The sequence below is a fragment of the Buteo buteo genome, chromosome 17 (genome assembly GCF_964188355.1).
Source record: "Buteo buteo chromosome 17, bButBut1.hap1.1, whole genome shotgun sequence".
In the NCBI taxonomy this organism is placed as follows: domain Eukaryota; kingdom Metazoa; phylum Chordata; class Aves; order Accipitriformes; family Accipitridae; genus Buteo; species Buteo buteo.
Genome location: NC_134187.1, coordinates 11,542,211 through 11,686,389, shown reverse-complemented (window position 1 = coordinate 11,686,389; position 144,179 = coordinate 11,542,211).

Sequence of the window (144,179 nt, the reverse complement as noted above, 5' to 3'; positions counted from 1 at the left end):
ATCCTAATCAAACAGCATATGTAGTTTATGGCCTTGCTAATAAAGGGTTTGAAATATCTGCTTGTGAACTTGATTTTATCAATGCCAACCCGTATGACCAGTTTTTATTTACTCCTCTGCCCAGTGGAAAGGTGTGTGGTGAAACAGGGGAAGCACAGGAAAAGGGGAATGAAAACTGTTCATTAACATAGACAAAAAGTAACCCTGTTCTTTTATTAATCTTCTTTGCCGGTTAATGGACTGGTTCACTGCTCTGCTTGCCAGTCAGTCTGTTCCTGACTCCAGCCACCGTGTGCAAATACTTTCCAAGTGGTTCATATGGGCAGTTTCCTAATAGCGTCTACTGTAACACACAGAGCATGATTCACAATTTGAGTTTCAAGGTGGTCATGTCCAACTGACTGGTTGGATGACCGGAGTTTAAAATATCGGGCAAATAATGTTGGAGGATGCTTTTTATCGAGGGTATAACAACAAGGATGCTAACATGGTAGTGGCTTGAAGGCTTGATGTTGAATAACATAATGACTTTTCACAGGACTATCCACTGATAGTGATCAAGAGTGGCTATAACTAAAATAATGACATTTAATGTTGAAATGAGCATTTGTGAGACAGATTTTGCTGTTCAGATTGGAAAAGGTCTTGTCCAGGATGACTGTTCTGACTGATCTTCCTTCTGAACAATGGTCTTTCCTCTACATAAGCCAGTGTTGTTTTAATGTGTCAGCATGGTTTGTCACCTAACATACTCTTCCTCCTTGATGTTTTGGTGAGGTATATAGCACAAATATATTGCACAGGCAGAACAGCTCTCTGTGGAGTTGCTGACCCCACTGCATTAATTTCTGGAGTGCAGTAGTCCTCAGTAGCTGTACAAAAACTAGTGGTTTCTTTTCCTTTCCGGTCCCAAAGATCTCTAGCAAGTGTCCAGCACAGTTTGTCCTTTGCCCTGGTTACTTATGCTATCCTACATCTCAGCAAGGTATTTCACCGTAAGATAATATCTTTCACACTGACCTGGCAAAATATCACCCTTAACATAGCTCCATGCCTTTTTAGGTTTTCTAAAGATGTATAGTACCATCCTGTAGCCAACTCTTGCATATCTGTATCGTTAACTACAGGCACACATTATTTTTAGCCTTACTCTTTACCTCTTGAGCTACTATTCCATTGCTTCGTATGGGAAAAATGCTGCAATTATGTATTCAAATTAAAGATCCTCTTCAGTGTCTTCCTAATCTTTCTCTCTCAAAAACCTCCTAAAAAGTGATGTGAGTCTTGGAGTCAGGAGCTGGATGCAAGTGCAACCTCTGCATCACTTTTCACAGCACTTTGCTGCCTCAGGAGCCCCTGCCCACAGCTCCTTTTCACTATAGCCCACTCACACCTGATGTCTAATTTCTGTGTTACCTTTTCTTTGGTACCATTGAGTTGTACAACAAGACAATGTCAAGCCTCGCTTACTTTCTTTTATTAGGTATCTAACACTGTCCTAGCCCGCACATCTCCCTTCACTTGTGTGGAGTTGGTATCCATGTGAACTACAATAAGTGGAAATTCCTCAGTATTCTTCAGGATATCCTTTGCTCTTTTAGTCACACAAATCTTTTGAAAATTGTTATATATGAAAGACAATCACACAGATGATTCAATTATGACTGTAATTTTTTTGTGTCATCTTCATTCAATGTCTTTTTTTTTTCCCCCTTCTTTTTTTGTTTCTTTCACATTATGCTACATTGTCATCAGCAGGAAGTTTCACTCACCTTGTCTCATTGTTTTTGTGTCTCTGGACTACAGATAAACCATAGGACTGTTATCTTCTCTGTATCTAGCTCCAAAGAGCCTAAAGAGGAAGGAAAGAAAAACAAAGTTAAGACACTGGCAATGTCACATCACTTCCTCTCTGAATTAGAAAACACTATTTTCCTGCCTTTGGAAAAAACTTTGTGTGAAGAAAAAAATCTTGAAATTTGAAGTTCATAAATGTTATTGCTACTTCAAAGGAAAAGACGCCACCCTACCCCCACCACCCCCTGGTAAAACATCTTGACTGTGCATATTTTAAATACAATTTCCACATGCAGGATTTAGAAATATTTTAAAAATAAATGTATTTAATACCTTCAATATCTTGTCATTCCTTCAAAATGTGGAGTGCTTTACATGTCTGGATGATTAACAACCCCCTTTACCATTACATTAGGACTGACAGAGGATGTCAGTGAAGAGTTACTTAGTGTTTTCTGCAGTCTCAGCAAACTTCCCCAGAGAATCAACCTTTATCAACAAGAATAATTCAGTTCCTCATACTTGTGTTTTGTAGATCCTAAGAAATATTTTTACTTTATCCATGATGTTTATAACACTGACAATTTTTATTTTCACCTTTCTTTGAGCAAAGAAAACATAGTTTCCTGAGGTGATTGGCAGTACTGTGGGAGGACACATGGCCGAGGCACCTGATAGAAGAGAGCTGCCACGAAGAGAAAGAGAATGGATTTTAGTGCAGAAGCAGCTGACTTAGCCAGAGACACCTAGAAATACCCTTGAAGAACTGTAACTGCCCCATAGCTATCTCTTTTCCCCATCACCTTTCTCCTGATACTGTTTATTAAGCTCAGACAGATGTTTAACATATGATTTCCCTGCCATGTTTGGAAAACCGAAGCTGCAGAAAAAGTGTCCAGCTGACAGGTTAGAATTTAAGAGTAAGTCTAGGATGTGAGAGGTGTCCCGCATCCTGGCTCTAAGAAAGAGAATTGTATCACAGTTTCTCAGATGAGTGTCCTGTTCAGGCAAGCGTCTATCCCATAGCCACCTCTCACATTCAAAGCAAGCTGTCCTTTCACCTTTTGGTAGCCAATATCAGATATACTTTGTACATATGTAGAGGATTAAGCTTGACTAGTGAGGTAGAGTTTCCTAGCAAAGCTTGAAAATAAACTGTGAAGCCTTTGGCTGTAGCCTGAACACGACCCCTGACCACAACCTCTAAGCAGTTTGTGACTTGCAGAGCAAGCTCATGGCTGAGGAGAGCTTGAGCATATTGACTGGCAAAGACCTAGGTATTTATAGAGAAGGTGACACCTGGGAAACAATTCTGGGAATGATTCTACCTACATGCTACAGGAGGTGTCTAAAGAGACAGATAGATTCTTAACCAGTCTTGAATGTGTGGCTTCTCTGAAAGCCAGAAATGAAGCCTGCGAAATCAGGTATTGTAACGTTGGCGATTTCCAATCAGCAGCCTAGGGATTTCCACATAGGTTATAAACAGTCAACAAAGAATTGAGGAAAATATTGAGTAGGGATTTTTTGGACAGAAGGATAAGGAACAAGATTCAGCAATAATCTCTCTGAATGGGGAAAGGTTCTACTGGATAACTATAGTTTATTTTTTTTATAGATCCTCGTAGAATCATAAAACAGATCCCAGATGCCTAGCTGATACAGGATAAATTCTCATTTTAGTGCTACATTTTGGTGCAGAGACCATTTCTGGGCAGCAAAACATTATAAAAAAAGTACTCAATGGATATGGGATTGAAGCAGACCTTTTTAATTATTTAGGCTGTCACGTAAAACGGCCAGTGGCCACTATTTAGAATGTTTTCAAATTTCATGACCAGGGGCTGTACAATGCATTAATCTCAAAACTGGGAATATAATCCCTCCTGGGCCTGTATTTGGCTGTAATACTTTAAGCAGATATCTGTAATTTTGTAATCAAAGCCAAACCAAGATGAACTCTGACCAGAGGTATTCTGAGGTGGTTTCTATTTGCAACTTCTGAAAAGAGGCTTTCTGCCATAACACTCATTTTACTTTTCAGCTTGTGAAAGAGTCAACAGATAAAAGGCAAAGACTGCCAAAGAAATGGGGTAAATATATTTACTGAGTAAATATTGTATTATTAAACGAAATGTGTCATACTTAGTTTCAGCACATGAAGCAAAACTGGCAGAACTGGACAGAGATCCTTCGATTTAACTGTGGGGTTTTTGACTTTTACAAGCACAGAATGTGGTTTTGTGTCTGTCAGAATTTTTAGACGGATATAACAAGCTATTTTTCGCAGTAGTGGAAAACATGGAAAAAGAATCCATTTCTATCTTTAGCAATCTGGGATGAAATATGATAATATTCTAGCAGGTGAGTCTGGGAAGAACAGAAGAAGTGATCTTATCTCTCCATTTGACCCAAGAAAAGATCAAGTAGACCAAAACCATTCCTGGCATGTTTGTCTAACCTGTTCTTAGAACCTGTCAGCGAGAAAAACTCCACCAGTTGCCAGGCGAGCTATTCCAGGGCTTAACTCTCCTCAGTGTCAGAAAGTTCTTTCCACTGTCTAACCTAATTCTCCCTTCCTGCAATTTAAACATACTGTTTTTCTTCCTGTTGTCAGGGGACCTGGAAAACAGACTATTCTGTTCCTCTTTACAGCAACCTTTTAGTTGCTTCACGCCACGGTCCTGCTTCCCAGGCTGTCCACACTGTGTATTGGGTCACCTCCAGGATCTGTTCTAGAGATGAGCAATTAGGTGTCTCCTCAAACAACCTGTGGTTCTTTTTTTAGGTAGTCCAAGGACTGATCCAGTGCATCAGTCAAGCACCCAACACCTCTTCCTATCCACTAAACCTGGTTCTTCAACTTATACTCACCCCATTAGACCTCACGCCCTTCTTTGTCCTCACACCATGTCCTTCTACCCGTAATCTGTACCCATGTTGTCACCGTGTAGAAAAGTATAAATGCGACAGATGGTAAAGCAGCCACTTTTCATATCTAAGGCAAGCTGAAAAAGTATTTCCTCTTAAAAAAATACCGAAAGTTTCAGGCCTAAAGATAGGCCACATGGGGGCAGGAGGAGATCTAGGCCTTGTGGTAGGGTACTTCTGGCTATCCTAGGCTGAGGTCAGAAAGGGCATGTGAGGAAAGAAAAGGACTATGAGAACATCCCTGGCTGCTGACAGAGATGTGGCAGGGCAGCCATGGCTGTGAGCCTCGTGTGGGAAGAGCGCGACAGACAAACTTCGTGCAGATCATGGGAGGCCAGTGAATTAGTTTGTGCAGCAGTCCATGGGGTAAGTACCAAGCCAGGCTTTACTCCAAGTGCTGCAGTGTGTGGCACAATCAGTTCACATTACAGGGAGAAAACAAAAACATAAGCCAATTGTTAGAAATTAGGAATGGAATAGAGAATTTAAAAAAAGAGAGCATGATGTGCTACTGTGTAAATTCACAAAAGCTAGAAAATCTGCCCACAGTGCTGCAATCACACAAATGCAACAGCAGGACCGAAAAAGATTCAGGCAAAGGGAGGGGTATAGAAGGGCTTCTTTGCAAAGAATGGCTAAAGAAATTGGGACTTTCAGGTCTGGGAAAGCAATGACTGGGGGGGATATGGAAAAGGACTCTACAGCCTAGAGTGATGCTGAGGGGGCCATAAGGATTGATTGTTTAGCTGGAGCTAGAAGAAGGGAAGCACAAAACCTAAGAAGCTCATTCACTTGGGGTGCAGTTAAGCAGTTGAGTTCCTTGGCATAGGATGCTGTATGTGCCAAAATTCAAAAGGAGAAAGACAAATTCAAGAAAGAGAAATCCACTGAATTCCGGAACTAGTTGGAGGTAGGTGCAGTTTTACTAGCTGCTTCCCCTGTTCTTATGCTCTTACCTTGGCATCTGCTTTTTGGACCTGCCTTTGGGGCTAGGTGGGCTTTTTGCTGGATGCCATACAACCACTTCAGTGTAGGAACACTATGGATGTGAGCCATTCTGAGCCAGCTGACTTTTCCAAGAAAGAGATCAGAAAGGCCTTAGGGACACTGCCACGAGGTTCTTGCTCCAAACTTTGGCTCTTCCTACCGCCCACCCAACCCTTCCATCCTGCTGCCCTCAACCTCACCAGCTGAGCCATCAGCAGCACACGCTGCTGCCAGCAGGTGACATGTCATGCTGCTATTTCTTCTTGCTCAGCAAAAGCATTATTCATCTGTAGGTTCCCCCATTCTTTTGACTGGCAAGTTTTTGTGGTCCCTCATAATTTTCAGAGATAATCTTAGGATTTCCTAAGAAAAGAGATGCTTTCCCACATCCTCCAAAGGACAGAGGACAGGATTTCCATATCACTATATTATTTCTTGTACAGAAAGACTAAACCTATGCTGTTAGTAGAATGGTGCAGGGCCTGCTTTCTGGACCTGAGAGTGGATGGCACAGCATGGCACGCATCTGTACCTCTAACCTCTTTCCCTGCAAAGCAGGTTACCCAAATCTAAACTGTCTATTGGGAATTATTCCTGACCTATATAGTCACCTTGAACTGCACTCAGCTACCGCCTAGGGCAATGTTAGTTGACGTAGACCATAGGTGTGTTAACAATTTAACCATATGGACAATTGCATACCAGAGCTTGGGCCTTCTCTGTAGCACTACCACAACAGTATTTTAAAGTTGGAACTGGGTTTGAGAAAAGAAAAGTATTCTTAAGTCTGACAATGATTCACTAGGGAGTGCCAGATACTTATGAGAAATGTGCAGAGGTGTCCCATTATTGACAATTTGGTAGAAATAGTCACTCCAGATGAGAATTTTCTCCTTGACCATCGGTAGTCAACAGTTCACATCTGCTCTGTATAGGATCTTAGGTCATGTTCAATCTTGTACTGTAAGGCCATCTTCTAGTAATGTAATGATTTAGCTAATGCTTGGTCCATTCTCCACCTCATCCTTCTTTCAGAGGAAAAAATATGGGAAAAATTGTGTCTGCTCAGTAAGGTTTCAATTATGGATTTTGATGTAGGTTTTTTATATCTTTGCTGCTCTCTATAAATAATAGAAATGGCAGCACAGAGAACTGTATTTTGAACTTCAAGAATATGGTAAATTGTGTGCTAACTCATTAATTACCTAGTTAACCAATGAATTTCCAAGTCTCCCTGTGCATTATTTTACAATTGTACACTGAGCAATCTTAAAAATATGATCTAAAAAAAGACATGCCGAGATTTTTTTCCAATTGTCTTGTAGCAAGGAGTTCCACAAGTGAAGTGATTTTTAAGGAGAAAAGATTTCTGTTATTATTTTAAGCATATTAATATTTTTGCTATTTTCAGTAAGGATAAATAGATGTTCCAAGTTACATGTATCTATAACATTAATTATGGCACACAGTTAATGCATGATGTCTGAGCTAAATCCTACCCTTTTTAGATGCTCCACAAGTGCATCTTTTAAGTCCTTAATAATTTTCATTGCTTGTATAACGTTTTTATTTATGTACTTAGTCTATCTAGGAGAAGCATTATACACTTTAAAATATATATAGGTGAAATGTGCTTTGGTATTAAAACGTTTCTTAACAACAACAACAAAAAATTCAGTAATAACTATTTAATGAGAAAGTTTAGTCCAAGCTTCGTACATGTTAGCTGTTCTTAAATCACTACAGAAATGGGTTTGGACTGCAGCTTTTCCTTTCAATTTAAGTTGGTGAGCAACCAAATTATAATCAACATCAATAAAGCATACAGGCTAGAACAGTAAAAAATAATGTTGAAACAAAATAGTTCATGTCAGTTGAAACAGGGAGATAGATTCCCAGGTGGCTCGTAAAGAAAAGGAAAATAGCCATAATGAACAGTACATTGAATCCAACCCTCTAGTCCTTCCTGAGGAAAATCTTCCCTTGACTTCAAGCCATGTTGTTTGTGTAAAAAGTTGACCAGGACTCTGGTGTGGGACATCTTGCTTATTTCCAAACACAAAACCCCTCAATCTTCACAAGCCCTTTAACTCTGTGTGTGTTCGTGTGCCTGCTCTCAGTGACTGAGGCTTGTTGTCCATTAAGAGCTGTGACTTATTTCATTCTCAAGTGTTCTTCTGTTGTTAGGAATATTTATTCTGCCTTGTTTTAATATGGAGTTCAAAGCAAACAGGAAAACATCCCAAAATTCAGAATCACAGCGAGATCTTATTTTGCACTGGATATCATTTTGTTCTGTGCCCTCCCACTGGGCTGGATTACTGGGTGGTGATGAAAAGTTGGGCCCTTAGCAAATAAAGACATTCAACTCCTCATCTTTAATTCCCTTTTGAAAATCTCTTTTTAAAACATAGGGAAAGCATAAATTTTTATTATTAGGTTTTAAAATATGTTTGAGCCTGAAACAGATGGAAGACAAAATCTAAATAAGTGTGTGTAAACAGCTACACATTAGGCACAGAAGAAATATCGCAAACCTCTACCTCACATAATCCTAGCAGAAATCCAGGTACTGCCTTTCCTACTGAACTAGATTTACTGCTCAGGAATATTTGTCAAAATGCCTTCCTGACACTCAGACACAAAACCTAGGTAGGATTCACCTGACTGAATGCATGCATTTTCAGTGGAAATCTCGACATCAGAGCTAGTTATTCAAATTCCCTTTATAGCCTCTTTTTGTTCCCTTTATAACATCTCCCTTATAGTAAAGAGAAGCAGGCATTTTTCAGGATTAGTCTCATCCTAATGCAGGTTTCTGAAATGGGTGAGATGAATCCAGCACCCAAAGTGTCTGTTGACTCTAAAGCAATCTTAGGCAGGCTACCTGAGGTTCAGAGGTCTACACTGTAGACAACTAAAGTTAAATGAGTTGCATCCTACATAAAGTGTTTAAGTTCAGAAGGAATAATTGGGCAACTTAATATATTAAATTGAGCAAAAATCTCTGACTAAAGAATAGCTTTTGTTTGGCTAAAGCACATCTTTCTGAAATGCAGCCAATATTAGTATGAAGAGAAGGAGAATTCACTACTTTCCTTTGTAGCTGCTTTTTCTGACTAATCTCCCTCACTGCTGAAAAATGTGCCTTATTTCCAAACTAAACTTGTCTGGTTTTAGCTTGTACCCATTGATTTTCTTTAGACCTTTTTTCTTTGGTTTAAAGGTCCTTCCAGTGTTCAGTGTTTTTCCTAATGAATGTACATGCATATATAATCAAGCTACCCTTAAATCTACTATAATCTAAACAGATTGAGTATTTCCAGTGCCCCACTGCAAGGCATTTTCTCCATCCTGAAATGATTTTTAAGGTCCTTTCTGCATCCTTTCCAATTTTTCAACTTTTTTTTTCCCCTGAATATGGACACCAGATGTGTATGCAATATTCTAGTATCAATCTCATCAATATTACATGCAGAGGTAAAATCATCACCCTGCTTGTATTTGTTACTCAGTTTATACAATAAAAGGTTCATATATGAGGGTTTTTTTCAAAATTACATTAGGAACTTCTGCTCTGTTGCTTGTCTCTTAAGATCTATTTTAGAACAGCTGCAGAAGTTTGGCTGTATTAAACTGGCTAGTTGAAATTGTCTCACCTGGATAAATAAGTCAGCTAATTTTGTGTATCATTATATGCCCTTCCACCAGTTTTTGTGTCTTTCACAACCTTCTTCTGCCAATATTTTAGGAATATTTTACATTGGATGTGGTCACCCTTGAGGCAATTCTTGAGAGGTGACACTAGAGGCAGAAGTGTGCCCTGTGGCTAGTTACCTTTGGAAATTGTCAGACAGTTCTTAATCATATCAGTTTGTTCTTTATCAGTTTTTCGATTATTTTGACTGGGATTGATGTCCAGTAACCTGCCTAATTTAACCTTTTTGGATATTGGCACAGCATTTGTAGTCTTCTAGTCTTTTGGAATTTCTACAGTATTTCAAGATTTATTCAAAAGTAACATTAGTGATTCAGCTGCCTTGTTGGGAAGCTGCTGCGGACTTTTGGATTCAAGCTATTTGGCCTACTGATATAAAAATATTTAACAGCTTTTGTCTCAAATCCTTCTTGGTATATGAAGGACTGGAAAGATCTTAATCATCCTCATGTGAAGCAATTAAATGATCCTGTTTTTCCTCCCAGTATTAGAAGGCAATATTTACTGAACCTTTATTCTTTTTCTCTATCATTATTAACAGATTTAACTTCCTTAACTAATGACAAGATTATATCACTTCTTGCATATTTTTCTCTTTTTAATAAAAATTTTAAAAGATATTTCTCTTTTTCTTAAAGACAGCAATTATTTCCCCATGCTGTTAGCTTCTCATATTAATTCTTTTGTTCAGAATTTCTCTTTCATACTGCTGACTAAATCTGCCATTTATGTCTATTTTCATGTGTTATACATTGCTTTTATATTCCCAATTTCTACAAAATGAGGTTGGGCTTTTAGCCAAAGTTTGTTCTTTCTTGATTGTGAAATCATGGGGGTCTAGCCATCTAATAAACCATCTAAATAAACCTTCTAATAAAGTCATCTAAAAGAATGCCTAAGTTTCATTCAAAGCTCTCTGCTTACATTTCACTTTCCAGGAATTTTGCTCATAACATTCCTCACCTTTTGGAAATTATGTCTTTTTAAAGTATGAACTTTGTGACTAATCAGGAATTTTCTTTGTTTATCTTCTTAAAAGAGGGCAGATCACGGTTGCTTGTCTCCAGGCTGCCACCATCCTTCGGTCTAGAGAAACCATCTTTGGTCTAGAGAGTAATTCACTTGTATCTAACATTTAAAGGCTGCATTTAACATAACAAAGAACACAATTGTCATAGGCAACATCTTTACATGAGTGACTATGCTTTTAATTTTTAAGATTCTGGTGTTTTATTGCTGTTTGAATTGAACATCCAACCTTCTTCTTCCAAGCTGAAGCTTCCACATACCAACATAAAGAATTTATTTTGTTGGAATGTGTAAGATATCTTAGAAACAACAACTAAAATGATTGGGTTTTTTGTCACCTGAATTTTAACAGACCCTGTCCTGAATAGATATTGTACAAACCAAACTGTTTTGTTCACTTAACCTCAAATATTTAGGCATACAGAATTATAACAATCCTTTATGCCTGATAAAGTGATAAGCTCTCTTAACAACAACTAGAGCTGCAGTGAACTTTGGAAAACAAGCCCCCTAAAGCTTGTAAGTTTTATTGCCATTTTCCAGGTGGGCTTATAAGGAAAAGGGAGGCCTTAAAATGATGGAAATAGCCAAAGCACACTCAAGGGTAATTCAGAAATTTGAAAGCACAGCAGCCAATACAAATGTCATGCTATGGTGAAGATACAAGCCAGAACAACAGCCTTGCATCTCTTTGAAATACGTACTGTTACCTTTCACTAGGTGCATCTTGGAGGAGACACGTCAAGCAGTACAAGTGTCTAAGAGACAAAGCTAGAGAGAATGCTAAAGAAGGAAAGTGTATTATTATTCCAAATTCAGGCCATCAGTTCTGCTATCAGTTGTGTAAGACAAGATGTGTTAATAAAAGGCGCTTTCTTGATTTATATAATGAAACAATGATTTTCCCTTCATCCCCTCCATCTGAGAAGGAAAATGGGTAGGAGAAATTGCAAAGAGGTTATTACAGCAAGACATTCAGACATCCTCTTGCAGCTGCTAGACGACTTGCTGGGTCCTGACTCATGTTTCCACCTCTTCCTGAGCATGAATTGCTGTGGATCACGAGAATCGAGCCAGTGCTTAAATCCCAAACCCCAAGTGTAGGTGTCCCACATAGAAACTGAAGTGCTGGTGTGCCTTATCATTCTACATACACTATATCCACTGGTAGTCCAGAAAACACACTGGAGAGTGTGCCATCTTCTTTCTGCTGAACTGCTTGTGCAATCATCATTTTCATAACATCTGACTGCTACCCTGTCATTAATGTCAGGTACTTATTTCCCTTTAGAGATCCCAAAGTTATGGGCAAAGACCCAAGGTGTGGAGGGGTGGGGCAATTTATTCCGGGCTACACGGGAAATCTGTGGCTGAAGAGAAATTGAGTCTCCTGAGTCCTGATTTCTTATGTACAAGCGGTAGTTCACAGGGCAAGTTTTAGCAAACACAGCAAGTTGTCCTGCCGTGATCCAATTTTGTGGCTAAACATACAGTTAGATCTAATGCTTCCTGGCTGTGACAGGTCCCATACGCAGATCATCCTAGGACATTTCTGAAGGACGGCACCTACTGTAGGGGCTTGGTAGTTCTGCAAACAGCCTTGCTCCCTGCTCAGGAGAGGAGCAAACTGGAAAGATGGTGGTTTAGATATTAGTTATTGCTTCCAAAGCGTGAGGCCTACAAAGCACAGGGTCTGATACTATCACCATGTTCATATATGTGTACATCTCCTAAGGGAGTCCCTTACAGAGCAAGAAGAGAGAGGGCTGAAAGATTCATAAAAATATGTAAAAAACTCATCAGAGAAGAATCAGTTTCTAAAAGATTATATTTAACAACATTTTTCCTGAAAAGTTTCAGTTTTCACGTACTCTGTTTTATTACAAGATCTGGAAGAGACTGACCAGGAAGAGAAGATAAACTGCAAAACCTGTTGTAGAGCTTGGGAGTGAGGGGCACAAGAAAGTCACTGCACTTTGATGTGTTTTTATGGTTCCCTCTAAGAGATTTTTGTGTGTAAATAATGTAGCTGAGATCACCCAGAGTAAAGTAAACCTTTTCCTTCAGATGCTCTGATTTCCTTCAAGAGCTGTTTGTGTATGCATGTGTGTGTGTGTTCCTGTATAGCTGAGAACAGTCAGTGAATTCAAACACTTTCAAACACATTGAAACAATACTTGAGAATTATTTCTGAGCCCCCCCGAGTGTTTGGTGCTTTACAAAACAGAGGAAATCCTAACTACTACTTCTAGAGCATTTTGTCATATTGTCTAAATTACAAAAATGGAGAAATCCAGCTGCTTCAGGGCCTAGAGTAAAGAGATACAACTTTGTTATAATCATAGGGATATTCCCCATCTATGTCAGATGAGGATCACATACAAAGATGCCACTTTTTAAATTGATGAGTTTTACATTTGCTCCAGTGTCTTACCCTGACTCAGTCAACTATAATGAAAGAGGAAAACCACAAATATGATATTCGGAAGAGACGCTATTGCTGTTCCACTGATCTCATTGGGCAGGGCTGTTTCAGCACACAGCCTCAGTTACATCAACGACTGCAAAATTCAGAAGGTATTTCACATCTCTCAATGAGTGGCAAAGAGACATTGCTTCTTTGTGATTGCTTCAGTCCACAAGCTGCACTCTAATGAGCCAGCACAAACTTTTAGGAGCACTGACAGTTCTACATAGCTCTTCCCTGACCTCTACGGAGTATTTGACACCACTAAGGGTTTGGCAATAAATAATCAAGGGGTGATTCTTATGAAATTGTTATATTCCCCAACCCAACCTATTTTTAATTTGAGAGTAAACTGCCATTTCCATTAATGTCAGTCACAAACTTTGAGGGTAGACCTGCATTTTGTATTTCCACAACTGACTTTCCTGAGTCAGCTTCCAAACTAATGCAGTGTACACTAGTTTGCAATGGGGCTAAGCTCTTGCTTGGGTTAGTGTTGATTAGGTCTGTTGATCTGAGGATAGACCACAATTCTTTCACAAATGGAAATATTCTTGGTCATCTTTCCCCACCCACAGAGGGCACTTGTTTAAAGAAGGATTTGCTGGGTGGGTAGAGAACCTGCCATTCACTACTCTCAGACAGAACTGTCTCTGTTTGCCATCATCCCTTCTTCAAGTCAGTGCTGTCAGTTGCATTAGTTATTTCCTGAGCACTACTTTTATCCAATAAAGAAAAACAAATAAACAAATGAGAAGCATGTTAAGCAATCTCTCTCTGTTCCCTTCAGCAAGCATAATGGAACAACTGTGTAAATAAAACTGTCATTTTTATAGACCTCAAGCCAACATAGCTCTCAAGTGCACCAGATTCTGTGGGATGTGGTTCCACATTGTAGTGGCTGCAGCCTGTCCTATTGCATGACCAACACAATGTGTGATTTCTTGACCACAGAGAGACTTACCCAAGGGCATTAGTACCTGCTCTGGGAACCAAACATCATGAGTTTCTAGTCTCTGTCAGTTGTGGTGACTGCTGCTTGTATTTCCATGCACTTCAAAGCCCTATTCTTGAGCAAGGTTTTATATCATACCTTAGAACAGCATTTTTCCATTTCCCCAAAAATTATAGGTTTCATAAGCTCATTTGCAGTGAGCAGGGAACTTCCTCACCCAGCAGTAAGGTAAATTGTAGCCACTGAGTACCTTTGATATCAAGGAAAAAGATGGCATGGTTTTGGCTTTGGCTCATCATCTTTCTAAACTGGTTACTAAAGGGCAGTTTCTGTCATGTACCACACATAAGACTGAAAAGTTTGAACCTGATGCATAAGCAAACATTCATATGGAACAAGTAATGGATAAATTGTCATCTCCTCTAATGACTGACTAGTCTAACACAAGTGTCTTTGAAATATAATGAAAGATACATGTATGGAATATTTTTGGTTGCACATGACAGAGCCTTTTGAAAATGTTTTTCCTCTCAGACTCAGACAGTATCCTTTGAATAAGTTTTATAAGTAAAAGCTATACTGACTTCATTATGGAAGCACTGATAGTCTGCAGCTGAATGCTTTTAGTGAAAAAACCACTAACTTCTTTGGCATCTATTAGCTGGATTGGGAGCTGTGAGATATGTTATCCAATCAGCCACTTGCACCTGGTCAACTGACATCTTATCCAACAGTGCTATAGGTGAGCTAAGAAACAAGGTATTATCTTTATACTTGTCATTCACTGCTATTAACAGTAATGAATTAATTAACTGATCCCTGATTAGCCAATTTGTGATCACTTCGTGGTAGGCAACAAAGGTAAAAGTCAGAACTTAAATGGTTACCATGTCATTTCATGCTTATTTTTGTATTATCATTTGGCAGAATGTTATGTACCAATTTAAAACAGCTGGTCCAAGTGAGTTAAACCAGTTTAATATCCGGGATATATCACCAAGGGGATTACTTATTAAATTATAGGAAGTGATCTTCGATTTCAATAGTGGTTTATTATACAAAATTGTTTTGCCTTACAACAAATTGTAGTTTTTGACCTCAGAGTTTGTATCTTTCATTTTAATATTGTGGTAGTTTATTAGAATCATAAATATTAAGATATAAAAGTTTATTATCCCAAAATTTCAACAGAGACTCATTGGAAACTATTATTCCCAAATGTTTTTTTGATGACAGTAAAATGTACTGTAAGTTAAGTGAAAACTTTTATTCAACAGTTCAGCTACAATGCTATTTCTCTCTGTTACAGAAAAAAGACCACACCATTTCATTAGACCCAAATTTCATGCTTCTATCATTCATGTAATATAAGCTTTGCTGCTATTTTTAAAACAGTACATCCAGATTCTCACTTCCTAGTAGGTTAGGTCCATGGGTTTTGATGTAATTACTCCTGATTTACACTGGTTTGAATGAGATCACTAACAAATTCCAATCTCATTCAGTCACAAGATGATAATATGGTTTCGGGTTTCCTCACAAACCATGCATGACTTTTTTCTGAATATGTCTTTGGATGGATGGAAAGGTAAGGCATAATGCAGACCTGAATGAGTAGACTATGACAAGGCAAGCTAGATGGAAAGGCTTTGTCTAAACCTGGGATATGAGTAACCTCTTGTGGACCTCGTCATTCCTGTAGCCAGTCCCATATTTTAGTGTTCAGTCCTGGAGAGCAGTTGTACCGTATTCATTTGCTTTGTGCTGAGTGGACTGCAGAACAATTTCTCAGTGGATCAGGGCAAAAAATATTGAATAGATTTGGCATAAGACTTGCCTGCCTGCTCTGTGACTTGTTAGTCTCCCTGCACAGGATTCATCTGACTGGCTGGAGATATTTGTAACATAGGGAGGTTTTTTTCTTTCTCAAGTAGTCACCCTTAGCTGATGATGAAAAGTCACCCTTTTCATCCATGAGAAAAACAGGCGTTTCTGGGATATGAGTCAGCTTACAGACTTTTAAAATAGGCCAGATTAATTGTGTTCCAAAATTCTTAACTTATTTTCATGGGTGATGAAGGCAATCTATGGTGACTAACTCACTTATAGTTATCTACAATGTTGACATTAAAACTATGTAAGCTCTACCCCACTGCAAGACCATAGTCTATCCAGTTGGGTGAGAAAATTGCAAACTAACTCTTTTCTCAACTGTCAGGATATGATCTCAAGACTGAAAGCGATTTAGCACTTTAGCACAGAACTTAATCAAGTGTGATAGGTTCAGCCAAGCTGTTCTCTTCCCAGAATGCAGGACAGTCTCTCTGTATGGTGCTGCTCTACACTGTGTAGATGCATGGGCTGCTCAGCAGTAACATATGACTCCTGACACTGTGGGCCACTGCTCAGTGGGCTCACACTGGTAATATTTATCCAGCAGCAGTCCTATTGTAAATGTCAATCTATAGCATTTGGTGGTTGGAGATGCCATATTCCAGAAAGAAAATAACACGACTAAGCTGAGATTGTATAGACAGTAAGGTTGAATTGTCACTTCCTCTGCAATGAATAAACAGGCAATATTAAGATGTCCAGATCCTGGAGACAATTCCAGTCCCTAACTGTAAAAAAACCTACAGTGATTCATAGTGCATGTTTTGGCACAAAGTGTGATGAGTGATGCAGCTGGACACAAAGTTTTCATTTCTTCTCTAGCCTCCCTCTACCTCCTTGCTGAGGAGATGCAACGAACTAGACATGTCTCCATACTTACTCTTTTGCAAGTGGAATTTCTCTTCCTTTGAGTAGGCATAGCAAAACAACACATTTCCACTGAGCACTGTTTTATATATGTTGAAACTATGATTTTGATGCCTTTCTGGTAAGGGCAGACTGAAGGTTTGTCTTGCCTTTTTAGCCAAGTATCACAGCAATAACTGTGATATTAATAAGGGCAAGAAGTTGGGAGTGACTGTGCTTTTTATCTGTGAAGCTGCACAGAGCAGAGCAAGTGGAACAACTCCTTTGCTTATATTTTTAAAAGGTCAGATTCCAGGCCTCTTATTCATGGTTTATACTACTGAATAGAATCATCTTCTGTATGAAATCTGAGTGATATTTGCACATAACATTGCATGCTAGCTGTGGCCCAAGCCCCCTTCTGTCCATAGCCTTTTGCATTTGAAATGGTTTGTGCTTTAGACTTGGGCTAACTGGCTGGAACTATGGGGCTAATATTGGGATTTCTTTTCCGTGTGGAAAAGAGCTAAGTGCTGACTCTCAAAGAAGGTTAAGGACAAGCATTAAAAGGCTGGACGTCTTCTAGTACTCATGTGTAAGTCCCCTAACTGGCTTGGTACAGACAAATTCTCTAGTCATTCACCAGGAAAGCATCAGAGAGTAGCCCAGTCCACTGCAGAAAGGAGAACTATGGGAAGTATGACCTTAGGTGTCTGTAATAACACTTAAGTAACTACATCACTTGGGAGGACACTGTCATTTTCCTTACAGCTTTATGGCTAAAGAATGATGACCAGTATACACCAATACTGGTGTCAATCTTCTATAATTCTGTCATGAAAACATATCTTCTGTGTGAATTTAGCTAAGAATTCTTTTTCTAACAAATAAGAAACTTCTGACTTTTTTTACTTGCTTTGGTGAATTGTTTTAAGCATGATTTCCTTTCTTTTATCCTCATGGTAACCCTCATAAAATATTTCTATTTCTGCCTGTCCATATCTTCCGATTCCTCAACCTGTGATTCATTGTCTGGGAGATCTGCTGGGAATACTGAGTCAGGTTTTCTTCTCCTTTAAGCCAGGATGACTTGCACTGCTACTGGATGTACTACTAGCACATATGGTAATAACACCTGCTCCAAATTCTGAAGTTCCCTGAAACAGCTCTGGCTTGCACTTTGAACTGCTTCTCAACTAATCCCTTCTTTTAAAGAGGTAGGGAAGAAGACAACAGTGGCTCTTTGATGTTTTTAAACAGTACCACTGCTAGTTTTTTTCTGGCGATTACAGAAGCAGGGGTTTTTGTAGTGGATCCTTAGCTTTAAAATATTTTGAGCATGGCTCTGTAGTGAATTTGAGCTCTGAATGTGTATTTCCATCATCAAACTATTAAAAGTAATTGATCTTTATTGTTACATTTTTCTTATTTTTCCCTGATTTTCATAACGTTTTAATTAAAAACCTGATGTATATTATTACCAAAATATGAGTAAAGATGAGGATATTAGAAGAAACAGCAGAACAGAACATACAATGAATGTGAGGCAATGTGGAAAATTATCAGAATACGTTTTCCATTAGTTAAATGACAATTATACTTTTATGCATGAATGTGTATAGATGGCAGTAAAGACTTCAAAAGATGATATTTCTGACAGCCAGCACTGCAAACTCAAGCTGAAACAAGAGAGACAAGCTTTGTTCTTTCTTCACACCCTTTCATCATAAGAATTAATAGATAAGTTGAGTAATCAGAATATAGCTGGCATCTTTGATGACATATGAAGCAGAATGGAATCCATCTTGCTCCACCATAGATTCACTGTCTTTCTGCTGCTGACAACAAAAAACAGTTTATCTTGGTGAAACAAGCAGATGTGATCTGAAGATACAGCTGAGGCAGGATATGCTGCATATCAGATTCGCATTGCTATTTTTCTGATGGCAAAGGTACTTTGAAAAGTAAGGTTTTCCCCCTAAAACCAAGAAATTAAATCTCCAGAATTTTGGTCTAGCCATTCATTTCAAAATAGTCCAAGTGTTCAGGTCTGTATGTAAAACAAGTTAAAGAAGATTTCAGTATAATTTGTCAAACCTCTCTCACTTTTAAGAGCTGTTAAATTTGCAAAAAAGCACCCATCTTTTCTTATGCATTGTATTTGGAAATTTACAACATGAGAGTCTCATGCTATACATACTGCAAATGACTGAAAAAAAAATAATGCTACAGAATCTAATAAGCAGAAGAAAACCATGCATCTAGGTGTTCCCAGAACAGTCTCATTGGCTGTGGATGGCTTTCACAGGGAATAGTATGGCAGAAACCTCATTAAAAAAGGAATGATGTAGAATCTGGCAGTTTTCCCCAAGTAAGAAATTGTCAAAGCATCAGGCAGAGGGTTTGACCAAATTGTTATGGAAACAGATGATGTATGATATCTTCATGTAAAAAGTGAGAGTGACATCTGCTTCTCTGCTATATACCTTCTGCAAAGAGGAATGCAATTGGATGGGCACATTAGCTGCAAACTGTGTGAAAAATGCCATTTTGTCCATCACCAGATTGTGAAGAAGGGCAAAAAATAGGAGCCCTTGCTTCTACTAGTCCCTTGCTCCTCAGAACTGGCTGAGATCTGAAACAGATTCATAGCCATCGAAGAGCAGCCACAGATGGAATCACATCTCACATGCTTACCAGTGAGAGAAGCCTGATAATTTTATGCAGGCTTTCCCATCCTCCCCACTACTTGGCTTGCAAGATGCGATGAACTCTCTTCTTGTCAAGTATGAAATTGCCTCCTTTGCAAAGGACATGAAATAAAGCATTGCTATGTAGTTTGAACTTCTTAAAGTAGTAAAAAGATAGCAAACTTCACAATAACTGAGGTTGGGCATTCTGGCCTTGATTCAACAGTGCACTTAAATATGTGCTCAAAATCATCCCCATTAAGCAAAGCACTTAAGCACATTCTTAATTTTTAACATATGTATAAGTGCTTTTCCGAGTAACGATAGATTTAAGCACATGCTTGTGTGTCATACTGGATTGGGGCTAAAATCAGCACATATTAGTTCTTTCCAACAAATCAAAGCATCTGTTTCAAAAATAACAATGGGTTCTTCATAACAAACAGCTGTCCTCATCTACAGGGTGTTTCAACCCAAGGCATAACTTGATGACTTGATGTGCATAATAAGAGAGATACTGTTTAGGACGGACTCAAGTTTGCAGGAAAGATATTGGTCCTTTCTGAAGATGAAAGCTGAAAAAAAGGGCCATTACATCTTTTGTGTCTGTAAATCTTTCTTTGTAATAAGAATAGAAATATATGGATCTAAGCGCATGCTTCAGGAGAAAAAGAGGAAAATGTCACAGTTTGGATTTCATGTCTTTTCAGTGCTGTATTTAGAACAGCTAGAATTTCAGTTTGCTAAAACATTTCCAAAGCTATGGCTATTTTCATTTTTCCATGGGCAAAGGTTTACATATTTTTAGTGTTAATTCACTTTAATAAATAGCCACCCTTTAAGAAGCTGTACAATAGAGAGAATAATAGTTGTAAGGCAAATCGTCTAGGGATTAAGGACTAATAATATAACACTACTCATCCCAAAGGATCCCTAAACACTGGAATGACTTTATAAAAAGATATCAGTCCTCAATCACTCACTCTTTCCCTTTTGGGGTAAACCACAGTAATGATTTGTCAAGGCATAGCATTACATTTAAGAACAGAAGGAGAAGGATATTATCTTTGACTACAACAAAAGAGAGAATTTTACGTACTGTAGACAGAATAATTACCCAAATTGGAATTGGCCAAGGCAGAGGAAAAAAATGGAGGAGGTGAACAGAAGGTCAAAATGAAGAGATGGGTGACTTCTAGAGAGCCATTTGTCACCTAAAGGGGAGGGGAGGAGGGGAGAGAGCAGCAGAGAAGAATTATGATTCTCTGTGGAAATCAAAGCAAAAGTATGCATTCCTGCCTTCAACATTGTTGTTTGGTAATATAAGGTTGTGGGGAGCTTGACAGAGAGCCAGAAATAAGTTTCTTTTACCCAGAGAGACAAGACAGATATATCTGGGAAAGAGGCTTGGGAGCCCTGTAACATGCTGAACTTGAGCCAAATATTATTGGAAAGGACCTGGGAGAAAAGAGAAACTCCAGGCACTGCACTGGCTTTCTTTGTTGGAAAGATCAGATCTTTTCGTATGCAATTTGAGATGTTATATATATTTGAGTGTGCATGTGTCTCTGTGTGTGTGTGTGTGTGTGAGTTATTTTGCTTTTACAGGAGCAGCACTTTACCAGAAGCGAAGTTCATCTAGGTCTTTGGCTATCTATCTCCAGACTTTGGGGTCAGCATAAATTTCTCCGTAAGCGGTTCAGACCATGTATTTGGCATCTCAGAGCACGATGGCATGGTGATATTGATTGAAGACTATTGGTACTACTGAATGGTTATTTACTATCCATAATCATATATGGTTTTTAAATCTCTTGCATCCTACCTAACAGGATTTTTCAGAGCAAAGACAATTCTGTTGAAATATAAAGGTCACAGCTATACTTTTAGAAGATTAAGCAGAAGGATTTCTCTGGACAGAAGGATGTGAGTTAAGGTCCCTAGGTATGATTCAGAAAGTAAAAGACCTATAACAATTATTCTGTGGCTTCATTGTTACTGCACAAATTAAAAAGGGAGAGATGGAAAATCTGAATGTTATGCAAATTGTGTATTTTGCAATTATGGCTATGTAGACTATCTATGAGTCCCTATTTACTGAAGATAGATCATTTATCACTTTTAGTAGAGTAGGAATTTGGAAATCTAAGTTTTGCAAAATCTTCCATTCCAAAATATGCTTTCATTTCAATCCGTTTGAAAGCAGCCATAACAAAAATGGTTTGAGTCAGTTGAAATGTTGTTTTGGTAACACAGAGATATTTTCCTTTAACTTTTTTATTACATCAGATAATACTCATTTTGAAATGGAAAATCATTTAAAATGAAACATTCCTTTCTCTTTGTTTTCCAAATTCTTCTGAACCATTTTTTTCTGCAAACATAAAGGAACCAACCAGATATAGGCAAATATAAAGTCAGATTTTAATGAAACTTCACATTCTGACACAAAAATGGGGCTTTGGTACAAGAAAAAGAACATCCCTTTTACTTAGCATAAGGAAACCTTGTTTTCTTTGTGTCCTTGGAAGGACAGAAGGCAAGTAAAGCCTACTATGACTCTGGGGCATCTGTACAAGTTTGTGGACATGAGTACTGAAGAAGCTTGAAATTAAATTCTCTACCCTTAGAAGAATTATTTTACTTACTTAGCTGACAATGTCATTTAAAAAACCCCACACATTTTTCTTGACAGTTTTAGCCTTAAGCATATGTACATGCAAACATATAATAGATGCTCTGGTTATTGTCACCTACTTCTAATTTTCATCGCAGGACTGTGTATCTATGGCTTCTTTGGCTTCTTTGGTCCTTTGCTTCTTGTTTTTTGTACCATCTCTGTTCATGCACAGCAGCAATCAGTTCTTCTAATCGCTGTCCTTATACATGCTAGTAATACAAAGGGAATGCCTTTTACTTCCAGTATGCCATTGCATGTACTTATAATTTTGGTGATTATTGTTTCAGCTGTTTGGCTCCATTGATATGTCTCTGAATAAAAGGCTGTTCTTACACCTACCAGCTTTGATGAGGTTTCTCCTGACCTCCAGCATAGCTTTATAAATAGCTATACCTATCTATCTTTCACTTAAAATGCAGGAAAAGAGTGTTGCATTAAAGAAACAAAGAGGCCACTGTGTTGGACAGGTTGGTTGTAAAAATATTTTTAAATTATTTCAGTGAAGATACCTCCTTAATCTGATTTTCTTCAAGCTAAATAAATATTTTTTAAGGTTACATCTACTCTGACTAAACCATTTTGCAGGTCTCCTATAGACACATGTATTAAGAAGCCTGACATGCTTATTCTGCATGATTGTGCAGTGTGGCACGATGTATCCTGGGCACTTATGTGAGTTTCATTCCCTACCTGTCTCTGGCATTCTTTTCTACCTGGGAAAAAGAATGTAAACAAGCTAGCCTCTGTGGACTCAGTTTTTTCAGAGACTGAAAGGTATTTCTCTTGCCAAGTGGTTTCTCCGCCACCCCTATTGTTGTCTGCAGGAATCCCTATAAAGGAATACTTTGCTTATGGTAATCAAATGCACAGTGCCAAACTTTCCTTAGCAAAATGACAACTAAGAGTATGCATCCCATACGGTAATTCATACTTGGTTACTATCCTGACTCTTGGCAGGTTTATCCGCTATGCATTGTAGAAAAAAATTACATCAGCTAGAACTTAGTTTTTCTTGTGATAACGTTAATCTGGAGGTTTAGAACCATGCCTGCACTGCACGTACAGCAATGATGTGGTGACACGGAGAAAGCCAGATATGTTGAATTTTTACCAAGACTAGTACAACCCAGCTTTGAAGTTCCCTGGCACTACGTTAACTCTAACACAAATTCACTGGACTGTAGTTACATTTTGCTAGTTATGTCTGTACTAGTAATTTAACAGTGCTAGGATTTGTTCTCTGGTGTGGAGGCCAACTTGCACAGTCTAGCTAACCCATGATCTTATCATTCAAAACGAAATGGTTATACTAAAACTGACTGTTGTGAATGGTTTGATTCCCAAACTGGGCAATATTTTTTGGATAGTGCTAGGCAGACTGACAAAATGTGTGTTGAAACTTGCCCTAGCAATCAAGAAAATCCATTTCTGGCACCTGGGTCTGGGTCCTAGCAGTGTTTAATTTGTCACTATAGACATAATCTCAGAGTCTACCGGAGCTCTTTGCTCTTCAATCTATACTGACACATTAGAACAATTGCAGCCTGGCAATTAGCATTCCCAAGTCAGCCAGGTGTCTTTCTGCATCACAAATTTAGTGATACAACTGTTTCAGCAGAGTTCTGCCTGTAGTGTGTTAGTTGTTGTATATGTGTGACAATTAATAGTCTCTGTATTAACACAAAATTGAAATGGAATTCAAAACAAGAAGTAGGGAAAAGAGAAATGGAAGGACTAAGGCGGCAAGAGAGGGAACCAGTACTGTAAGCTGAGATTTCTTGTAGAATAATTTTCAGACAATCAGTATTAACAAGATGCTACCTGCCTAGCTGCTATTAGATGGCAATTTTTGTCATGGCAATAATAAACAGCTTCAGATCAGTGGACTGGTTTTTTTTTTTTTTCTATGAGGTTCTACAGAAGCATTTTCTCATGCATAAGATGCAGAAATTAGGTTTGGGCATAAATATAAGGCAACGTTGGAGGGAGCAGCTGTTGACAGAGGAAAGCAAAAACTCACCTTCTAAGCCAATGGCAGGTAGGTTGCATAAGATTACAGTGAGAAAGACTTCAACATAGTTCTGGTAGAATATTAGGGAAAAAAAGAAAGAGGAAATTCTACTTTACTGATAGATGCTGACCTCTTTACAGGTGTCTTTATACATAATGATAACTTTCTCATAAATCAGCAAAGACTGGATGCACAGTTAATGTAAACTGGTACTCCGTTGAACTGATCCAAAGCTGGTGCACAGAGTTAACCCTTCCCCTGTTAGCTAGACTTATATATTTTAGGAACCTTGCCAACCTTGTCACAGGCTCAGTACAGGAGTAGCTCTTGCATGTGTCCCTGTGACGCTTTAGCCCATGAATTTTTGAGCACACTTTCTGAAACTAAGAAGAAAGACTCACATATAAGATGTCCCACAAATTTTATATGGGGAAAATGAGACTTGCCAAGCTTCTTTCTTCTTTCCTCTCAACAGCAATGAACACCAACGTTCAGCAAGTTCCTAATGCACCTTCCTCAGTGACATGTCCTTGCTTTCTTGGGTTTCTTTGTGCCTCTGGATCTTGCCTTTTTTGCTCCATATGGCAGGTCAAACTTCCTTGGCTAACCCATGGGCTTCCAGTCAGTCTTATCCAAGGCACTAGGCTTATTAGGAGACACATTTCAAGCAAGAACTAGATCAACTGTAAATAATTAGAGAAACTACTGAACCTCTCCTTAGCAAGTCAAACAATTGAAAGGAAGATTCACTGGTATTTTAGTGAGATGCACAACAGACTTTCATAAGAGGCTGCAAACTCCTGACTTATTAAGACAAAGCCTGAAGAGGCTGGGAAGTGGAATTCCCAGGTATTTTCCCAGTAAATTCTTCAGCAGATGTACAGATTATATTTTGACACAATCTGAACCATAAGACTTGGAAGTAAACTTAACATTTCTGCGTAAAAAATGAAATCCTTTTATGTTCACCTAATATTTCATTGTGATATATGGATAATGAGTGTTATGAATAAAAAATAGTTTTACAAATTATAATTACAGCTCTGGAGATTTTTGTGTCTACACTTCTTTGGCATTGACATTGATGGCAAAGCAGAGGGAAGAAAACCAATAAGAAATTACATGAATGATATGCAATAAAGAGATATAAAGAAATATTCAGAGAGACATAAAAGATCTGATTCTGGTCTAAAAGCTTGGTTTTAATCATTGAGTTAATGATGCAGGTAACAATTTTAGTTATTTACTCCATAAACTGTCATTCATTGCAGACAGGATTTATCCTCTAGACATTTAAAATGAGTCTTCTATGCCTAAATCAGACATACAGTTCATCTGACAAGTCTTGGATACCCTTATTAGGAAAGATGAATTCCACCATCAAGTTTCTTTTCTACACTAACACCACAATTTTTTATGTTTACTATTAATATAATTAATATCATGATTATATTTCAAAAGTTTCAGATTTTTTGAACTCTCATTGATTGAAGCTTCTCAACATGTTCACAAACATAAGATCAAGAAATTTTAGAGCATTAGTTCTATTTTAATAAGTAATTTAGGTACTTGAGAGTGCCAAGTGGCAATTGGACTTCTTCACCTGTGTGCATAAGTTGTGAAGTCTGGACTGTTATCATGACTTTTTAAAAATCTTATTATTTTAGCAAATCCAAAGAATTTAAAAAAGGAAAAAGAAAAGCATAAGAAAGTTGTAGAAAAAGTCTTCCTACTTTAAAAAAATCAGGTCTTTAAACAAAACAAAATGAAATAAATTATAGAAAGAACTCGTCATTTTTGCTGATGGATAACAACAGCAACATTTTTTAGCAGTCAGTATCTCAAAGTTCTATGCACCAGTTCCTACAAATGCAGACTCTGAGGTATCTAAGATAGCTAAGTAATGTAAGTAGCTGAGTGAGAGTAGAAGAAAAAAAAAACAACAACAAGCAAATCTATTTGGCTTTGTTTCAGAAGGAATGAATTTTTCCTGGATGGCTCATTCCAGAAGCTGAAATATTTGAACTAAACCATGTTAGCAATGATCGTAGTTCTAGTGTCTTTTCTGCATTTTATTATAAATTCTTTTTGGGAAAGGAAAAGTTTTGTGTATTTTTAAAAGTCAAAACATGGCTTTAAATATTCATATTTTCTGAAAGAAAGCATATTGCTTTTCTATTGAGTCATGCTATGGGAATAGAACCCAGACCATGCTGCTGGGATTCCTACAAGAACTTTCAGTTGCTTGTGCATATTGTATAATCTGAGAATCAAGGGACTCAGCTGCAGTTAATTTTCATTTGCTGTTTGTATATAAATGCTTTTAGTACTTAAACTAAATTCAGATCAATTAAACTAATGTTGTTTGACATAATATTCCTTGTTCCAAAATCAATATCCCTTCATTTGACAGACTTATTCTTGAATTCAGGATGTTTATTATTCTTAAAGCTTACCTATAGACCTGGTTTTTGTCTTTGATGATGTAAAACAGTTCTTCCTTATGTACCATGAGCCAGAGTATAATGGGGTTCAAATTTCTCTGGTAAATATCTTTAATTGTAAGATGATGTCTGTTAACCTCTTACCATAGTGCTAACTTCCTATCTTTTCCCTTTGTCTTTGCTATTTTCTCTTTGAGACCATATTCTCCCAAAGAAGGTATGTTTTTTAATAGTAGTCTGCTACTGAAGACATCTTTTTCTGAGATTAAGGTATTTGATGATGAAAGGTCCTCCACCAGATTTTGGAGGGTGAAGACTTCCAATTTCATTTCAATCAACAGATTGCATAAAGGTCTGTGGCCCAAAAATCTTTCTCCAAACTGGGTTTGATAACGTTTATGCAACTGTCTAGAGAGGAAGAAGGAAGGGCAACTATAGGTAAGCAGTAACTCTTTCAGTGTTTGTTGACTATACTTCAGGGGGATGCACAATGCTGGCCCCCTGCATTTCATGGTGATCCAGAGTTGAAGTGAGTCACGGAGTCATGGCGATACTTGCTTCCTACTCCTTGTTTCACAAGCCCATTCATACCTAAGGAAAGCTGTTGTGGGGAAATACTGTACCGCCAATGCTGGGACTTTCTTGTCCTCCCACAACAAAAAGCATGACTCACAATTTGACCCTCAACTGTATATTTCTTCAGCTATACCCATACTAATGGCCGCAAGAACTTGCCTGAACGATGGCTGGTTAAGGATTGAATGGAGTCCTTAGGATTTGGTCCACTAGGAGTATTTTTCTTGAGCTTTTGTTCTGGGAAGACAGAGCAGGGCTCATGCCCTTCAGATCCTCTTTACCCTCCCACTGCGGTACTTATAAATCTTGTGATTTTGTTTTGTCTGGCCCTTGTCCAAAACCAGACCTGTCGAATGAAAGGCAGCTTTGGGATCATTTATCAATGTAACAGTGGGAATAGTGGGTTGAACAGTAGTTTTGTGCTGTTACCAAGTGAAACCACCATGAACAGTTACCTAATTGGAATAATACGGCACATGTTCCCATAATTGCTCTCCTTTGATAACTTTACTTAGGTCATGTTTTCTCAGTTAATTATCATTAGAAAAATACCTAATGAAGGTAACAAGGACTAAGGGTTGCAAAAAAATGGGTATAGGCTGCAGCGTGGCTTATTTTCAGACACAAATATTTTCTTTACATTAATGGTAATAGAAATGATATAACTTGGCATCAACTGCAAATATAATCAACAGCTATGGTTCCCAGGTATTTATTATGACTGAAGGTCAGAGTGGAAGAGGGGTTATTAATGAAACTTAAGCCAAACTGTCTCAGTTATGCTGCTGGAGGGCAGAGTCCTGACCTCGTCCTCCTCTGCAGCTGCCCAGACCTCCAGACACAGACGAGAAATGAAATCCTACAGCTTCAGGTAGATCCTCCCAGCCACTCAAGCCTTGCTCCCATTTGAGAACAAAATGAATGAAATGGGTATTACTCCATGCTTAGAACAAGAATGAAGGCAGCACGGCTGCTGATAAATTACATCATACTTCTGGGGGAAATGTGACAGAATATTACAGTTCTAGACAACTGCTCCAGAATAAAAACTTCTCCCCCTTCCACACTCTGTTCTGTTCTGCAGAGAACAGTTTAGGTCTTCTGACAGGGAAACTTCTCAGTAAGTATTTCCACTGTTTTTCTTGAGTAAAACCCTATAATTTAATCTACATGTTCTTTAAAAATGTATCTTAACCTGAGAGATACGCTGATAAACTTATTAGGGTGTATTAGCCTGGTATCTATCTCACCTTATCTCAGGTGCCTAATAGTTAGAGGTCTAAGTCTGACCTGGTGACCTCAGACTCACTTTATAGTTAGAAGAAAAAATGGGCATTCCCAGATTGCAATCCATCTTATTTGAGCTAAGTACACAAGACAGGGCAGATGAATTGTGGCCTGGATTTGCTTCCACAGAGTATAACAGGAAGCCAGGGTAACTAGCAGAGGTTTAAATGCTGAACTTTCAGATGTCTACATTAAGGTAGATGAATTGCACCCTGAAGTTATGCACACTAATAAATTAAACAGTAGAAGGGAACATGCCCTGCCACTTTGTTGCCTACAATGCAAACAAGTTCGGATGGTACCCGGCTGCTTTTGACCCAGGCGAGCTAAACGAGTTCTGGAGTGAGCTGCGGCAGACACTGTTGTTAACAGGCAGTTCGGATGTGGCTGCTCAGTGTCTGAGGGCACAAGCACTCAATAAAATGGATCCAGGCCGTAGCTGGTTAGCTGCAGTGCCAGAGAGCGGCTGTGAGCGCATTTAATTTTCTAGTACGGACATAGTCTTAGCAGCTATGGGAAACAATTCCTATCAAACCCATTTTAAAGCTACAGAAGTCAAGTCACGCTTTCCTACAGATTTCAGTGGAAGCAGTCTCTAGACAGGTATACAGATAGAAATCCCTTCCTCCAACCTCCAAGGGCCTCCAGAAACCAACAACAATCTCTTTCCAAAAAGTATGAAACACTAATCTTACTGATAGAAACTAACAAAGATGTGAGCAACTGTGTGACAACATGTAGCCAAAACATTGTGTTTTAAGACTATGATTCTGTTCCCACTGACTTCAAAGCTACAGGATCAGGCCTGAAAAGTTTCTGAGACTTTTTGCTGGAATGATAATGGCCAGAAGTAGAGTTATTTTTATTCTTTATGAGAAACACTGAATAAAAGACCATGCTTACTTTTCACTGGAAATTCTGAAACAACCAGTTCACTTCAGGGGAAAAAAAAAGAAGCCCTCTGCACTGAATTATTTTTTTTCCACTATGGTCATGAACACTTTCAAAGAAGCCTGAGTCAGGACAGCCAATGTAGGGTAAAGCCAAGCTACTAAAACATCTTTCCTTTCCTTAGACATTTGGGGCCTGTATTCTCTTTGTATATTTTGTCACTGGGAAATAAACCAGCTGTGTTCTTGAAATCCCTTTTTCTCTTTCTTGTTAGGTCAATTCGCTTTTATGTATTGTGTTTGGCTCTGCTAATATCTGTGAGGGAACCTGTGCTTTGATTAATAGCATTTTGCCTTTTTTTGTTGTTGTTTTAAAATTGCTTATTGTCAGGTTGGTTTTCATTAACCAAGCTAGTAACTAGAATCAATTACACTAACTAAATAAAGCAGAGTGTAAAACTGTGGAAAGGTGAAGATAACAATAAGAACTAAAGCCTATCACACACAAAGTTCTCCAGCAGAAATAGCTAAAACCAACCTATGCCACCATCAGGTTTTGCTTGTAAATTATATGAAAAGCCAATATACAATTCTGTGTTGCAACACTCCTCATAGAATCCTGGAATAATTTGTGTGGGAAGGGACTTCTAGAGGCTTCTAGTACAACCTCCTGATAAAAGCAGGGTCAGCTATGGGGTCAGACCACGTCTTTATCCAGTCAGGTCTTGACAGCTTCCAAGGACAGAGATTGCACTACCTCTATTAGCAGCCTGGTCCACTGCTTCACTGTCTTCATGGGGAAAAGGTATTTCATTATATCCAGTCTGAGCTGCTCCTGCTCCAATTTATCTTTGTTGCTCATCCTCCTACCATGTGCTACTGTGAAGAGCTTGGCTCTGTCATCTCTCAATGCCCTTGATTCAGAGTATCAGCCAGTCCCCCTATTTTGGTGTTATCTGCACACTTAATGAGACTGCACTGCAACACATCCTCCAGGGCACCAGTAAAAGTATTAAACAAGACAGGCACTGTGACAGATCCCTGCACTATTCTACTAGTTACCGGCCTCCAGATGGAGTATGACCCATTAACCACTATCCTCTGAGCCCAACCATCAAATCAGGTTTTACCTATCTAGTTGTTCTCTGGTCCAGAGCATAGCGTCCTAGCTTGGATGCTAGGCAGACAGTGCTAAAAACCCAGCTAAAATCCAGGTAAATTATATCCACTGCTCTCATCTCATCCACAAATCTAATTACTTTTCACAGAAGACAGTCAGGTTGTCAGGCATGAGTTATTCTTAGTAAATCTGTGCTGATTTTTCCTAATCACCTTCTTCTCTTTTATATGCCCAGAAATGTCTCCCAAGAGGACTTGCTTGATGATTTTCCTAGGGACCAAAATAAGGCTCACCAGTTTGTAGTTCCTTGGATCATCTTTTTGGACTTTTCTTTAAAAATATGCACAGAATTTACTTTCTCTAGTCCTTGGGGTCCTCCCCTTATCTCCATTTCCTTTCGGAGATGGTAGAGAGTAGTCTTGCTATGACATTGGCTGGTACAGACATTGGTGGTATAGACAGATCCTATATGGTCCCAAGGACTCACATGGGTTGAGTTCTAACACGCAGTCCCTGACTTGATCCTCATCCACTGCTCATACCTCTCTGAGAACTTTCTGTAATCACAGTAGGCTGGGAGACCCTCTTGGTGAAGACTGATGTAAAGAAGGTATTGAGTACCTCAGACTTATCCATGTCTGCTGTCACTAAGCCACCTGCCCCATTCAGCAACAGTTCCTTATTTTCTTCATTCAGCCTTTTACTACTAAAATAACATTAGAAGTTCTGCTGATTTTGATGTCCCTTGCAAGGTTCAACTCTAAGTAAGCTTTGGCTTACCTGACACCATCACTGCATATCTGGGCAACACTTTGAAATTTTTCCTTGTAGCAGATCCCTGCTTCCATGTTGCCTATCCAGAAGACGTCAGGCAGATTAATGTTTCCCATTAGAACTGGGGTTTGTGATTTAGAGACTTGATTTACTTAGAAATTATGGAATTTCAAAAAACAAGCTCTGATAGCAAGGTTTTGCCAAGAAATTTCATTTCTGAAGCCACAACTAACATGGATATTTAACTATGGTGCTAATAGCTATGAAAATTACTTATTCATGCTGACATTTTTTGATTGAGCTGAAACCACATCAGGTACAGGAATTTTTCAAGATAATTATGAGTCATTTTTATTACAGAGGACTCAGGAATGTTTTATATTTTATTGATGGTCCATAAAACAGTTCTTAAATGTCGACAGTTTTTGTTGGAACAAATGGTAGGATTTTGTTCAGAACCACTGCTGAGGACCAGACTGCAGTACTCACTATCACAGTGAATAGTACCTTCTCAAATGGTCTTGTTTCATCTAAGTCAACATGACTCTCCAAAAAGTAACATATAACTCAATATGAGTAAAGTTGTCAAAATAGTTAAAAACAAGGCATATATTTCCCCTTCTTTCATCAGAAGGAAGAAAATGATAACAGACATAAGTGGGACATATTTTGCAGAGAAATCTGGCTCAGCAGCATGATGGTCCTTTTCTCCACACACCAACACAAATGCTCTGCATTTAATCAACATTTGAATCCTGACATACTTTTCAAGAATGTGAAAACACTGTATCCCATCTGAGTCCAAACTTGGGTTATTGAAGGTCTATCTAAAAATTAGAACTTATTTGAAACAAACTGTTCAGGTTTCTAAGATAACATCCTTTCCCTGCTTGCCAGAAACAGAGAATAATATGACATTTAAAATTTAATCAAATGTACTTATGTTACATTTTTTTTTTTTCTTTTGGAAATGAAAGGGGAAATCTCACAACAGAAATATGGATACAGCCTCTCTGCAAATTCAGGCTACTATCATTGTACCTGTTATAACTGGGACATATTTAGATGCTTCTACTATAATCAAAGTAGCAAGAGATTTATAACAAAATTCACGAAAGCTCTAAAGTGCCATTTAAATGTTGCCTATCCCCCAGTGTTATCCATGTTCTAAGCTTCCAGCATTAAATTCCCTGGTTATCTTATTACTTTTAGGTATGCTTGTAAGCATGCCCAGATGGGTTTAAGTCCTAATAAACACTTAATTGTTGCTTATGCTATTTGGAGATTTATAGTTCAAGTATTGTCTTGCACAAAAGAAGAATTTTTTGCCTGCTTTTTACCAGTTAGTCCTATGATTCCCTGCAGGATTAAATCTGATTTTGATCTGGGTGCTTTCTAGCACTTTCTCTGATGGAGCCACAGTACTGTACAAGAATATTACCCAGTAGGCAGTATGGATCCAACCATTCTGCTCCTGAAGTAAGAGAGTTTAGTTCTGTGGCCACAAGTCATGCCTTGTCGTGCCTCAAGGCCAAAGCAGAGTTTGTGGCAGAACTTATTCACTAGTATGCACATAGTTTCTTTCTTTGGCCAAGCAAATATTCATTTATTCCTTGAGAGATGGAACTGCCTTAACTGCCACACCTCATAGTTATCTGTAGGTAATAACAGGGCAATATTTTAGGAGACAAGAGACCTGAATCCAGAGTTTTTAAACAAAATGAAAGTGTCAAAACAAGAAAAGAAAAATTCCCTCCCCACATAGCCTCTAATCTGGTTCATACAGTGCTGGAAGGAGGCAAATATACATTAAGTCTGCCCAGGCAAAAATAAATGTGGACATCATTCTTTGACAGCTAGGTGAAATCTAGGCACCACTACTCCCAGAATTGTTTTGTGAGACAGAGCTTGCTAAACTGTCAGACCCCAAGACATATTTTGTGTCTCTGAGTTCCAGATGACAGTCATGTCCTTCTCTCCCACTTCCTGAGCTAGATGACCTCCTGCCCAGTAGGCTGAATTTTATGACTGCTGTTCTTATGTGTTTAACACTCCCATTTTGTCATGTAGTGGAGTCCTTGTGCCCAGTGCAGGGTTGTGCTGTCTACAACTGATCATGGGTAGTATGACACATAGGTAGCAGCAGGGAAACATTCCCAAAGAATTATTTTAGCACCCAGGGAGACAGTAGAAAAAAGGGGAATAATCAGACCAGCAAAATTAGTAATTGGTCTAGTGAGACGCTAAGCCTTTCTTTTTAATTCAGCCTTTGTGAATCCCTCCTGCTTCTTTTGTGAATCTAGTCATTCAAACAGGAAAAACTAAACTTGGAACAAACACATCAAAATTTCTAGAGATTGAGAGATTGTCTCTTTTCTTACATAACCTTTCATCTCACAACCTTTTGGCCAAGCCAGACTTGTGCACATTTTGGAAAACTCCCTCTCCAGTCCTTTTCTACTGTCCATAAAGGGAGAGTTTATGGCAATAGTATTTTCTGGCTCATCCACTCTGTTATTGAGACACTGGACAGGCCAAATTCCTGATCCAAAGGGAGACAAAATGACACATTCTGAAACAGTCATTCCCCACCTGTGTGTCAACAAAAAATGACTCCGGCTTGTAGTGTATAGAAAATACACTTAAGTATACTATGTCAGTCCATCTTTGTCCAGGAAACCAGTTAACAATATGCTTAAATGACTTGGGATTCCTTTCTAAAAAGAGACTTTTAGGTATTTTGTCTTTAATGGGTTTTTAAAAATAATTTCAGTCTTATCATAAAGTACAGCTGTTATATCAATAGAACACACTTTTTACAAGGAACAACATCCAAGCTGAACCCATCTATATCTATTTTGAGAAAATATATAGCTTTTTTTTAAGTCAGCATGTTTTCATCCTTTCTAAATTTGCTTGTAGGTATATTAACATTAAACTTCTCATGTATACTAGAAAAATATCTGCCTTGTTTGCAGTACTTAGCATTAACACCAAGGTGAAGGACATACAAAAGATTGACACCATAGTTCTAAATATGATGTCAAAATTGGTTACCGTACATAATTTCCAGGCACTAAAGGGACTCCATCAGGTCAAATTGGGTCCCATATTTTGTTTTGATAAAGAAAAGCCTTTAAAACTCTTAAAAATGAACCATTTTCATGATTATTTGTTCAATGTTCCAATGGGAACTTTTTCCTTTTTCTTTCTTTTTTTTTTTTTTAAACAAGCATTGACCTACAGTATTCATAATGCAAACATTACACTGTTGGGCTAATTACTTCTGGCCCGTGAGAACCAAAAAGCTCTGAACTGAGTTTAAAGAGATTGTAAAGCTTTACACAACAAGACTGGTTTTGCTGTCAGAGTTAAAAAAAAAAAAGGTAAATAAAAAACATAAAAGATAAGGCAAGGATATTCTTACATATAAAAGAAAAATGAAAAGAAATTTGTTAAAGCCTGTTTAGAGAAAGATGGATATGTTCTTTTGTTTTTGTAATGGTAAGTGATCTGTATTGAAGAATAGTCAATCCAATAAAGAAAATGCAAACACTATGTTTATGTTACAATAATAATCTGCTTAAACATAGTATTTTTTTTTCCTAGAGAACAAAGCTAAAGGAAATGATCTCACGGTTATAATAGATTCCAAACTAAATATAAGTCAACATATTACAGTTGCAAAGTGTAAAATATCACACATGCAAACAGGTTGTGAAATCTTCACACATGGAGCTTTTTAGTAAGCATTTAATAACATTTGCTCTGCTTCATTCTTGAGGATTTTATGGAAATACGTTCTTTTTAAAGTGATTAGAAAAAAAAAAAGATTTGAAGCTGCTATACCTCTGCCTGAAAGCCTGAATGCTCTCAGAAAAAGATTAACATTTACGTCCATTTTTTTTGCATGGAAACTTAAAGAACAAAGAAAACTATGTAGTTAAAACATGAAACTTATGAACTTAGATAAGAGTGGGTTATTTTTACTTGAGACAGTGACATATAGGGCATTGGAAATGGTGGTAAGTATCCATGGTGATCAGATAATTAGTATCCCTGTTCTTGAACTGACTACCACTATTTGTTTCTGGTCTCATCTCTGTTTTAGATCTGCTGGGTGACCTTAGATTTGGTCATCTTTACCTTTCTAATCTTAATTGTAAAATGGGAATGATATTAAATTTGTTCATACAATTCTTTATGTCAACTGATGGAAATAAGGAGGTATTATTACATAACATTTCTTAGTATTTATTAGTATTCATTAGTATTTTACAGGGGCCCAAGACTCAGACATCCTAGGATCATTTACTAAATGTAGCAGATTATTTCCTTTGTGACTGGAAAAACCATAAAAAACCTTGGTGCTTCTTGTTTTTTCTAAAATATTGAGACAATCTTCCTTTACCCTCTTCATTTTATTGATTTAGATTGTAAGCTCTTTTATGAAAGTATTTTTCCTAACTACATGTTTATACATTACTTAAGAGCCACTGTAAATATATACATACAGAAATTTTTTATGTGGACTAGATGAGGTCAGATTCCTCACAGATGTTCTTTCCAAACTTTTGTGCTTTTTCCTCATGTGGCTCTCACCCTTGGGCTAGCATTAATCTTCCCCTCAACTCCTTCAGTTGAACAACATTTCAGTTCCCAAACTAACTTCTCTAAAACTGCCTGTGCATTTTTGGCCCTCTTGCTGTCCTCAAATAACCTGTAAATATAACTGCTTTACCTCTAGCATTTGTCCATCTTAACTGTCTTCTACTTTGCCTTTTTTATGACTTGTGATTGCTTTGCTCTAGCAAGACTGAGAGATTTCCAGGCATGCTCTGAGATAGAAAAGTCTCTTCAAGGTAAGAAGTACAAGCTGATTGCAGTATCAGTCTGTAGTTCATAGAAGCAGGCTCTTTTTTGTTTGCTGTCTTCTAACCAGATCATTTTTAGACTTGTGTCACCAAGACACTTCAATGAGAAGACTAAAGGGCATTCCTCTCTTTCTGTCTATCCCATTCATATCGTCTATAGTTTGATGATCAGGGTAGGAGTATCCTTAAAGAGATGCTATATTTTTTTGCCCTTTAAAAAGAAAGGCAGCAAGATCACAGTTATCATCCTTTGTTTTGCTTTAGAAAACTAGAATAATGGAAAATTATTAAATAAAAATTTATTTTATAAAACCAAATACATTTTCATTTCAATAAGTGGAGGCATCTACCACTTTGAACTACACTGGTAGCAAAGCAACTAATACGGTTAGTCTGGCAGTAAACCAGAAAGAAAAGGTCAGATTGTACCTCAGAGGTCTGAAGAAAAATGCACTGATACCTTCATTGCTTTTAATAAGAGACAAGGAGGAGCAAATTGTCTTTTATTAATCTTTTAACAATGCTGTCTTTGAATTCTCAGATATTTGGGCTTCATGGGCTTACATCAGCCTGACCAAGTCCCCAGTTTAAAAATGAAAAACAAAATCCCCTTAAACAGACCTAGAATTTATCCAGGGATCCAGGGGCTGTTTACTTCTTTTAGATGACATAAACCCACATTTTTTACTTATAGCATATTTACTGGTTCCAATCAGTCCAAAAATGGAGGGAAATGATTGCCAAGAAGACAATGAATTCCCCAAATTATTTAGTGAAAGGGTCATTTATATTTTTGCCCCTACCTCCATGTATAGGACAGTGCATAGCATCTCTTCAGGAGCAGACTAGAAAACAGTAAATCTTTGCCTTTGGGTTCCCACCTCTCCAGAGAATCAGTGATTTACCCTATACTAACCTCTCAATTCTCCTGTGTCCCACTGCATGAGTTACTCCCTAGCAGCCAGTTGTATGGCTGTGCCACGCACATTTTTCAGGTTGTACAACCCAGCCAAGTGTTGCACTCAGGAAAGGATTATCCCCAGACAAGTGTGGTGGAGTTGAGAACCAGGAATTTGTATGCCTAAATTTAACTTGGAAAGAGTTTCATCTTGAATTAGACACCTATACTTGATCAGGGCTGTACCATGGAATGTGATGATGAACTAGACTGTTTTGATGAGAGATTCTCACTAGGTGGTATGAAAAGCTGCAGCTTCTGTTCTCCAGAGCCCTGTGCTTCATTTGCTACCAAATCTACTGATGAAAGACTGGCCAATTAGCTCAGTCTGGTACACAGCATCCCCTGAGGGGCTGGCCAACTGTCTTTTGTGCTTGGAAGTGCCCAAGCTATGGATATCATGTGAGGACTACACTGAACAAGTCCAGCTTGAAACTTGTGGCTACATAAATACCAATAAATTAAACAAAGCGAAGACATGGCTTTGAATACTGGTACTTCATTACATGCTCCTCCACATGGCCTTTGCCTACTAACATGCTCATTTAGTACAAGAAAGACATGGACCTCTTGGAGCGGATCCAGAGGACGGCCACAGGCCATGGAGTTGATCAGGGGGCTGGAGGACCTCTCCTATGAGGACAGGCTGAGAGAGTTGGGGTCATTCAGCCTGGAGAAGAAAAGGCTCCAGGGAGACCTTATTGCGGCCTTTTAATATATAAAGGGTGCTTATAAGAAAGAAGGGGACAGACATTTAGCAGGACCTATTGTGATAGGACAAGGGGTGATGGTTTTAAACTAAAGGAGGGTAGATTCAAACTAGATATAAGGAAGAAATTTTTTATGTTGAGGGTGGTGAAACACTGAAATGGGTTGCCCAGAGACGTGGTAGATGCCCCATCCCTGGAAACATTCAAGGTCAGGTTGGACGGGCCTTTGAGCAACCTGATCTAGTTGAAGATGTCCCTGCTCATTGCAGGGGGGTTGGACTAAATGACCTTTAAAGGTCCCTTCCAACCCAAACCATTCTATGATTCTATGATTGCAGGAACTCGTTCCCAATACAGTGTCTAGGCTCAGTCACCTGTGTTAGGTAAAAAGAGAATTTAGGTAGATGGACACAACCTACAGACACTTTCAGTGTCATGTCCAGAGGATGGACCATATACATTACCAGCATATATGTAACTTGTGAGACCTACCAGCAGCTGTGATGTACAAAGTTTAGGTTTGTTTGAGCCCTGTTCCTAAGCAGCTTCATTAAACCTGAATTCCTCTTTCTCATGCTGTCCATGGTATCAGTAGCCAATATGAAGCAATAAAAATATACTCTAACCCTCCCTAGTCCCGTGTGTATACAGGTCAGGCTACAATCTGCTTTTGGTTAAGTTAAATGCAATCTAAACCTTAAGTAGAAGGGAAAGAAACACCTTGACCTTTTTTTTTTTTTTTTTTGGTATAAAGCAGACACCAATATTGGTTTAAAACCAGTGGGGACACAGGATTTTTATAGACTAGCAATACTTCAAGAACCTGGCCTAAAACCCACAAAATCTGTTGTCCTGACCGTGCTGGAACCCTTGAGTTCCCATGTGTATACTATTTATTTTACTCACTGTTAAACTGCAAGGGACATCACGTTACTCAGGTAACAGTTCAGACTTAAGCCAGCATTATTTGCTATCCTTAAGTCATTAAACACTCTCACTCTCTTTGTTCCTTCTCTATCTATTTTTCCAGAGCTTTGGGGTAAATTTCTGGAAGAGCTCAATGGGATTTCTAGAAGACCAGTTCTGAGCTTTGAATCAAGGTTTTAATGGGACTGATTTTGCCGTTTTAGACTCTCAATATAAATGAATGCTGATACAGACTCAATCCAAAGTATTACAGGTGCATGTTCAAAGCGTTATGGGATCACTTACAATAGCAGCAGCATTTTAGCCTTGGTGGTGTATTTAAAGCAAGATTTATGTGTAGGGGTAAAACTTTTAAAACTTGCCGTTAATAAAAGTCACTACCTCTAACAGAAACCCTGATGTTTAATAGACAATAGTTACTCTCACAAGTGACAGGACCCCTCTCCAGATAGGAAGCTCCTCCTGCAGCCCCACATTGACTTGATTTTAAGGAGCATTTGCATGTGTAGTAAAATCAGAACTTTAAAAGGAGAAATCCTCTGTAAACATAATCTTTTCTATATTTAATTTAGATCAATATATGTATTAACATTGCAGCAATGTCTGTTTAAAGAAAGACAAACAGAAACTTTAGTTTCACATAGGTCACAGCAGTCATACTTCAGGGAAAAATAAAAAGGTTCCTGACATTTGCAAAGTGTTTTTCTTTATATTTATTTGTTTGTTTAGGCTGGTTAGTTAGTGGGAATATGACAATTTTGCTGCAGCTCCCTGCCTTGGTAGGTGTCTGTTATCATCTGAAGTGCTTATATTCACACAAAGCATTCTGTAAATGGCAATTTGTCATCAATTGAGGAGGATTAAAGAGGGATCAGTTGCAAGACAGTCTGCTGCTTATATTTACTCTATCTACATCAACACTTCTTCCTACCTTAGTGAAATCACAGCCTAGCGCATGAGTAATTTGTGTATCTGTAACAAGTTTACCTGATAGTAAAAGCTGATTGAATACAAACCACAGGCTGGAACCTTTTGTCTTGATATTTGCCCTTTTCTTGTTGTCACGAATCACCCATTGATTTCAAGAGCACAAACATTTCTCAATGGTGAGAGCTAATCTCTCTTTCATGCCTGTTTACACACTCTGTTCAGTCCAAGAAGCCAGTTGCACTTTTCACCTGGGTCTACAAGTAGTCATGCAAACAAATGTCCCAAACCTGAGCAACGGCCTTTTGTGTCCACCCTTGTTTGTTTAACTCATGCTTCTGTTCACTGTTCCTAACTTTGTCATGTATTCATTTTAGAGCTAAGACCCTGAGATCAAAGGAGCTGAAGGTACACAGTGAAAACACTAGTGAGCAAAGGGCTGGACTGACCTTTGTGCATGTCCTTTAGTTTCAAACCTGTGTCTGCTGATACTCAAATCTTGTGTGTGCATATATGTATGTGTGTATATATATGTGTGTATACCTGTGTACTCATATGTACACATACAGTAAACAGTGAGTATAGTATAGTAGAGTATATACAGAGACATTACACATCGCTATAAAGAAAAAGATGCAGAAACTTTACTTACCATGAAGAAGAATTAAGCACGTTCTTACTTTAAATCCAAGATTTCTTCAATGGGACAGGGGTTGTATGTTTTCTTCAAATACTTAAGATAGCAAGGATAGCTGGAAAAAATAACCTTGTTTTGATGTATCTGTTAATTGAGCTGCTCAAATACATATTATTTTCTTCTTGTGCTGGTTCAAAGTTCATAAATTCTTTGATCCATGATGTGCACATAAGTAATGTTCTTGGAAGGGCCAAGATAATGTGAAAATAGTGATGGACAGTACTAAGACCCAAATGACCATGGGTGACTTTTAAGGAGTGATAAGCACTCTGGCCCGGGTTGAGCAAAGCATTTAAGTGAGGCACATATCTATTGAAGTCATTATCTGCAGAGCAATTGGTAACAACACAATTTCACACAGCAAAACAGTTTTTGTTCAACTGAGTCACTGTTCTGGTTTCTTGTGCTTTATCCTTTGATGAACAGTATGGAAGGAAAATTAGCTACAATGTATAACCCTAATACTGTTTAACTCCAATTTACATCTGCAGTTAAATTTCCAAATAATCCACTTATTCCAAGAAATAGTAATGTTTCTAGCATTTTTAAAGGCTATTTCTTAAAGACTGCTAAATATAATACACTTAGAAGCCACAATGTTGATTCAGGCCAGAGGTCTTCTGTTCATAGCTACACTGCTCTTTTACTTCAGAAGAATGAACCCATAATGGGGCCCCAATGCAGAGTCCATGTGAACACCAGTTTGCACCAAACTCCCCAGTTATGCTGACATCAGCTTTCTGATAGACTTTGGAGTTACACATCTTTATAACCCATCCAGGGCCCAACACAACTGTTTGTCTGCTCCATCTGGTACCACAGAATTCCCCAGTGTATCTAAATATGAGACTACCTAGTTCACAGTATTATCTACCTGTACTTCATAGCAAAAGAAAGAGGGAGAGGGACAAGAAAAGTCCTACCAGGGCCTGAATCAACTAAAGACTATTTTCTATGTGTACCTGGCACATCACATAGGACAACGTGATCTTAACTACTGTCCCAGGAACTCAGACTCCTTAGTTCCTACAAGGAAAGATGGCCCTTTTGGCTTGACTTCTAAGCCAGCATGCATCATTGCCCTGACAATTGCCTTCATCTCACTTGCATGTGGCTGAAGGCTCTGATATTTTTTTTTTTTTTGGAAGGAGCTCATAGGCCTGGTCCAACATTAAAAGAGTTCACAGGTTCTAGGAGCACAGAACGAACTATTGGTAATAGTTGTTAATATGTTGTTAATACATGCATGTGTATGTTTGTATGACAGTTTTTGGAAATTTTGCATATAAAGCCTTTTTCCCCAGGCACAAAGTCAGCAGACGACATGTAGTTCACGTACACATTTTATCCCCAGAGAGAACAAAACTATGTTAATGCTGCTACAACACTTTTTCTCTCCTCTGGTGAGAGGTAAACCTTCATAGCACGATCCCAAGGAAGGGCATTATCAAGGCTCAGTAACTATCAGCTCTCCAGAAGGCATGTAAGACACATGAGTCTCTGTCTCCTTAGAGAAAGAGCATTTATCAAGAGGTCAGCTTCAACTCTGAGTTTAAGACTCCATAAAGCCAGGCAATATGAGGAGACTTGAAAAGGTCTCTTAAGCAACCATAGCTGGAGGGAAATGGGACTTAGCAGTTACATACTATGCAATGAGCTAAAAAGCACTTATGCTTGCATAGCCTGTTCTGTGTGAAGTGGTTTTCCATCACCACAGCAGATGTTTGGAAGATCACCCCAAGGCGTCCACAGCTTTTCAGTCTTTCTCACAATTTCAAATGTAAAGATACCAGTAAAAATGCAGGTAGCTACTGATGGGCTGAATCTTTGACAGTGGTGTGATGTGTGGTTTCTTCCTGAGTCAAACCCATTTCCACTAGGCTAATTTCTACATCTGTGCTTTTGTTTTCTTGCATAATGAATCCCTTGTGTGTTCAGAAATAACATGTCTGCCTGGGCTGGGCTCAACGGCCTCGTATGTCTGAGCACACACTGGACATAGCTACTTACAGGAGCTGGTAAGAGAGTCAATGGCTTAGGTTACTTGCACGTATTTGGGGTTGGCATCAAACTGTATTGCTGTTACCCTGAACTTTGGTATGCCTTGCTGCTAGGCAGATTTGGCTTGTCTGGCAAGTTGGTCTTGGCACTCATCCTCCAATACCAGAAAAGAGACCCCCAGTCAGAGCAGCTCAAGGTTTGAGAAAGCCTGAGAAGTGATGGGAAGAAAGGGAAAGATGTGCGTGGCTTCATGGGCCTTTTCCCATTTGTCGGTGAGGGACTGACATCTTCTAAGGAGCCAAATTTGATACTTAGTCCTTACTAGTAAGTGATTAATATGGGATTTCTGTGCAGTATGGAGACACTAACAAAGGGGAGAGCATTGTGTGCTGCCTCTGCCACACAGCTTTTGAAGAGATGTCCGGCACTGGAACATGCTCACAGCTGTGTTGCATTTCAGGTTTCTCCATGTTGTAAGGCACCGGGGTTTAAGTTTTCCTGGTGGCTTCAAAGGGTGCACTGAAAGTCTTCGTGACACCTGGGGCTTGTTAGGGTTTTCCTTCAGGCATTCCAGATGGAGCACTTCAGTGGTACTTTGGTGTATGCTCTGAGGCCAAGACTAGCGTGTCTACAACAGCAATTTACTTCAGGTCAGGAACACGCTTCTGAAGCTAATCATCCAGTTAACCCCTCCAGCTGCTTCTTGGATTACATCATGGAGTGGTCTTGTATCACAGGAAATCAATACTTTTTGGGTCAACATAAACCAAAGGGTGCTCTTTGGCATTGCACCTAACATGCAGCAAGTGATAATGAGCTAAAATTTACAGGACAAAAACAGAGCTCATTCAAAACCAAGTTCCTGAGATGTGTATAATGGCCTTATTGCATCCTCAACACTAATGGCTTAATAGATGTGTTCCCATCAAACCTTCCTAGTGTAAATGTAGCTTGTGTAGACAGTTGGGAAATTGAACTTGAGGGTGCTGCTGGAGGCGTTTTGTAATGGCCAATATTTCAGAAGACAGTGTAAGAAATCATCATTTGAGCCTCCCCACATATAGGGAAATGTTTCTTTATACCCTCATTAAAAATAACTATTGTTGCAATAATCAAACTTTTTTTGGTGGTGCTTGTTACTACAGCACCATAGTACTTCAGTAGAAACTTCGTGATCCCATTGTGCTAGGCAATGCACATGCAGTGAATAACAAGATTTAATCCTTTTAACTTCTAGTCTGAGTGTAAAGCTTTTGTTGATCTATGCCCTGAAGCATAAGAGTTTATTTTGTTTCCATACTTTATTTATACCAGTGACATTTGTGCTGTGTTATTGTGATGTATTGTTCAGAGTCCTTTCAGAGCATGTACTTTATGTTATGGCTTATTCATAATGCTCCTGCTTGAGTGATAACTTGTTTGAGTGTTAACATGACAAAGCATGCTCTGTGAATCTTGAGATCTCTACACCAGCTTTTGATGGCATGTCTAATTAAAAAAACTAAAATACAAGTGAATGTGATACATGAGTTCACACCCTCTCTGTTGTTGTACCAAAGGCTGAAGGCCAAGAACCATCAATGCAAATAGGTGTAAATTTATACAACACAATCTTCATGCTGCAATGTCTTTTTGAGATGATAAATAATTATGAAATGCTAGTTTAAATGAAGAAAATCTCTGTGTCACTCCAAGTTCCAAACCCACTGAGTTTTGCATGATTACTATCACAGATCTTGGAATCCAGGCTAACTTTCACGATCTTTCAATTATACGTAAGTGGGGAGTCTCATAAATTCTGAGCCTTTCTGAAATCTTGCTATGTTCCAGCAACTGCTATCCGAATCCCACCTACTAAGTGATGATAGAACCAGGCTTCAAGTTCCTAGCAGCTACTTAGGTGTCTTGATTTCTATTACACATTTGTGTAGTTGACTCCTCCTTTTTACTCATTAATCTGGCTATAAATTAGGTGATGTCTCTGCATGGTATCAACTAAAAAATTAGTGAAGGAGGAAGACCTGAGAAATACTGAGGTCTTTTACATGGAACAATCATGTGGGACCCAGGAGAATACTTCTATAATGTACTGACTGACTTTAGACAAGCCCCATGACCACATGAACTCCTTTACTTATCTTACCCTCTTTTCTCTCATTCATCCTCTTCCTTTTTTCTTTCTATCCATTATCACTTTCCTCACTGTCAGCAGTGCATAGAATTTCACTGTTCACTGATTGATAATCTTTGCACCAAAGAAAGGTAATGCAAACTACAAATGGTAGCTCTTCCCATGTTTTAACCCTCACTGATTTTTTTCTCAATGAAAATCTCAGGTGTCTCAAGCACCAGATTTCTACCTCCCCCATGACAGATCCAAACAATTCCCCAAACTTTTATGCAGGCCTGGCTTTGTGCTTCAGTCTTTTGGACTAATCGGGATTACTTCAGAGTATTTGATTAGGTTTATAATGTAATCCACTTCCTACTGGTAGCTATGACGCATGGGTAATAATCTGATGTCTATGAAGATTCAAAGCATTTCAGAGGGAAAAAAGTGAGCCATAACAAGGCTATCTGCATGCCAAGTATCTATTACTCCTCCTACCAGGTTTTCTGGTACATCTGGTATTCTAGTACCTCTAAAAACTTCTGTCATTATCTGCTAAACAAATGCTGGGATCCTCTATCATAGGAATTGTGTTTTCTTAATGTTATAATGAGAAAGCAAGCCAGCTGAAGACACTGATGACAGAAATGGATGCTTCTAGTTCTCTTGACCAGGAATGTTCTTCAGGAATGATGGCAACCTGGAAATTATTATTATTTTTATGCTCATGTCATTAACTTCATAAAAACATATGTACTTTTTCCTTCTTGAACTTGTGACCAGCATTTGCTGCTATGCTGTAGCCCTGGATTCTTGCAGTTAGGGGACCCCTGTTTTTATAACCTGGCTGAAGATCCTTCCCTTAGAGTTTGGGAAATAACGTGAATACACCAATAAATGTTTTGGTTTTTAAAAGAAAGAACAAAACTTGAAATGCAAAGTATGGTAATGAAATGGTGTAATGGGAGTGCTCTTGTTGAATAATAACTTAGCCCAAAGAAAGTAACACTGAACTGAATGAGTCCTTATTATGGGTAACATTTTAGTCAGCGTGAGTTAAATCATTAGAACTAAGCCCAGAAAAAGCAAGAGAAGATTTTGATATATGCCCCAAACTACCTCATCTATTATTAAAAGTATAATGAGGAGACAGAAGAGAGAGACAATAGAAATGTCTTTTATTATTATTATGTTTTGCTTATGTTATTCCATGTTAAATATTTTTCAGTGACATTGTTGGAGATTGCTTTGGGAACTTTTAGACATGCTTGACCTATAATGTGCACACTATAAAATTAATTTAATGTTTTACTACATTTGCCTTTGAACATGGGTCCTCTTCATTTTTTGCGGTTAAGTGAAATGTGGAATGTTAAATTCCAGAGTTGGCAGCCATGTGCTCTAGTAGTTATTCATTTCTACACCACAGATTTTGTTTCAAAGGCATCATTCCTGAGCTGGATTATATCCATTTTTCTGGGTGTTGTTCTACAAACTACCCCCCAAACATGAACAGACAGTCTTATTCTTACTAATTTCTTAAGAGTACCAGAATCTGTAACTTAATACATGGAAAACTGATTTTGAGAATTTTATAAATAATCTATCTATAGATATGTATAAAGTCTTCCATTGTTCTTCTGAATATATGGATTTCCAATATTTTTCCCACAAAAAAAAAATCTGAAACTTTTGTTTATGTTAATCCTGTAAAATTGTCCTGGAATTTTACCTGTCACTGAAGATAGAAAGAAGAAGGTTTTATTGACAGCAGAAAAAAAAAAAAATCTAAACTAATTCTAAACTATAAGAATATTCAAAATCCTGTGTAGCAGTACAGACTGTAGTAGAGATGGAAGTTGTAGTAACCTGTGAGTAAAATCTACCCTCAAAATCTAAAAGAAACATTTTTGTAAGAAAACTAGTCAATAAGCATCACATTGAGTCATGTATCACTGATTCCTATACAGTTAATAGGTGAAATGGGGGTTCCTGTTAAACAGTTTTCCCATAGTGGAAACCCCAACTAAGTTTCATGAGTGAAACAAAACCAGTCAATAAAGAACATCTAAAACCATAATTATTTTCTGTGGTACAATGGAAAATTACATGGGTTTCCAGTGACTGACTGTAGAATCTTTATTAGTGCAGATTTTCATTCCAGTGAACTAATTCCAACCTTTTTCCAGTGATTTCACTTAGCCATAATTAACTCACCTATTTCACACATGGAGGAGAAATTGAATAAGACAGAAGTCTTCAACATGCTAAGTAATGGATGCTGATGTCAAAGATTACATAATGCAATATAATAATTGTAAAAATTGTTTCATATAATGCAAGTAAATCATGGAGTGCAAGATGCTAAACATGTTGAAATTAATTTTGAGTAAGATCACCACACAAAACTTCAATCATTTAGGTCTGAACACCACCCCCCCACCCCATAATGTCTCTTTGTAGACAACCAATTATGTAAAATGTTTAAGATATAAAATCATCTCAATTATCTCTGCTTGCTACTAAACTGGCCTCTGGTGAGTGGTTTTGCTTCCCTCAAGTTTACTCTGCATGGAAACCGGAGTAGGGAAGGAGATACGTGAACACCCAGGTCTTTCAGAATGGAGTTGGGGCACAGCTGAGACACGCACAGGCTTTTTTCTCGGATAACCTAGTTTGGGCAGAAATTTAGATGTCTATCAAAGGTTGAAATGATTGTGCTCCAAGAAGTTATCTATTTCTTTCTTTTGGCTATTATGAGCAAAGGATGACTAGCTTAGATTTAGACAGAAAACTCTTAGATGTCTAAGGTAAAATGAGGTCACCCTTATGGATTTGTCTCTAGGAAAAAAAGAAATCAGACTATGGCACAACTAAATTTCCCTCCCAAGGTGAGGAGAAGCTTAAAGCAAGAAAGACACACTGGCCTTTCAGTCCTGCATTCTAGAATGCCACAGGATGGAGTGCAGTTTTGTTTTGACCTTGAAAAATGAGTCTATTTTAAAGAGTTCTTTTACACCCACTAGGTTTTAAAGGAAGCCTGTTAATGCAACATTCTGCAGAGGGAAGTTAGTGCTAGTCTCTCACATGTTGCAAAGGCAAAAAGCTGCTGTCCTGCAGTAAATATTTTGGGTTTTGAGAGGTGTTTATATGTTTCTGATGTTACTGTTGGTTTAGCTGGTCAATATTTCAATTGCTGGGTTTGGGGTTTTTTTTTTCTTGTTTCTAATTCCTGGAGAAATGGCTTATTCTTCTGTATTCTCAACCCTTCAGCCCTCACTGAAGGAATAACTCCTCTTCAGCTGGGGTCTATTTAAACAAGAACTATTTTTAAAAATAAATTTAGCAGAGTAGTGTCTGACATTCTGCACAGAGAGATATTTTATAGATGGTCTCATTTACGTTAAACTTTTGAAATAGCAGCTCTTTTCCTTTAGCAAATAAAATTGAAGTTCTCAGTTGTTCCAAGACAAAGAAATGGCATCTTCTCTATCTCCTTCTGCTTGTGAACTTCTGTTTCTAGTAACAATTTTTTCAGAATAAAGAAGAATGATTGCCATTTCAGAACCTATCCTTCTATCTTTTCTCTGGAAAGCAACACTGTTTATCTTAGCTGTATTGTGTTTTCAGAGAACAACATCTAGACATTTCAGAGATTAGTATCATGCTGATAAATTGCTACAAACTGAGAAAAAGCTGCAGTAGAGCCATCATTTCTGTTTCACTGTGCAAGAAGTCTACATAGAAACCGCTCTGGCACTAGAACAGAATTCATGGCAAACACTAAGAAAACTTAACATTTCCACCTCGTTCAAGAGCATTCTTTTGGCCTCTGTTCTGCTGTCATTTGCTTACAGCATAACACCAATTTTCATGCACTTTAAATAAAAGCTGAGTGTAACAGCTGTCTGTTTCAAAAGTATCAGTGTTGGTATTCTGCCATCACACTACCTGTGTGCGTATCAGGTTTTATTAGATTGGAGCAAGAAGTAGATAGCTAATACGTGTCATGTTGACAGATCTTTAGTAGAAATGGTTAACCTTTTGAAATAGACAAGTTTTGCTCCTAATAGTCTGGTCCTGACACACTGAATCCATTTTGACTGCTTAGTATGCTTCTATTATTGCAAACCTCAGGATGTATGCTAGTGTAAATTGCATTTTTTCCCATTTACTTCACCTTGCTACATCAATATAACAGATCAGAATCTACTTCACTTTGTATACATTATTCTTCTAGATTCAAAATTATTTCTACTTTTTTAGTAGACAGTGTGATTTAATCAGAGACTGAAACATAAAATGGCTAGTCTCTGCTACCAGCTTGATAGATTGCCTATGAAAACAACTTATTGCATCTTTCATTTTTTTCAGCTTTTTGACTTTCTTGTCTCTTTGGTTTGTAAATTTTTCTGAGCTGAACTGTCTCCTAGTGTATCAATGCACAGAATTTAGCATAGCAGGATCCTAAACTCAGTTATCATGTCTATGACTTAGAAAAAAAAAAACTAACGTAACTCCACCGCTCAGAAGATCTGAAGAGCAGCTCCTTAATTAAAGTAGCTTTACCTGTAAAAAGAGGTTTGTTGCACATTGTAGGAAGCACTCATAAAATTTTAAGCATAATCACAAGATCTTTTATAAAAAGTTATCTATCTGCTTATCATGTTAATAGATCATATTCTTTCTCTCAGAGTTTTACCAATTCCTCTCTGTAACATCAAATCCCTCAGTTTATTCACAATAATCTAAATCTACTTCACAATGAAAGCCCACCCCCAAAGCCCCTGCACAGTCCAGGAACAGTTGCGCTGATTAAAAGAAAATGAGGCAATGCCCTGGGAGAAATATCCTTTGGTGACCTCGTAACAAGTGTGTATATGAAATGACATTGGAATTACGGGTTTGACATAAATTGTATAAGCTATATATGCCTTTATCCCAAAAGACATCCATAAGGCTAGGAGCGTACATGTGCTAGTGCACATAAAAGACTGGCTTTTGCTGTAATTACACAGCAATATAAGCATCACAATCTGTCTCGATGGGAATGAGCTGAGTAGGAAGGATGAAGCCCCTACAGGAGGGAGTCAGGAGACTTGGACTTCCTTCTCAGCACTCTTTCTGTCTGACTGTCCCACCTCATATCACCTTTCTGATGCCCTTATTTCTCCATTAGCTGCTGCCTGCTTTGCCCTTGGTGATAGCAAACTCTGTGAGGATGGCATCCTCCCATTGATTTAAGATCATTATGGGAATCTAGGAATTTAATGTAAAATAGAAAGAAAAAAAAGTACAAATAGTCACGGCGACACCTTGGGCAACAGAAATGCCTTTTCTGCAGTTGGTTTTCTTCTTATATCCACTGGAGTGAAAAGCCAAGGCTCCAGGGCACAAGTGTATAAATATTGTGCAGGAAACTGTGTCATCATTCCCTCCTCCATAATAACAATGTGTAAGTCCAGGGTCAGTTCTTTGCCAGACATTTGTCTGGGGTTTTCCAGTAGCAGCAGCTAGGCCTAAGGCTTTTTCTTTGGCAGACTGTTCTGATGATCTTTGGCACTACCCTGTTGCTGGTTTGGTTGGCTTCTGTGCAATAGAAATAAGCTTAGAGTTAAGCAACTGCTCAGGATCTGGTTTGTTTTTATTTCTTTCTGACATTTTTTCTGGTTTGAACATAAAATGCAACACTAAATTGAGGTTGGATTTAGAACATGGGCCTTGCATTGCAAGAAAAAAAGTTGTACAGTAAAAAAAGCAGTTACTGTCCTTAATAAAACTGTTTTTTATGATTTATTTAAGAAGGTTGGAGTCTTTACTGCAAATAAACACACAACACACTGATTACCAGAGATTGAGTTTGAACTTGTAGATCACAGGATCACAGAATATTTTGGGATTGAAGGCACCTTGGGAGGCTCAGAGCAGGGTCTACTACAAGGTCAGACCAGGTTCCTCAGGGCTTTTTCCTGTTGGGTATTGGAAACCTCCAAGGATGGAGCCTGCACCACCTCTTCTCTAAGTACATCCCGGCAGAACCCCTTTTGTTTCAACCTGTGCCTCTTGTCTCCCATCCTCTCGCCCAGCGCCGCAGTAAGCAATCCTCCTTCTCGCTGCTCTCCTGAGGCACAGGCTGGCTGCCGTTGGGTCCCCCAAAGCTGCCCCTTACCCAGGCTGAACAGGACCAGCTCCCTCCTCCCCTCCTCAGGGGGCAAGTGCTCCAGAGACGATGCCGACCCTGGAGCTCCTGGCCCGCAGCCTGCCGGTGGCCCTGGCTGCTGCCCTGGCACGCTGCTGGCTCCTGCGGTTTCCCCTGCCCAGACCCCCAAGGCATTTCTGCAGAGCTGCTCAGTAACCACAGGCTTTGTACCTTTACTTACACCTTCTATCCAAACCCGGAGACACTCATACGGAGCTTCAAACTTCAGCTGCCTCATAGGATTAGGTCAGGACAACCCTTTTGGTTCTGTAGAGCTTCAAGCACCTCAGATTTTCATATGCTTGTATTTTTGTAATGTCACTCGTGACTCATTTACGCTTTTTTTTCTAACTCCCATTTCCTTTTCTGTGGTCTGAGGCAAGGCTCTGTAAACTGGCTTAGCCTTGTTCACAATGGTGAATGATCTTTAAGCTTCATATCTGATTTAGTCCAAGTTTCTTGTTCCTACTCTTTATTTTAACAGCTCTCAGGTAGCGTTACATGTTGTATTCATACAGTTGCTCAGTGATAAATATTCTTATGACGTTTCCCAGGAGGAAACTGAGGCAAAAATCAGAAGCAGCATCACCAAGTGTAACCAGTGTGAGAAGAAGGGACGGCCAGGGGCCTAAGCCCTGTTGAATGCGGTAGAAAACAAACTGCGGGAGGAAAGTCAGCCCCCTGTCCTGCATGGTCCTTGGCTCCGGGCTGGCTGGAGCTGCGAGCACTCGCTCTGACTGCCCTGGGCACAGCCTGGGAGCTGGCATGGGGCACGGTCCACTGCCCACGGGTGGCTTGAATGCACTGCTCTGCTTCAGAGGAGAGAAAGTTTGAGTTGGAGGGACGAGGTCAACGTGTGACATTGTTTCAGGGCTAGAGAAAGGGACAGGAGTTACTCAAGTTGCTAAAACAATCTGATCCAAGCCCATACTCAGGCTGAGACTTTCAGTTCAGTTTGTTAAAGACATGTCAAGTTACAAACAGTGATGTTATTCTTTACCTGTCGGGGCGCTCAGTGGATGCATCCATCTAATCCTGGCTGTGGAGTCAGGGTTCCTGTTATCCTCCTTCCTTTTCATAGTCTTCCTCTACGCGATGAGAAGGCAAACCCAAGGCATATTGTGGGCAAGTGTGAGGCTCAGAATGACTCCCGGGGGTTTACAGAATTCCTGCTCCCACTTAGCCTGCGGCTTGGGGTCTTTCAACATGGAGAGGGAAAAGCTTTAGTTGCTCAGTGCCTCGGTTCAATCTCTAAGACTCATGGAAGTGGCATTCCACTAATACTTCTATCTATTTTAATCCCCCTTCTTACAGAAGAAGAAATTAAGCCACAGAAGAACGGCTTTGCCTATGGTAAAGTGGGAAGTCTATAAAGCCGCATGGAATTCCCAGCTGAATGCAGCTCCACTGAAGAGAGACAGGAGATTTGTTTTGTTTTGGGTTTTTTTTCCTTCTCTTTCTTTTTAATTTTTACCCATAACAGCAAGGGAATCTTCTGAAACATGGTTTAAAGCTGACAGACAAAAACAATACTTGCTGCATAACAGCAGCAAGATTGCTTTTGTAAAATATGTCCAATAAAACTGAGATCTACTACTGTTTAAAAATGAGCAGGTCAAAGAATTTGACCTAACCCTGACGAATTCTGCTTAAAGTGTCTGTAGTTCAAAAGACTTCAAGCCAGACTGTTTAACTATTGCTTTTCTGCATGTGTGGATACCTGTATTTTCCGTGCATACACAGAAAATATGTAAGTGTCTGGGCACATAGAAATAGATATATGCATACACACTCATGCATGCACAAGCACATTAGAATTAGAAACAAAACATGGCATAGGCCTTTCTTTTGAGGAAAAGAACTAAAGGTTTTTATAAAAACATTCTCTTTCAAAGCAAAGAATTTTATTCCTCTGCATATGTGAGGGACAAGTGCAAGAGGAATTATTTTGAAAAATGCATATTAATTTTTTTGTTTTAGCATGGAAAATTTACCAGAGAGATCTCATTTAAAATCACATAATTCATCTGCCCACGATTGCAGGAGACTGGTGTCAGGACAATTTTCTTCAGTTGATAACCCTTTCACCTTTAAATTCTTTTTTTACTTCAGGCTGTCATGTCTTCTAGAACTGAGTGCGTTTAACCTACTAATACAAGATCAGTTTAAAACCCCTTGAGAAAAAAAAGAAACAATCCACACTTTGGTGTATGCTGTATGTAATTTTCCAGTTAGAAAGGTTCTTATAGGCCACATAATGAAAACTGAAGACTCCTTAAGAAATGATAATAATTTATATTAATCTTGAAAAGAAGTATACATTTTTCTTGCTGTTCAAAATGAAATCCCTCTCAAGTGTTGTAGCCAATAGTTACAAATCTTATTGTTATAACAGCCAAAGGAAAGTCAGGTCTTCCAATCAAAATCCCCACAGCTCTTTGATATGAATTTATCAACACTACATACCAGGTTCAGGCAAATCAGTTCTCAAATCAGTTCTCTTTGTGTGTCAGTTTTTGATATGGATGTTCCAAAGATTTTGCATTTGGGATGATTCTTTGAAAGCCAGTAGCAAAACTGGTTTTCGCTTTACACCTAAAATGTGTTTACAGATGTAGTTTGTGGAATATGTCTGCTGATACTGAACTTGTGTGTAAGGTGGTGATCTGGGACCAGACTGCTCACTATTCACTTGCTTTGTGATGCTTTCAGCTTTAAGAAGCCTGTCTTCCACTGCTTATAGCATACTTACATTGCTGTGGAATTTGCAAGTATATACTCTAGATAACAATTGTGTTTTCTTCCCTTCACTTTTGCCAAAGAAACTAGTGCACACTACAGTCAGTGTGCATTCTTGCAGCACAGCTTTTATATTTATGCACCTGTAAAATGAGCTCATCTGGTATTTAATCTAGTTCCATGTTATAAATCAGGAAATAATATATATGGGAAAACCATAAGGTCTGACTGTGCAATTGCTGGCCAGTTAGCAGGCATCCAGCATCCACCTGGATGGGAGCATCACTAAAATATAGGAGCATCGCTTAAATCTCTGACCCTAGGAATGTACACAAATGAGTTCAACGTCTATTGGACTTTAAAAAAACAACCATATATGTAAATGTGTCCAGTAATACGAGATGCTTCTCCTAGTGCTTTACAGTAGAGGTTCTGAACCTCAATATTTCCATTCCAGCAACCACTTCTCATTTACCAATATAAAAAGGCTGAAATATCCCCCCCTTTGGAGGCAGAGGCCTGTGCTTTTCAGAGCCAAATGCAGAAATACAGTGGAGAGCATTTTCTTTCTTCCAGTAAAGAAAAGTGAAACAAACCCAAAACAACAAAAAATCTCAGTAGAAACATTTAGTGAGAGTTAAGCTCCTGCAATCAACAGACAAATCCTATCTGATTTTATCTGAAAGGCCAACGTCAGATGCACACCCTTCTTTTGAAGAAACTAAATTCTTTCAAACTTCATCAAACAATTTTAAAGAAAAATGGCCTTTAGAAAGTAATGAACTCTTTTCAGAAAAAAATGGACTGGAAAAAGGGAAAAAATAAGAGTACAGTGCCAGCAAAGGCAAATCATACTTAACAGAAAAAATCAAGCTATTAAATTTGCTTTTACACTAGTTTGTAATTTAATAAGAAATTTGATATTAGATGCCCACTTCTACAGATGCATGAACCCATCATCTATGAACTCCACTGAACACCTTTTCTTCCAGAAAGCTGTGAAATGCATGTGTCGTGGAAACAGTGAGCCCTGGAGACTAAGTTAAATCCAGTCTGAAGAAGCGTCCTCAGCCTCATATAAGAGACCTGTGCATCAGCAGCTTTAATATTCTTATCTGCTCCCATTAAACTTAATTAGTCACTAATATGAATATACACAGTTAGATTCAGACAAAACCAGTATTCTTCCTCCAAGTTTTTTGAAGAATAATTTCTGTCCAAACTGAAACTCTCTCTTAAGTCAAGACAACTGGGGTAAATAATTTTGGCTGGTGACATCTGCACTGTAGTTTGTGGCCCCTTGGTAACCCATGGAGAACTGCTAACGATCCACACAGAGCATGGCTGTGTTCTTATAGTTCTTCTTCCTTGTATCCAGGTGTCTCTACAAGGGTCAATAGCACTTTTGTATTTTCCTACACTCTATTATTTTTCTCATGGAGAAGTTAGAAATAAGCCTGCTACAAAATGTGGATTTGTATGCAAATTTTCTTCTAAGAGGTTGTCAGAAAAAACAGGCCGTTGAAAAGAAAGTAAATGAAAAAATGTTGTCAGATGAGGAGCTCTGCTAGGAAAAAAGTCCTAATCTGAAGTGACAGTGTGGACAACACAGTTGGAAATGAAAGTGGAAGCAGTACAGACTGGTACTGTAGAATGAGAATATACGGAAATGAAGTGATATGAGATTTTTGGCAGGGGCAAAGTTGTGAAGGGCTGTGAAGCTGAGTTCCTAGAGCCAACATTTTCATGAATGGCTTTTATTTTCAGGTATCTGAGCTGAAAAAAACCCCAAACAACCAAAAGCCCAACTTGGAAGGAGGCCCAGTTATTCAGAAAGTGTTGAGAATCAACCCCTCCTCGAGTTTGGAGATGGTTGCGTAATAACTGAGAAATCTCAAATTATCTTGTCCTCTAAGTGTAACTGGATGAATACTGCCTCTTGAAGCAATTTCACTGTTTCTGAATTGTCAATGAAAGATCTGGAAATTTTAGACCACTGAAAACTATTATCATTTAGGTCCTGGAATTTATTATCTTCAAAACATACTATTTCACTAGAGAAATAAGAAGACTTTATAAGCCTAAAAGAGTGTAATATTTGCTTTCTGGTGCACATGTTTGACAGTGAGAGTCTTATCCTTAGATAAGAGTTAGAGTAGCTACCATCCCACATTTTCCAAACATAGCCAGATGGTTTGAGGACTAAGTGGTGAAAAAGCTGTCCTCGATCAAAGCAGTTTGCATCCTTATTGTACCATTTGTTTAGTAGGCTGACATGGGATGCCTAACATCCTTAAATATCAGTATTTAGGCAGCTGCTTAATTAAATTCTCAAGGCTGCATTTTGATGAGGGTAATTAATTTTAAACGAACAACAAAACATAAGCCCTTTCTTGCCCTCCTTTTCTCTTAGCAGATAATACTCCGTTATCAGTTGCTCCTGGCTGACCACAAATAACAGTGACAGCTTGAAATGAGTCACTGATCTCTGCCACACCCCCCGTTCCCTACAAATCTGTCTCCAAATCTGACGGAAAATAATGTAGGTGTTTTATAATAGCTTCAAAAGAAAAAGTACATTTCTGGGTCCTTTGTGTGACCCTTAGGTGTCCGAATCTGCTCAGGAGAATACCCTTGTTTAGCAGTGGGAACAGTTTTGCTGAACAGATTTTATCTGTTTAATTTTTACATATTAAACCAATTATTATTACTTTGCAAAATGTTATTTAGTCTAAAAATTTAGAATAATTGAAAACTAACAGTTTGGGTTTCTTTCACCTTCTTAAAATTCCTCTTAATTCCTTTGTATATCTAAATGGTCACTCATTTTTCAGGGGTGTCTCAGTTAAAATTGTCAGTCAGAAAAAAGCCATGTGTTGTGTGCATTGTTTGCTGGACACAGGTAATACAGCAGCAAGGAGATGCTCTGGCCCAAACCTGAACTGTGGTTCAGATCAGAAAAGACTTTCTCAGGCAGAGATGTTCTAGTGCTTCTCATTCAGATATCCCCTGTTTCTCTAAATGCTCATTTCCATAAGTGACCTAAAATAAGCACCAGTACGTCTGGTTTTGCCTCCCAGCCTGACAGTTCTGGAGATCCATTCTATCCCATTTCCACTGAGGCAAAGAAATGAAAAAGGAGAGGAAATTGATATAAATTATCAGGTTATTTATTATTCATTACATATGGATGTAAATCTGTGTAATATCCATGTTTACCAAATGGAAGAAGTACGCTGAAGTCAAATATGGCTCTAGCGTAAATAAGGCAGTTTAACAAACTTCAGAGGAGTTGTCATAAGAAATAAATATGTTCTCTTTTTTTATCATCTGAGCTACTTAGAGATGGGACTGCCTTTCCTTTAAATTTCAAACAGCTTAAAGCTCATTTTCAAATAATGGTAATAATGATGATGATATTGATGAGATAGGATTGTTAATCATGAGAATGATTACAAATCTTTAATGTTGATTTACATTTTCTAATAGAAGGTGCTCTACTGTGTAAAATATTCACCAAGATTATTCTTCATTTCCGATTGTGATATCTCCTGTGGTCATATCCCAGACAAAATTAGCTCCTACTGACTGCAGTGGCTTATCCAAGGAGCAACTAATCTTATCTGAATTTCACAAATACCTCAAATGGTAGCTTGTGACTTTGATTACTAGGAGAGTAGACCTAATCAGATTCCTTTCCTTAAAACAGTGGTTCATTCAGATCCTTCACTCTGAGAGATCAAAGCTGTTTCTTCTCTCTATCTGCAGGGAAGCTCATTAGGAGGAGGTTGTCAGGGTTATAATCACGCAACAGTTTTACTTCTGGGTTATAACGTTTTTCTTTGCTTATCAGTCTGTGAGGTCCCAAGTGAGAGGAGCAAAGTAGGTATCACTGACATACGATACTTTTAATACTTTCAGAAATTACTATGGTTTACTATCTATTTTATTCATTTCTTTATTCTGAAATCTCAAGTATACAACCAGTTTGGAAGAGTTTTTTTTCTGGCTTCTAACATTTGAAAATCAGGAACTATGCAAACAAGTTGCTTTCAAATTAAAACTTTATTAGTTTGACTGCATCATATATTTCATGTACTAGCTGCTTGAACAAATTGATCTTAAGGACTCTGCACCATTTACTAATGTCCTCATCATCACTTCTGTGTATATTTTAAATTAGAAAAGCATATTAAAATCTATTCCTATTTAGACCACAAAGGAGCCTGTACAGTGGTTAGACTGTATGTCTTGCAGCTAGGAACTATTCTACTTTTATTCTGATTTTGTCACTGAAATATTCAGTAATTTCAAAAACATTGAATTTACTAGCAAATGCCATATCCTGATTCCAGTGTCATTTTCTGTCCCCAGCAGCATTAAATCCTCAGGGTGTTTGACTATGGAGTTTTGACTAGGGGACCACATTTAATGGTAATACCTTAGTGATGATACCTGGTGACTACTAGGTAATTAGTAATTGAACAGGATACTTGACAGGTAAAACAATATGTATGACTTCAAACCCGCAAATACATCCTTCACCCTACTGTATTCAGCGCCCCAGTAAATGCAGATGAAGTACTCATCCAGGTGGTCAAAATGTAAGATCAAGACTTAAATTACAAATAATACAAACCATGGTGGCATGAAATACAAACACATTTTTTTAGGCTCTTCTAATGAACAATTATTAAAAAGTAACCACTTTCCTATAACTAGGAATGATCTTTGGCCAAATTTTCCTGCTGAATCCAAAACATCAAAACTTACTAATGTGTCTTATATCTGTAAGAAGTGCATTTAAAATATATATATAAAATTATTAGGATCTGCCTCCATTGAGTAACTGATTGTGAAATGATGGGACTGGAACAGTCATTGAATGAACTACTCATAGAACCGAAAGCCTAATTATCACATCTGTACATGCAAGCCAAATAGATGGAGAGCAATGTCATCCCAACACAGTTACACAACTTCCAAGAACTGAGCCTGTGAGCCAGTGCCTACACCCCCCTGTGCTGTGCATCTATAGCCTTCCTGTGTACGGGTCTAAGTCTTCAGTTCACTTAGAGCTAGCTCAGTCGTGATGTAGTTTAATGTAGTGTCTTGTACAGCAGCACCATTACAGGTTCCTCCACGTTCAGGCATTACATATTGCACTGGGTTTTCAACTTGCCATCGGGTAAGCTCCACTGTTTCCTCCTCCAATTCTTTCATGAGCTGTTCCATACAAAATACTGTTACTGCCTCTCATCCCTGCCGCTGGGGTCCTCCTACCATTTCATCCTCCGCTGCTGCCCCTTCAGATCCCCTCTCCCAGGGCTCTGTTATTGCCTACCAGCAGCAGCTCTTTCTCACCACCATTTCAGCTGCCTGAGAGAGAGCAAGTTAGTGGGCTGCAGAGCTCCGTTCTGCATCACAGTTAACTTTTAAGGGTGACATGTCTCACAGGCAACATGTGTTTTCATCTCATGATCTGTTTTCTCCACAGTCAACTCTCTGGAATCTAGTCCCAAAGATATCCTCTGGACTAATGCAATTGAAATCATGCTTCAGCTTTAAAAAAAAACAAAAACAAAACAACAACAAAAAAAAAACCCCAAACCAAAAAAACCCTCCCCATAGAACTAAACGGAAAAAAAAAAAGACAAAGTAAAGGGAAATTTAGGGACATTATATACTTGAAAGGCACATTGAAAGGTGCCTTACAGATAAGAAAATTTTGGTTTTAAAGAACAAGCCTTAGACCATTCTCCAGTCTGAGATCTTTACTCTCCTCTATGATTTCAGAGATTGAAGTTAGTAGGTAGCTAATAGTGATCTGAATATCAGGGAAGCTGAACACTGCATAAAACCAGCTGGAATCAATCAAAGCTGTGGGTGCTCAGAATCGCTCAGGCATATATGTTGTCCATTCTAATACCTTATTTTAGAATTGAATATGAAGATACTAAGCTATATTTACTGAGTCATCCAGTTCCCAACACCACATTACACAACCCAAAAGTATTTTGTATCTAATTTAAATAAAATAATTAAGAATTACTTTTAAAATATTCTAGGTATTGAGGGTTTTCTGAATTGAGCAAAGAATAGTGGAGAGGGCTCTTCTTCACCTAGCTGTGCTGAAGGGCAACTGAACAGGTTGAGTTTTCTCTATTCATCTTCTACATGTAATTTACCTGGTCTGCTCAGAGGATCAGAATGATGGAAGAAAATGATCCTGATGCCCTTTCTGAAAACACACTTTCCCAGAGCATAGAGAGGGCAATGATTTTATGCATTTGAAAAATCCAAGAAAAAATAGCTTTGAACATTTACATACAAATAAATTGAAAAGGGAGTATTTCCTGAAAATTCACCTTGGTTTAAATGTGTGGATGCTAGGATCAAAAACCACCTTGATGTACAAATGACATAAGAAGCGAATAGTGCTGTTTTAGCAAATTCCAGATGGTGTTTTGTTGTACTGGTCAGTGATATTTTCTAAGCTGAATTTCTCAAAAGTGCCCAGCACTGAACACGTGTCCATACTCCTGTACAAAGCAATAGAGAGTATTTGGCCAACTAGACTGTGTGATTGGCAGAACATTCAGACATTTCATTTTGGAAAAGAAATGTCACTTCATGGAATGGAACTTCCAGCAGACTATTCCACTGCCACTGCTGAAGGGGAAAGATTCTCTGATTTTTCCTTTATTTAAAAGTAGAATACGATATTATTAAAACATGGGCATGTGAATATAGGCTTCTGATTTCTCAAATATTATCTTGTTGTCAGATTATAGGAAAAAACCTAATTGAATACTTTCTATGTGTCTGTAGACTTCTCCAGCTTGTTCCAATGACATCATTATGGTATTTAGAATAATTAATTTTATATCAACAGTTGCTGGTTAATACACTAAATATTCTTATTGTTTTACCACCTGTAGATTGAAAAATACTTTTACAAAACTGCTAAGGAAAATTGCCTTCATTTTATCCAAGGCAACTTTGAAGCACTTTAATTCATTTAGATGGCCACCAATATAAATCTGAACAAAGCTATGATATAAAACAAAAGTAGGCTTTTCTACTTGTGTCAATAATATGAAGCATAATAATGTTTCAAAGCAAAAACTATTATTAGGTTGAGATGTGAAAAGGAAACAGCAATAGGTACCTCTTCCCTTCATTTTGTACTGGATGTTGCAAAAATTAATAGGAACAGAGGAATAAAGGGCATGCAGGCACTAACTTTCTTTTTCAAAAGAGAGGAACCAGGAATGAGTAGGCTGTCCAGAGTTGGGGACAGTTGTCCAGAGCAGTGGTCCTTTCTCATTGGTGTGAGACTCCCCTCAGGTTGCTTAGAGAATTTGTTTTGCTTGGTGAATACCCTTAATAAGATGTTTGACTAAAGGAAACAGGTATTGGGACAGACAGCAAAATGGAGGAGGGTTACTTCAAGCAGACCAGCAGGCCTGGAATTTTTTGTATAACCATAAGACTAGCTCCAGTTCTAACCAAAATCCTGCCATTTTCTGGGAAATTGTTAAAGGCTGACAAGATCATTTTTGCTAACCTGGGACATTTTAGTTGAAAGTCTATAATATTTTACATTTGTCAGATTAAAGCAAATCAGAACAACAACCAAAAAAAAAGTTTACATCCTGGGAAAAGTAAAGACTTAGTTACCCTAGTCCTGGTCTTCCCTTGGTGAGGCACACGTAGGAGAGGAGAGAAAAGCTGGAGGTATGTGCTTCTTTTCTGGAAAGACTGCGATCCAGTTAGTGAGACATCCACCTTGGATCTCAGCTGGATATTGTTTTCTCTCTGACAATTCTGTCCTGAGTGGGGATTTCTTGAGCCACAGTCAGGGAGGAATGTATGAGCTGGTTTAGGGGCAGTTCTTGGACAAGCGCCAGCATATCTCCTACTGAAGTCATCAGGCACGGGAGCACAACTGAAAAACTCTTGCAAGAAACCTCTTTTCAGCTTATGTCTGGTGCAAGGATGGAGTGCTTTTGGACTTAAGCAAACAGACGTGGTTTTTTAGTTGATTAATAAATCAGTTAAAAATAAAGCAGTATGTTACATCAAAGGGTTTTACTCATCAAAATCCTGACCGTTTTAAATATAAGCCCAGGCAGAGCATTTCTAGCTGAACTTTTAATTTCCCTGAAGTTTTCAAAATTTTTTAATGAACTTGGAGAAATGAGTGATGATTAACCTATACATCTATTCCCAAACCTACCCTCAGATTAAGTTCACCCTTTTCTTCACAGGATGTCTCAACAATTGCTGTGAGCTCCATTTTCTTCTAAAGATGTAGACATTCAGTAAGACAAGATAAGATGTTCCTCCCATTTCCCCATTAAAATTTCTCATCATTAGCTTTCTGGAATGCAAAAACACACACCTTAAAGAGACCTTAATGCAGACCTACAGTTTCTTTGGTCTGTTTTATGGTCTTTACCACTGACCCATCAAACCCCCCTGTGGATTTATTGGATGTATACCATCTGTACGTGTCCTTCAGGCAACAGCTTCTGGAATGGAAAAAAAATATAATTTGTGATTCTTTACAGGTCTCCATTCCAGACCTTTTTGCCCTCAACATCACCTTCGGAACTGGTTTGGTCTCTTCTACTGATACTGCTTCATTCTTTTCAGATTTTCTCTCTTGTGCATGTGCAGGAGCTTGTGTTTATGGACCCAGTGAGGTGTTCCAAGGAAGCGTGACTTGACACATTAACACGTCTTGCTGTACATTCGAAGGCATAGCATGATGCACTGTCAGTGGCAAAGGAGAATGGTTCATCACTCAGCATGACACAATGTTCTTCACTTATGTGAAGTAGGAAACACTTCATTCTTTGCAAACAAACTAGCTGTGTATGGAAATCTCCCGACTCACCTCTGAAATGATGAAGCTTTTTGAATTGTGATGAAGATATGGAAAGAAGGGAAAGTAAGTCTTTGTCTCATGTTATTTCAGCTATATCTCATTTTTATTTCTTTTTATTGCACTGGAATACGTGATTCATTTACCTCCCAATGATACAGCTGGTATGAATATTGTTTATAACTTGTTTTCAACATTAAAAGTCTGAAAATATCCATTAGAGGTATCATATGGCTAAAAGTTGAATTAAAGGATGGCAGGAATCTGGCAGTAACAGAATATATACCATTGTTGTAATTTTAAAATGTATAAAGTTACCTTATTTTTCCAAATATTTATTCGCTTTAACTAGCACATATATTGTTTTAAGCAGCATAACAAATATGTAACATTCCACATACATTCATATTAGAACCTCCTGAGAAATTGTGACCCATATAAATACATAAATATCGTTAATTTTCCTTTCCAAGATAAAGCTGAACTCTGTTCAATTAAAAAAAGAACAACAAAAAACCCACCACCAACAAACCAATTTGAAGTACAATATATTTGGACATTTTTCAGAAATTATTTTTTAACTGGAATTTTATAAAGCAGATTACTTATTGAAGGAGTATGGTGTAATATTATTTAAGTTTTATGGACATTCATGTCATGGTTTAACCCCAGCTGGCAACTAAGCACCACACAGACACTCACTCACTCCTCCCAGTTGGGATGGGGGAGAGAATTGGAAGAGTAAAAGGGAGAAAACTCATGGGCTGAGATAAAGACAGTTTAATAGGTAAAGCAAAAATCATGCACACAAGCAGAGCAAAACAAGGAATTCCTTCCCCACTTCCCATGGGCAGGCAGGTGTTCAGCCATCTCCAGGAAAGCAGGGCTCCAGCATGCCTAATGGTGACTTGGGAAGACAAACGCCATCACTGTGAACATCCCCCTCTTCCTTCTTCTTCCTCCATAATAAAACAAAAAAATTAACTTACCAAAGGTCTTTTACTCATCTCATTTATTTTTTTTAGTTAATTTCAATGATCTTTATGCAGAACCTTTAGTTATTGACTAGTGGCAGATAGTGAAACATTAAGCAATCTTATAAGATAGAAGTTGGAGGGCAAAGAAGTTCCATTTCTGTGATTTGTGGATGGAGAATGCATTCTGTTTCACAACAAAGAAGAGGACAGACATAGGCATAACAATATTTGCTGCTTTCCTGGAAGAGTATTAGATGTGTTCAGGACTCTGCCAATGGTGGATAGATAAGACATACTAGGTGGAAGAAAAATGAGAGTCAGGATAGACAGTTGCACTCTATCATCATTTTAGGCTTGAAGAAATTCCCCTAGAGGGGATAACAACTTTAATATACTGCATCAGGATGAGAGCAACAAAGCTGGTGAAAGGACTGGAAGGAATGTCCTATGAGGAGCAGCTAAGGAATTTTGGCTTGTCTAGTTTGGAGAAAAGGAGGCTGAGAGGCAACCTCATTGCTATCTACAGCTTCCCAAGGAAGGGAAGTGGAGAGGGAGATGTTGAGCTCTTTGCCCTGGGATCCAGTGACAGGACATGTGGGAATCAGGGGAGATTCAGACTGGACATTAGGAAGCATTTCTTTACTGAGAGGGTGGTCAAACACTGGAATAGGCTTCCTAGAGAGGTGGCAGATGCCCCAAACGTGTCAGTGTTTAAGAGGCATTTGGACAGTGCCCTTAATAACATGCTTTAACTTTTGGTCAGCCCTGAAGTGGTCAGGCAGTTGGACTAGATGATCGTTGTAGGTCCCTTCCAACTGAAATTTCTATTCTTTCTATTCTATTCTATTCTATTCTATTCTATTCTATTTACCATTTCTTCCGTGAAGAATTTTTCAGTGGGGGAGTATGGGAGAGAAGGGTGTCCTTGGTAAGAAGTTGTGCTGCTGTTAAGAGACAACTGATTGGGCATGGCAATAGAAGTGAGCATGTCACACTTTCCTGTCTGCAGTAGTTCATATTTCCCTCAGGTAGTGCTTTCTGGTCACAGCTCATGTTGTTGGCCCTTGTCTAAGAATTCCCCTGGCAAAGGAGGCAAAGGCATGCAGGGATCTCTGGAAATAGAAAAAAAGGCTTCTGATTAAGATGGGGACAATGTTGGGCAGGGAGACAAAATAACTTCTGTCTACAGGTGCATTTACACTCTGAGCCTACTGTGGAATAAGCTTTTCTTTTTTTACACCAAGGGGGGGGTGTTTTTATTGTTACTGTGATATCGCTGAAAGAGTTGAACCCATAGTGCCTAAGCATTGCTCAACCCCACTCTCACTGTTCTGGTCATAGACAATTAGTTTCTATTCACCAGTATTGGACTGATATGTTGCAAAGGATCAATTTTGTGTCATATACATGTGTAGCAGTAAGCTTCAACTAAAGAACAAGCATTTTTGGTTTTGCTTGGTTTCTTTAGTCTAAGAATTTGTGACATGACAGTATGGTACCCACACTGGTCACTCAAAGTTTTAGGGCAGTATTTCAGAGTTACTGAGCAATCTCCAGAGATCTACCTCAAAATCAAAAGACTATGTGTGATCTCTGTTGATTTTGCAGAAGGAGCACCTCTCCTATGAGGACAAGATGAGATGCAAGGTACCTTATTCAACAGTAAGACTCTCTCTTAATCCATGAAATGACCTCAGGGACAGAGCTGGAGCTTGTATGCTGTCTGTATGTGTGAAAGGTGGGAGAAGTATTCAAGCAAAGGTTTTGGGGCCAAGTATCTGAACTCGCTACCTGGATTTAACTACCACAGCTGGAGAGGACAAAATCATGTACTCTTTTCTCACTTCTTTCACTGGTCTGTCATCTATTGTTGTTGAAAACACATAAAGAATTTTGTATTATGATGTAATTTATGTAACTTGTCCAAAACAATATTAGATTTATTCCATTTGCTATATGAAAGATATCGTTAGAATGCAGCCCATTTGGCAAAACTTCTCTCATAGTTCCAGGCAAGGATTCAATCACCTGTTGCTAAGATACTTAAAAAATATTGTCTGTTTTTAAATGTTCTTTTTTAATTGAATAAACTGTTAGTTTGAAATATTGCTGCCGAGGTTAAAAAGGTTTAGAAAATCATATAACTTTTTTACTGGAAAGCAAGTTTTAGAATGGCTTAAATGCAACAGCTGCAGTTTTTATTTATACTATTCTTTAGTAAGACATTAAAAGATGTATTGAAATAATGGCTGCTTGAATATTTGGGAACTGAGTTATTAGAACATTGTCACAGACCAACTTAAAATTTTGATTACCAATACATTTGATCTGTACTATCCACGTCAGCTCTATAGCAATAATTTCCAGGAAATAAAACTGCTCTTAGGGGTTCTGAAAATGCACAGGAATGTTACACTGACACTAGTACGTGTTACCTCCATGTAATGGGGCTGAAAACATAGGGGGAAAATTCCTGTCACTGTACATTTAGAATTATGTAGCATAATAATAAAAAATGTTATTTTTTTTTTATTTTTTTTTTAAATATTCTAACTAATATGTCCCTGTTTTATCAGAGGGATATTGCCAGGAACTTGAATTACACTGACCTAATATTTGATTGCTAAAGTATGAAGCTGTTGTGTGTGAAATTCAGACAACACAGAACAGTAGAGTGCACCTACTGACCTGATTAATTTTTATCTCATTGCAGTAGAATTTACAGGCCAAGGGAGTGTTTTGCTTGCCTAATAAAATTGCACTTAGTATATTAACACTTCTCAGCCCTGACACTCACAGGTAAATACTGAACAGGATTTTGGAGACTGAAAAGAATTAAAGATCTGTCCTTTGAATTTATCTTTTGTAGTCTGTAAAGAGGAGAGAGTGTTTTATACCACCACTATCACTGCTCAGCTGGAGAACTGAGCGATACACAACAATTTAAGTATCTAATTTTTATCTTTTACTGAAGAAGGTTGCCACAGAACAGTTTTGATGCATGCAGGAGATGATAAATCCATGCTTTTGGATAGGGGAAAAGAGGGCAAATTATATTGCCAATACTTGACAGTTCTGAGACAAAAAAAAAAAAATATTCATAGATCTCGACTATTTGTTGCTATCAAGATTTGGTTTACCCCTCTATAGGGAAAAGATCTGATGTAAAACTTAGATCTGTATCTAAGCTAAGCTACCTCTCAAAGCTAATGTTTTAAAAACATAAATTCAACAAAAAAGAGTAGATGCAATGCTTTTGATTTTTTTTTTCTTTTTCTTTTATCTGGTAATTAAAGTAAGTCTGGTAAAGAAAAGGAACAAACCAAACATTTTAAGTCCTGGTTTTTTTAATTTTTTTTCCCCAGAAGTCTTCCCCTTTGACTTTTTATTAGCCCCATGAATAATGGGCTCATTTAGCCTGGAAGATACTGCTGGTAGGTCATGAAGTCCATCTCCCTGCCTCACAGTAGGATTGATTGTTTTACTCCTGAGCCATTCCCAAAGAGATGGGTGGCCCAGTCCTGAATACTTAAGTAGTGGTGATTCCATGACCCCTGTTGGCAGTGTGCACCACTTCCCTCAGAGTTTATCTAGTTTTTCCTAACATTTAACCTAGGTTTTCTCAACTGGATTTCTATTTCATTGCATTGTGCTCTCTCTTTGAGGATGAATGTGAGCAATTGGTCTTCTGCTTTTATCAAACATCTCTACAGAAAATACTTAATTATGAACTTAGGAATTCAGGTCGGGGGACTGAAAAGTTTACTAAGGTCTGCAAGACTTACAGACATTGATAGTGCATATGACTGTAGAATTGATTAGTTTTATTATCAAAATTTTAAAAGAGATATTTAATTCACTGAAAACTTACAGTTTACAAGTTATTGAATTACCAAAGAATTGTAAGTTTTTTACAGGTGCCAAATTCTGGAATTTTGCAAGCACATGAAAAATGGGTAGTGCAGAAAACTTTAGCAAAATAATAGAAAGACTTTCCTAGTAAAAGACAACTAAATATAGGTACTTAAAAATCTGAGCAGCCTCTTCTGAAAACCTCATCTGGACAAAATTATCTACACAGTAAGTCTGCACCCTAACAATCATCTATCTGAAGTGTCCAGAGAAAGAAGTTATTGTGACTAAATCTTGATGTCTGAGCTGCTTGCCTACACTTTCTTTACAATGAATGAAGATTATAGTCTCTTCTCCACTGTGATTCATGCGATCTTAATGTAGCTTTCTAATATGGATCACATGAATCATGCCTCAAAAGTGCTTATTTTCCTTCCCTCGCTGTTAAGCAGTCTGGAGCAATCATCTTATCTGTGGACAGCTGCAGCTGGAGACAACTTGGGTTAGATGAGATGAACATCTTCTTGCTGTCACTTTAACTAGCAAGTACCTGCAAATGCTCTTTTTTAGCTTAAAGCATGTCTAATACACAATCTGATGAAGCTAATTTCTTTGTCTTATCATTGTGCAGAAGAGTGTTTCAGACTTTAGCTGGAAGTTGTCATAAAACTTAATGCTTCCACTCATTGAGAAATTTACTACATTCTAAATTGAAATCTCTCTTTTTCTGTCCTTAAATGAAGACTGTAAATTTGCTCTTATCAGCTAAGGAGATGAGACCACTCAAAGAGCCAGGAAGTTATTTCCAAGCACTATCCCTAATCCATGAAGCAGTTAAGTTTCTCTTGATTCCTGGGGATGAGAAGGCTTTAAATACATTAGTTAAGTTTATTCAGAGGGGTTGGCTCTGACAAATTTGTGGAATGGAGGCTGTACAGGCTGTAGATGGATATAAATGTGTTCTCCACCTGCACACATGCACAGCAGCATTGTCCAACTCTGATGTATTTCAAATTGATTGAAACTATAAATAGTGCTGCTGGCAAAACTGCAAACAGTAACTTCTGGACTAAACTTCAGCCTTTGCACAGTAAAGTCAGTCAGATCAGTGAATAGTACAGTTTGTTGGGTTTAAGGTATGTTGTTGAGTCCTCTACTTCTCATAACACTGTCAGACTTACTTCTGTTTAATCTCACGCAGTAACAAGCTAACAGAGTTTAAACAAAAAAATTCCCAGTATTAAAAAAAAAAGTGATTATCTTGCAATCCCCAGAGGTCCAGCTATTGCTGACAGTTAACCATTGATGTGTGAGAGTGACCTGGAGGTCAAAAGAGATGCCTTTTGCTAACAAGCTTGGTTTGTGCATGGGTCAGAGCTGACTCAACAATTTCTACCTCTAGCAGGTGAGAGGATGTGACACTGGCAAAGCTTTAAGATTAAAAAGAAGGAGAAAGGAAGACAACAAAAATTTTTGCTGCACAGTTTTTTCCATGTGCCTAAAATCAGCTCTGTAGGCCTTGTCTGCATTACGATTGTAAGAAAATCATAGAAACTAGTCCTCACAAGAGAGGTCCCTGAGTTTTACAGCTACAGCTTAAATTTTATCCCAAATATGATTTTTCAATTAGAAAAACATGACTAAGGCTCATGTTTTCCAACCAGCTGTCCCAAAATTTCTAATCTTACATCAGCCACTGCCCTGCTGTGTGACTGCAGGCAATTTCTCAACTCATTTATTTTCATTTATGATTATTTGTATTGCTGTATATCTAGGAGCCAGATCCCTTTGTGCCAGGTGCTGTAAAAAAGAACAGAGGACAACTCCTGCTGGAGAAAGCTGAGAGTCTAGGGCTAGGGAACTGGGATGGACACAGACTGACAGCTGAGGACAGTAAGAAATGAGTGACATCATATCTCTGAGCATGATAAGCAATAGCCTTAACATGCCAGCAGCATGTCAGTGTGTTTTGTATCCATCATACTAGAAAAATGTCTTAAAGAGAGGACAAAAAACCCTAGTAATCTGATGTCTACAGGGATCTCCTTCAAATGATGAGATGTGAAAGAGCGAAGGTGCTTAGGAAGCCCACAGGAGGAGGACACGTGCAGACCAGCTGGGAACCGCCTTGCTGGTGAAGTCCATCCATGGCTGGCCTGTGATATGAGGGAGGAGGAGGAGGAGGGCTGCGACAAGACAGCAGTGTGGATGGGGTGATGGCCTACAGGAACAAGCCGTTTCACAGGACTGTATTTGTCAAGACTGTGGAAGAAGGACACAGCAGTATTCAACATGCAATGATGTAGTGAGAGCTTCCTTGAGTAGCAGTCATGGGATTGGTGGGAAAGGTTGCATTTTAGAAACATTATGGTGAAAGAAGACATTTGAGATAGAGCTTGGATAGGAATACCCACAGAGATATGGCTCAGTGATTGCATGTAAATTGTGAACCTAAATGACAGGACTGAAGGCAGTGTGGTGACACTCCTATTCTTTGACTTGTCAGTATTGTAATGTCTTTAGGGAAGGCTCTGCATTTTCTAAAACACTTAGCAGGATGTGTCCCCTCCTGCATCGTGGCAAATAGCTAATAGAAAATACAGTATATAAATAGGTCCCTCAGCTCTGTTTAAATTCATTTTATGGATCTAGGTGTTGAAAAGCTCAATTTGAAGACTTAATTAAGAAAATAACAAACAAGGAAAAGGACCAAATATACCCATGACACCTGCATATACTATGAATTCATCTTCCTTGGCAAAATGCAAAAATATTCATCTTCACATTTAAACTAACACAACTGTTAAGCTGACCACCAGATTTCATGTGATTAATATTTATCACTGCCACGTCCATAGTCCTCCAGGATTTAATTCAAAATGTGAATCTTTCCTAAATCACAGCACTTAAACTTCTAATCTTGTTTGTTTGTTTTGATTAAACAAAGATGTTCTGCTCTTTTTGTAGAAGTGATGTCACCTAATTGACTACATGTTGGTTTAGCCTCTGAAGACATAAAATGTGATTCTGTTCTTCATAGCTTTTAAGCTTGATTAAAGCAAGCTCCTCAAGTTGTTCTCTAATAGCAGGCTCCCCAGAAATGGAGAGAGATTCTCAAGTGGTTTAATGTTTAGAAAATGAAGAAACATCTCCACCCCCTCATGTAACCACAGGAAACAAAGTATTAAAGTTGGGGAGGGGGAAGGAACGGGGGAAAAGAGAAGTTCGTTCTCTGTCTTCCCCCCAAAATGTGAACCACAAAGGATTGTTTTCCTTTCATGTGAAGAGATTTTCAGCATTTCATTTCCTTAGTTTTCTATATGGTACGAGCAAAACTCTTAAATCACTAGTTAGCGGTTTCTATCTAAATCTCATCATCTAATTATTTTTACAACGCATTCTTGGAAGGGTAGGAATGGTTCTGCCAGGAGATGTTTCACAATAATTAGAAGCCCCAATGGGTCTCTTAAGAATGTTTAAAGGGTTCCATATGCAGGCTGCTACAGGGAACCATGCTGTACACAGCTCTTCGTTTGAAGCAATAAGTCTTGACAGCCCTTGTTGTATTTTATTATAGCAAACAAAATCCATGCCAACCAATCAGGTTCCTGGATGTCTTGCCGTTCTTTACTGGGAAAAATAGCAGCGGAGATCGGTTAGCTACAAAGACACTGTCACATTCATGCAAATATGGGCTGCTTGGAAGGCGTTTCTCTCAAGGACAGCTCTTTGTGGCACAGAGACAGCATTAGAAGGTGATTTTTGGCAAATAGAAGTGCCTTAAAACCAGTGCATAACATTTTTGTTTCCCCATTCATGCAATGAACATGCAGAATTGGCTTTTGAAGTTAAAATGTGCATATTGAAATATGACTTGCTAACACATGTAAATGGCCAATTCGAGTAGCTTAACCCTCCTCCTATTGTGTGTGTTAGCCAATGAATAACTGCTGTACACTTTTTAGATGAGTACATCTTGCTTGCACAATCTTTTTGCATATAGTAAGAGATGCCTGAAGAAAGTGTCCCAGAACAGGAGAGCTACACCATATACTTTACGAATTTCTTTGTACATGATATGATACATACATGTTAAGCAATGGATAGTTACTTGACTAACAACAAAGGAGACAGAAAGCTAGTGCTCTTCCACAGTGAAGGACTCATAAGACAATGTACATAACAAACACACAAGCAAAAATAGGTAATGGAAGCAGAGAAGGAAATAGAAAATTCTCCATTCAAACATTATTACTCCGTTATTACTACAAGGGCCTGGCAAAAGAGCACAACTTTCCAAGAGCATCCTCTTCCTTCTGAGTCTCACATATTGCTCTGACTTCTCAACTAGCTGTTGGGAAAACTTTGCTGAAGCTAAGTCTTGGTCCCTGAGGGTAACAGAACATTCTTCTAGATAACTAGCGATGTATGTTTTCAGAAATGTGATTTGCCTGCATATGTGAAATATTTGTGGCCATATTAGGCATGCTTAAATGTGTGCACGCAATTGCATATGCCTACACTTTCAAATCTAGTCCATAATGTCTTCGTGTTAGGATACAGACACGTCTCCCGTGTCAACTGTAAAGTCATTGGATTCATCTCTGCTTTTATTTTAAGTGAATGCTTTGGCAAGGACTCAGTTTGAGACATCATAGTATTGTAAAGATATCTGTGCATAATTTTATACCGAGCACTTTATATGGGGTTGCCCACTATTTAAATATCACAAGAATTGAATTACTTCACTAACATGCTCATTAAGATTAATTTTAAATATATATACTTTTTCAAGCTATTTATAAGTTTCTTTTGAGAATGTGTTTTGCAGTTTTATAGCCATCATTTTAAACTTGAGTTGTTCTGATAATTTCAGACAAAATCTATAATTTGTATGAGTTTTTTAATTCACTCTTTCTCTTACAGTTTTTAAAAGACCAACTTGGATATCTGGTCTTTTTGTGATCTTGGAAGAGTATCTTTATTGACCATTCAATAAGAGTTGTCATTGCCATTCCCCCACTGCATATAGGAGAGATAAATAGGATCTTTGTGTTCAGCCCCATACAAGTGCAAGGCATCATGCAGCAGGTGTAGTAGCTCTAATTTCTCCATGTCCATTTTTCATAGATGCAAGCTTAAGTGTTGTGTGAAATCTCATTCTTTTCCTACTTTTTGTGTCTTGTGTTTCTGTGTCTTTCATAGTTCAAGGAGAGAAATAGGCTTACTCAGAAGGAAAAAATTACACTCTCATGAATTGAAAGTCCCCCTGTAAATGTCAATCTCACTTCAGTGCATGAGGGAGAAATCTAGAGCAAATAGCCCTCTAAGTTAGATAGCTCATGAAGGTGTTTACAATTAGGCTCGAAGAGTTTAATACTAAGTTTATGAAACTCTAAAGAGCATTGATGTCATTCCACCTGCCCTTCCTACTGCCCATTGCAAGCTGCAAAATATTCCCTAGCTTGCCACAAAACATTGAGGTACCAGGTGCAAAAGGCAGTACTAAGCATCGCCAAAAGATCAATGAAACCAAAAGCTGTTGTCAAGAGTAATAGAGTGATATTTTAGAGGTGAATGTGCCCAAGTGATCCTGAAGAATGAACTGTGTCCTGTGCCACAGAAGACTGCAGGCAGTCCTTGCTGATCTTGGCCAGTGTGACTTGGGAGAAGGTTCCTTCCTGACTCCAAACCTGGCAACTGCAAGGCTGAGCTGCACTAGTCGGACACGTGAGAGATTTTGCAGTACCTCTGCATACACCAGCACATTCTTCCCAATGCTGCAGATCCGTTTTGTCTATCTCTGAAGGGCTGGTGGAAGCAAAACATTCTCCCACTTCCTACTGCAGTCAAGTTATGACTCAAGGAGTAAAAAGAAAATATATTTCTTCCTAGCCTCACCAGGGATCAGAACAAACTTCAAAGCACAGGTTTAACATAAAACAAATACAGTGGAAAACCAAGCCTCAGCAAGTGGTGACCAAGATGCCATTAGGGTATTCTTTAGGGATATAAAAAAAAAGGAGTATCTTTTTTTATATATATATATAAAAAATCCTCATTGCATCTCTTTTGATTTCTAGTTATAACATCACACTAGTCAGTTTTGCAATGCTTTCTTTATCCAAGGTTTCATCTTGAAACAATTTAGGTTCTTCATCCCTATCTATGTTCTTTAGAAGGCTGTCCTTGAAAATCACAATGTGGATCATTAGAAATCTTCAAATTTCTACTCAAAGTTCTTTCATAAACATTTTATGCTCATCTGATCCTTCACAAATATCAACTTTTAAATGAAATAACAATTCTTTGTCTTTCATATTTATGATCTGGATACCTTTATTACAAACAGTTATATACCATAGTTGTTTTATGAGTCAAAACAAACTAAGATTTTTTAAAATCTGTTTTCATAAAGTAAATACTTCATTAATCACCTGGTAATCCTTACCTGTGTCTATTACCATTTAAATTATTTTTAAATGAATAATTAGAATTATATTCTTTAAATGTGACCTTACCATCCTGTAGTGATAGTAACTCTTCCCATCCCTGTAACTCTTTTTGTTAGCATCCCCTCTTATCTGGAAAGCAATTTCAGATAAAGCTTTTTATTATGTTCAAATCCTTAATCTTTTCAGTGTAGTAATCATTGTTGACTTGATTCCTTAGTTTCTTAGTTTGTCTCTTAAAAATTGAAAATATTACTTTGATTCAGTTTTGTAGTTCCAAAATCAGTTTAATCAGCTCATGATCACTTAATCCAAGAACAGTTTCTATATCCACCTCTTCTATGAAAGCCTGGCTCTTCCATCTTACTCCCATCTTTTCTTTTAGGTTCCTTGGCTCAGGGATTCCTTGGGAGAGGAGTGGGTTAGTCATCCCAGGTCCAAAGCATTCCAGCTGGGACTGGTGCAATCACTGAAGAAATTGTATTGCCTGACTTTTATTATTAGTGCATGTAGTAAATTTTTTCCTTCCCAAATGAAGATGGTCTTCCCCCCACACACATGCCATTCTATATTATCACTTAATTATTTTCTATTTCATTCTATATTTATACCCAGCCTATTCCAGGTGCTCCTTAGACAGTGTATCTACTTTGAGAAAGTTTAATCCATGAAAGTCTCCTTGAAAACAAACATCCTAAAATTCCCTGAGAACTGCCATTCTCAAGCTATTTGTTGACCTTTATTATTTTGCCACGTATTCACTCTTCTTGTTTAAGGACTGGAGGAAAGAGGGGTCCAAGAAAGCTAGATAATATTTAAGGATAACCTCCTCCAAGCTCAGGAGTGATGCATCCCAACAAAGAGTAAGGCAGGCAAAAACACCAGGAGGCCTGCGTGGATGAACAAAGAGCTCCTGGACACACTCAAACACAAAAAGGAAACCTACAGAGGGTGGAAGCAAGGACAGGTAGCCTGGGAGGAATACAGAGAAGTTGTCCAAGCAGCCAAAGATCAGGTTAGGAAAGCTAAAGCCCTGATAGAATTAAATCTGGCCAGGGACATCAAGGGCAACAAGAAAAGCTTCTATAGGTACGTCGGTGATAAAAGGGAGACTAGGGAAAATGTGGTTCCTCTCCAGAAGGAAACAGGAGACCTGGTTACCTGGGACCTGGAGAAGGCTGAGGTACTTAATGACTTTTTTGCCTCAGTCTTCACCTGCAAGTGCTCCAGCCACACTGCACAAGATGCAGACGACAAAGGCAAGGACTGGGAGAATGAAGAACCACCCACTGTAGGAGAGGATCAGGTTTGAGACCATCTAAGGGACCTGAAGGTGCACAAGTCCATGGGACCTGATCAGATGCATCCACAGGTCCCGAGGGAACTGGCAGATGAAGTGACTACACCACTATCCATCATATTTGAGAAGCTGTGGCAGTCTGGGGAAGTTCCCACTGACTGAAAAAGGGGAAAAATAACCCCCATTTTTAAAAAAGGAAAAAAAGAAGGCCCAGCGAACTACAGGCCAGTGAGTCTCACCTCTGTGCCTGGCAAGATGATGGGTCAGATCCTCTTGGAAACTATGCTAGGGCACATGAAAAATGAGGAGGTGATTGGTGACAGCCAACATGGCTTTACTTAGGAAAATCATGCCTGACAAATTTGGTAGCCTTCTGTGATGGGGTTACAGCGCTGGTGGATAAGGGAAAAGCAACTAATGTCATCTCCCTCAAGTTGTGCAAAGCATTTGACACTGTCCCGCACAACATCCTTTCTCTAAATTGGAGAGACGTGGATTTGACAGAGGGACCACTCGGTAGATAAGGAATTGGCTGAATGGTTGCACTCAAAGAGTTGCAGTCAATGACTCGATGGCTGAGTAGAGACCAGTGATGAGTGGTGTTCCTCAGGGGTGGGTATTGGGACTGGTGCTGTTTAACATCTTTGTCGATGACGTGGACAGTGGGGTTGAGTGCACCCTCAGCAAGTTTGCTGACAACACCAAGCTGTGTGATGCGGTCAACACACTGGAGGGAAAGGATGCCATCCAGAGGGACCTTGACAGGCTTCAGAGGTGGGCCTGTGTGAACCTCATGAAGTTCAACAAGGCCAAGTGCAAGGTCCTGCACATGGGTCGGGGCAATCCCAAGCACAAATACAGGCTGGGCAATGAGTGCATTGAGAGCAGCCCTGAGGAGAAGGACTTGGGGGTGTTGGTCGACAAGAAACTCAACATGACCCAGCAATGTGCTCTCACAGCCCAGAAAGCCAACCATATCCTGGGCTGCATCAAAAGAAGCGTGACCAGCAGGTCAAGGGAGGTGATTCTCCCTCTCAACTCCGCTCTCATGAGACCCCACCTGGAGTCCTGTGTTCAGCTCTGGGGCCCCCCCAGTGTAAGAAAGATATGGACCTGTTGGAGCAGCTCCAGAGGAGGAGGATGAAGATGAACAGAGGGCTGGAGCACCTCCCCTATGAAGACAAGATGAGAGAGTTGGGGTTGTTCAGCCTGCAGAAGAGAAGGCTCTGGGGACACCTTATAGTGGCCTTCCAGTATCTAAAGGGGACCTACAGGAAAGAAGGGAGGGACTCTTTAACAGGGACTATAGTGGTAGGATGAGGGGTAACAGCTTTAAACTGAAAGAGGGTAGATTTAGATTAGATATTAGGAAGAAATTCTTTACTGTGAGGGTGGTGAGGCACTGGAACAGGTTGCCCAGAGAGGTTGTGGCTGCCCCATCCCTGGCAGTGTTCAAGGCCAGGTTGGATGGGGCTTTGAGCAACCTGGTCTAGTGGAAGGTGTCCCTGCCCATGGCAGGGGGGTTGGACTAGATGATCTTTAAGGTCCCTTCCAACCCAAACCATTCTCTTCTATGATTCTATGACTTGGAAGCTCTTGCTCTTTTCACTGTCTTCCATAAGTTATAGTAATTTTTGATCTGTGTCATTTAAAGACTAGTCAAGACACTTATTCCGGAATAATCAACTAGTTCCCACCTCCAACCAGATCCTCTTGAAACTCAGAAATATTTCAAATCCTGAAAGATTTTTGTATTCTTTCTCAATCCTCAACCTAGGAGACCTGTCAGGCAATGAATCCCAACTATGTAGAACAGTTTCCTATTAGCAGTGATCCAAACTCTTGTCATGACTTTTCCATTCTTCCATGTCTCAGGCAAGACTTTACAAGAAAGTAAGTTTTATTGGGAACCCTCTCCATAATCTTCCACAACTCCCTACATTCAATCAGTTTCACGAAGGGATGATCAATGGGCTGTGTGCAAACCGTAACTTTGAAACTGAAACATGAAGCAACAAACTATATTTCCTTAAAGTGTACCTCTCTGGAAGTAAAATACATCTCTTGAACTGTAGTAATGTAGAATAATTTAGGTTGGACAGAACTTTGGAAGTCTGAACCCCTGCTCAAGCAGGGCTGGAGTCCAAACTAGGTCTGGTTGTTCAAAGTATGGGACTTTGTCTTCTCCAGTTTTGAGTATCTCCAAGGATGGACATTCCACAGTAACTTTATGAAATCTGTTCCTATGTTTAATTGGCATAGTCATGATTTTTTTTCTTTTATATCAAGCCAGATTCTCCATTTTTGCAGCTTAGTGTCCACTGTCTGCTTTCCTTTCAATGTGCACCTGCCAAAAGTGTCTAGATCCATCTTCTCTACATCTGCCTGATATTTGGAGAACAATTAGATTCTTTTTTAGCCTTCTCTTCTCCAGGTTAAGCAAACCCAGCTCCATCAGCCTTTCCTAATATGTCATGTGCTGTGGAACCCTATCCATCCTGGAGGTTCTCCACTGAGGTTTCTCCTGTGTGCCAGTGCCTTTTTTGTTTTGGGGACCCAAACTGGACACAGTGTTCCAGCTGTAGCCTTATGAATACGGAATCAAAGGAAATTATTATTTCCTTTGATCTACTAGGCATGCTCTTGCTGGTGTAGACCAGTATGTGGTTAGCCTTTATTGCTGGAAGGGTGAAAAGTTCAGTTCTCTGCAGCTGAGAAGGTGAAGAGATTTTCATGTAACAGAGCAGGAGTTTTACAGCACAATGACCACTGCCATGATGTTTTGTACCTGGGAGGTCTCGCAAGCAGCTGACTTGCACAGCTAACCGAGGCGTCACACAGAGATCCTGTGAAGCTGTCATTTGTGGAGTGAATTCCTTTCCCTAGAGCTAGGGATAACATGTTGATTTGTTTGGTGGCTATTTAAAAAACAGTATTAAAAAAACAGAGGGATGAGCAGAATTAAAATTCAGACTAAACAGAATGTTTCAAAATGTACAGTGGTGTTCTTGAGAGTTTATTATTCTTCTTATTGACCCCAAAGTATTTTCAAATTAAGCATAATTTTGAATTGAAATATTGGATAGTTTATTTTAGAAAGCATCAAAATAAAAGGTCAATTTTTGTTGTTAGGTTGTTTTTTTCTTTACTAAAACAGTTGACAAAATTGATGCTGGTATGTGTAATATTCAGATCTTCCTATTCTGGGTGAAAAAAGCTTAAAGTTGAGATCCATCAGTCATTCTACTATAGGTTTTCTTCTTAATCTCTTTTCTAGAAGTTGATTTGTTCATTAGAAAAAAATGCCACTTTTGGACAATCAGCATTTCATTGACTCTCCTCAAAGCAGCTGGAATAGCAAATAGATTACTTTTATTTTTCCACACAGAAAAAAAACCCGGTTTATGGTAGGGTAGGATTCGCAGTCTTGACCAAGCTCAGGTTCAGTCAAAGTTGTAATTCTGCCATTGCTATGAAAAAATGGTCAATGCTGATTTTTTTTAATCCCAGCATGTACATTAGCGTGTATGTAATACTAACAGGCAATGTCAGCAGTGGATGTGTTGAAATGATCTTCTGCAGCCAAACAAGAGTTATTTCTACTGACACCTGAGCAGATGTGAAGGAGCTCTGCCTGTTTGCTGTGTTGATGGGGAGTGGTATGGCTGTGATAATGCAGCACATACATGGACTCATACAGCCTTCCAAGCCATCTGCCTTTGTGGTTGACTATACCTGGGTGGGATGTGGCTTTGTGGCAGAGTACACTTGTTTTTTTCAGGGCAAAGCTGATAGACCCATTGCCCCATTATTCTTGAAATCAGTCTGTAACCTATAATTGCATTCTTCCCCTCTGCGTGGTTCAGTACTGTGCTCTCAAAGACCAGTTTAGGACTTCTGTGATCACTTACTTGGAAAGATATAGCCTGTAGTATGATAAATCTTTGTGCAGTGCGTTCAAGGTCTGACTTAATCCTTCACAGAGCACTTCTGTTCTGATTGATAGTTCATATTCACATTAAAAAGAAAACATAAATAAAAGACCCCAGGTCTTGCCACAGAGAACATAAGTAATACTTAAGTTTGATTGAATTGCTAGAAACCAGTAATATGGATCAGAAGAAACAAGATTTTGTTTTCTTTAATTCTTTTGTAAAGGGTTTTGTTACCTGAGAATACAGTTCCTGCTCTTTATATAGAGATCTCTCATTGCAGTGTTCAGCAACTGACCTCAACTCCTCTGTGGAAAAATTCATCTCATTTTTAGGGGCAGCATAGAAAGAATAGTATATTAAAAGGTAAAGAGAATATATGATAATCTCACACAATAGTGAAAACATCTAAAAGTAGGGACTGAGAGGTCCATTTCCATGACTTTCGTCTGGGAGCTAATCTAAGAAATATATGGGCTGGTGGATGAATGGTCCTCAACAGAGTAGTCAAGATGTTGTTAACCATCACACTAGTGTAAAAACACAGTAGCTTCATTGAAACACAGATTACTTGCTGATTTAATCATAATTAAGTCTAAAACCTTGACATCAAATGGAATCTTTTTTTCAATGGTATGTAATCTTTCCAGCAAAGATACTGAAAGAAACATGCTGCTTGATGTAAACAAAATAGCAGAATTTGGCCCTAGCTGAAAGAATATACTCCAGACTGCTGTAACTGGAGATAGTCTGAGCTGCTGAAAAATCCCCAAACAGTGACTATTTAACTCATTATCAACTAAATAGGAATTTGTGGCCTGAAACTACAGACAACAGTGCTTCCCATATTCCTGCACATACTATGGCTGATATTTTCAGCTTTCAGTAAAGGCAAAAGCATCATTTGATGAAGGTTACCTGTATTTATGTAACACAATACAGACCTCTATAACTAGTAAAATGTCACTTGAAGCAGCTTTTGTAACCAAGTACTTGGCTTCCTGCCCAAAACTATTGGGTAACTATTTGCAGATTAGAAGAGGGGACCGAAGACAAATGGTGTCTTGAAAGTAAAAACGTGACCTTTCCCAAACAACATGATGTTAAAATGCTAAGCGGGAGATAGCCCTGCAGTGTGACTTAAAAGAAAACCACAAGTTGTGTTTGCTTTTCAGCATCCACAAGCTATTATTCTGTAATAACAGAGGGAAGAGTTTTCTTCAGGCAACCCTTCCAGTGGTTGCAAACTGGAAATAACTTCCAACCACTAAATGATGTTTAATTTTTTTCTTTCCCCCCTTTTCTTTTTCTTCTATTTCATGCATGTCCATGTTTGCACAGCAGAGCAAATGCACTTCTAAGGATGTGTCACTCTGAATGCAAAGCAAGCTGCCGTGATGAACAGAAACATGCCGTGAGTTGCACACACACTCCAAAGGAAGCAATCTCTAACAGCAGTTCCTGGTAGACCAGAGGTCAATCAGAGCCTTTACATGATTTTCTGGTACTTCTTGTGTTACCATGGACAAGTCACTTGTAACATCTCTGTACCCCAGTGCTTTAAAATGTAATCCAGCAAGGATGGCGAAAGATGGTGCACTGATTAGGCATTGAGTTAGGTTTTACTTTTCAGTTTCCCCCAGTGTTGGAATTTATTGCTGCAGGTACACTAATGGGACAGCATGAAGAAGGGCAAAATTGGTAGAATATTAAAGTCTTTTTTAAAAGGACATTTCAATGTCAATGTTTGTATTTTTATTTTATGAACACAATCCTATGGGTTTGCCTTTTATTTTCCTTGATACTAATGTTTATCAAGAGTTGGCTATTTTGGGTGTTAGTGACTTAGTCTTTCCTTCTGCTATATTTAGAAAAAGGAGGTAACTAAGAATAAATATGAGTATTTATTTTAGATGTACTGATTTGCAGCGCCAGTGCAAAATCATCTTTGAATAAAGAGGGATCAATTCTTTCTATTAGTAAGATATCAGACCTGCTGAATCGAAGGTATTAAGGGCAGAAAGAACACTACTATTATCTAGCTTGAACTTCCATACAATATAAGCAATTACACTCCACAAGCTATAAGCTTGCTTTTTAACAGAATATTTTGGGTTTACTTAAGTATCCAGTCTTGTTTTGAAGGTATCATGACCCGAAGAAAACACCACGTTCCTTACACAGAAGCATCTCATTTTACCCTTCTTCTCTCCACCTCGTCATCTGGTGTCTGTGTCCCTTGCCCTGTCCCCCCTTCCACTTCTTTTTTTTAAATTTATTTCAAGGATTGTATTAGATGCATGACAGGCTGTCCACTCCAAATCCCATGTTATAGAAACAGCTGCTATCAGCCAAGAAGAACCCAGAAAAAGAAATTTTAAAATATCAATAATATCTGATTAGGGTTCAGACAGACTAACTGTACTTCTGTCAATAATCTCTGTAGATGGAAGATTTTGGAATAGGTAAGGAAATTACTGCTACTTAGTTCTCACAGAGGCAGTTTCCTCCATGTCTTGTCCCTGGCAACACAATCCCTACAAGTGGAATTCCATCCTAGGAGGTTACTTTATTTTTTTCCTGTGCAGAAGTTGAAGTCTCAGTTGAAATTTATTTCCCATTCCACCCATGTGTTTCTTAGCCTCTGCTTTTATTCACGTGTGTTAAAATCTTTTCTGTTGTCCCTTGCTGAAGTTGTTTCCATAGCTGTGACTTGGACTGTATGTAAAGTACAACTGCAAGCAATATCATATTACTTAGTTCATTTTATGCTGCACTTTGAAGGTGTAGAACAGTCTAAAATATTTAGGATTATTGGCATTATCCAAGCTAAGATGTAACTGCATTTGGAAATAATTTGAAAATACAGCTGCAAGTTTATTTATAATCCAGTTCTCTATAGGAAACCTTCAAAGAGTTAAATTTATTCCTTTTATTAATATATTTCTTTGCAAACTGCATTGGTCATAATGCACAGATGATCCTTACAGCAATAGCGAAGAATGTTACCAGCACCTCTTCCAGGTGGGATGTTCCTTTTGTATGTCACCTGCCAAAATGGCCTTCTAAAAGTGACATTCAATTGAGTTTTAATGGAAATCACATGCCTTTGAGCTATCTTTGAAAAGGCCAACTGAAATGCGTGTATCCCCTCCTCTCTTCTTCTGTTTTCTTTCTCATGTATGTCTTTTGGGCCACAGCCCCGTAATGAACTGCATATGCAGAGACCAGTATATATAAAGGAGTCCACTGGCTGCTGTAGATCTCCATATGGAGGTGGGGGTCCATCCAACAGAGTAATGTTCAAGTTGGAGATGTTGGACAGTAAACCATTGGCAGCAGAGACCATCTTCATTTGTGTCCTGTACAATATCGGGCATGTTATGGGTTGCTTTGTCTTTTTCTCTCATTATACAACCAAATTATATATAGAAACCACATGGGTACAGTGGGGTTCCAAACAAGCTTCTTTACTAAATATAGAGAGCATAGGAGAACAAGTTACTTATACATGGTATTACTCAGAGAAGTTTCTAAAACATTGAATGCCACAGCATAGAAAAGTGCTAACAGACTACTTAGAGAAATATTACTTTGTCCACTATTCATTCCAACAGACTACATCATTGCTTAAAAAAAAAAAGAAAGAAAGAAAGAAATTGTCAGAAAATAAAAATGGGACTTGCTTCTGACTAAATATAATTAAAAGAAATTGTCACGAAATGGGTAAGTGAAGATTGTTATAGTCTGAAATCACATAGTTTTTCAATAATGCCAAACCACCAGCTTTAAATAGAACCTGATTTTCATTAATAATTCTGCTTTCCATTTTTTTATGATTTTTTCAGCAGACCTTATGGATCATATGTAACAATAATATGAGACATGCCACAAAAGGTCCATTTTTAGATGAGATTCCAGGATTTTGCTTAGTTTTATGTGCACTGGATCCAAACTTCAGTGGGACTTGCCAAAATTCTAACCACTCATTAACTCAAGCTATCAACAAACTTGAATAAACCAGCTATTTGTAAAGTTATTTATATATATATTCATACATACTTATGCCCATACATAAGCACACACATATGTATGCATATGTATACATATATGTTTCTGTGACCATATATATATTTGTGTGTGTATGTGTTCGTGTATGGGCATATATATGTACGAATATATATAATTGCACCCCTGGAATAAAATTACATAAAAATCAGCATTATGCATAACACTGTAACCCTCTGACAGAGATAAAGGTCTCTTTAAAGTCCCAAGAATGAAAGACAAAGTGTCTGTGGACCATTTAACTTTCTAAAAATGTAAAGATTCACACTACCACAACCACAACCTCTGTTTCTAACTATATGGCCTGTTTGAGACATTCAGAGACATAATACAATTTAACTAAGCTAGCTACTTTGAGTTATATTTTGGAGTCCTGATTAATTTCTTCCTAGACTTATGGCCAATTTGAGACAACTTGGAGGCTGTTGACTATAGGAAATAATAAGCCTCCCTATCCACTGAACAATAGATCCACTGAATTTTAAGCCAACATCTTTGGAAAGTTAAGTGTTATGGATAAAACCCAGGCAGTCTAAGTCAGATATATTTCCTTCATGTATCTGAATCAGTAATTCCAAAAGTGTTTAAGTCATCTAAATTTGTTCTAAATAAAGGAAAGCAGGTAAGGGTGAAAGCATGAAGGAATTGCCAGTGCCTAAAGTCAGGCTAAGAACTCCTTTACAACTTCAGACAGCTCCCTTCATCCATTCACTTTATAGGAAATTTAGGCATTAGCTTGAGGAAAAATGCTTCAGGAGACACCTAGTATTTATCTGTAAGTTAATTGCCAAAGTTAGATCAAGTTCCTCCACAAGTTTCAAGTACCTGACGTCTGAATACCCCCTACATCCCACTGGCAGCAGTTCATCACTTGCACTCTTGAATTTTCTACCTGTCATAAAAAAATGCAGAAGCTGCTCACGTTGATTTGTACCTCAGTTTCTGACATGTAATAGGACAGGATGATGATATCAAGTTGTTGGCAACTTAAGTTAGTTTTTGTCATTCTTTTAGGTTTTTTTTGTTGGATTTTTTACATTGTGGAAACAGTAGGTGAGCATTTAATTCAAGACCTTACAGTAATGCACACATGCATGCAGGCTGAATTTGTTGCCTGCGGAAAACTAGACTTTCACCATTTTTTATATTTTGTATACTTGACTTCAAACTTTACCTTATCTTTTAACACTGTTCTTGGGTTTGATTCATTTTACTGTGCCCAGTTCTGGGCTCCCCCATACAAGAGAGACGTGGATATGCTGGAGAAACTCCAACAAAGGACCACTAACATGACTAAGGGACTGGAGCATCTCTCATATCAGGAAAAGCTGAGAGAGCTGGGACTGTTCAGCCTAGAGAAGAGAAGGCTTGGAGAGGGGGAAGATCTTATCACTGTATATAAATACCTGAAGGGAGGGTGTAAAGAAGAGGGAGCCAGGCTTTTTTCAGTGGCACAGACTAAAACACAGGAGGTTCTTCCTGAGCATCAGGAAATACTTTTTCACTGTGAGAGTGACCAAACACTGACACAGGTTGTCTAGTGTGGTTGTGGGGTCTCCCTCCTTGGCGTACTCCAAAGGTATCTGGACATGCTTGGGCAGGGGTGTTGGACTAGATGACCTCCAGACATCCCTTCCAACCTCAACCATTCTCTGATTCTCTGATTCTGTAATTTTATGTCTAAGGGCAGGCATATTCCTTTTTTTTAAATTTTTTTTTTAAATGGAGGATGAACATAAGTCTGTTCTGGTCCTGTTGGCTGTTATGATGCTAAATAGTAGCTCACAGTACTTTATACCTGATTTACTTTTTGCACTGGATATCTTGATTGTTCAGATCCATATTGCAGACGTCATGGGCTGAAGAGGACCCAAGTTCCATACATGGTCCACACTGCTTTCACTTAAAAATAGCCAAAACACGTTAGTCATTTGAATTCCAGTATTGATCTTGATCAGCCTGCAGCTTAACTAGGTACCCTAGCCCCACAGACTCATTATAAGGAGCTGGAAAGAGCATGAGTAGTGTTACAGACATTCCTCAGCTCCTATGAGAATGTTAGTTGGCAAAAGTTAGGCAGAAGACAGACTGAATAACCATCTTCAGGGTAACCAGCCGGAGCAAGGCAGACCTGGACTACTTGCTCTGCTCTTGTTATTCAGTCTGGTTATACTGGTACCCATAACTAGAGCACAAGGACCATTCTCTGGCTTTGAGGCCAACTGGAATAATGTGGCCACATCCACACTATGGTCTCCCCAGAACAGGGTGGGCATGTGGTAAATCCTGAACTGCGTTTGGGAAACATTTTGGAAAATGCTAACTGGGCCCAAGCCAAAACTCTGTTAGTATCCATGCTATCTATCAGTTTAGCAGCTTAGGTGATCAAATTTCAATGTTCACAACAGATCCCCGATTCCACCTCAATTTATTAAAATAGACATGTCATTTGTATCTTAGAATACAGAATACAAAAAATTCATGACCATGGGAAACATACACCATGCTTCCTCCTGCCCACGGGCTGCACATTGTCGTAGCTCCTACTGGAAGAGGAAAGCTTGTGCTCCTCAGTTTGTCCTGTAAATCTCACAGTTAGGGAAGTAAGGAAGCAGAAGATTCTGGTTCAAGTTTTTATCTAAAATCAAATTATCCATGTTACATTAAGTATGTAGAGTTCCCATTGTATTTGGGATCTCAGATGAATAGATTTGTGTCATACACAAATCTTTCCACGGAAAGGGAGACCTCAGACAACTAATGTGCCCAACCTTTCCTACTGGCTAGATTTAGCCTCCTTGTTCTATTTTGATGGTTGTTCATGTTTAACTCAAAAACTTGTCTTTGGTGACAATTAACACTCTCTGGTTTTAGCTTCTGGAGCCTCAGTGTCTATTCTGGCCATTTAGGTCAGGTAGTAGTGATCTTGTCCTATGTGTTCATTCACTAATTATCCTTGTTACTGAAGTTACTTACTCCAACCTAAAATGGTCTCCTAGATGTGTTTTAGATTTCAGCATTCTCAAAGCAGAAATCTGAGACCAAATTCTGCTTTGTATTCCACTAGTAAAAATTTGGAGCATTTCCACCAGTGGATTTCATGGCTCTGTTCATGGGATGTATTCTGAACAATCTGTTCATTCCCTCAGTGCAGTGTATTCGCAATCATGATAGATCCTCTTTACATCCACCCTAGCATCAACAGAATCAAACAGCCTCTGTAAAGCATTTGTATTTTAACAAATCGGCAAATTTCCATAAAATATTTTTCCTTGGAATTTTTATGACCAGCTTACCCATCGTCTTTTTCACTCACGCATGAAAAATGCCAAAAAGCTATATAAATATTTAGTTTGATTTATGATTGCTTTCTGGGCTTGAGAAAGACTGTGAAACAGCTAAGAAGAGCAAAGAAATCACAGTCCAGAGAGCATGTGGCAAGGCATCAATTGCTGTTCCTTATTAATCCCTAAAGTACGTCCCAGTGAAATTAAATAAATTAGTTAAGCCTGTTCACCAGGCCTTACCATTGTCCCAAAAAGGAATAGCTCCTACTGCCTAAGAATCAACTGAAATGCAGATCGTCAAATTACTGAAATTGGAAAGATATGATTAACCTCTGCAATTGTTCCATGCTCTTTCATTTCTGCAGAGATCTATATTAATTACATGCAAAAGGTATGAAAATGTGAAAGGTTTTCTTACAGAATTTCCATCCCATTTTTACAACCCAAAGTATTTAGAATTCTTTGAACACGGTTCAGAAAAACATCCAAACTTTCTGATGTTCCTCCCTAAATTACATGGGATACTGGGGACACATTAAAGGATTTAAAAGGGTAGGAAATGTACTATATCATTTTTTGAGTCCATAAGTAATTTTTATTTTTGCCAACTGTACTCGTGAGACTCAAGGGCACAAACAGACAGCCAAAGAGCATTTTTAATGGATTCTTTTGCATAAAAATTTCATCTAGTTCTGCTGCCCTTGCTTATGCTTTTTTTCCCCCCAAAATATGCTGTAGCGATCACTTCTTAAGAAAAAGAGAGAAAATGTTTAAGCACCAAGATGTGAGTTTATTTTTAATAATCCCTCATGTTCATTGTGTTATGTATCCAATGGCCTTTTACAAGATTGGCAGGCAGCCTACAAGTATAACACTAATACTGTGGGATTTTTGTGTTACTGGTAAAACTTTATTTTCAGGAATTTAAAAAAATATTAGTGCCGCAAGCCATTTCAACAATAAGCAGGTAGCTAATATGCTACAGGGAACAGTGAGTTTGCTATTTATTTGCTCACTCAGCAGCACATTATAGAGTGAATTTTCAGCCTTGTGTGGAGGAAATTAGGTATCCCTTTATTTCTTTTATTTTGGGGAATTTAATTTCAAATACAACAAGTTTCACAGCCACTTTCTCAGTACAAAACTGAGCAATCTGATTTTTTTTTTAGGAGCAGTGTCTCTGCTGGTTTCTGAGGGCTTATTTCTTCAGTTTCATTTTTTGCGAACAAGTGTAAAAAGTTAATAACAAATGTTTCAACTTTTAACTTTTTTGAACAATTCACAAAATAAAAGAAGAGGCAAAGTCAGGATATTTTCAGTAAGACTAATGTATTTCAAATGTTTCATATGAAAGATGACTTACAAATAGTGACGCACCATTTTTAGTCCATACAGCAAAACAACGAATATATTAATGCCACAAAATGTTGCTGTTACAGACAAGCCCACGTATCTGCATCTATCTACCTGATTAATCTAACTATGGTTAATCATGCTGGTTTGGTGGGAACATAATATAGGAGAGAGGGACACAGCTAAACTATTTAGACGGTTCTGGGTCTCCCAGCTCACAGGTGTCTTCTAGCTGAATTAGTTGTGAAAAACATTTAGTGGGAATCTGGTTCTTTGACATGCTTTGACCAGATGCTATCACTAAAAATCTTTAAACACCTCTTATGATCATTTGCTATTCAAAATAAACCAACATAAGCAGGATAAATTATAAGAATGAAGAAAATTCTAAACATAAAACAGTTAAGTATTTTAAAATGGGGTAAAAATCTAAGGCATTGTCTTATCTATATTCTCAGGTCAATTTTATGGAGCATTTTCTCCAGAAAAGAACATGATTTTATAAATGCAAACCATAATCTCCTCTTTAATATTGGTGATGCTCATAATGTAATTAGCTCAAAAGGATTGTATGGTACAAAGCAGAAGGCTGGAGGGAGCTGCAGTGTGAGAGGTCTGCCTGCAGAGGTGGGGACAGGCAGACCCAAGTTCAGTTCAGCTGCTCTTTGCCAGTCACCTGCAGACAGAGGAGTTCATGTGGGACCACAGATGGACCTACTTTAGGGGTTTCTTCTAGCAAGGATCTGTTTATCCAGGACAAGATGTAAAATTAAGACATTAATGGGCCAGTGATGAAATGTGCAGTCACGTTTGTAAGCTGAAACACAGCATTGGCATGGTTAAGTGCTGTTAACTACTGGAATTAATGGGCATAGTTGCCTGGCATAGCTGTCTAGTTTCACACAAGCTACTGAATGCATACCAAATGATAGTTTCTGTCGGTGTAGTTCTTTATTTGATTTAAAATCATGGCTATGAGGTAAGAAGTCCTGGGTCTTAATACTAGTCCTCTGAGTTAGATAGAATCCTGCAAAATTCCAATCCAAATGGTTTTTTAAAATGTATTTATTTTAAAAATTCTTATATTGAATATAAATAGCTCAAGACTTGCTGAATCTGAAGAAAACCAGATCCTGCCATTTAATGGCCTTCTTTCTTTTTTGTTTTTAGGGAAGTTGGGAGAAGCTGTGCACGCTCAGCATTTTGAAAGGCAGCCCGTTACTGCATTGTGTTAGCTATTGCAACGAACCCTGCCAGAAGGGTTGAACAAGTCACCGAATGGCAACTATATCTCCTGCTTCAGCTGTAATCTTCAGTGGGCTGTTTCTTGATTCATGACAATGCCTAAGCTTCCTCTGCTTAAACACCTAAGTCACATTGTTTGGAAGGTGCTTCTCTCCATCTGGAGGCTGACTGCCTCCTACGGCCACATAGGTATTGTTTTTTCTAAGAGCAGTAGCAAAAGGTGAAGTTGATGAAGCTGTTCCATCCAGAGAAAGGCAAACCGATAGGAATTTGTGGAGGACGGTTTGAGTGTCTCTTCTTGGACTGAAGGAGAACAAATAATTTGTATTACCATTGAGTTATACAGGAGTTTTGTTATTTCCTGTTGAACCCAAGCTCATCCTATTTAAGCAACGATAGGGACTGGAAGGGATTTACAGGAAAGCACCTGACTTCTGAATCTTTGGCCTTACTTTTGGCCTTTTTACCATGTATGCTAAGTGCACAAATAACCTAGGGACATCAGCTGGTCCTTGCTCGACCCAGGAACATTGCTGTCTTTATGGTACAATAGGACAGCTTCAAACGGAGTAGTAAGCAGGATCATATTTTATAACAAGCTATTACGTGATGGATAGAGAACTCCGTAGGGTACAAGGAGCTGGGGGTTAAGTCCCTCTCATGCTGTGGAAGGAATTGTACTGAAGTTTAAATACCTCATGGGTAAATCCACTATTAAGCTGACTACTTTGCAAAAGCCAGTGTACACCACCTTCTTTTCCAGAAAGCTGTTTTAAAAGATAACAGAAATGATTACAGCTTGTGAGAGGCCTGGTCCTACTAGAACATATGAACTGGGCTTTAGGCATGTTTATGGGATTAAGCCCTTTAGGGAACTTTGGCACCACGAGCTGAGTTTCTGGATCCCATTAAGGCCTGGGTAGATCTGGGCATGCACACAACGCAGAACTGCAGGTGCCTAGAGAACATCCAGGTCCAAATGTGGTGTGCCTGATGAGTTCAGATGCTTTCAGAGTTACTCAGATGCTGGGTGGGGATTGAAATGGGCGGAGGGAAGAGAATGAGTTGCAGTTTAGGGCTTAGATATCTAAAGAATATATAAAATTCTATTTCAGATGAATACATTTCTCCTTTTCTTTTTTTTTTATTTCTTTTCTTCCCATCAGACCATTAAGTCTTTCAAATGCAAATATAAGAGTAGACAAGACGGTCCAAATTCTACTTACATGGATGGAAAATATTTTGATTTATGCTGATGCAAATAATAGAAGAAGTTAGTTGAATAGCATGAAAAAAGAGTGATTCAACACTTTCCCAAGAAATAAATTATCCCCCCCCTCCCCCCCATGGAAGGGTTAAGAATAAGCTAAGTAGATACCAAGTTTGGGGACTAAAATTCTTTGTTTGAGAAAGCAAATAAATCAATGAACATCAGAGAATAATGAGAACCAGATTTCCCTAAGTTAATTTCTGGGATATATCATGGCTTTGGCTAAAGTCTGGTATAAAATATTCATGATGCAAAAATTCTATCACCCATGGTAAAATGCATTTAGTGAACAAAGAAAAGGAAAAATCCTATACTGTACATGGGGCCAATTTTTTTTTTCTGCTACAGTGTTCTCAATCTGGAATATTTCACTTACTTTCATATATATACACGTATAGATATATACCTATGTGTATATGTATGCACACACAATCATGAACAGCTTTGTTATTACTGCAATGCTGTACTGTTTCCCAGAGGGCAGTAAATCAATGTGTTGTAATTATAGCAAGTATTTACTTTGCTATCTATTTGCCTAGATTCCCAAATGAAGCCAAAATCTATAGGAAGCCTTTTTACCACCAGTGAATTTGTCCTGTTCTTATGTGGTAAACCAGGTACAGTCTGAGAGCTGTGGAGAGGCTTGGAGACACCTTAACTGAATGTACTCTGATTGCTTTCCTGCATCGTAACGTAGACTAGACATTTAATAGAGCGGTACGAGCCTGCTGCCTGTAGTCCTTGGAGCTAGCTGAGTCGTGAAAGTAAGAAGAGCTGGACACCTAACTCAAAATCTTTGCCAATCTTTAGAAAAATAGGATATGAATATGATTTTTTAGGTCCTTAAATGTTACTGGTGGAAATCTGGCTCCAGGCAGCGGAGGGTATGCCCACATCTGTCGGTGCAGGCAGACCCAGGCTAACTGCCCGTGTGCTGAGCTAGTTGCAGGCTGGATTACACAGGACTACTTCAGCATGACCCTGTGCCTATGCTGCTCTGCCGGTATTATCTTGTTGGCCCGCAGCACGGACAGAGGGATCACAGGTTTGCCTCTGTGCCACAGAACAGTGCAATATGCAATTCATTATGTTATAGACCAAGGCAGTGTGCCATGTACTCTTCTGAACACAGACCTGCGGTCCTCCTTTTTACTGCTTTAGTAATGTCATCATTGTCAGATCAGTCCTTTGGAATAGGATCATTGTTCCAGCCTGTAGTCCTGCTGTAGATAAAAAATCAAGTGTTTTCTCTGCTGGCTACTGAAGGCAGGTCCTACCACCTCTTTCATATTCTGTCCTGTTTAGGCTCTGGGGATGCTCTCACAAACATGAAAGCACAACTCCTGTGTAGGACTTCTCAGCCATACAGCACACAGTTCTCCATAAAAAAAGACACATGCCAAGTTACAGCACGGGAAACTGAGGCATGCAGAGTGAGAAGTGAATCATCCTAAGTCACGCAGCTGTACTAAGAGGAGAAGCAATTCTTCTTGAGCCAAATGATTTATCCTGCAGATGCTGCTACCTCCTAAATGTTTGTATATACTCTGCGATAAATGAATCACTTACTGACTGAAAAGGTGGGAAAAAAAGCTTTTACACAACTCTCCATGGAGTTCATAACTCAAGCAAACAGCTTAAACTCTTTCAGTAAAATAGTGCTCATAAATAATTAATGATTGGCTTCCTAAAGACAATATTTTGCAGTAACTTTGAACAAGATTGCTAGATAGGGTGGGAGAAAAAAATTATCAGGTCATAGTCTATCTGACCTAGAGCTACATAAAATTGGGTAACATTCAATTATGTTAAATAACACAATTTTTGTTTGTTTTAGCTAAATTGCCTTGTGGGAAAAAATGTTTCCTAATGCGTTGCAGGGTCCTTGCAGTGTTAAAGTTCATTTTACTGATCTTAGAGTAAAGCTTTCAATACACAACCTCCTGAGCCTCCTTCTAAACCTCCTTGGAGGTCTCACTGTCAGATGCTACCTACATGAAACAACACGTGGTTACAAAGGTCTTGGATTAGCAGGTACATTTCCCAGGTCTGTCTGTGACACTAAAGCCTAGTTTACCCACACATCTTCAGGCTGGGTAGTGACTTGCTTAATGAATAATCAAACTGAAATCAGTGTGATTTCACATGAGCAAGAAAGAGAGAGTCAAACCCTCAAGATCACTGCCAGAACTGGAAAATGCACCTAGTGCTCCAGGGAGAATTTTCTGACTCAAAAGACAGAACGTTTGAGAATGTCTGTAACCTGTGAGCATTTTCATCTTATTTGCAAATATGCCGAAGAAAGCATATCACTTGGCTTTACTGGGTTCTTCCTAAGAATCAGCCTCCTGTACAGATGCATTTTTAAAGCACAAATGGCATTTTGAGGTGGAAAGTGCTCTTTATGTGTAAGATATACTGTCAAACAAGCTCCAAACCACAAATGTCAGATCTTGAACCAGATATGCATCTCTAATTCCCCAAAGGATTTGTTAGTGGGGAAGGGATTGGACAGTACTGGGTCAGGAGTTCTGTCTTGGCCCTGCATGCAAATAAATTCAAGCCATAAAGTTTGGATCCAAATTTCCCCTGAAGTTAATTGGGGGTTGGATCAAATGTTCCATCTCTAATTATGACTCATATTAATAACATTGGGGAGTGTGATTTTTTTCCAAAGTGCTCAGCATTGCTCTTACTCTGATCCCATTGAAAACCAGGGTAAAATTCTTATTTTTAATGTGGGGAAAAAAGTCCACATTGAGCACTTATGAAAATCTCTTCTCCTTCCTGCCTTCCCTCCTTGTTTCCCTGCACCACCTCTCCCCCTGCCCAAGTCAATGTGTTTAGCTCATTCTCTGTAAAAATTTCAAAGCAGTGAAAATACCATCTGTTAAATATTCCAGTTCTGTGTTTTTGATAAAAGGGAAAATTGTTTGAGAAGCGCGCCATTTCAGTGATGGTATGCTAGCTGAAGGAGGTAATATTTACGTCAACATTATTGGATTACAAATTCATTTAGTGAGGACGAGTCCTATTTAATTACTAATAGGTAAGATCAGATGCCCTGAAGTATTCAAACTTTTTCTCCAGTCAAGTTCTTGACATTACGATGGGATCAGTTAAAATATTTTCCTTCAAATTTGCTTTTGACTGAAAACTGTAGGGAGGGAGGGAGTTACTAATATGTTTTTTAAATAGAAAAGAATCTGCAGAAAAATTGATTTTTTTTGTTGAGAAGTAAACTGGAATGACCAGGCAAAGTTTTTGCGTTCTTCAGTTTTTCAGTGGAAAATTTGAGGTAGGGGGATGGGGTGTGTGTTCTTGTTGCTGTTATGTTTGGGGAAGCTTGTTTTGCTTTTTCTGTGGGAAATATCCTATATTTCCAATCAGCTCAAGTTACAAGTTTTGCCAGGAAACTTTATAGACTCCAAACCAATTAGAAATTCCTTAGTTTCTTTCTACATCTATTTGGGTATGTCAATGCCTGCACACCATCACCAAAAAAAAAGAAAAAAAAAAGAAATCAGGAGGGTTTAGCCTGGTAGTTGTGACTTTGAAAAGAAATAATGCTGCTAAAGGCACCCACTAAGTGCCATAGAGACCTTGGCAGTGAATTCAAAGACAAGTATGTTTTGCTCCAGCTTTTCCCAGGAGAACTCAGCCTATGTGCTCAATCTCTTACAGGGTGGCGGGGGGAGAAGGAACCAGCAAAACATGTTAGAAAATGGAGTTTCTACAGTCTCCCTATGGCATTTTCCTGTGGTGCAGCATGTGTATGTGACTATACGTGTATTTAGCTGTCTGTGTGTATGTGCGCGTGTGTACCAGTGCAGGGGTAGTTGTCTAAAAGAAAGAGAGGTATAGGGAGGGGGGTCTGTACCATCCATCTCTACTCATCTGAACAGTTTTCTAGCAAACTCATGAACTGGGGCAGACAGAAGGTGTACAGGAGTTTTAATGCAACCCACTTGTACTCTTTACGCTCTGGCTTATCAAGGGGAAAGCTGCACATGAGGGGAGGTGAGCTGTTCAAGGCAAAATTTACGATGACATTTAAAATCAGCAAAGCTTGCTGTAGCCCTAAAGGTTGAAGCATACATGCACACTTCATATAATCTGATCCCAAGCACCCACCAAATTGGAGGTTAAAAGTATTGTATACATTGCTACCAGTTACCACATCGACATTTCAGATATGTGCAAGTGATTTAAGTGCAGATGACCTGGAGCTTGCTGATGCCATAACTTAAAAAGCAATTGGGCTGTGTGCTGGCTAGAACAACAATGTGGGCATTATAACAATCTCACTCGAGCAGCCATTAAGACATCTCCAGCACACTGTTGTACTACTAAAATGTAATTCCCAGTAGACAATAATCCTAGACCCCTCGACTGTGAATCATGGGCAGTAAATGGCTGACGGGCAGGTTAACAATGGGCTCTGTGGGCAGTCTGACATTGTACAGGTGTGCATCATCACAGTAAAATAATTAACAGGTACTTAAAGGAATGTACATTTAAGCTCAAAAAACCTGTTAAGAGACTTCCTAAGTGGACTGCTATTTTTTTGTAAACCCCACTTATATTTTATGACCAGGTAAAAGGACTGCAGAGCACAAATCCAATCTAAAAGTAGATCTGCAATCAATAGCTCTCCTATCAGCACTAGGCTGCTCCATCAACAGTACTGTTTTATAACTCTGTGACATGTTCCTGACTCAGGATTTAAAGTGATTCAACAATGCAGTCTGACCCCTATAAAGAAAGTAAGAAAGAAAAACCAGTAATTTAGCATTTTATTCAAGAACAGGCTGAGAAAAAAAAATAATTAAGAAATACAAATAATTCATTATTTGTTGTCTGTGTGGATAGTTATAGGAATATGTATTTATGTATATGTGTGTATATGTACATGTGTATATGTGTGTGCATATATACTCAGACACATACGCAGCCAGGAACTCCACCTGACATATATCTGTGAACTTTTTTGGATAGTATTGGAGATATCTGGGCAGGGAACAAAGGCCGAATATGAAAGGAGAGGCAGCGAATTGGGGGTTGCAGCAGGGACTGCAATTTTATGTGCTGAACTAACGAGTAGTAATGGGAGCGGCTAGAGTTCCCTCAGCATTTCCTCTTCTATTTCTTCTCTCTCCCCTCTAATAAATCCAAGTCTGGCATATACAGCAGATAAAGAGTTTTAAATGTACAATTTTATCCAGGGTTCTTTATAGGAGTAACAAGATCATCTGGTTAATAAATGCTTGATTCAGTCCTCTGCCTGCAAAACTCTGGCTGAATACCTTCTAGGCATTAAAGGATTATCCCCGAGGGGTTGGTGTTCTGCCTGCCGGGGCTGGCCAGTGCAGGTTTACCAACAATTTTCCTGGTGGACAGATTTGGACCTGGTGGGAAAGTTTTGATGATTGAACTAGTAGCAAACCAAGAAGCAAGTCTGTTTATTAAAAACATGTTTCTCCACAAAATGGCAATCGCATAACCATTTTGAAATATGAAGAAACAAACCCAGCCACAGCGACATCATCACCCTGTGGCTGGTTATAGGCCTTCCAGTTTCTGAGAAGTAAGGGGGGGTCGGTTTTACCTGATACAGTGCAGGTCCCCGGGGTTTGAAGGACCTGTAGCTCCTGTGTGTTTGTTGGAAAATGTGACGGGGGGTGTCCTGCCTTGCCCCTTCTACTGAGGGCGATGTCTTGTGATCCAACACAGTGACCGTGCACTGATGTCCCTGCAAAGGCACAGGTCTTTCCCCTGACCAGTGTCTCTCTTGCTCCCTTCTCATAGATGAAAAGGTTTTCATGGTCTCTGCCCCTGTAACACTGACAATTCCTTTCTGTAAAGTGAACCCACCCTGTTTCTCTTGCCTCTCATACCCAAGAAGAAGGACACCTTGACTCTCCCCCCTCTGGGACGCAGCAGCGTTCCATATGCTATGGAGGCTTCTGCATTGCCACAACCGCACAGTGCTCCCGCTTTGATTCTTGGCATGGTAAAATGCTCCTATGGAAAGTGTTTCAAACACTCTGGACTACTTCTTTTGCTGCTGTGGGAGTTAAACCCTGAGGAAATCTGGCACATTTGTTTGGACATTTTTGCATTAATACATTTACTTCAAAACAGTATTAGCATGAGCATATGTTTGTTTTATAAAGTCTTAATATCATCCAAAAGAAAATGCTTTGGAACCATTACACAGATACATGTCACCAGTATACTTTCCAAGCTCTCCATGCACATTTCATGCTAAGCCTATGCATTCTATATTAGACCTTATTTTTGCCATCCGTCTTATTGCTATCTCATCTTTCCCTTAGTGAGATTTTGATTTCATTTAATCTCCTCTAACTCAGGAAATTTTCCACTGAAGCCAGAGTAGTCTCTCTGTGTAAAACAAATGCATATAAGAAAACCGAAACACTAATTCACCCTATTACATCCTCCTTAAGGGACTGAAAAGCATTAGTTGAAACCATTAAAATGCATTGCTATTTTTATTCAAAGGAGACATGGTAATTTATATTAAAAGTCCAGATCTCCACCTGGAGTGGATTTCACATTACCTGCCTAAACCTACCTAGAAGTTTTACATCTAAAGTAAGCCACACCCTAGATTACCTTCAGAGTCAAAGGAAAGATACAGTTTTTAGGATCTTCCAGTTTTTAGGATCCCATCTGAACATAAGGATCAGACAGATGTGTGTATCATCCTGTAGAAGTGCCTGATTCTCCATAATATAATAGAAGCCTACATCATTAGTTTATACTAATTGTCTGTGTTACACCAGACATCTAAAATCATGTGAAATGAATTTCACGTTTCATGTAAAGAGCTCCACAGAGGGGATTAATGTGAGGCTGCTTTATATCAGCTAAGAATATGATTCTAAAAATAGTCTTTTTTTCTTCTTTTTTTTATATGTATATGTGAATAAACTGTTTTACTGATTGATGACTGATCTTAAGAAACACACTGAAAGATGGTATATTCTATAATGTGTGATTAATATATAATTTTAATATCCCTTGTGTTATTTTTCAATTATAAGAATAATATAAGCGGAGAATAAAAATATTTCCAAATTGTCAGCATGCCCAACTGGTCCAAATTGAGCCTCAAAGTTTGTTGAGTGCAGCCCTTAGAGCCTTAAATTTTTTGCTAATCAGGTAAATGATATCATTTGCAATGTTCTTTGGACATAAAAAGAAAAAGAAAAGAAAGACTAAGGAGGATACTAGTTACCACTAACTTATTCGGAAGCAAAAAGGCTCAAAAAGATGAAATCTGATCAAAATAAATAAATACTTGCAAACTTTCAGGTTATCACTTTCAGACAAAAATGTCTCTAATGTTAATAAGGGATTTAGGCCAAAGGCTTTAGAAGTTGCTATTCTTAAAAAAACATGATTTATTTGATTTTTTTCCAACGTGAATGTCATGAACCAGACATACATAATTATATTATTTGTCTTATGCAAGCGAACAAGAATAAATTAAAACTGGACATGTTGCAACAGGGCTGTTGACATTATATACAAAGTCTGCTTATTGTCATAAGATACTCTTAACCTTTAAGCCAAAATCTTTCAAAACTATTAGTGTTAAATCTAGCAGCTGTTGTCAAATTTTTCCCTTTCTCTGCTTTATGCATTGTGCTTTATTTGAAATGTTTGTTATATTTGTGTATATAACTTTCTGCAAGCTGTCCCTTGAAAGCTCAAGGGATTAAATGAGTAGGTTGAGCCGGTTCAAAGGAACAAAAGTTAACAAATTAAAAGAAAACTTTCTAAAATGAATGTGTAAACCATTAAAATATTTAGCTGTATTTGCATTGGATAGTTTCCTCTATATAAAACAATATGGATTGTTTAAATAAATGGGGTTAAGGGAAACTTATTTCTACTGTAAAGTTTATTAAAGCTTTAGGAATGATGGCCTCGATCCTTCAAACGCTTACGTGTTTAACTTAAGGCATGGAATAATCTCGTCCTGGCAGCGCTAGCCAGCCCTCACAGCTTCGTCTTCCAGCAAGACAAAGACACAGAGGGCATCCAGAGACTGGAAAAGGAGGTAAGGGTTTCCCCTCTGCTTCTGTCAAGCCCTTGCCTGAATATTTAAGCCACAGTCTAGAAACTGTGTTTCCTGGCTATTTGTGAATAGCGAGGGAGTCTCTGTAGGTATTATTACAAAAATAGGCTCAAGTGACATAACCCTCAGAGTTCACATAAGATGTAGAAAGACAAGTTGGCAGGTTTTGGAGTATAGCAGTATTTGATTTTTAAAGAGTTAGTCTGCAGGGAGATGAGGGCAGATACCCTGTGCCTTGTAGCATACGGTGTATCCGTATGAACTGTGAAGTGGGCTTAGAAGATCCTTCATCTGGCACAGACCAAAGCACAAGGACAAGCTCTTCTACAGCCAGTGCTGTGCCTGGAGAATTAGGCCTGATTATGAATTGAGGCACAGCGAGGAGCTGATGCGCTGATGCACCTATGCCTGTCCGAGGACTCAGGTTATCTCTGTCTAATTCAGTGCTGTGCCGTGTTGGTGTATTCGCCACAGAGGGGTGGGTCAGGCAGACCTCCAGGTGCTCGTCTGTATGAAAAGTAGTCATGTCACATGGAGTAAACTTATTTCTGACTGCATTTCACGTAGACACTCTCATGACCAGAGTGAGGAATGACTTGTGGGAGATGAAGCAGAAAGGAAAGGGCTGGGAGCATCCCTTCTCAAGATGATAAGCTGGTTTAAACCTCACTGGGGTGTGTAACAGCTCTTTTCATTCACACTGAGATTGTGAAGCAATCAGAGACCCTTTTTGGAAGGGGCCACTGAGGCAATAGGTGCCTCCATGCAGAGGAAGCTGTGTGCAAGTCTGGAGTAGGAACTGGCTGTATCACCCAAAGAGGGTTGATTTTCTAAACTCACTTAGATTGACAGATTTTTTTTGTGAGAAGAATTCAAGGAGGAAAAAACCAAAAAGTATTCAGAAGGGAACGGTAAGCCAAGGGAGTCCCATAGACAATAGGATTGTGCATGAAAGGAAGATTTCTTTCTGGTCAGAGAGCTCGCTGAAGGATTCCCAGGAAGGTGAAGAAAAAATGAAATTAAATCAAATCCCATCTTCTTATTGAGTGTTCCTGAGCTTAGCAAGGTAGGGTGTTACACTTTATTTGCAAACAGGCAAGGCTGCATCAAAGAAATATTGATCTCAATCTGTTTTAAGAATTAAAAGATGTTCCAAGGTGCCAAATTTTGCCTTGCCAAATTCCAGTTCCAGGTTAGAAAGGATGGAACTTTCCAAGAACTTCACAGAGTTACTCAGTAAAACCAGAGGGAACTTGGTACCTATTGTTTTTCCATGTCACTTTGAAATTTCCAGCCAAACTGAATAAGACTCTCCCTGAAATTTGTTTCTTTATAGGTAGAATTATAACTTGAGGTCCAAATGGCCTTCTGAATCTAGATCAGGGTTTGAAGCGCATATGTCGGAACAGCCTTTACTGTCATATGTGCACGTTTCTAAAAAACATTTCCAGGCTTGAGTCAATGCCTTTTTTAACTTCCCGGGGGGAAGGAAAAAAAAAAAAAAAAAAAAAGATGAGAAAAAGAATGTATGAAAGGTTTTGCTTTCCTATGCAAGTCTTACAAATATTGTCACTAGATCTAATCAGTCCAACCTGCTGAGTACATGACATTTAATATAGGATTGGTTTACAACTCTTTTTCTTCATTATTCTTGCACTATCTAGCATATTATTTCTCATATAACTGTTAAAGAATTAAGACCTCTCACCTGGCATCCACAGCTAAAACCAAAGAATGTTGACATTACTCATTAGTCCGTCAGGTTTTTCAGTTTTTCTTGCAGTCTTAACCATTGACATATAATTACCAGGAAAGCCAAGCAGATTATTGTTCAGTATATTCAGAAACCTGAATTCAGATAAAAAATGTCTGATCCATGCAAAAACACTACAGTTCTGAAAAATGTAAATGAACAGGAAAATGCTAAAAATTAAAAGTTTAGTATCACTTCAGTGCTATGTAGTTATAATTATTGGAAAATTATATGGGGAAAAAAAGTAAGATTAATATTTTCTAGATCTCACAGGCTGGCACTCAGTGCACAGGATGGATTCCTTCAGCTATCTGAAAGCCAAACATAAAGCCCAAGCTGGTTCACTAGACTCCACCTATAATCAAAGGTGAAAATTAAACACCTCCAGAAGCTATATTTTTCTGTCTTAAAATATGCTCCTCAGCTGCCCCTGTTACTTCTTCTTCAGGGCAAACAGAAAAGATGCTTAACTTTATTTACCTCTTATGAATTTCACCCTCTTTCTTCCACTAACCAGACAAGCCTGTGGACCAGAGCCAGTGTAACAGAACTAGTGCAGTGCACCGGAGCCAGTATAAGTGAGCTAGTGCAGTCTGCCACCTGGGAACTACCTCCTGCTTCTCAGCAAATTACTGCTGCATGCATTTCTGTGGTGCAGTGACACCATTTGTGGCAATAAGCCTGGCTGGGTATTTCTATCCATCACTGCACTTTAGCAAAAAACCATGTCACATAGAGGAGTCAGCAGGAGAAGCCACCCTGACCAGCTAGCAAAAGGAATAGATGAGCAAAGTAGGTGCTGAAAATGATACACAGAACTGAGGAAGCAAAATTTATGACAATCTAGGCAGAAGATTTTGTAAGTTTTGGGGTTTTGCCTGGGAACTTGATTAAATGTCAACATGAAGTACACAGGAAAGATCAAAGAGGAAGGGGTGGAAGGGTGGGTTTTGGAAGCCAGGTGAGATCAAGGCAGAGAATCTGCCAGGGATGCTCCATCGGCACGGAGGTGAGAATACGCACAACCCAAAATGTGCACAGTACCCTGACAGCGCTCAAGAGCCCTGCACAGCACCCACTGCAGCTGCCTAAGCTGTACGGAGAATGTTACCTTCACGCTTCACATACATGTTGCGTCTCCTTGCTGCCCCTGCTGCCAGTGACCCATCATTGGAACGGCCCCTGTGCACCAAACAAAGGGTGTCTGCCGTTCAGAAACCATCTTTCAGGGGAAAAGAAGAAAAAAAGTATCCAGGATGATTTTTAATGGTTGACCCACCAGCCAGGCTGTGCTCTTGTGTACCAAAGATCCATGCGTGGAGAGGACCTTGGCCCACAGATAGTCTCCCTTCTGCACCAGAGGAAACTAGTGGCTTGTATTTTATCGTAATGATTTCTGTAGCTTTTGGATGGCCTCCTCTTTCGAGAATGTGATATACACAGAGTGCCTTCTACTTGACAGTGGAGGGAGGGGGGCCCAACCAGTAGAATTTTGTAACATTTATTTGTTTGGATAATTTACTACGGGTTTACTAGAATAACCCCATGGACAGATTCGCTGTTCTTTGTTATAACATGGACTGGAAGCTTAAGTTTGTTTGTAAAGCTCTAAAATGACCGTGGGCTGATGGAAGATACACTATTTAACAAGCTCGCTGGTTAAAACGAAAAGCTTGTTTAGCGGCAATGAGCACTATCACTTTGTATTAACTGAAGTTCAGGTTCAGCTGTCTGGACACAGGCAAGATGCCTGCTCTCTGGTGTTTGTGAGGCAAATCTGGAGGATGAAATGCAGATCTGAACAGGAGATATAAGGAAATTGTTTACCTGGGTCAGAAAACAAAAAAGATATATTACAGAAAACATATGGTTGCTATTTAATTTATGCTTTATCATTTTTCATTCTGACATTAACATTGTTATGAGTGGGGTGAGAGCACTGTACATTGTACAATGTAATATAAAATGAGGGTTACCACTCCTTGCCAGAGGAAACGTGATTCAGAAACAATTTGGGGGCAATTGCAAGGTGATGTGGCACAGAGAACCAGAAGCTATTGAAACTTTAAACATCATTTCTGGACAATATAAGACTTGCTGCAAAATGACTTGTAAAAACATGAAAACGTTACTTTCCTTACCCCAGAGAATTAGAAATCTTCAAATATCAGTTCAAACAATGCCTCTTAAAGGGCACCACAGTTTTTCATTGCCAGCTACCATTATTTTTAACAGTTTGTTAAACATACTGCAATAAAGAAAGATTAATGGCCAAGATATAACCCAAAAATGCAGAGGGCCACGTTGAGATCTGTTACATGCAGGACATTGGTGGTGAGGCATAAAGAGGGTATTTAAGTGGAAAATTTAGCCTCAAAACATTCATGAAAAAAAAAGTAGGTGATTAAAATGGAAATTAAGTGTTTGGGGAAAACAGAGTAAAAGACATGAAAAAAAGGAAAGATGAAGCGTAAAAAATGTTTTATTAAAAAGAATAAAAAATAAGAATGATAAAATGTTACTCTAGGAATTGAAGAAATAATGAAAATATGCGAGTATTAAGAGGATGAAGAAATGACAAAAGTATACTTGCAAAAATATACTTACAAGTATATAAATTTTATATTTAATCAGCAAAGGAATCAAAAACACCTGCAAGCCATATCTCAATGATTTCCCTAGAACCATACCTAATTTAAAAATTCAGAAGAAAAGTAGTTTAAATAACAAGATTCATCTCACACAGTTGTTACGATCTAAAATTTCATTGCCTAGTTTAAGATACTTGTTTACTGAAAATGGAGAGATACCAGCTTCTGCAGAAGGGAAGTTAATCTGTTTCTGAAGGATGAAAAGTATCCTGCAGGATGACCACCTGAAGTTAGAAACCTAATTTAAAATTGCTAATCTTCAGTGAGATTAAAAACTGAGTCACTTTCTCTGTTTTAGGAGCTTTGGCTCAGTCCTGCTTGGTCAGTGGGAAAGAAGGCAGGAAGGGTTAATTTTTGTGTTGTAAAGATTAACCCTTGCCCCAAACCATGTCCAAAACAAAGATATGAATGGAACATCAGTATTCTGTGCTCTGTCCAACATATTTATGGGACTGAATCCATACTGGACTGGTAATTTTTAATAATACCAGTTTTGTCACCTGCTGGTGTAGTATGAGAAAGCCCACTCAGCTAAACTTAGACAGCTGTTTGTGTGGGGTCAGAAGTCAAAAGTGCTCACAGTGATGCTTGTCTCGTGCATGGAAGTCATGCCGCTTGATGCGTTCAGGTTGGGCAAACTTTTCAGTAGCTGGTTTTGGTATTTTTAAAAATATTCATTTTGTATACTCACATTTATAAAATATCCATCTCTAAAGTGTCACCTTCTCAAAGAATGACAGATCCTTCTGTGCTTTCCAGTGTTTACATTTTCAACATGAATTGAAAATCAGTATTGGGAAGAAAATTATTTTCTGATTTTTTTTTAAAAAAGGGGTTGAGGTTTCAAGATTTTCTAGTCTGCACAGGGGTAAAACCAAGACCTTGGATTTGTTTTCACTGATACCAAAATATGTAGTAATGTCATGTTAGTAGATCTCCTGCATCCTAAGATAATATCCTCGATGTCAAATTGTAAGCTATGTTGATGCCTCACTTTGGTTTTGGCCAGAATAGCCTGAAAAAAATTTGCTTCAAAACCTGTTCTTCATGTGAAAAGTCCAGTTTTGTTGTAGCAGTATTTTCTGATGGAAAAGCCATGCAAAGAAATCTCAGTAGGCATTTCAGGATACCTTTCTGAGGTCTCCTTCATGTCTCTGAAGCCTAAAACATACTTTAATTATGAATGCTAAGATACTCAGAAAATAAGATGACTTGAAGAACTAGAACATCAAGAAAAACAAAGCAAATAGTATCAGGTTCATGTTAAGATTATGAAAGTATTAAAATGTAAATAAGGGTCCTGATCATATTTCAGTAACCAAACAAAACCTTGTTTAAGACAGTTGACAGCTTTGGAATAGGACAATTAATTTCAAAAAGTAATAGATATTCTGGTTTTACAGGTGGTTTTTTTTTTCATTTGTGATATGAAAATATTAGAATTTATCAGGAAATGTTAAAAATTATCCAAATGATAAATTGTGTGTGTGTAAATGTATATACATATGTAATCTGCATTTGTAGTAAGCATACAGACAAATGAAGTTATACACCAATCCAGGCAGCAATTCTACTACATTTCTCAGTTTTTCAGGTCTCCAGGCCATCAGAGTTATTTTTTCTTTCAGAACTTCTGTTCACTACAAAAATACTGCAAGCAGAATGGGAGAGATGTGCCTCGGCACTCTTGAAGCACATTGGACATATCATGACCAGTTAGAACTACTGTGCACATCCTGATGGGAACAAAGCTGCTGTAGAAAATGCAAAATCAGTTGCTTGCTTTCCTTGCAAACCAAGCTAGCAATGTGAGTCCCTGTTTAACTCAAATTTTTAGCTTAACGTAAAAAGTTTAAATACAATGAATACTGAAATTCTGCACTAATTTTTTTCAGCATCTTTAAAAATGGGTATCATTATTGTGACTATTTTTATTTTCATATGGACAGTATAACTTCAGCAATGACTAAAAAGATCTTAAAAGTTTGTACAGGTGTTAATGAAATTATCTCAAGTAAACCTAATGGCAGAAAAACTGTATTGGTTTATTAGTATTGGTTTATTAAACCTGACATAGTCACCACACTTAACATTATGGAATATCTATAAATAACGTCTGAAGAGTTGATACTTGAGGAATAACCTTTTTAATAAATAGTAAATCATTTCTTAGAGGTTATTATAGAATGAACAGATCAATAACACCTACTAATGTGCTTGTAACCATCCATAACAAATACTACTAAAGTATGTAATATGCTTCTAATATCTAGTATTCAATTACTAACCTCTGTACAAACCATTTATATTGAAGCCTTAATATAATGTTTTATTACTATATTAAAGTAGTGATTTACTTTGTCATATTCATGCATTTAATTTATTATATAAATCTTGTGTCTAATCCTACAGTCTATGTTATAGAGGAATCCTCTGAGAAGTCATAAAAGAGAAGTTAGCCAGAGAAGCAATTGTTGGGTTGGGTCTCCTATTTTCTTACCTGAAATGTTTCATCTGCAATTTCTATCTTTGTCAATAGGCTGACATTTTAAAGAGATTTAATAGGAAACTATCCTGAAAGTTATGAATTGCCTTTCAGAAACAGATGAATGAAAGCAATGTTGCCTTTTGATGGTCCTTGCACACTGGAGAAGCTAGAGTCTTGGGTTTGTTTCACTGCCAGTGTGAGTTGCCACCAGGTCAGTAGTATGCAACTGGCTGGCAGGAATTTCTAAGGAGAAAGTGACCTCTTCAGATGTGAGGAGACTTCGAAGTCTGCAGACACAGAAACTTGCAAAATCAAGTGAAACTGATAAAAAAGAAAAAAAACATAAGGGAAACAGTCCGGCAAGTTCAAACATACTGGCAAATCCTTAATGTATTTGCCAAAGATCTCAACTGGGGCTCTGGAAAGGGGCTGCATAAGTAAAAAATTTTGTTTATGACTGTGAAGTCAAAATGTGCTTCTAGAGGCATATTCAGCACCCATCTTGCTTCACATCTTTGGCTCTTCCTTTTACTTAAGCATTAGAGTCTGGTCCAACGAATCAGCCCGTGCTGGCAAAACAATTCAGAAGTGGATCACCTTTTTGCTGCTTCCATCTCCCCCTTTTCTGTAGCAAAACTGAAGGTTACCAAGTTATCTGGGATATAAACTACACTAATTCAGCTTTCCTCTGAACTGTTTTGGAGCAGATCCATAATCTTTTGCATGAACAGGAGCAGGGGCTGCAACTTCAGCCTCCTCATGCAGCCCTGTAACCTCAGAGTATTGAGAGTAGCCTTTTCTCTGTGACCCAGAGATTGATTAAAATCTTTGTGTAGCAGTAAAGTGCCACTTCAGAAGAGTCTGTAACCCCTTGACTGAGGTAACTCCACAGGAGATGAAGAAAAATGCAGTTCAAGTCCTGTTAGAACTCAAGAAAATGTCTGATCTTGGCTCAAATCCAAATATTCTAAGTAATTCCCTCTAGGACTAGGGAGAAGCTGGGTAGAGAAATGAAAGAAAGGGAAAGCTGTAATTTATAATTTTAAAATTAGGAGTCTAAAGGGGTAGTTCCGAAGCATTTTTACGATTTGGAAAATCCCGCTGTTTAGAACTTTGGGAAATGTTGTCCACTATCATATTTGTTTTATTTCTGCAATTGATTAAATACCATCCGGAGAAGATGACAACCATAAGTACAGTAGCAAATAATAATGATATGATAAATTATACAATTTTTAGAAACTTAAAAAAATGAAACAAAGCTTGTTTTCAATGTTGTGTAACTCTGATTTACAAAATTGTCAGTTTCTACATATCTTTCTTCTTGAAGACCAATAAAAGCCCAACTGATTTAAACTAGGTTATTAAACATTCGTATGTTTTTGGATTTGAATACATTAACATAATAGAATAATGGATTGTAAGTAGTTCATCAGTAAATAATCCACAATTATGGAGTTTGCAGACTGATTGAAAATAAATAGCAGCATATTGTATAATTAAGCCATAATCAAATGTCTCTCTATATACAAATGATAAAGTGTCCCCTTGGGCTATGGCCATGTGCTGAGGGTTTTATTTAGTTCAATAGCAAAAGCCTTTCTGTGCCAAGTTTACACAAAAGAAAAGTTAGTGAATTGCTAGGAATAAAGTTGACTGATCTCTCCATACAGTGTAATAATTAGAGCCAGCATTACTCCATGCACATTTTGGATACAGACTTTTGCAACAGCTAGCAAGATTAACCCTCACTGGTATTCAGCAGTAGTGTTCCCTGGCCAAAGAGATACTATATTTTGCTTTGTATAGAAAGCCAGTATTATTTCAATTTAATTTTACTGTATATTCCATTATTAATACAATTAAACTTCAGTTTCAAGCAAAGAAAGTTGAATTTGCCACATTTTAACATCATCTCAAAAATGACAGGTTTGAGATTCTGAGCAGAACTCGGTGTGGGTCCTGAGTTCTATCTGAGACTCTGAAGAGGAGTTCAGCATTTCTGTTTACAAGGCTAGAAGCTGAGCAAGAATATTTTAAAGCAAGAATCATTGCTTTTCGAGTGTAGCCTTTCACTTAGAAAATCATGTGGTGGAGGGAAGGAGTTGATCACCTTTCCTCTGAAGGAAAATTATTTACATTCAAGAGGGAGAATATTTAGCAGAACATTTCAAAATATTAGAAAATCTTGAAATAGGGAAAAAGGATAGTAGCATGCAGAATATGCAACTGAAAATAGCTTCTTTCAAAAGAGGTCTAGATGCAAGTAGATGAATGTCATTTAACAAAAGGGCTGTCCTCTGCAACCTCTCAAACAGTGCTACTAAAAACTTTGCTATACCTGATATTTAGCTCAAAGAAGGATAAACAGGGATAAACTTGTTATTTTTGTTGGTGCAGGCAGCACCACTGCCTGGTGTTGGATCTGTGTAACACTCTTTGGTTACCCTTTACCATGCCATGTGCTCAGATACCAGTAACGCCCCGCAGAATTCAATGCTGCTTTCTGACAATCTGAATCGTAATCAATGCATAGCCCTAGAAAAATTAGTCCTGGGAACTATGCAACTGCAGGTGGTTTTGTAGGATCTGATCTACTGTGTAATTTATAACCTTTGAGTGGTTCTCTGGGATTAAGAACTCACATAGAGGATTGAGTCTGATAAAGCCTCGAACAGCATTGGGAGTCATAGTCCCTCTGGGGTTGTTAGCTTAGTGCCAAAAGCCAGTATCTCAAGGAAAACAAGCTCAAGACAAACTCTGAGGGTCTTCAGTTGTACTTAGTGTAGCACTCCATAACACTGCTTTACAGTCACTTCTCTGCTTTGGTGCTACTTTTACTAATCACAGCACAATTCTGGAGTCTGATTCGGTTAGGGAGAGGAGCTGAACTTGTTCACCCAAGTTGATTCCTTTGTGACAACAACATGGACTCTCCTGTCTCTTTATTCAGCTCTATTGCTTTGTGCTGTGAATCTCCTATGCTATGAAACTCCTTGACTCTTTAATGCGTTATGTTGAACCCTATGTTCCTTATTGACTTCTCAAAGTTTATCTATTTTCTCACCTTTCAATAGCTTAAAATTCATTGCTGGGATTTCAGCTGGAGTTTTGGACCAGGGGAGCACATTTTCAGTTCTTACAGTTTTCATGGGGTTCTCTAGGGAAACCTCTGTCCTATATAAACTTTCTCTTTATCAGGCAACTGATTTCACTGAAACAGTTCATTTAATGGAGTGAACCAGGCCTGTATCTATATTTTTCTTGCAAATTGTTATAAAAAATTAAACATAGTGAATATTCCCGTTGAAGTCAAACCTCTGAAATAAGTAGCATCTCATCCTCTGTGCTACCTTACTTGTTCAGTAACATTCATGGCCGCATGAATAATTTACTTGGAGGAAAGCCAGATCACAGCTAGAAAATTAGGCATAGGCCACTCTGAGGTAAGTGAATATGTGGATTATATCTTGCTGCAGTTAATGTGACTTTGCTTGTCCCCTAATAAAAGTTCATGAGAGGTTGGAATATAAGTATTACAGAGCAGCTGCTATGAGTTTAATCCACATTCCATTAATGAAGATATTTTGCTCCCAGTGCTGGATCAGAATCTGACATATTATTTTCTTGCATTTCTTGCTGTCCACCTGCAAGGTTTTTGGTTAAAAATATGTGATATGCTTTAGATAAACTGTTTTCTAATACTAATTTTGGAATATATATACATTTGTGAAATAAAGGGAAATGTAGAAAAACAAACTACTGGATTGTGCTCTGTACGCTGGAAGGAGAAGGCTTTGCAAGCAGAGTATAAATATACTACCATGCCTAAAAGAAACAAAGCATAACACACAGTACTATATGAGAGACAGGAAGGCACACAGCCCAAGAAGCAACAACTTAGTCAAGACCTTCTTTCATCTCCTTTAAATGTTGTGAATGCATATCATTCCAACTGAATTATTTATTTCCTAAGGTGCTGAGCAAGACTTAGTCTTATTTGAATCAGCTCTTGTACCACCACCACCAAAATCTTTCTCTTAATGCAAATCTGAGAAATAAAATTAAAAAAACCCCAATCCTCTTAATACTGGGAAAGGGAGTCCAGAAAGGGGGAAATGGTTATCACAGTTTAATTTGCAGAATAAGCCAAAAAGAAAGAAAGGAAAAAAAAAAGGGTCCCTGATAAATGAGAAATAGTCCCATTATGTTATTATTCTGTTACCTAAGAAACTATCTTCAAAACAGAAGCCCTCATAAATACTCTGGAGATGCATCAGACACTTTTCCCTGCTGTACGACATTGTGTATATGGTTTGGCAGGAGTTCATCGTGTAGAAGATAAACTAGCACATAGTGCCAGGATTCTATTACTCTTGACCCTGACCTTTGGCTGCATGCTGTTTCCAGTTGCACTCCATCTTTAAAAAAAAGACAGCGCCCATTTTTTTACCCTTTCTTTTTTAACTTCTGTTTTTAAACTTCTCCATAATCTACCCCTCGTCCGATATATATTTGAAAAACAAGTTTTCTGATCTCTTTCTTCTCTCTCTTTTTTTTTTTTTAACTTCTGTTTTTCATTCCTTAAAACCAGCAGTAGTGCTCCTGCCAAAGTTGGCTTTCCCATTCAGATTTCTCTTCTTTTTTTTTGTCTCCAAACACTAACTAGCTCAATAATGTGGAATAGTATAACGTATCCTAACCACAGAGAAAATACATTCTTGGAAATGGTTTGTTTTTCTTTGCTATATTTACTATTCTCCAAATCCAAGATATTCATTTATTGTTACCAACTGAAGTTGTTAGTAGTAAAGTCATGGGAAAGGAGATGATATTTTCATTGATATAGAATCAATGTTCAGAGATGTCAACTCTATACAGAAGGGTGTAGAACCACCTAGGGCATGTGGAATTTTAAAATATGTTTCATTCCTACAAAATTATGATCTCTATCAGAAGTCCAAAAGTAGTGCATAAGGATGTGATAATTTGCAAAGCACTTTGATACAGAGCTACAAAATAAGTACTTGGTAAGCTACAGAGATTAGATTAGGCCACAGGAAAGCAGAGGGATATTCTTGAAAGTTTATTGGGCCTTCTTCTGTGCTCCTAGTTCAGGCAAAACTCCCAGTGAAGTCACTGGGAATTCTGTTTGTATTAAGCAGGACAAAATTAGGTCTCTGTTTTCCCAGTAGGGATCAGGCTAACTGCCATGGATGAAAATGTTTTTAAATAGAAACCAAAATAAACTTTTTTTAACTACCTCTGGCTGTCTGGAGTGGACTTTAAAAAAATTAAATCCTGGTATATCCAAAGGCTTTTCATTTTGTGAATGTTGCAGTAATCTGAGTATAGTCATTTTTTTGTGCAACATTTGAATAGTAAAACAGAATAAATACAACAAAACTCCCAGACCCGGTATTTTTAAAGGAGAACTGAGAGACAATCAATGGAACTTCACAGAAATGTTATACTTGGAAGAACGCAGAAATTTAGAAACCCAGTGTATCATGGTTAGACAAAAATCTCTGGTGCATTAAAGACAACAAAGATGTGTTGCAATACAGTTTTCCTAAATGTTTGGTTTACTTTAGAAACAGAAAACGTTAAGACTGTAATTATAAACTGTTAATACTGGTTTGTATTTGGGGGCCAGGACTGAAATTGATATAAACAAATTTTTGTTACAGAAATTTCTTCTTTAACTAACTCTTTCATTCTACCTGTGTTTACCAGAAAGTGTGGTATGACAAAAAGGAAGAAGTTGAAAGCATGAAGGGAATAAACCCAAACCCACTGAGATTTACCACAAGTCCTAAATAAATTTGATTGGTTATTACTTAAGCTGTATGATTTATAAATATTATGCTTTGTGACTCCAGGACCCATCTTTGCCTGAAAGTTCTGCCTCTCTAAAAGACAGGCTATAAAAATTATCAAGAAGCTTGTGATAAACAGTAATTGACATACAGAAATAATGCAGAAAACAGCATATATGAAAGGAAGAGTGGTCCACATAAGCAGCGCTTTGTGAGACTTGAGTGACTGAATAACTTTATAGACAGCCGACACTGGCTGATTAAAGAGCTGCCCCATAGTAGCATTACCTACCGGTACATATTTGATGGTGGATTGTATTGCAACCCAAATGAAGGTTAACAGAAGGTTTGATAATCTGTGTTAACAGTGAATTTCCACTGAAAATGAAGAAGCCATTACTGGATAAATTTTGCCATGATTTTATTTAACACTGTCAAAATATTCAGTTAACAGAAATATTTGTGTTTAAACTTCATAATTATGAAGCTTATTCCATAGGAAGTTTTTTTTAAGAATTCTAAAAATTATGATAGATAAATACTAAAAAACACTAGAGGCAAGAATTTAGGGAGTTACCTGATCCCCTCAAACTGTTGCCCCAAGGCTACATGGACAGAGGGTAGCAAGGAAAACAGTATCTAGGCCCATTTGTTGGCCTGGAAGCTAAATGACACGATCTGGCCACAGCCACACTAATAAATCTTTTTACATTACAGAACAGGGTGGCTGCATCCAAACCGCTCCCTGGAAATGGTCCTTGGCATGTGCTAGTTCCCAGACAGATAGTGTTATCTGACATGAGCCAAAAGGGCACTAGGGAATAGATTAACAATTTAACCATACAGATAACTTTTCTTGGGCCACTGCCCTGATCCTGTCCACTTTGCTAATACAATTATAGTCAAAGATTCTGGTTTCAAATCATTTTACATACCTATTTTCAAAATGTGAAACCTCAGAATCTCTACCTAAACTGTGTAGGTATATATCAGACAACGTTAAAGGAATAAGCATTCCTATATTTCATTATGCAGTTAGAGATACGTAAAAGAAATCCACTTCAGGGTAACTTAGCATTTCATGATAAATCTACTCTCCCAGAAAATAAAGTTTTGATAAAATCTGGTCCTCAATCGAAAAAGACAAGGAATTTTAAGAAAGGCTTTAGGCAGGCATCCTAAAACATATCCAGTTCACAAGGAAGTAGGCTGGAGGAATATCTAATGTGTGAGTCTGGGTGGTCTTCCAGTGCTGAGGTCTTCAGGATTGTGGGGATTATCTAGATGACTCCATTTCTATCAGTGTTTGGAATAACACTGAGACTGGACAGTAGAGTGAAGAAGAAAAGCTGACAAAGGAAGTAGGTTTTCAGCTAAAAGAGGACATGTCTACCTATTCACACTAATTAGTATGTTGTCATGCAGAAGGAAGTATGTAAAAACCCAATCTTTTTTTTCTTTGTAATTCAAAGCAACTTTTCCCTGTTGCTGCTGATATCACTTGCTTTCCTCATTTAAGTTTCATGACTGGTTAAGTAAATTTTAGTCTATGCTCTTATAAAAGGCTTTACTGCTCTTTTTTACCTTTTCCCCAATTATGTGGTCATGTCCTCTTCCTTGTTCTTGGCAGTATGTGGTCGCTTGGCTTAGGGAGCTCATCCAACAGTCTGTGTAATCCCATGAGTAACAGCACATGCAGATGATCGTAAAGCTAGAAAACATGACCATTTCTGAAAAACTGACAGCACTGGACATGCATAACCCAGAAAAGAGAAGGTTTGAGGAGGAAGCATATTAACTGTATTCAAACTTAATACAAGTTGTTGCAGAGAAGAAAGGAATCTTTTCTCTGTGCCAGAAGAGGATAGCACAAAAAATAATAGGCTGCAAAGGTGATTAAAGTTAAACATTAGGAAAAACATTCCAGCAGTACAGATAGAGAAGGACTGGAACACATTGCTTAAGGAGAGTGTGGAATTACCATCATTACAACTCTTTAAAACAGCTGTTTTTCTAACAGCTGTCCACAATGTCCTTAGCAGAGCTGGTTCTGCCTTGGGGCAGTGCAATGTACCATATGACCCCTCAAAATCCTTTTTCAGTTCCATTTTCTGTGATTGCATGATTGGATTCAACAAGTTGTTAATCCATGCCCTGTCACGTTTCATGATAAGTAGAAGTTAAAGGGGAAAGAGTGACCATCCGAAAGAAATATTATCTTGTTTTCTATGTAACCTAAATCTGAATTTTCCTGATTTCATCACCACAGTGCCTGAAAGGGAGAAGAGAGACCTAGTCATAGGATGCAGGAGTGAGTTGTGCCCCTGACAGGAACAGTACCTTTCTGAGAGCTACAGATTCTTTCTATGCTTTATTTTCCTTCTTTCTAATGAGTATAATTATGTCACAGTACTAATGACTGAGATTCTCCAGATGGAAGCTATTGCAGAGGTATTATGCCAGTACTGTTTTCTCCTATTGACAGAATTCTGCCCCAAAGCAGTCGGTGAAGATGGTATCTAAACCTGAATACTTAAGTTAGGTAAATGGTGTCTTCCTCTAGAGGCTTCCCAAAGTACTTCTCAAAGAACTGTTTCCTCTGGCAAGGTGGGGAACTTATTATTTCAGGAGCACTATTTCCCTAATCTTCAACAGTAGTAGTAAATTAAATATGCCAAGGACTGTTCTCTGGCCTCAAAGTCAAATGCCAACGCCTGGCTTCATCCACACTATTAAATTACTTTACCCTCCAAATCACCTATTGAAAGAGTTCATGCTAAGTCCTGAGTAGTGCCAGAAATTGTTCTGAAGTGTGTTGATTGACCTTGTTGAAAAATCAAATCAGAGAATTTAATGGTGTAGCTGCTAAAATTTGAGTGGCTGGGAGTATTCCCTAGTTCTATTTAATTTACTAGAGTGGAGGGCACATGATGGCTAAAAATTTGGTTAAAGTTGTATAGCTAAAGTTAGACTGATTCTCACCGTGAAGTGTACTAAGTATATAGAGAATCACAGCACATTTTTTAACATGAAAAATGCCTGTTCTTATTGGCACAAAGACTGCAGCTTTGTATGTTTGGGCAAGATTCACTGTTTTGGTGAAGCTGAAGTTATTCCTTATAGTTTTCAAGAAGACACTCATAAGTCTGCAGCTGAAAAGTACACCTCAGTGATAAGCAACGTGGCTTTGCAGGAGGCAGCTGAGTACATAGGGAGGAAGGTTGTAATGAGACTGATAAATTCCTGCAGATGCAGCTGTAAAGATAATCTTGATCCAGTTAAAAAAAAAAAAAAAAGTAAAATTGCACAAGCACCTGAAACGTTCCTTTTCTCATGATAGTTTATCTGCCCCATGGTGCATTCCTGCACCCTGAGTTTATCTGAGAAACGTACTTCAAAAACCTTCTTCAGCACGTCAGCATGGCATGCAAATAAAGGAATTCACATAAAACCAGGCAAGCCTTCAGGAGACACCTGCTCCTCAGGTAAACACTGCAAAGATACTCACACTCTGTAGGAGATGAGTCAAAAGAAAAACATCTAGGAAACTCTGATGCAGGAAGAGTAATTAAATGTAAAACTATTCCAAGAACTCGATTAAATATTTGGGGGAATTATTTAGTGAATTTAAGATACTAAGAAAGTACTTATTTATCAAATATTTTTGGCAAAGAAACAGAAGAGAGGATATCTGAGGGTTCAGTTATGGTGGAAAGAGAATCTAAGGACAGCGGGGAAAAAAGCAAAGCAAATGGGATTATTTATATTTGGTTACAAAAGCAGCTAAGGCAACAAGATAGGACAGCAAGAGGTACCAGGTTGAGAAGTTGGTGTTATGATCGTGTAGGCAATGTTCCCGGGACAGTCGTGAGGCAGAGAGGAAGGCCCCAGGAGGGCAATTACAGGGAATCTACCCATTTATAGAGCCTGTTTTATTTCAGAGGAGACTGTATAGTCATAATGATTGATATTAATTTTATTTATTTACAAGTGCCATGGTTACCCAGACAAGTCTTGGTCTCTGTGTGCTGGGCAATAAGTGCATATGAGGCTGCCCACAGCCGAAGCAGCAAACAAGCCATCCGAATGGAGTAGCACGTTTGGATTCAGCTGGAAAAGAGATCTACAATGTGACAGGAAGGATCCCAAAATTGCAGATGTTCAGCAACCTGGACTTGTCTTAGCCTCATTACAGCATAATGCCTCAAACTCATACATACTCTTTCTTTCTTAGCCTCAGGAACATGAGATGCTGGAAGGATTTTGGTCTTTAAAACAAGAACATGGCCACCACACATGGAAATTCATTACTGGTGCTTTGAGCTAGGTACTACCTCTTGCAAGGGTAGGCCATGAAGATCCCAAAAAGAAAGAAGCAGAAATAAGTGCAACCTCTTGCAAAGGTGTGCCATGAAGATCCCAAGATGAAAGAAGCAGAAAACTTCAAAGAAAGCTTGTTCTTTATATCCACGAGTCAGTGGACCTATGAAGTGTCTCCCTAAAGGATGCTGTAGATGCAAAAACTTATGTGGGTTCAAGGGGAGACAGGACAAGAACATGGAAAAGATATCCACTGGGGGTTACGGACTCAATAAATCATGTCAAACTCAGGAAATCTCCTAAAAATAGTTGGAAGCTGAGAGAGTATTCAGGGTTGCTTTTGCTACTCATTAGGTGTCCCTTACAGCTGCTGTTAGAGACAGTATGCCTGTTCTTATGACCTTATGTACTGGAGCAGCAGCTGAGTAGCATCCTGATTCATATATGGATTATGTCCAAGGTGCACATATCTTGGTCTTGTGTAACAGGGACCACATGGCACGACACGGAGCAAAAGCATAACATGTTAGTCTCCTTCTTTCCCTTTTCTTTCACCTCTCCTCCTCAGCAATACTGTGGAAGCAGCTGGTTTTGTTACTCCTCCTTGGGCCAAAGAATGAATGATGTCTGCATTAATTTGAGGGAATCCCTCTCTGAAGGAATTCCTGTTTGAACCGCTTTTTGAATTGCTGCATAAAGGTCATGCATCCTTGCATAGAAAACAGAATACTTGAGGTTTATGGACGTATTTCAGAGTATTGACATTAAAGCAGGGATTGCCATTCACTGAATATTTTGGGTGTCAAGAAACAAGGCTAGGGCTTTGGAAACTAGTGTCATAGGCATTGGTAAAATGGAAGAATAAAGGAGTCATATTGAACTAATTCAGCATGTACTCTTTATTTTACTACTATTTCCTAAAATTTTCAAGTTCAGTCCTACACTGAGAAGAAGAAAAAAACCCCATACTGTCATGATAAAATTTGCACTGTTGCTTAAAGAATAGTTTGTGATAAGAAGATCATTCAGTAGAAGCAAACAGCAACACATAGAACTGCTGCTTTGGACAAACACCAGCTGCTCTGCTTAAGCTTTAGCCAAGCACCAAGGGGAACTCCTCCCTCTGTTGCCCATTAATTTTTTTCTTTGAATAGAACTCACAATATAATCACTTTTGCTGATTTTTCATGGGCATATATACACATACATACATACATATATTCACATTTATATTCCAATACAAACATAAACACACACGCACACACATTTTTACAACTATCCATCTATCTAGGAATAACTACTGTGTATATTAATCTTGATGAGGTATGTGTTAAGTAGTTAGAAATTACTCATTTTTATAATATACTAAACCCCAAAATGTGAGTAGGCAAAAATATAGTGTAGAGCTAGCTAAGGTTTGAAAAATATGTGGGTTAAATAAAAAAATGCAACAGACAAACCCAAGCCCACCAGAAGCTAGCTAATTTATCAGGTTTCCATTAAGCTTAGAAGAAATTCTATAGCACCAACTTTTTCATTTGCTTTGTATTTGTTTTGTATTGCTGTTTTCCTTCACAGCATAACTGATCCTTTTTCAGAATATCACTAGCCTATTAAGCAAAACTGCTCTTGCATATAGGAATGAAGTTTTGGGCACTTGTTATGGAGATAATTTGTGACTTTATTAAAGTTTCAAATATAGCAAGATATATTAAGTCTCAAGTTTGATCCTAGCTTGGTTTCCCTTTGTCTGTGTGTGTGTTTATGTGTCCTCTTAGATGTATACATTATATTCACATACCTTCTCAAATTTGTGCATGCTAGATGTTTGGATAACACTGCATGTTCTTGAAAGATAATCAAATCACTTGGAAGTGTCTGGTTTTTTGGTTTTGTTTTTTGTTGGTTGGTTGTTTTTTTTTTAAAGGATGCTGCTATTAATGGAAATCCAGAAAGAAATATATATTCTTACCATCTTCTAAATACAGTTGGGCTAGCAGGTTCAGTATAATTCACATTCTGCTTCCAATTCAGCTTGAATCCAGGTATAATCAGTAGATCACAAAGGGTTTATATACGTATGTGTGTGTGTGTATGTATAAAATGCACAAGTCAGTTTAAACACAGAACATATTTTTAAAATTAAGTCTTAATTTCCAGCTCTATATTTTCTAAAATAAATAAAGTCTACACTACGAATATATAAGTACAGTCTGAAATCATGGAAATAAGTTTGACTTAAATGAAAGCTCAAGTTCACATATTTTCCAGCTTATACCTGGAAAATATCAGCTTTTATTGCAGCTTATCTGTAAGGGCTGGTTTATAAGAATTAATGCAAATAATAAGAGTGAAAGTGAGATTAAAACACCAAGATTTCTCTCCACATGAAAACGTTCAGATTTTTCAGACCCATGTACTATTATTGTCCATGAGCCTGGAAACAAACCCTGGTATAAACACAGAATCCAAACCACAGAACATGACTTGTTTAAAAAGTTAAATTCTGTGAAGTAAGGCAGGAAACGAGATTTATCCTTCTGGGAATTTTTTGGCATGAGCAAGGAACTAGGCATGCTCAGTGCATGTCATATCCTTCATCTATCACTGCTCTCTGAAGTAAATCAATTTTTTTTTATTTTTTTTTTAAACTCAAACCAAGGGAAGGCAACACAGTCACCATCTGAAATGTGTAGAAATCCTTCTGTTTGACATGGCATTAAACAGAAGAAGGCAAATTACAGTGTGTTGCCTTAAGGATTATTGTTGCACATTTTGTGCCTTCTGGCTGTGGCAGTGTTTGTTCCTCCAAGTGAAATTAGCTGGGCCCAAGCCATTTTGCAACATTGTAAAAATAAATTGCTGTACTTGATAAGTGAATGTTAAACTTGTCACTCTAAGCTAACTGCAAATTGTTTTTAGTGTCTTCAGGGTAAGTTGGCAATCTCCGATAGGAACTACACAGAAGGTCAGCTTTCTCCCTTTGAAGCCAAGTTTAGGTTATAGCTAGGGAACCAGAGCAAACACTCCTGCTCATGGGCGAGAGAAGGAACATTTCCAATGCAGTCGAAAACTTCCAGATTAGACCACATCAAGTTAAAAATTTGGGATCACACTAACACTTATATTACATCACGTTACACTTGTGGGACAATGCTATTTAAACATCAGGATGAGCTGAAGTGCTTACTTAGGAGGCTGGAGAGGAGGGAAGTCCTACAAGAAGGAAAACTATGGACGAAAAGGATCTTTGGCCAACTTTTTCATGTAGTCCTGAGTGCTTGCTCCTGCAAACACCCTTGGTGTCACCCTTCCAGGACTTCTTAACCCAAAGTGAATCCTGTATCTTCCTTCAAACCCCCACAGGCTGATAGCAAGAAGGAAATGATGGAGTTAAAAAAAACCTTCTTGGGTGAAATTCGGGAATTAGGTCCCTTATACACACAGGCTGTTTGGCATGTATCACAGCTGAAATGAGTGGCCTTTTTCTCATTCAGCCTTGTAAATCTGGGAGTCAGTCAGTCAGCTTTTCTGTTGGAAAGTCCCACTTCATAAAATCAACATGTCCCTTGGGGAACATGGCATTTTGCTAAAGTAACAAGTGATTTATTTTTACATGGAAAAACTGAAACAATATCTTCCTTATTACCCACCTCAAGATGCCTGAACAGAGACAGTTCAGCTGATCAGCAAGCCCAGGCAGGCTGCTGGAGGGAAGGTTCAGGGCTGGAGAAGTCAGCTCCAGCATCCCCCATGTTGTGCCTCCACCCAGATCCTCCTGCAGGACCTCACTTGGGCCAGAAATGGAGGAAGTAGCTGCTCACATGTTTGTAGAAGACCCTCAACAGATCCCCAAGTGCACCTGCCAATCTTTCCCCAGATCTAGCACAAAGGGGGAAAAAAATTTATCCAGTTCTACTTTTAAGAGAAGCTTCCTGGAAATCTTCTGAGGAAAAAAACCCCAAAAAACAAACAACAAAAAAACCAACCAACCAACCAAAAAAAAACCACCAAAAAAACCCCCAAACAACCAACAACAAACTTTTCTGTCTATTTATTGTTACAGAATCAATAAAATAATATCAAATGGTAGTTTTAGAGTGAGTCAAGAAAAGAGAGGCAAAAGAAAGCGGTGGTTGGGATATCTCTCTTCTGCTTGAGCTTTGCAAGCGGGTTCTTGCTTTCTCGGTAGGTCTGTTTTCTAGCAGGAGCAGGGAGAAATATTTATCTTCTGTAGAAAGCACAGAGAAAAGGAAAGATTTCCAACACATGCTTATTATGAGGCAATGCAGCATTACTACTTATCCCAAGTGGCCTGAGTGGGGTGAGACAGTAGTTTAGAAACTCAGCCTGTGCAGTCCCTGGTCCCTCTCTTCCAAGGCTGCAGCTACAGATGCTTGCTCCAGCAATGGCTTTTGTGATAATGGACACCTCCTCTGGGACCTGGATTAAGCCCAAGGTTAAATTACTATAGCAACAATTTTCATGGAGTCATTGCCAGTAAATATTATGGTGATTGGTTACTGAAATCTAGGGTAAGTCATTATTCATGGCCTTGGTATCAAACATAATGAAGAAGCATATTTAATAGTGACTTTTCTAGACCAGCCCTTGCAAGTTGTTTCAGGCAGTTCACAACATTTTAAAGTACATAATGAAATACAAGCAACAGAGATCTGTAACACAGTGAAAATGCACAATGTGATTCAAAGTTGTAATGGCACTCCAAGACATTTTCAGGCTTAAAGTGAAAGCCTTTCAAAGCAAAAGAAGGACAAGAGAGGTCCTGAAGGTTTAATAGGTATATCTAAGAAGTCAGAGATAATAATACCATAAATCAGTTGTGGAAGCTTGATGAGTTTGTCCACTGAAGCACCACTACATTGTGTGTAAAACATATTACCTTACTCTCTGCCTCACCATGTTTTGCTAAGAACTCACACAACAAAGGCTTAGGTAGACAAACTGTAACTGTCAAGGCAGTTTAACAAATCTTCTCACCCTTCCCTCCATTCCCTTCTTTTTCCTTTTTTTTCCTTCCTTTTCCTCCCTTTCTCTCATGAGACACTGCGGGATATCATCTCTCCATTTAAGATTACTTCCATTGCAAGTAACTAGAAGCTGGTGCATGATCAGCTGCAGCTTCTAGAGAATAGCTTACATTTATGGCGGAAATGAAGTGTAGGGGTCGGCGTTCGGAAGATCTCGCGTTGTCACGGAAAGTTAGAGGGTTAGTCGCAGCCTTGTGATGTACCTGTAACCCCACCTCCCCTTGTTAGTATAAAAGGAATTAACTGCGCAATAAAAGGCGGAAGTTGGCGCTCACACTGTGTGTGTTATCTGTCTCTTTCCCTGGTCCGGGCCGACCAGTGATCTAAGCGTGGCACCTTGATATGTAGCGAATGCTACAATGAAGCATCTTTTAAAAGTATTCTGGTACAGCTGGAATTGCTATTCTCTCTAAATTTCCAATTAACTCAGCTTTCACTCAAGTACATAATTTTATTAATCTCAGAAATGATTTCTGAAATTTTGCTGCATTATCTCTGAGTGTTTAGCAGCAAATGTGGAGCAGGAATTGTCTTTTCATTGATATTCTTTGCAAGGGAAATACTTTATTGCACTTTATAATAATAAAAGCTTAATAATGGAAGACATTTTTTGCTTCACTGCCATGATGATAAACAACTGAAGCCAGTATTGCCAAACCAACAGGTCAGGATAGCATGAGAAAGCCCCACAGAAACTGTGAGATGTAGAAAAATAAAATATAGGTAAACATAAATTAATACAATCTGGCTTCTTTTGCTTTGTCTCCTAGTTTCTGAGCCATCACAGTGCATGCAGGTTACCCAGTCAAAACTTTCTGTGCCATCAGAATGTCCAGAAAGTTACTTTATTTTAAGCGTGACTGGGATTCTCACATCATCACTCATTTCCAAGGGCACACATTTTATGAAAAGCAAAAATTACCAAGATAATTTTTTTGTAAAATTGGGGTCTCTGGGCATAATGGGAAATGTAACACCTTTCATTCTGGGGAACAAAAAAAAAGAAGAAGTAAGAATCAACCTTGATCAAAGCCTAAAAAGAAAAGAAAATTAATATATTGTTCCACTGTGGAAATTCCTTTAGCCCAAGTGGGCAGATGAAACCCCCTTCATTTCTCTTCCTGCTCATCAACAACAGCTTTGCTGCTCTGCTGGCTTTGGACAATGAGACTTTTTTTGAGTTTGAGGCGTAAGAATAAATTTTGAGGTGTTTTCATGCAGCCGGTTCTGCTCACTTCCCATTGACTTTTCTCCTCCAGTGTTAACACAAATCTGCCAAGGGTAGAAATGAAAAACAGGGTTGTCCTGTACCAGGCAAAGGGGGTTGCTGCTGACTGTGGCCTTGTGCTTCAGAGCCAAGCTGCAAGAAATCCTGTCAAGCGAAGAATTGAATAACCTGCCTTGCAGGAAACACTTACTTTCTTTTAGTAGCTGAGGTCATCTTCATCTCTGCAAGATGAATATAGATGAGAGAGGGGGTAAACGCTGTGAAAAAAAATATGATTTTTTTTTTATGAAAGAGAAATAGCTATAGGTCAGAAAACAGCAAAGAAAGTCAGAAAAAAAAGTGCCATGTTTTTTTTCCCCATATGTTTATTCTGTGAATAAAATAAATTCTTTATCCTTTTTCATTTATGATCTCCACTTTATAAAAGAAATTATGTCTGTGTAAAGGGAAAGTGTTTCTTTCCTTTCTGGATTAAAACTGTTGATCAGTGAATGTACATTGGCATAAATTATTTTAAAAGAACTTTTTGTCAAACAACTGCGTTTGGTGGTGATGTAATTCCAGTTCAAGTCATATTTGGGGTGGCTATTTTTGTGGGATTTATTAAGCTGGTCTTGTTTCCAGCAAGAAAGAGAGATTCTGACTAGCATACAATTGTTGGGTTTTTTTATTTCAGTGAATGTTGAATTAATTAATACTTCAGCTTCAAACTGAATGTTTCTTCCCCTTTTTTATTTTCCTTTTGATTTACAGCAGTAAAACTCAAAGTCACATACTGGCTTAGGCATAAAAATCAGGATATATCTCATGCACTTTGACAGTACATTTAAGACCCCTTTCTACAGTCTGTGTGTCAAAATCTGTTCTTGTCCAAAGCCTGTGGAATGAGAACTTGGCCTACAGAGCTTACTCAAACACAGCATCCCTTACTAGACTTAGGGGCATAGGACAGAGCTGAAAAGGACAGCACATTAGAGCATACAGAAGTCCAAGCTAAAGTATTGCCAGTGCAGGAGACTCCTCAACCTCTTGTCCAGTTAGCCAGAGGACAGTCTCTAAAGACAAAAAACCTGGGCAGCGCCTGCACTGCATTTTGAAGCACCATGGCATGGTATAAGTAACAGGTCAGCTTAACCTGCTTCTTGTTTTGGTGGAACCACAGCAACTCTTTGTGGGTATTATTAAGCCAGTACACGAGCAGGGAGCAGAGGCAGGTGGAGAACAGGGAGCTGAGGGAGGGCTGCAGCAGCAAGAGGCTTCAGGGAAAACCCATCATCCTGCAGTCAGGGTGGACCTCAGCTCTGCTGCCTGCAGCCCCGCACCGTGGATGTGGTGAAGGTATGAGTTACTGGGGGTGGAGCTGTGGTTACGGCTTATACCACAGCTCGGTTGATGCACGATGCTAGTTAAGTAGCAGCAACTTGATCGTGTGTCTAAGCTGTAATTGGTGTGGCTTTGTCTACTGTGGTGCTATCTGATCTGGTAAGGGAGATGACAAATATATGGATTTATTTAATTCCTTCATTTACATTTACAATAATTTAAAGAGACGCCTTTCCAAGGCATCTAGCCTCCCCCCCAACATAGTTAATAATTCTATAAAATAAAAGCACCATTAAAGTAATCATTTCCACATGCACTGAGCCAGCCAGCCGCCTTCTGAAACTCCTTCCCACCCCTTTATCATTGTGGGAAGCCTACAATCAGCCCTCTCCAAAAAGTCTATCGAACTAATGTCTGGACAGAGTGATGCTACATAGGGAGGCTGTACAATGTCTCCATGGAAGGCACAAAGCTTTTTCAGAGCAAAAATAGATAGCATGAATTTATGTCATTTTCAACCTGTAATCTATAGCTCTCTTTTTGCTGGTGCCAAAACAAGTTCCCATTAGTACTGCTGTCTCTCTTCCTCACTTAATAGATGTTTCTACCAGCACTTTAACTACAGACAAGAGTGGATCAGTTAGTTCCTTAAGTTCCCTCATTCCTACTACCAATAGCCAGTCTGGACTGAGGACTGGGCAGCTGACAACCAGCTTTTTGTTGCAGTGTCCCCAGCACTAATTTATTTTTCTGCAAAGGGCTCATACGAGCCTTGTCCTATGTGAATTTGGCTCAAACTATACCAAAGATAATACAATAGAGATGATATATTCAAAGTGAGCAGTTCTCAGTTTCCACCTCTGCCTACAGTCCTGTAGAAGTGCCACCCTCAAAGCCAAATTGTACTGGGATACCAGAGGAATAGTAGAGCCCATTCTAACAGAAAGCATTAAATATTACTCATGCAGCTTGATGAATTGAAGGCTGAAAATAGAAATTATATCTGCCTATAAACATGTATGGATGGAAAAACCATGAACAATAATATTGGGATAAAAAACTAAATGGATTAAAATTGATAAAGAAATTAGGCTGATCACTTTCTGAACATCAGAAGAATTAGTGGCTAGCCTCTCAGGATCAATAGTAGGAGCAAAAAACACTTTTAGCTGAAAAACTTGGAAAAAATTGTGCAATAGGAGGGACCTGGCTATGATCCCCCAAACCACACCTTCCTATAGCCTTACTACAGAGACAAAATACTAAAACATGAAGTTGGGTTAAAGCATGTTTATGTGCTGAATGCATCCCATGTTAACACTTAGCATTATTCCTTCCAATATCATATTGTACAATGGTTCTAAATGCACTAACCACTTGCCATACATATTACTGGATTTTCATACCCTGAAGAGTTTGTAATTGAAGCTCCTCAGCCTGCCTTTGTCTTGGCAGATCCCCTGGAGTTCACAAGTATTCTTCAGAGTTTTCTCCATCCAGCTGCAAGTCAGTCCCTGAATAGTAACAAAAGGTGTGCAGAGATTGCATGTGTTTACTGAATGTGCAGTGTAGATATACGATAGTAGTAATTAATCAAAGACCCACAAATCATTTAATAGGTTCCCTAAGAGACTGTTGAAGTGGAGTGGATCCTGCTTTGGGTCAGAGAGGAAGAGCAGGTGATCTACAGAGATTTCTTCCCAGCTCAGTTACTCTGCTGCAGTCTTGTGAGCATTGAAATGTCTTTTAGTAAGCCATGATCTCACTTAAATTGCATCAATCCTGCCATGTTTGGGGACTAGCAGAGTATCAAGATTGAGACAAATGTTGTGCCAAAAAAAAAATATTATCATTTACTAAATAGGAAATTATCTTTCCTCCTGAAAACCACAGTGCTAAAAAAGGGAAATGTTTCCTTTTCTACTAGCTTTGTGATTATGATGAATAGGGATAGTAAAATCCCAACATGCAGAGCAAAATCTTTCTTTTTTAGAAAGGGGCAAATTGCTGTAACCCAAAGTAATTCAAAAAACACAAGCATTTCCTTCAATTTTTCTCCTCAGCAGGGAAGAAACTTCCTAGGGGGGCTAATGAAGCACAGCTGAGCTTTGGAGAAGGTCTATAGCAAACTGTCCCTACATTGCACATTTCTCAAGCACTAATACTACTAGATTGAAGAATAATTCTACCATGTAGACATCCAGCCTGAAGAGACAAGAGTGAAAAAGAATCACTTTTAAGTGATTGTCTCCTCTCTGGTTCCTCAAATATGGCTCTCACCTGTGCCAAGAAAGAATAAAATTCAACTTCTCTAATTTTAAAAAAGACACCTGCTGAGGGGCAGTAGGGAATCAAGTCTATATTTATTAGTGTTTTTCTATTTCATACAAGAAAAACATTTAATAATGGAGAGAAGCAAGAGATATTTCTCCCACCTCCCCAATTTTTCTTTGGCTCTAGGTACTTCTAGCTCAACTAGGGAATGCATTTCCCCAATATCTCCTTCCTACAAGCAGGATCCTGTAGGACTGATCCCTGAATTTTTCCATGTTTTTATTACCTTTGCTAGCTATCATATACTAGCTTATCTAGACCTGTTGGACTGAGTCCAGAGGAGGGCCACAAAGATGATCAGAGGGCTGGAGCACCTCTCCTATGTAGACAGGCTGAGAGAGTTGGGGTTGTTCAGCCTGGAGAAGAGAAGGCTCCGGGAAGACCTTATTGCAGCCTTCCAGTACTTAAAGGGGACCTATAAGAAAGCCAGAGAGGGACTTTTTACAAGGGCATGTAGAGATAGGAGAAGGGGTAACAGTTTTAAACCGAAAGATGGTAGATTTAGATTAAATGCAAGGACATTCTTCACTGTGAGGGCGGTGAGGCACTGGAACAGGTTGCCCAGAGAAGCTGTGGCTGCCCCATCCCTGGCAGTGTCCAAGGCCAGGTTGGATGGGGCTTTGAGCAACCTGGTCTAGTGGAAGATGTCCCTGCCCATGGCAGGGGGGTTGGATCTACATGATCTTTAAGGTCCCTTCCAACCCAAACCATTCTATGATTCTATGACTCTATGATCTCAAATTGAAGCTTAATGACCTACATATGCTATTTCTTCTCTCATCTCCATAAGAACTGAACCCACAGATGGATAATACACATGGTAAAGTTTTCTCACAACAACAATAATTTTGTCTATTCTTATAAGACCTTCAGTCCACTTCCAGTTTTAGCCTACCTTTATGATTATGTGTGTGAGAGAGTCACACAGAACTAAATGTCACTGAATACTTTAACTCCTCAGTCTGCTCCCTCATCTTCCATTGGCACTTAATTACATTAGTTTGCTCCAGGAGTGTCTTTTTAAGTAAACCAGTTAATTCCCCTGGAGACAAAAATGATGTGCACATCTAGGATAGGTTTCTTTTTTTGGTGCAGGGTGGGTTTTCCCCCCCCCTCATGTGTAAGGCACAAATAAACAATGAGAATGTCTCAGGACTAAAGAGTTGTCACACAGAGCACAAGAGGCTATGTCCTGTAGCAGAAGCATTGCCAGTCCATGCTAGAGTGTGCTAGCTCTGAGCATTGTGCATACCAGCCGTTGCACTTTTGCCTTTAGAGTAATAACCATTCCCTAAAACAAACGCTTACCTTTGCGGAGTTAGCCAAACTGACTAGGTGACCATCTTATACCCACAATTCAGAGAAGCTGCAAAAAAAGAAACACTTGAAATGACAAATTACATACATTTCTTTTTCTTTCCTTTTAACTAAAATATTTATCTTCCCTTACAGTAACTCAGATAAACTTTTTTTTCCCCCTACATCTGCATGAGTGTCATTGTCCTTATATACACAACTTGCACAACTACCCCATTCTTATGAAACAAGCAAACAAGCTGCATTTAATTTCTGGCTTCTTTGGCCTCCCTCCTGTTCACATCTCCTGGAGACTTTATGGACCAAAAGGTATCAGAATAGGCATGGGGAAGAGCAGTGGGTCCACGCACAGGAACAGACTACAACAGAAGGATGAGCAGGGCTCTGCTAAGAAGGCACCAGCTCCAGAAAGTATTTACTGCTGGACTGTAGAACATCTGTGCAGGACAGCTGCCAAGTGGTGGCTTCATAAAGACCACCATATTCTTTACTCTGTAGGATGGAGTGACAGAAACTCATCCCATAACCCAGGGTGTATTTGGAGGCACCATAGTAGATATTAGGTATGAAGACATGTGCGTCAGGCCATTCTTTTTCTTTTCTTGCTTGATTTTTGTTTTGTTTTGTTTCCACTGAGTTGAATTCATCTCAATACTGAGCTGAACCATATAATCACCCATTCACCAGGTCCAGACGTTGTATTTTGACAGGAGTCTAACACAAAAGGTTGATTTGTTCACAAAATTATGCGCAATTCTCTTTTTCTTTCTGTCTCTCTCTTCTCACCCAGGGGGGATCCTCAATGCCTAATTTAGATAAGGCATTCAGCTTTTACAGACTGAAGTCTTGGCAGATGAATCCCATACTAATGCAGCAGCTCCAAGTTTGTTGGGCTGCACACAGATGGTGACACAAGTGCCAAATGCATTGTTGAATGCTACATTGTGCAGTCAGTGTACTGTCAACACTTTAGATGTTACATTTGGCATTGATAGGGTCTTGCGGGAGTCAATATGCTGTTACTAAGCTTCTATGCCCTGAATATTTTGGAGTTTATTTGAGGAACTCTGCAATTTCCTTGTTCTTCTCTATGTGTTCAAGATAGGGTTTACTCAGTTAAAGGGCAAGAGGCAGTCATTAAAAGTGACACAAAGAAAACTCTGAGCGTTGGGGAAAAAATTATTCACAGGAGGAGTTAAGGGTTGGAACACTTTGTCCAGAAAAGGAACAGAATCTCCACCCTTGGAGATTTTCAAAACCTGATGGGATAAGACCTTAAGAAATGTGATCTTGCTTTGAAGTTAGCACGCCTTTGAGTAGGAAGTTGGATTCTTGGCCTCCAGAGGTCCCTCCCAACCTAAATTTTTCTATGATTCTATGATGGAGCTTCTTCATGCCATTTAGCTGCTGCAAGCATGTTTTGGGGAAAAACACAGGATTCTCAAGTTTTCTTTCTTGTCCTCTCAGAGCCTGGCTTTACTAACCTTCTAGGTACACTGCAATGACCATTTCTTCTCAAAGACTTTCAGTGACTTCAGGCATTTGTAGACAGAGGTGCTGTGGTTTGAAGAAGGATTTAGATGAAGGTTTATGACATAGTCAAGTAGTACTTCTAAGAGAGGATATTCAAAAGCACTCAGTATTGGCCTAAGTAGTTCCACTGACATCATCGGGTATTTTAGCACGGATGTGAATGGCGGCAGTGTTAGGTCAAAGCCGAATGCTTCAGAAAATCCTGTCAATAGTCTTTTGGGAAAGTCTATGGTTTGGAAAACCCATAATTAGAAACTTAATGAATCAAAGTATCATAATGAACATTGTGGATTTCCTTAACTAGGCACATTAAATTTTAGGAGGTGTCTCTAACTTCCGACAGCCACCAAAGAAATCAAAATAATAAATAATTCTCCAAAGTTACCTTTCCAAAAGCCATGGCAACAAGAAGATGAAAGAGGTACAAACATGTGCTGCAATATTAGATCTACAAAGAAAAAAAAAGCCTGCAAAAAGAATTCAATACTACTAATAAAAATACAGACTAATTTGAATAATTTTTCAAAATGACAGCTGTTTTACTAATGAATCACTAAAATATTTTTCATTCAGTCAAACAATATTTTAGAAATTGTGGTACACAGAAAGGATATCCCTTGCTGTGCAGAGAAACATAATATGTGCTCCATGGAGTAGGAAACTTTAATGATATATGCAGTTTTGTTATTAAAAGTGAGTTATATATTTTGCTGTACAGTGGAAAATTGTGACCCAGTATAACATATCTTCACATTGTTTATAACTTGGGGAAAATCAACATTCTGGGTTCTCAGTTCGCACAGTAGGAATTACATTTATTTTGGCCAAATGTAATTTATATAACTGCAAGGAACAATAAAACATGAACTTTATAGTGTTTTCTTACCTAAAAATAATATAGAGCTTGTAAAAGTGAAGAGATTATTATTGTAAAGAAAAAGACAGTAACTTAAAAGCTGAAGCTCATTTTACGGCTATGTAAAACTTATCCCAGCTCAAGTATTAAGGCACCTGTGTCCGCATTTTCGTTTGAGCACAGTAATCTCTGATAGTAAACTTTGTTTTCTCAGTAGCAGCAATCACTGCTGCAGGAAAAAACTTGGTTTATACAACATGTACCTTTTCTTACTTATCAGTAAGTTGGTTTCAATGAAGTCCTAAGGAACTCTGCAGAGATTTGTGCCCTCCAGCAATATCGGTATGGGTAAACAATGAGTCGTCCACAAGGCTCCTATCCTATCCTATCCTATCCTATCCTATCCTATCCCATCACACCCAACCCCATCACACCCAATCCCATGCCATCCGACCCCATCCCATCCCGTTCTTTCTTAATGGCTTCATCTATACTAATACATTAAAACAGCATTGAAGCACAAGAGCTGTCAGTGGAGGTGGATCTTGGTCATCTCTGCTTTTGAGTGGTTTGAACAGCCCAAGCAAACTCTTTCCTGGATGACTCTTGGAGAGTTTACAGTCTAGCCTGTACCAGGAATTACTCCCAAAACCCAGTAGGATGCAGACATCTTGTTGTGGAGGCTAAAATAATTTAAGAGTTGTGGGCAGACTTCACTGGTTGGTCCCTGGGACAGTGACTGAGCTTTGACACTCTTTAGTTTATTAATATAGTGTAACCATTAGACTAAAATACATTGGGTTTATCAGAGTACACTCCAGTGACACAGTCAGTAAGAGCTATACCATCTGCCATAAGTGACTCATTCTTTTTCTTATCCTTTCTGTGATGGGAGAATATACTTAGGTAGAAGTACTACTTAGGTTTTACAGACAGGGAAAATAAGCTTGAGAGATAAGGAAGTGAATCTTCTATAATCTCATGAAGGATTGTGCCAGAGCTGAGAACAATTAATTGGTCTCTTTTTTTCCAGTCCTTTGCTTTTTTCACAAGTTCATTTAAATTCTTTTCTTACTGAAAGGGGATACTGCACTATAATTAAAGAGAATGCTCTATTGAAAACACGAAAATAGAACAATAAAAAAAAAAATACACAATGCCACAAATGACAGCATAAACTGTAATCTTGCAAAACCATATGTCCCACAACTAAGTCATGCATATTCTTTCAATGCGTTTTCCAAATAACCTTCATGAAGCTGTATAATACCATTTATAAGGCTGGAGATGGTTGAGTTGCACCTCTCTGAAGAGACTGTAAATGGGAGATGAGTGGTCCACAGACTTACCGTTTCCTGCTAGGCTGACCTCTGTTCCATCATACCTGGCACTCATCAGATCTGTTGCTCCTACACAATTGATCTATGCATATGCAGCAGCCACCTGTTCACAGTGGAATTTTGGTTTCTAATGGGATGGAGCTAGTGGTCCAAAGATCCTGATCTTACTTGCCACTCTAGAGCAAAGAATGCTTTAATGATTAAAAATCAAGCAAATCTCATACAGAACATTCTGCTTTGGAGTAGTACAGAGTAGCTGATAAAACTTTTTGTTGTTGTTGTTTTAGAAACTGTGTATATTCTGCACACTTAGCTCTAGGCAGTTGTGGGAGATAGCTAAATTAGGTATCAATAGAAAGATCCATGGATCTGCAAAGACTGAATCAGATCACTTAAAATTGAACAGTCTTCTAGACAAGTCCTTCCCTTGCCTTTAGACAGAAAGCAAGCCTTGGTTCTGCTTTAAATGACAAAACTGCACACCTGAAGTGGGATGAATCTAGTATGTACACCTTATTTAAAACTGCCAAAATAAGTGCTCTGTTTTTTTCAAACTAGTAACACCAGGAGAACTGAAGAGTTTGAAAGGTCATTGCTGATTTTCACAAAAAACAAAATTCATTTCCAAGACTTTCCCTTAAAATCTAGTCCTCTATCAATTTGTTCTTTTTCTCAATTAATTCCTTACTGAGAATCACTATTCATTTCCTATTGATAGGTAGCAACTATGAAGCAGGATGGCTGGAAAATGGGTTTGAGTCCTTAAAATGGAAACCAATATACACATTTAAAAATTTACATAATTCTGATTATTTTTAATAGAAATCTTTACTTTTTCAGTTAAATACCAGCTTTTATGGGAAATGAGTGTTAGGGAAATATTTTGGAAAATGAGTCTAAAGTACAAGAAGCTTCTGTTTTTTTATTCTCACAGCTTCAGACCATTTGGGCTACCTAAATCTCCCACAGGGCAGTTCTCTCCATGTTGTTGAAGGCAGGGTATACTGCTGGCTTACCAGGACATGAGGATTTCTGGAAGATTTCAGCCAAGTACCATTAAAGAACAAGGGCAACATCAGACACCCAGGAACTCCATTTGCAAAAGACACAACAGTGCCTTTGAAACAGTATTTCAGTTTTCAAAATAATACTTTTAGGATTTTCTGTATCCTCTTAAAAAAAAAAAAAAAAAGACATTTTCTTAGGAAGCAAATGATGCTTTGGAAAAAAACATTCAATTTCCCACAGAAAAATTTAGAAAGTTTTCTAACAAGAAGCTCTTCCCTTTGCAAAGCTGAGGAACTGTGTGATATGTGCTTTTCTTCCTTCCTTTCTTTTCCTATTGTTAGACATGCACAGTAAATTTATCACATCTAGAGGACATCAATATTCCAAAAGCACGGACTGTCAGTAATAGACCTAATGCATGGACCAGGACCACTGAGCACTCTTTTGGATAAAACAGTTTTTAAACAGATTTCTCTTTCTGTTGTGGTTCTATCATTTTTGTGGTTCATTTTTGTTAGTTGTCACTAGTGATGGAAAAAAACCATCAAAAATTACTGAACTGCAAAGCAGCAATAAAGTGGATAAATGCAATAAAAATAAGGTAATGGATCACAAAATGTACTTTGTGTATTTATTTGGACAACTGTAGTTTAGTTTAATTTTTTAATGATGCTCTGTTGTAACCAGTAAATGGTTCTAAGGTCTGTTTTGTGAGCGATAATAAAACTTTGGTAGCACCAGTTCTCAGGGCATTCCTTGCTGAGGGAGGAGACAGATGGATCACGTTTTTTGTCATGGCTGTTCTGTTTTATTTTGTGTAGTGGAACAAACACAGCACTTTGAAGAAAATTACAAAAACAAAGGGATGATTTTCATTTACAGTGAGATCCACTTATATTATTCCAGCAGTGTAAAGGGGCCTTATAAACTAAATGTAAAGAGGCCTTAATGTAATAGAGAGTCAGACCCCGTGTAATTATTTTGAGGTGCCTATGAATGAATCCAAAATGCTGGGAAAACTGCAAGTGTAAAACACAGATAAAATGGAATTGCCTTTGGGGTTGTAGGGAACAGGGGGAACCAGCTGGTACATGGCATGTAAAATGACAGGGACAGCAAAAAGAAAATTCTCATCAGCGCTGGGGGGAAGTCCTGTTTTGAGGTCAGTTCCTACTGTCTTTAATTCCCGAGGCAAAGCAGACTGCTGTTAAGGAGTGCAGGGCTGGCTCCCTTTTGAAGAGCACCATGGAATCTTTAATGTTCACACAGTGCAGCTCTGGCCCCAGGAGAAAAAGGTCTGAAAAAGGGGCCAGAAAACTCAGCAGCTTCTTTGAGGTCATCCTGTTCAAGGTGTGGGGTTTCCTGCCAGTGCTGTGGGCAGGCGATGAGCCTCCACATCCATCAGAGAAATCCCCAGAAGAAAGAATTTCATGGATCTGAGAATATCCATAGGGGGGCTCAGCCTTTTAATCTAAACTGTTTTTCTTTTAGTATTTTCCTGTTTTTTCCTGACAACCGGGGTATTATGGAAAGTGCAGTAAACATGTAGGAATGCAAAGTTATGTTTCCCATATGAATGTAATAAAAACATTGAAATTTCTTACTAAAATCTTGTGATATCCTTTGAATGCTGTATGTGAAATACACAGCCCTGGAAAAATGTGATTAAATGTTCTTACTGCAGGGCTCTGATAAGATAACACATAACTTAGTGATCACCCCAATGTAGTGTGCATAATTTTATTACTTAGGCTACTATGTTCTGCCTAATATTTATACACAGTTATATATAGTTGTATAGACACACACATTTACACAGAAATATATGTATATATATGCATGAACTATAAGCATACACTTTGGAATTATGGAGAACTCCACCAAGAGGTCAGTCTCCTTCTTCATTCCCCAAGCACATGCACATCCATGCAGCTTTATGAACAGAAGATATCTTGTTGACTTATTCTATGTAAAGCTATGCTTAAATGCAATCACAGTGAAGAACTGAGAGGGCCTGAGAGGAATGCAAAACTGTTTTCTTTTAGTTTATCACTTTCATGATATAATGGGAGCATATTTAGAAAGTTTTTGAGTTTTACGATCAAAACTAAGAGTTAGAATAACTTTTTTTTAATAAAAAAGGTGTAATCACAATACTGGTATTTTGGAAAGAAGTATTTGCTGTTAATGGGGAATGTTAACTCTCTGTTCAACTGGAGATGTAAACTTTACACTAAATTGTGTCCTTCCTCTGGAAACATAGAGGGAAGAAGTTTTTTCTGCTTTCTGGTTCATGATATTTGCACTGAACAATACCTACTCCTTTTTTTAACTGATAATGTCCTTATTGTGCAGGATAGGACAGATGGGAGAAGCAGATATTTGCAATCCCAGCAGCACAGCCCCAAAAAAGGCCAGGAAGAATGATGAGGTGAATGTACCCAAACCACTTGCAGGTTTTCTAAATTAAGAGATTATCGAGAGAGAAAATGATTACTCAGAAGCCCACTTACCTTCCTGGACTGAATCTGGGAGACCACAGCTACATCCTATTTCATGCTCTGGGCTGAGAATCATTTTATCACAGCAGCTCTTAAAAATTTACCTGTAACTGGCATGAAACTACTCTGTTCACTTTTAAACTGTGTGGAACACCTAATGTCCAGACAGAAGGCCAGGAACATGATTGCTGTCCATTAAATTATTTCCTCTTGCTCGAATAACCAAACCTCTGGTACACATCAAAGAGAAAATGCAACTCTCAAAAAGTGAAGCCAACTCTGAAAAATGTCCTTCTGCACTAAGAAAATTTGGGAAACACAAGGAATGGCTATCTGATGGAAACATGCACATGCCTTAGAAATGTATTACAATACCTCCTTTTCTTTACTGGATGGAATAGCCACATCAACTGGGTCACACGGTATGAAAACATGCTACGATGAAAACCGGGCTCACAAGGGTAGCATAAAACAATTAGTCATGTTTGAGAAAAGAGCAACACTACAATTTAAAGGAATTTATATGAAAATAAACATGATCTGAAGGAGAGTGGGATTAGACATTTATGAGACTGGATGATGAAAGCTATTGCACCATCTTGGATTAGTCTCTTTTTTTATCTTTACTGCCATATTTTTGCAACATGCTTGAAGAATTAAATTGCTCTTGTAAATGCTCCTTTTGATTTCACATTGGTACAGTAAACTCCCACACAAAATTTCTGCATTTTAAAAAGGAAATAGTCATGTCCTGATTGATATAAAGCTGTGATACTCTAACCTATTTCTAGTATGTCATGTTTTCTAACCATGCCACTGACACAGGGGTCAAACCTGGGAGCTCACTGACGGTACACAAGACAGCAAGAACCTCACAGTTGTCCCAGAGGCAATAACGTTTGAACAGTTTATTCAGTGGGGAGTAGGGGTTAAAAACAGCCGATGAACCAAGGAGAAAGTGGAGGGCACGGAACAAATACCCTTCCCTCAACCTGGAGGTTTTCACAGCAACAAATATCCACTAGCAAGCTGACTTTGAAAAATTAGACTCGGTCTGAGTGAGGAAAAACTGCTGGCAGGAAGAATGGGGTGGAGAAAAGACGAATATCTGAAACTACAATTAAATCCTGTGGGACTATCAGTGGAGGAAAGCTTCCACTCTTAACAACACACCCTGGGCAATATCTGTGCTTCCTCGGTGGGAAACAGGAACGTTTTGAGCTGCAGAGCTTGGGACACCCTCCCACTCCCCCGAGTCCCCATGTTCCAGTCCACCAGAGGCAGAGCTGCACTGCTGGGGGGTCTTTCCTCACCGCAGCACCAGAGGTTCCATGGGGACGTCCGTCTGCAGGGCCTGTTCAGGAAGGACTTCAGCCCTTCCTCAGGACCAGGGTTACACACCAAAAAGCTGCTAACTTTCAACCCTGCACCACGAACACCAGCCGCGCTGAGTACTCAAGCACGCTCAGTACCTGCCGATGGCTTCCCAGCCTGTTTGGTCAGCTCACCCTTGTTTAAGCAGCATGAACATTTGCAGCTCGGGCTGAACCTGAGGAAACAGCCAAAGGAGTGGACAGACAGTGTACCGATCATCTGGCTCAGATTATGCAGACCTGTTTTCAAGACTACTCCTCACATTTCAGTGTCTCAGCTTGGCTTTTATCTCTTAGGGACCAGCCTGCGAAACTGCAAATGGCTTCTATTATCTTACAGAAGTCCGTGTAAAAGGGGGATCATAGATATGTTTGAAGTTACACTAAAGTACCTAGGCCATTATTAGGTGGTACGTTATTCCCTTTTTATTCCCCTTTTCTTAAACCCACTGTTGTTATTTGGATTTATGATGCAAGTAAATATCATAGACAATAAAAGCCTCCTAGTGATACTGTTAAAAGGTGATAGTTTGGGAGAGATTCACATAGCCTAACTCTCCTAAACTAGGAAGCCAATTCCTCTAACCTAATCAAAAATAGACCCCAAAGGGACCTCTGCAGGAGCTTAGCTGTCTCAGTTGTCAAAAAGAAGCCTGAACTGGATGCCTGAAGTCAGGCAGTGTGAATAACCTCCTCCCCCATACCTCCCTCCCTCCTTCCTCTCATTCTCTCTCAGATGCCTCCATCTGTTCTTTTAGTACAGGGAAGCTTCTCAAAGTGACTTTTTTTTTTTTTTTTTTTTTTGCGGTTTAGTTCTCCGTGTACTCCTTTGAATAAGGAGTTCATCTTCCCCTTCGAGATGAACACTGTCTCCTCTCTGAAGGAAAGGGGAGGGGGTCTAGTTCATAAGTGATCAGCATGCAGCGTTCTCCTGCAAAACGTGATGTTTTGTTTAAGTATCACTGCTGGACCTCGCACAGCTTGCAAATATTTCCTGCTGTCTCTGTAGCTCAGATTTCATTGTTGTCTTCAGGATAGCTCTTCACGCTGAACCTAATGGAAGCATTTAGATTGGTAAGGGAAAGCAAGCATATGCATTAAATGTCAGCAGATACGCAGCAATGGACAGTCTTGCTTTGACTTCTCAGGTAGGAAAAAATAGGTCAAATTTCATTTGTATTCAACATGTGAAGAACCTATCTTGAGATACATATATGAGACTCTCATTGCACCCTGGGGTAGATATGGTTGACTTGATTATAGGTGGCTGGTTTTTTTTTCTCCAACCTGTAGATTAATCTTGCTATACAGGCAGACCCTGTAACTGCATTATTGGCATCTGCAAACCCAATGCATTGTGAACCTTGATCTCCTTATCCCACAAATAGCTCTGTTTGGGAAGCAGATTGGTCAAACATGACTGTTAAAATACATATATGTATATGTATTTGTTGTTAGTTGGTATTCACAAAGCTTAGAGAGGTCTCAAGTAAAACAGCAGTTCCATGAGTATCTTCACATGGTGGTAGCAAAACCACAGGAGGAGCAAGGTTAAGAGACATCTAAATGGTTTCGCATGAATCAAGAGAGCAGAGGCAATTGCTAACTGTTTTGGCTTTCTCAGGCCTAACTGGTCACACTAAATGTCAAGTTAGGCGGCAGGCATGTGTAATGATTGCAAGATGCTCTGGTGACCTGAAAATAAATGTTGTTAAAGTATTATAGCATTGGCATGGATGATTTAGTAAAGCTGAATTTTAAATAAACATTATTTGTATTACAAATAAAAATTTCAACCAAAACAAGAGAGAAAGCATTAGATGTGAATACACACAAAGACTCGCTCTAGAGAATTTATGAGAACAGATAAATGATGAGAAAATGGGAGAAACCACAGCATAGATAAAGTGCCTTGCCAGACATTTCAGGCAAAACCATTTATTGGGGGAAACCATTCACAGAGCTGGGAAGTGACCCCACATCCCCTGAGTTTTAGCCCCGCGCCTTCACTGCGGTGTTGTGTACACAGAGGTAAAGGCCATGCACAGCTATGGCTTTTGGCAGTTAAAATATGTGCAAAATCCTGGCCCAGCTAAAGTCAAGAAGGATTTTACCCCTGACAGCAGTGAGGTCAGAGTCTCTCTGACCCAGAGGAGTCTGATGTGTCAAGGAGGTGTCAAAGTTTGCTGTTGGTGGCCACCACTGTCTGCTGACAGGCTGTTCACGTGCTCTTAAAGGCTACCAGTGCCCTGAGGTATCATCCCATGTTAAAGACGCAATGACCTAGCTCCTTCAATTCTCCTGGCCTTCATTGAGGATATAAAAAAATAAAATAAAAGAGCCTACTCACATGTTTGGTAGGTTTTTTTTTTATTAATCCTTATTTTGATATGCGAGGGCATTGGAGGTTTTATAGGAAGCACATTTTGGTCACAGAGAAGGAGTGCATCAGGATGTTCAAGGAAAACAGAAACATCCATGACTTTTGTTCTTGGCAGTTGTTACGTAAAACTACGCTTCTTGAACATGTACAGTGATCTCAGCATTTGGCTAGGATGTGAAAGATGCCATTTCAGCTCTTTCTTTAGTCTTTTGGACATCTGAACTCATGGCTCTTGTCTCGCACTAGAAGGATCAAAACAAGCAGGCTGAAAAAAGACAGAAATAGATCTGTGGGTCAAAGGAGTTCTCTCATCTTTTCCTTCTCAAGTTCTTCTTCATCCAAAGGGTCATTGGGCCAAAAAGAGATTATAGGTTGATATACAATCACACAATTTAATGGTTTGAGGACCCACCTCATTTCCTGCATTCATGCCAAGGATGTGTCTATATTTTCCCCAATCCTTTAAAGCAAGGACTGGCTTTAAGATCTCCCCTTATCAATCTGAGACCCCTAACCACTAAATTCAGTCATGTTTATGCTTTGTCATCTTCACTGAACCCTGAATTATCTCAGAGTATCGGAAATACTTTAAAGTAGGGAGGGTGGAGAATAATGGTTGAGGAACTTCTGGAATCCCCCAAACATACCATTTCTCAAAAGAAAAAGCCTGGTAAAGAGCTTTAAAAGTTGTTTAGAGAAAGCAGCTCATGTCAACACAGAGCTCATGATTCACTTTTTAAGTTTATTCAGAACTACTAAACTTTTATCTGATGAAGTCAATGGCTCACAGTATGTGCAAAGCATGCCGCTAGCCTTCAAAGCTGTGGTCAGTTGGCAAGTTAATCTGATCACTGCAGGATAGCCTCATTCTCGCATCAAAGGAGGAATTTATTTTTTTTTTTTAGAACTTTCCCAACTCTTCTACAGGAATCTGTCTTGCCTAAACATAGGCAGGACTTGCCCCTTAAATCAAAATGTGTATCAGGTACTGAATTAGAAGGCAGTTACTGATAACAGGTTGAAATAGCTGACCCATATTTTCAAGCTTGCATGATCATCTGCCAAAAAAGATCACATGTGACAATTTGAACATGAGTATACACCCAGGTCAAGACTTTTATATACACAGGCTAAACACATGCTCCTGTTCTGTTTCAGTCATATGTTCTCAAGTTTTCAGATGTTCACTACAAAATAAATGTTCTTCTTGCTTCCTGAGTTTGAAGATCTGAATTACTCTTTTTAATTGCACCACAGAGTAACTTTTAGAAGTTTACTGTCAGGCTACTCATTAATGGACTACTTTTAAAATAGGCAAGCCGTACTAACTGTTGCTGGTGACAAGATACTACCTGCAAGAATAGCTCATACTTGAATTCTATGGCAGATATAACAGAATAAAAAGGCCAGCTTATTAGTAAATATGCATAATTTCTTAGTGGCTAAATTTGGACCCACGCAAATAACAAGTACTGGAGTAACATAAGGGGAAAACAATAGTTTGGTTATACTACCATACATTAGTGAAAATTGAGCCAGACTTGAAAGAAGCAGTTCTGGTGTTAGAAGAATTGTGTTAGGAGTTGTTAAGATTTAGCTCTGATTTATTGAAACTCAGCAGTCACTAACTTAATTTTGAAACATTTTGTTTGAAAATAATAATAGTATAAAAACAGGTGCACCTACATGCACAAAAACTCATCTTATGTTTAAAGGCTCATGTTTACCATGCATAGAGATGGCATCCGTATTTAGACAGCCAGCTAATTACTGACAGCTGTTTTGTCCGGTGTTTTCCATGGACTGGTAGAGAACAAGATATGTGTCAAAAGCCAATAGTGAAATTCTAGACAATGGTATAATAGACAAGAAACAGAGTCATCAGATCTTACAAAGATTAAATTAGTAAAATATAGCTATGTATCCTATATATCAGGGAGAGAGTAAAAATCAAAAGAAAATGTCAAGGCTTTAAATCTAAATGAGGAAAGACTATCTAGTCAATAGTGAAAGGAAAAAGCTGAAAGCACAGGGACTGGAAGAAAAGCATAAAATCCAAGAACTCAAACAAACTCCCTCACTTCACAACCCCCTCCCAAACATTTCTATTAGAAAACACAAGTGATCAGATTCTTAGTGCTCTGAAAGATTATATCATCCTTCATTTCCTAACACCATGTTGAAATAATGGTTCCATTCTTATTTGAGGAAAGTAATGTCACTTTTTGAATTGTTAGACCTAATTTTGAAGTGCACAAGTTCCCTTATATAGATACTATGTTCATGCCAATCTGATTCAGCTCTGTTTAGCTGTGGAGCTCAAAATGGTGTCATTCCATGAAACCAAACGTTCCTTCCTTATCCCCCAGGAAGACAGCTTTGCTAGCAGCAAGAAGTGCAAGAACAACAACAAAAAATTCATTCAAGGGAGGTAAAAACTGAACCTATATTTAGTCTTAACGCTTCCCTGGAACTTACAATATTGTAAAATCTGAAAGCTTTAACATTTATTGTTACAAATGCCCAAGTGGATCAAATTGGAAACAATCGCTGGGTATCGAACTCCAAGTAAGTATATCTTGACTGCCAAATCTAATGACCTTACACCAACTTGCAGCTAAGATCATAAAGTTTTATTTTACCCTGTATTTTGGCCACAAACAGTCTTCATTAGCAAAGGCATGGAAATAAAAATGTGGCTGTAAAATCTTGGAATGAAACATGAAATTTAAGTCTAAAAACAAAGATAAATGTAGTAAATGCTGTAAATGATGCCAATTTTTCTGATTACCTAATCCTGTGTAGTATATTATTAATTAATAGCCAAACAATTAGAGATGAGAGCTGTGGGAGAAGAAAAGCACAGAGTTAGCAGAGAAATATAAATCTCCTGTTGCATATCAGGCAGAAAAGGGGTAAATATGTGCAGCTGCATGTACTTCAAAGGCATGTCAGCTGCATGCTTATTCAGGGAACAAGAGGCCCACAAAGCAGCGTTTCCATAGTTTTACAGAGACACAATCCAGCTCAACCCCCTCGCAGTTACTGATCCCTGGTGCCAGTCAGAGCGGTTACAGACGGAGCTAACCTGCGCGGGGCTGGGGGCTCAATCTGCACATCAGCACTCCTTTACGTTTCCTCTCCCGTCTGCGAGGAAAGGATGGGTAAGGCTGCGCCTTCAGCATGGTTAATCGTCACTATGGGAGTTTTATACCTGCTTAGCAGCACTTTACTCTTTGAAATGCCACTTGTTATCGAGCCCATTAGCCCAGTGCTCTGCAGAGTCTTGTTCTCTCATCCTGAACCACGGTGCTAAAAATAAAAGTGTAAGAGGAAGCCTGGGCTCCCTCTTGTTCCCTTACCGTGGGACCAGTGGATAGGATTCAGCTCACCTACCTTTAGACGTCATCCTTTGTAGCCAGCAGAGAGAAGTGTCCACCACTGGCAGTCTGGGCTATTTTGAATGCCACCTTTAGGATGAGGTGAACTGCTCTCTAGACATGCTTATTTTTTCCTTTCCCTCTCCCCCAAACCTTCTCTTCCTTCAAAAAGCCCCACAAACAGAACAAGGAACAAAACACAAGAAAGGAATATTCCGAATAAACTTTTATGTGAAATTTTACTTCAGTGTTACCCAGCTTTAATAATGCAATATACAGCAATGTGAGAGCCTGAAACAAATTGATGAAAACCTTTTGTGCATTATGTAAGGAACATTACTTCATTTTTAAAAGAAGTAAAGTATTTCCAAGTCAAATATTTTAAAACGTCTCATTTTAAGAAAGCTTTTTGGTAGCAAAAAATGAAAACTATTCCCATTCTCCTAAGGTCCCTTCTTAATGCAATTTCAGTATGTTACATTTCAAAAAACCAAAAGGTGGGGAAAATACATTCCAACAGTTGTGTCAATTATTTCTTTGGGAAAGGTTTGGAAAACAAAAAAAAGTTGTAGTATATCTTCCAACCACTTTCACTTATGCCATTTTGAGGGACTGAATTTGTACCTAAATACTGAACCTAGGTCAGCTTATTCATAGACATGATCATCCTGGTTCTCCTTATCTGTGTATATTCTTGACCTTCTCTGTCCTTTCTGACATAAGTGATCAGAACAGCATGCTATTGTCAAGCTGTGGAAATATAATGATTTTAGACTATCATTTTTTTCTACTTCAGTATCAGACAATTTTGTAATAATTTTTCTCTGGGCATTGCATTTTTAACCTCTGCTGAGGTACAAGCAGGTATTTGCAGAAATAACTTCAAGATCTCTTTCTTCAAACTAGCTAGTAATAACTTGTCTAAAGCATGATGTAACATAAGTAAAATTAGGGTTGTACAGTTAGGTGCTATTTATTATCTGCAAGACTTAGCCATTTTAACTAGTTCATTTATTTTTAACCAACACCATGATTCTTTTAGATCTCCTTCTTGAAAAGAAATGTTACTGTAGTAGGTTTTGGGGGTTCTTTTTGGTTGCAAAGATGCTAAATAAAAGTTCTAATAAGTATAGTAATTATTATGACAGTGAACCACCGTCAATATCAGATCTGGATCATCTTGTGCTAGAGCTCATCTCACTGTGTTTATTACAAAGGTAGTTTAGGAAACCTAAAATCCTCATGCAGGAATGTCATATAAGAGGTTACGGTTAGAGCGAATGGATCCAAGACATTATTTCTCTCCCTGCTTAGAGAGAAAGAAACACCAGCAACAAGAGCCACCACTGTTTTACAAAACCAGTAACCAGACTTAAGCATCATCCAGCAAATGTTTCTCTGATTTCATCATCAGTATCTGAATTTAAACCTGTTTAAAAATGAGTCTGATGAGCTTTAGAATTAATCTTTCCATAAAAAATAGTCGTGATGGATGTTTTCAACTGAAAAAAAAAAAATTTAAAATGTTGCCGACTTTTTTCTACATTTTGTGGTTTGAATTATCTACCATTCCTAAAAGAAGCACAAGAACATAAATAAACAACTAGTAAAAGTGAAAGAAGTGAAAGAAAATTTACCCTTGCTAGTTTATCTTTTCTTTTTGGAAACTGATTTTTTTTCCTATCCCCATTTTTCCTTTGTTCATTCAACAAACCTACAAAACCATGAATGCATATCTATACTTCTTGCTCTGAAAATGTGAAGATTTTTCTAAACTTAATACCTCAAGAAGTAAACTTTTTTGCACACTTTGTCAAAACAAAATGAAAGAAACAGAGAAGGTGTTTGTGTGTGGGGGGGTGTTACTATTTTCTGTGGTTGTTAATTTATTTCTTGAATTATTCCACTAGAAGAAAAATAGGAAGGTAAGGAGATAGGAAGGTACATATGTGGGCAGGCAGGCAAGAAGGAATGTAGGAAAACAGGAAGCCATGAAGAAAGGAAAAGGTTTGATTTTTTAAGTTAAGGAATTTTGTAATGTCAACATTTCAGTCTTTTTATAAAAGATAAAACCTCTTTCTAACCATCTCAATTTCATATACCTATACAGACTTTTCTTATCAGTTTCTCTAAGGGCAAGCATCTGGCCTAAATTTAATTCTTTCTCACTTGCTATAGAAGCTTCTGTACATACATAAATGTGTGTGTATGTGTGTGCATGTAAAACCAACTGTAGAGCACTAGTGGATTTACAGTCGTTTTATAATTAAGTCCATGCTCCTGCATGCTAAGAAATCACCCTATTAAATCTTGCCATACAAGCAGTAGGTGGGCTTAGAGTTTATATTTTCTTCCTTATTTAAAATGTATATATTAATGTTTGAAAATTCCCATTCGGTGTACGTAGTGCATTGAGACCAAAGCCAGGAGCATAAAACCACTGCCAACAAAAACTGAATATGTAAAACAGGTTCAGTTAATTCTACATCAAAGTTTTCTATTGCTTCGTAAAAGAAATCCACAACAATAGCAGGAAATTGTAACAAATATGTAATGGGGGAGGGGATAGCTTGTAAACCTAATCTCATTCCTGTTTAAATTAATATATATTGTAATAGTCTATAGGCACTTGCGTACGATTACAGTCATGTGTTTCAGAACAGAGCAGCCTTACTCCCAAAAACAGAAGAAGAGGAAAGCAGTCAGGGCCACCCGTGGGGGAGCAAGAGGGACAAGTTGCCCCAGCTGCCTCCTCGGGTAGAAGAAGGAGGGGTCAGTGTGCAGCGTGGGCATTTCCCAGATGACAGCAGCTTTTGCCATATATAGGCTAAGTCCAACGATTCCCCAAAGCATTAGATTTATTTTGAAAATGTATTAAGTCTGAGGCTGTTTCGAAAACTTTACCTGTCCTATGACTGAGTTTCATGGTGCAAATGGTCACATCCGAGACTTCCAGGCATGCCTCGATCCTTGATGAAAAGTCCTACAATGTTGTTCCTATTCATGACCCACACATAAATACTTGTACAGTAGTGCCAGGACTGTTCATTAATAAAAGGTATGTTACACATCTGGAAATCTTGGGCAAACCAAGCAGTTTTTCAAAAACCACACACACATATGATTTGTAGGCTGGACAAAAAAGCGACACGAAATCTGCTCGAACAGGAATAGACTAAGCTAAGGGAGCATTTGATGTTTATGGTCAGCAGAGAGGATGCAGAGATGAAACCTTAAGAAAGTGTTGACCTACACCTGGTTCAGACTGGTGCTGTGTGGTACTGCCTGACTCTTTCATGATGTCAATGCCAAAGAAACTATCACTACACCTCATGGTGTGAGCTTTACTATTAAACCTTTTGGACAAGGGGCTTTGGGTGAAAAGAACCCTTGAAATACACTCCTCTCTTCCATTTCCACTTGTGGGATGGGAACCTCATGTTGACACTCTCGCTTTCTCTCAAGTTGCAGACTTACAGATTAGGTGTATACTAATAAACTAAATGCTGCCAAGGATCATTCCCAGGCACTGGCACATAATCATC